This window comes from Xenopus tropicalis, chromosome 8 (genome assembly GCF_000004195.4).
Source record: "Xenopus tropicalis strain Nigerian chromosome 8, UCB_Xtro_10.0, whole genome shotgun sequence".
Lineage (NCBI taxonomy): Eukaryota > Metazoa > Chordata > Amphibia > Anura > Pipidae > Xenopus > Xenopus tropicalis.
In genome coordinates, this window is record NC_030684.2 from 52,145,143 (window position 1) to 52,289,321 (window position 144,179).

Genomic DNA, 144,179 nt, shown 5'->3' on the forward strand with positions numbered 1-144,179 from the left:
ATCTGCAGGCTGGAGGTCACCGTCTTCATTTATATGCCTACTACAGTATTCATTTCCAATATGTAGTACAAGTATCGGACCCCTTCTCTGGAAACCCATTATCCAGAAAGTTCCGAATTACGAAAAGGCCATCTCCCATAGACTCCATTTTAATCAAATAATTCACATTTATTAAAATGATTTCCTTTTTCTCTGTAATAATAAAACAGTACCTTGTACTTGATCCTAACTAATATATGATTAATCCTTACTGGAGGCTAAACAATCCTATTGGGTTTAATTACTGTTTAAATAATGTTTTTAGCAGACTTTAGGTAGGAGATCCGAATTACGGAAAGATCCCTTATCCGGAAAACCCCAGGTCCCGAGCATTCTGGATAATGGGTCCCATACCTGCATATGCATTTCCTGGTTGTTCCTAACAGGAAGTTTTCCCTTATAGAGGCTGCAAACTACAATTCACAGGCATATTAGGGTTCAAACAGTTTGTGTTATATGCGTTCAGGTTTGTATGTTCCTAGAAATTGTCCAGAGCTGTCTACTTTTAAGAATTGGGGATCGGGGCAAACAAATGCTCCACTGAAGCTGAAAAATGAGTACTGCACATGTGCACCTGGAGTTCGACAAGAACATCGTGGGGAATGCAATTAAATCTGGAGAACGCTATTGGCCAACTGGAAACTGTGGGAGAGAAGCCAAATTCGGGTAACTTCCGAAAAATAGGGGGGGGGGCACACATATAAAGCTGAAGAATGTTATAGGGACCAAGCGCTGGCATCTATCTGTTTTTCTCCCAGACAGCCTGGTTTTCGGAAGGGCTTTTGAGGTGAAAACTGCCTGTCCAGATTTCCAAATTAGGAATCCGGACAGGATTTTGAGGTAAATGGCTCGGTGATCAGCCAATCACCAATCACCCTGTAATAACCCCACCCCCTGATGTCACCATCCGGCCCCCAGTCTGGACCTTGTATTAAAGAGGTGGCAACCCTGCAGGGACCTAAGACTGCAAGTTCCACAGGGGACAGATATGAATGTTTAATCTTTGTAATGTGCTTCAGAATATTCTGGCACTATATAAGTAAAGAATAATAACAATTATAATTCTGCCATTTCTGAAATCCCTTCCCTGGAATTACTAAGGGTAGGTGGCAGTAGTGGGTTGCCTAGGCCAGTGTTTTTCAACCTTTTTTGGGCAAAGGCACACTTGTTTCATGAAAAAAATCACGAGGCACACCACCATTAGAAAATGTTAAAAAATGTAACTCTGTGCCCAGCAGCAGTGCCCCCCTAGTACACTGGTGCCCAGCAGCAGTGCCCCCCTAGTACATTGGTGCCAAGAGCAGTGCCCCCCTAGTACATTGGTGCCCAGCAGCAGTGCCCCCCAGTACATTGGTGCCAAGAGCAGTGCCCCCCTAGTACATTGGTGCCCAGCAGCAGTGCCCCCCAGTACATTGGTGCCAAGAGCCAGCCCCCCTAGTACATTGGTGCCCAGCAGCAGTGCCCCCATAAGTCAGTGTGCCCCGTGGCCCCCCCTAATACATTGGTGCCCAGCAGCATTTTACTTCTGCTCTTCGGCGGCTTCAGCAGCATCTTCCCCTCACGCGCGCCGCCTCTGCACTTCTGCCTACACGCGACCGCACACAGGCCCTTTTATAACGTTGCGCCCCGTGCGTACTGACGTCACCCGTACACACGGGGCGCAACCAATGACAGGGCCCGGATTTTATTAAAGGGGAAAGTAAAAATTGCGGCCCTGCCTATGGCACACCAGGCAACATCTTGCGGCACACTAGTGTGCCGCGGAACAGCGGTTGAAAAACGCTGGCCTAGGCCATGTCATCCCCAACCCTGAACAAGCACACACTCACATAGATTACTGGGGTGGAAGGTACATGAAGAGCAGCGGGTGGGGAGGAAGGAGAATGGACTAGGGGTAGGTGACAGAAAGGTATATGGCTATTTGTGCCCTTGGCACGCGCTTCTTCTGCCTACCCCTTGTTCCAGCCCTGGGGCCTATATTAATCACCCCTCTCTTACTTAAGGTGGCCATACACGAGCAGATCCGCTCGCTTGGCGATGTCGCCAAGCGAGCGGATCTTCCCCCGATATCCCCACCTACGGGTGGGCAATATCGGGGACCATTTAGGTAAAAAAAATAATAATCCGATCGTTTGGCCCTGGGGCCAAACGATCGGATTATGTGGGCGGCAATGGGGCAGTCGGATCGGGGACCGCATCAACGAGCCGATGTGGTCCCCGATCCGACCAGATTTTCTAACCTGGCCGATCGAGATCTGGCCAATTTCAGGCCAGATATCGGTCGGCCAGGCCGCTCTGCTCTCCCCATACACAGGCCGATTAGCTGCCGAATCGGCAGCTATAGTCGGCCCGTGTATGGCCACCTTTAGTCTTAACTCAGACTCAGACATAATTACATACAGGTTGGTCCTTCTTCCAATTCTCCTACTAATATCTGATAAATTTGCAGCTGGGAAGTAACAAATGGCAACCAGTTAAGTTTTTTGCTCGCATTGTGTAGTTGCTTCTGGCTGAACAAGGCTTACTGACTGGTTGCTATGGGTGAATGCCCAGTGACAGTACCCTGTATGAAATGTAAGTGAGCCCCACTCTAACAGAGAGGTTGGACAACAAGATATGCTTGCTCATCAGCTACGTTAATGTTGGCACATACTATACGATTGATAAATACAAGTGACATTTACTTGGAGCTGTGTGTCTAATCATTTCTGCTTTATCCCAAGCAAAGTCGGTTTGCAGCTTGAGAAACATCACTGAGTGGCAGAAAATGTAAGCAACCCGCATTGTTCTTAGAAAAATAGAATAGAAAACCCAGGGACTGCGATTCTGAAATTCATGCTGAAAGCAGAATAGCCCGGGGCCTCTGAGAGGAAGTGAATTCATTGTAAACAGTTGGACGTCTCTCTTTTTTCCTTTTAAACAAATCATAATGAATTCCTCTCTCAGCTGAGGATAAAAGCGAGAAATTCTGTCCTCACCCCCGCATTACTATGGAAACTGAGTGGTTCGTAGATAGAACGGTGCTCAGCATTGTACTGCTGAAGTTTTGCTTTCAGATTCTGATCAACGAGGCTCAGTTGCCCAGCTCTGTTCTGCCATTTGAGAATCACGCCATTCATTCATATGGCCCGAAATAGATTAGCGGCTCCGGTCATTCAGCCTTTGAAGGCAGCTAAAGCCCTTAGAAAACCAATGTCTGCCCTTACAAATACAAATGTATAAAGGCTCTAACCTGCAATTCTAAGTATAGCCAGAAATGCACCTCTTTGTCAGTTCAACAAAATGAACCTCTGTGGCCCTTAATCGTTGGGACTACAGTTCCCTGATCAATTTTTCTGTAAAGGGATGAAGATATAGAAATATATGTATGTATAATATGTTGTAAAATATAGGAATTTAGGGTTTCCATGACCATGTCAAGATCATAGGTGACAGAATAGTAACATCGTTAAGCGACACTTTCTTCTAACAATAACCTTTTAACACAATTTATAAAGATACAAGTGGTGGGGAAAAAATATATACATATATAAAAACATACCCCAAAAAAGAACAATTGCCCTCAAGTTGCTGGCAGGCACTTGCTGTCCTACACATGGGAGGAAAGGTGGAGGCCTAATGGATAGGGAACTGCTGGCTATAAATACATAAAGATTACCCCAGTTTTGTCAATACCTACAGCCCCCCAGTTAGTCTATTAAAATTGGGGTCCTAGGTTTGATTCCAGTTAGAGCACCTCAAGGTGCATATTCTTCCTGTACTTGTTTGGGGTCCCTGCCTAACATTTATGTCAGTGCTCCCCTTCTCCAGAGGGGTCAGAGTCACAGGCTCGGTAGGAAGAAACAAACTTTAGTTAATATATTAAGAGCAAGAATTTTTATTCAGGTTATAATGGCTAAAGTCTTTCTTTTGCAAAGTCCCTCACTTTGATAGGACTATGCAAACCAGTGGACAAGCCTACACATAGCAACCCAAAACCGATGCTAGCGGTTATTGTGTGGGAAACATTTCACATTTTTCTCTATGTTTTCCTAAGAATTTAAGGTGGTTTATGAATTTACTGTAGAAAAATGAGTTAATTTAAGAACTGTTTACTAGACTACTGATCTATTTAAAGAAAATCTGGAGGTGTTTAGATGAGATCACATGGGCCCCTTACTATTTTCTCTCTATACCTCCTCACTTGGCAAATTAATCAGTTCTTTTGGCTTTCAGTACCACCTCTATGCTGATGATACTCAGATCTATCTTTCCTCTCCTGATCTCAACCCAGAGCTTCTAACTCGTGTCTCTTCCTGCCTGTCCGCTATCTCCACTTGGATGTCCCAACGTTACCTTAAATTAAACCTCTCTAAAACTGAACTGGTTCTCTTTCCCCCATTCAACGCCCACATTGTTCCCGAGGTATCTATAACGGTTAACAATTCTACCATCACCCCATCTTCCCAGGCCCGGTGCCTTGGGGTTAACCTTGATTCTGCCCTGTCCTTCACCCCTCATATCCAATCACTTATCAAATCATGTCACTTTCACCTAAGAAATATCTCCCAAATCCGATCATTTATCACCCAAGATGCTGCCAAAATTCTTATTCACTGTCTTATAATATCTCGCCTGGACTACTGTAACTCCCTATTAATTGGCCTTCCCCTCCAAAGACTGTCCCCTCTCCAGTCCATAATGAATACTGCTGCCAGGCTCATACACCTCTCCAACCGCTCCTCCTCTGCCGTGCCACTCTGCCAATTCCTGCACTGGCTTCCCCTACCATCCAGGATAACATTCAAACTAATGACCCTCACATTTAAAGCTGTTCATAACTCTGCCCCACCCTACATCTCTGAACTCATCTCTAGATACCATCCAACCCGCTTGTTACGCTCCTCTACTGACCTGCTCCTCAACTCCTCTCTCATTCCCTCCTCACACACTCGCATTCAAGACTTTGCAAGGGCTGCCCCCCTTCTCTGGAATTCGCTCCCACAAACTGTCAGACTTTCTCCCAATCTCTCTGCCTTCAAGAGATCTCTAAAAACTCACTTATTCAGAGAAGCTTACCCTAATCTAGTTTAGCAATACCCTGTGCAACACCTCTCACAACTCTGGTCATGCCCATTCCCACACCTTGTGTCTCAAACCTTTCTCCTTGTAGATTGTAAGCTCTTTTGGGCAGGGCCCTCTTCACCTCTTGTATCGGTTTTGATTGCTTTATGTGTTACTCTGTATGTCTAATGTATGAAACCCACTTATTGTACAGCGCTGCGGAATATGTTGGCGCTTTATAAATAAATGTTAATGTAATGTAATGGTTTGGGATTGAACTAAACTGCCACATTCTTTCTTATAACAACAGCCTGAGTCACTTTTACCATGTCTCTTAAAGGGAAAGCTTATTGTTCTGTCCACAAGGAAGGGCAAACAAATTGAATATTAACAATACTTGGACAGACAACATATGTTCCCTTAAATCCAGAAAATACTATAAAACACTGTGCCACAGAGCTCCTGGCAGTATAATGCCTTGTGCTTCCTTCTATAGTTTTCTATACCCACTGACACTTACATATTTACCACTGATGTAACTTTCAGAGACATACCCTTATATGTAATAAAAGGTATTAAGTTTACCCATGATCAGTAACCAACAGCAGTCAATAAGATTTTGTTTTGAACAGGTGACCAATAAATGCTATATGCTGATGGGTTGAATAGATTATTGGACCAGTAGCAAATGTTGCACCTTTTATTTCATTCCTGTTTTTCTGCCCAGTGGATGAAGACTGAATTGTCTCTAATGTTTTAGGATTTTTGTCTTGATATCGGCCACTGAAGTAGTGGTGTGAGGGTCAAGAAAAACTCAACCCAGACCCAACATATTCTGTGACACCGAAACCAGCACCCAACCCAAACCCACATCTTCTCATGTCATACGCTACTTCTGCGTGTGACTCTGGTTCCAAAATAATGAATCTTTGGGAGCAAAGAAGGGGTCTAATTCTGAACCCAAACCCAGAAAAGGTTGCCATTGTAGGACCTGCGCCCAACCCATACAAACATCTCACACCATATGCTACTTTTGCGTGTGCCTCTGGTTGCAAAACAGGGAATCTTTGGGAGCAGAGGACCCAACCCAAACCCGCAACGGTCTCCCAAATATCAATCTGAACTCACCCGACCCATTGGTAAACCCACGTCACTAGTACTCAACCTCTTTATTCCTACTAGTCTGTTTACATGCTGTTTACACTCAGTCTTTCCCTCCATTTCTTCATTTTGTTCTCAATCAGAAAAGGCCCATATAATAGACATGAGCGACCAAATGGCTGAGAACAGAAGGGTTGACTAATAACCGGGCCCACTGGGAATTTTCCAGGTATCACAGTGGACCTTGCTACACCAAAGCATTCCAGTGGCATTGTGTACTCTAGGACTAAGGCAGGAGCAGTTATTTCCCTGACCCAACTTATTCATCCTAAAGTGAGGCTAAAGCTGGCCATACACGCACCGATAATATCGTACGAAACCTCGTTTGGTACGATATTCGGTGTGTGTATGGCAAGTCGGCGAGTCGATCGATATCGCAGGAAGCTGCTGATATCGGTCGACTCGCCGATCAGGCCAGTTAAAAGATTTTGATTGGGCGCCATAGAAGGTGCCTGACCAAAATCTGCGTTCAGCGCTGAATCGGAAGAAGGAGGTAGAAATCCTATTGTTTCTACCTCCTTATCTGCCGTTTCAGCCCTGAACGGTTTGTGAAATCCCCACGTGTGTGGCCACCTTAATACTTACAAGCCAAATGAGAAAAAACTGACACACTGTCTTTGGTGCGAAAAAGCACACTTTTCTGTTTTTACACTGGAATCCGCACCATGCATGCACTGACAGGCAGATGCTATACTATTGCCTACTGCAGATGGAGTGGAAAGAAGCGGAGCGGTTTTCTCAGATGGCATATTGAAGGAAGCAGAATATGCCATGTGTAATATTAGCCTAAATGCACAACCAACTTATTACCCTGTAATAGTTTACACTGCATATTGCATTTAATAAGTCAAACTATTAAAAAAAACACATAAAAAAAGCATTTTACATACATGAGGTGTTTTTTAATTATTATTTTCCAGTTACAGAGCAGAGCAACAGAAAAACAATAGTGCAAAAATATTTCTTCTGTTACAAAACATTGTAAAAATTTACTATACAAAAAAAAACAAAAGTCCTTTGCCCAGCAAATGCATCATCCAACAACTCTCGCCGTGTCCAGCAACTGCCAATGAACAGGCGAATCCTTCTTTTTAAAAATGGTAAACTACATTGTATATATATTTACAGATTAATTTCATTTTCAGGATTGATTGGTCACACACAAGGGTAAGTTACAAAGAGAGCAGAGAGGGATGGGACCATTTGCGGCACAAGTTTTTATGAAAGTTTGTTACATTCATATTGTATGGAAACAGAGAAAAAGAAAGAACGTATTTATAAATCCTGCCTAGCGACAAGTCCTACACAGGTTCACAAACTGGTGCCACTCTCTGCTTTTGACACAACAAATGAAAGACAAAATAAGGCCAATATATCAGCTGCCTCTGTAATAAATCAGTAACATTCACATGTACAGAATGTATATGCATGCTAGCGAAGCACAGAATCCAGGATTTGGCTCAAGATTCAGCACAATCCAACCACATTTGTAGGTTTCCTAAGATTTATCAAAATGTGAGATTAGAGCTCACCGCAGAAAGAGTCACCCACTATCTATTCATTTCTGTGGGATTTTGAGAAGCGTATTTATTAAATGGTGAGATCTAAGTTTCGCTGATTGATAAATACGCTTCTCAAAATCCCACAAGAATGGATAGAAAGTGGGCAAATCTTTCTGTGGTGAGTTTAAATCTCACATTTTGATAAATCTGCCCCTTAGTAATCAGGCGAACTGAATCCAGGCAAGTGAAAGCAACAATTTCATGAGACAGCTGTGTGACCAAGTACAGATCTGAACGGACAAAACAGGTTCAGATTTGATTTGGTTATTTAGCTAAATCTTTTTCAGGAGGACTCAGGATTGATCAAATACAGGAGTGATGGATTCAGTCCTTGCCTATCATCACAGGTACCAATCCTGAACATAAGATGAAAATGCTGCGGTGTTTCCTGGTTGGAAAAAGGCACTTGACAGAGTTGTTGTTATGTAGCAACAATGGTTCAGAATCCCATATCAACCTATTGTCAGTTACCTGAAGGTTTCTATGGGTTAAGTAGTCCATACATGGGCAGAAATTGACTTGGACATTCCTGACCACATAGGCAATCTACTGGCCCAGGGCACAGAACCACCCTCTTCCCAATACATATCTGCTTGGGGATCATTTAGATATTGACTGGCAGATGGGCAGCCATAGGGCTGCAGTGGTCCACAGCCCACAACTCTACACAGGGTTGTCAATAGCTGTCTCCAACACCAAATATGACCTTTTAAGGCTAGTGGCCAAATAAGTGGGTCTTTTCTGTGTATGACCAACTTCCCTGAACTGTAGCAATATGTTTCTAAGTTGTCACATAACACCCCAATAATTTCAGTGCTTTTTGCTGTTGATGTTTCCTGATAAGTGCTCTGGTTTAAAACAAACTCTTCTTGCTGTGAATCTCAATATGAAATTCTATTATGGGTTAATATTCCTCCTTTACCAATGTGTCAGTGAGCACTGCAATATACGGGTCTGATTAAGCACATAATTTATTTGCAGCACTGTTGTAACAATTCTATAAGAAGTAACATATGATGAAAAGAATTTGGTTCATTTCTCTACGCTACCATGCCAGAGTTGATCTCATTTACACACACATACACGCACATGATAATACATTGAAAAAAGCCTTCTGTTCCCAGCCAATAACACAGGCGTGGTACAATTGGATTGGTAATAAAATAGACTTTGTAAGATAGAAAAATAATCCCTAGAGAAAAGGAACAAAGCTTTGTTTAGGAATGTAGATACCCAGAATCCTTAGCAACAAGTGCAAAATCTACAAGACATAAAAATACCATCTTTGTTGTTTGCTCAGGAAACCCACATTAACGATAACCCCCAAAATTCCTCCCCTGTTCCTTTTGTAATGCAAGAAACTGTCAGCATGGAATGGACACATTGGCCGGCCAGCAGTAAGAACAAATGGAATGGATATGGATTGGCAGGAATCAGACATTCCCTAGCCCTGGCCAAGCTTGGCACTAGAAATAACTATAACTCTTTCTTATTAGGCAGAGTCGCACAGTAACAGCGGAAAAACAACACAATGAAATGATGAATAGCCAGGAAAGATGTTCTGGGTATTTCTAATGTGCAGAGGAATGAAAGCACTTGAAGCTGAAGCAAAGGCTGGAAAGAAACAACAAATTGTACTTAGCAAACAGGCAGTCCAGTATTTGAAAGTATATGTGGCCCCTAAGGCCAAGAATAATCCGTGTTTGGCACAGCTTGTCATCTTATCGTTAAGCACTAACACAAAAAATGGATCTACTTACAGAACCAACTGGACTCATGAGTTAGCCGCTTGCTTTACTTGATGGCATTGCTAAGCTGTCTTTAAAATAATAATAATACTATAAACAACATAAAAACTCACTGAGTTCTACTCAGTGCTAAGGAAAACAATTGTGCTTTTTGTTTATATAAGCAATTAAATTAACCCCTTAACAGCAACATATTGCTCTGCAATACACTGTGGATGAATCGAACCCACAAAAACAAACAGGAATACAAACTGTACTTAAAAAAAAAAAAACCCAGGGAAGGAATTTAAATGTGCATGAATAGATGCTAAACAAGGTCTCGGCAGTGCAAGGGCAACAACTTCAGTAACACCTACTTAAAAACCTTTGTGCTTCTGAGCAACACTACAAGGCGGTCAATGGCAATATTTACACAATGCTTGGTCTATATACATGGCTCTGCATCCACAAGGGCACTGGCCCAACTACTTTGTTGTATGCTTTAGGCATAGTGCCCTGTTTAATCCTGTTAGCTTAAATATATCTTGGGTGGCTGTGGGCTGCGCAGTATCAGTGTTGCGCAGAACTTTAATTGTGGGATCAGACTATGGAGGTTTGGTAGAATGGCTTCTAGAGCCATGGAGTTACTAACACAAATCTAGACTGCCTGATGGGGAAAGCACGTTCATTAAAAAGAACACAGGGATACTAAAATGCATTCATAGTTCAAAAATATTGAAAGTATGATCCAGATACCACTCCTTTGCTGGTACGCAAATCCCTAACTCATTTGCATTTCACTAAAGCAGTAAAGCCTAAGGACAAACCTCATTTGTTTCATGAGTGGAAGCTTTTATGTTTCCTATTGCTGAGCCAAGCCTATAAAAAGGGTTGTTAGACTGTAAAGGAAAATTGTGTGATGATAGCTAGAGATTCCTTTAACATTGGCTGTGTGTATAGAGAACCCAATGTGGCTGCTCCCAAAAATATGGATACATCAAAATATGCAACAAAAGAAGATTCTGCCCTCTTCATCTACTGATGATAAAACCAATATATATATTCTCCCTTAAATAAGGCATATTATGTACATTTGGAGGAACCTTATAAACACTGCTATCTGTAAATGTTTTTTTAAATGCAAGGGCTAGGCCACATGAAAGATTTTGCAGCAGTTATTACATGTAAACCTTTAAAGTATATAAATTAAGCTACACAAGCCAAGCTAACTAATCACATTGCTCTGAGTAGTGACCATTACATTTATAATAGGGAAACAGAACATTTAGCAATACTCTGACATAAAAACATTGCTGCAAGACTTCTATTGGATACAAATGTATGAGAAATGCTAAATTTTATAAAAACCCTACTACACTGAGTTCTGAGATATCTATATATAAAGTTTGGGAATAAATAAAATAAATGAAAATACATTGAGATTATGCAGTCTGACATTTCCAATTTTATCAAGTAGAGGTGAAAGCTGTAAGGGCTGCTGTGCTGATGATATTAAAGGCAAACAGATCTAAACATACAGCAAAAAAAAAAAAAAAGTGTCTCCATGATTGGCAAATCTGTTACCATGTTCTTCGGATGCCCTGGAAACCGTGTAATGTTCTCTCTTTGTGATAGACAAAGCAGAGAGTATTGATTGCCAATAAACTGGGGGCTGTTGCTGATGCAAAGTTTAGCAGCACAAAGTCAGAGGCAGGCAGGTCAGTGAGAATTCATGCACTACTGTAAATACCCCAGCTATTTTTGCATAGCATTAATCATACTAGTAACCAATACAATTAATACTAAGCAAATGAGCCAAGAAGAGCCTGGGCGTGTACAGTAGCACTTCAACCTATACTGCCTTGACTTTATACTGCCAAATTCAGCTCTGAATGGATAATTGGCTAAGAATGTACTTTTGCTTGCAAATACCAGAGTAATCTTTACATTTATATACATTGGAAAAATGTTTTTTTTGGCCAGTGGTGTTTGTTTAAAATCAGAACTTCTCATGATTAGTTGTCAGAGCATCTCAGTATGGCAGCTCAGTCACTTAAACTGAGATACAGACCAAACTGAGTGCCACTAGTGAAGGACACTACAGTAATCCTTTCCAAACCTGATAACCAAGGTGAATTACTTGGCTTGTACATAAGGTCACACAACATCTACTGCCATAGTTTAAAAGCTGTTACATATACATATGCAATACTTTAAAATGCAGATGGCTGTTGGATCCACAAGGTTCAGCTTTTCTAAATGCATCCTGTTACTAGTACAGAGGTTCCCAGAAAGACTCACTGTGAAAGAGTATCATATCTACAAAAATTCTAATAAATGCATTTTGCAGAGTAAGGAACTTATTTTAAAGATGGCGGGAACAATAGAAACAAAAGAAAAAAAAATATTGTGGGGCCCACACACCAGCCACCCACATTTTTCTTCATATAATATATAAGTCATTATGAAAGAAGTGCATTCTTGTTTGGCGCAGTTCTGTTGGCAAATAATGCTACACACAGAGGCCTGTGAGTTAACCCTTCAGTGCCAGAAATGGCATAAATTCATTTATCTGCCTACAACAGTGTAGCCACGTGTAAATCCGGAAAAACGTCGTTCTGCAGAGATTCAGTCCCCTTTTTTGGTACAAAATACATGTGTTTTTTTAAATATGAAAGGAAAGATTACTGTAATAGAAAACAAACTTATTTAATTTGCTTAGTGTCCATATAAATAATTTGGGGCCACTCTTCCTATAAATAACTGTTATGAAAAAAATAAACCCTGTGCTTATATGAGATATTCCACCAACTCCCCATCTGTGAGATCCTGCCCCAGAGGTGGGAGAGGGTTCTTTCGATCCAAGGTGCTTGACTGGAAAACTGTGTCTGCTGGAAGATTAAACAGGAAAAAAAATCAAATTCAGCCACTTTATAAGATTAAAAAAATACAGTAGTTCTAAACCGTTGTGGTTCTAAATAAGACTAACATATGTGCTAGTATCACAAACAGTCTTTTCATGCCTTTTACAAATCTGTATTATGATTTAGTATGGGTTTTGACCTGGGGGCAGTGCACTCAGTTGACCTGCAAGCAGACAGAACAGCTAAGGGACAGACTGGCCTAATGATTTGTTTGTATAAGAAAAGTGGAGGAGATAGGAAAAGAAAATGATATCATTATAGCATCTTCTTATCTCCTTAGCCTGTCAGACAATTATTAGTGATTTATAAGACAATGATCTAGACCTACTACTAGACCTACTACTATGACAAGGAGGAGGTGGAATAAAAATATATTCCCTTATACAAAATAAAAACTGTAGTTTAATTTTCTCAACATGCACTTTATAGTGACATTAAGTTAACTTAAAAATCATATCTGGTTTTGAAACAATTTGCAACATTTAAATTTCAAAAACTGAAATGGTTTGTTTACATTTCAAAATAATTTGCTGTATAGCTAGTCCTTCGGAAAAATACGGTATTGTGGAATAGTACCTGTTCTCTCTGAGGTGTACATAGGGCTAGGAGTAGTCAGCCTCCCGGGGCCAGGAGAAGCACTCACTGATGGAGTTTTGTTTTGCTCAGCCCCTCTGTCTGTCTGTGTGCAGCAATCCTTGCTACCCGTCTTGGAGTGTCCAGAGAGAAGGGGTGTGGAGGGAAGAATAGGGGAGGGAGTGGAGGATGCAGATTCCGATCGATATTCAGTTCCAAGTAGTACTCCTAAAATAAAATATTTAGGCAATCCATCAATTATTTTACAAGGCAACATGAGAAAGTCATGTTTAAATATCACCTTGTGTGCCCTTAGAGCAGTGCTGTCCAACTGGCGGCCCGCGACCCCCCTCTGTGTGGCCCCCCACCTGTCTGGCTGCTTTGATGGCTTACTCTTGTGTAAGCTTTAAATGGTATCAGTACTGTGATTAACTGCCCCCCCCCCCCCCCCTGCATGGTTCTCACCTCAGATTCAGGCTGTAATCAGGCTGTATTGTTTAAATATGTAATCCCCTGTGTTGTTCACACCTTTTAATCTCTGCATTGTTCACACCTCAGGCTCAGGCTGTAATCACCCCCATTGTTCCCCTGTTCACACCTCAGGAGCAGTAGAAACCCACAAATAATCCCTGCACACTACAAAAAGAACATATACTGAGGTGGTACTACAATTAAAAAGTTTTTTAATATATAGTTATTGTGCAGACTGTAGGAGCAGTGCCAGCATTGTGTCACTGTAGGCTGCCTGTGTGTGCCATACACACAGGCAGCATAGGGCAAGCAGAGTATGGCACACACAGGCAGGGTAGGGAAGGCAGAGTATGGCACACACAGGCAGAGTAGGGCAGGCAGAGTATGGCACACACAGGCCAAGTTTGGCACAAACCAGCCAAGAATGGCACACACAGTGAAAGTATGGCACACACAGGCAGGGTAGGAAAGGCAGAGCATGGCACACACAGGCAGGGTAGGAAAGGCAGAGTATGGCACACACAGGCAGGGTAGGGCAGGCAGAGTATGGCACACACAGGCCAAGTATGGCACAAACCAGCCAAGAATGGCACACACAGTGAAAGTATGGCACGCAGGCAGGGTAGGGCAGGCACAGTATGGCACACACAGGCAGGGTAGGGAAGGCAGAGTATAGCACACACAAAGGCAGGGTAGGGCAGGCAGAGTATGGCACACAGGCAGGGTAGGGCAGGCAGAGTATGGCAGGTTTTTGCTGTACTACAACCATTAATATGGGTATGGTCATGTGATAACATGGGTGTGGTTTCAAGTGGGTGCGGTTTCAAAAAGGGGAGTTGTCAAAACTGGCTTCCATTATCGGCCCTCCACCACGTAGGTCGGAAAAATTCCGGCCCTCGGTACAACAGAAGTTGGACAGCACTACCTTAGAGTAATATAGTGTATGCAACTACTCAACCTTGAGAATTATATGAAGTTGGTTTGCTGTAATGTAATGCTATAATTACCCAAGCTGCCCTTCCAACTCTTGTCCTCCCGCTTCTCTTCCAAAATGGGAGTGCTACTCAGTGCAGAGGAGTGGGAAAGCAGCCCAGATCCTGCATTGGAAATGGACATAAGTGACTTGGAAGGCCGCATGGTAGAGGATTGGTCTGTTTTGCTCGGGTCCTTGCGGGACCGCTGCTGGAGAACTTTAATCATTGCATCTTTTTCAATAATCTGGGCGTGTAGTGTCTTTATCCTGCAAGACAAACCAAAAGAGAAACAAACGTTAACTTATATTGAATATTCTTAATGAGTTTACTAAATACTAAAATAAAAGAAACTTATGAAAACAAATAATTTCCCAGCAGGTAAGGACTCTTTACACCAACTACCCATTTTGTAATATGACTTGCAGATTTGCTCTGCCAGCCCAAAGCAATTGTTTATAATGACCAAAGTCTAATTTGAATGGAGTAAATATTACATGAATCATCACTGGCCAATAAGATAGACACTGCCAACTGCAGGGTCCATGTTATTCTAGGCTACCTGCTTGCTTGGAATCTCAAACTGCTCACCTGCCCTCCATATCTACACAGCGTCTGTTGGCCAAAAGAATCTCTTCTTCTTCCTTTTGGATCCGCGCCTCAAGAGAAGTATCAAAACTCCCACTCGGAGAATGGCTGATTGATGTAGTGTCTCTAAAACAAAAAAATGTCTTTGTTAGGGGCTTTGCCAATTCCTTATCTTAGGGGCAATGGAACTTGATACTCCCCATATCATGCACTGAAAAAGACAGATGACATCATATAGCAACTACATTGCATACTGATATTGTCCTGAGTCATTGCAATTAAAGTGCATTGGGATTTGCAATTTGCCACTAAGATTTCTCTACTGTGCAATTTGTGCAACACTGCTTTCAATTCAAGTTAATGAGAAGAGGTTGTATATAGGGAAAAATTGCTTTGAGAGGATCATGGCAATCAAAATAACTTGTGCTATTTGCCTAAGGTCATAAAAATACAATTTACATGACAAGACAAGAAGGTGCGTGAATCGTGGGAGACAAGGCGATCAATATCGGTAAAAGCCTCATTGGTCGGGCAGGACTGAAAATTTAGATTGAACGCCTTTGCTTTGTTTTTACTTGCATACCAGCTTAATGTTCTTAATGTTAGGACGAACCACCTTTCCTATAACCATCGGTTGTGGGAAAAATCGTAATTGTGTATGGCCACCTTTAGGGCTCTGGCACACGGGGAGATTAGTCGCCCGCGACCTTTAGGGCTCTGGCACACGGGGAGATTAGTCGCCCGCGACTTACATTGTCGCAGGTGGGATGGCAGGTGATGGCAACTCGGGGAGATTAGTCGCCCGCGAACAGGGAGTTTTGTCGCTGGCGACTAATCTCCCCGTGTGCTAGAGCCCTTATTCTGCAGCTGCCTGACACTAAAAACATTGCTTAATGATGGTAACGCGTGCCAAGAAATTACATCATCCTATAGTTTTAAAGCTGTTACTGATAAGAACATCAACGGCATGCAAGCAGTTAAATAACTTCATATAGTATACAGGCTCAGACACTATCTGTGCAGTTTTACAACTTTCTGCTCTTCAAACAGTGCTGTCCCTGGAATATCTAGCAAATTCCAATGCCCAGCATGAGAAAAGCTCACAGGGCAGAGATAAGATAAGTATGGTATGCACACACACAGCACACCCACCTTATTAGAGTCCTTGCCACTGCCACATACATTATCCCACTGCCTTGTCTAGACAGCTAACTTAGCACCTGCAGACATTATTATGATCCTGCACCTGATACTTTAATGATATTTTTATGAAGAAAAGGGAGATTTATAGAACTGGCAACCAGAAAATGTTGAGAAAATGTACCAATTCTTGATACATCTGGCCCTAAATAGCTATACAAACTCCACAGTCTGAAATTTTGCCAGTTAGAACAATAAGAGAAACACAAAACAGAGCCCGAGTCTATTTAACCATCTTTATATATATTAATTGCAGAAGTTACATTAAAAGGGAGGAATGCTAGCTATATGTATGGTAGCCACACATTGATTAGTCTTTGTGTCAAATGCATACGTGCTCCTCGACAGGCAACAACCCTGTGCTGGTTGCAAGACTTCCAAGTATTTTGAAAAAATAACCCGGAGAGCAGACAAAGTAGCTTATGACTTTCCCATAGTGATTTTTATTGCAGCATTCTCAGCACTGTGCCTTATATAGACCAATATCTCTATTGTTCTATATGTATGGTAGGCCTTTTGCTGCAACTAAGCACCCAGGAGTCAGAGTCACACTAGGTCAGGAAAGGGTTACTTGCAAATCTTTCAGATGTTTTTCAGGGGAAACTGGTAGTTGTAGTGTAACATCATCTCGTGACTTATGTTTTTGCAGGGAATGTTAACATCAGGTTAAGTTCAAACAAAGTACACAACTAAAGTCTGTTAAACCCCTTATTTTGTGAAGTTGTCAAAATATGAATATTCATTGGCAAATGCTTGTAGTCAGCTACCAAGCAACTCAGATTGTGTGTATTATATAAATACTGTTAAATATATTCAAAATCTACCTCTGAGCAGCCACAGTGGCTGCAGCATCCAGTGCAAACTGTCTCATAACACTCTCCTCCAGGTACTTCTGCTCCCACTTGGTCATATCTGCTTCAAGTGCCAGCACGCGCTCCTCCTTCTCTCTCAGCAGCTCCATGAGAGTGGCAGCACTGTATTCAGAGACATTGCTGGACTGAGAGTTCCCCTGTCGCTGTAAGAGAATACAGAAAGAGAGAATTCTACAATGCTCGTATTCTATTATCACTTGACCAACAGAAAACTAAAGAATAAATCAAAAGACTTAAATGGCAGCTATACCATCATTTGTATTGTATTCCCTTTGGATTTATCTAATGGAAGTATTACATTTCTATGTAATAGATTTCGAGAAATTGCGCCGCCGCGTGTGCCATCCCGCTGGCGACTTACATGTTTGCCGGTGGGATGGCGGGTCATGACAACTCGGGGAGATTAGTCGCCCGCGAACAGGGAGTTTTGTCGCGGGCGACTAATCTCCCCGTGTGTCAGAGCCCTTAAGAGTTTTCAAAGGACCCCAGGCCACCCTGGTGGCCAGTGAAACAGACTGATGTGTCCTTGACTGAGACACCTCAGCCCAATCAGTATCCAAATGAGGCACAGCCAGATACTAAATGGGATAGTGAAAATTCTGGTTACATAGAAACGCCAGCGGACTATCGATTGATCAGCCAAATCTATACCCAATATCTGCCAATGTGTAGTCATCTTAAAACTCTTCAAATCCAGCCCGCACTCATCAGACACGAAAGCACTAAAATCCCAATGAACAATTATCAGGGTTTTTCTGGTTACATATACTTTTAAAACCTTACAAGTCCAAATAATCCCTCTCTGCTCTTCTCACAAATGTAAGGGTCCCCATACACTATAAGATCCGCTCGCTTGGTGATGTCGCCAAGCGAGCAGATCTTCACCCGATATCCCCACCTACGGGTGGGCGATATCGGGTAGCAAGTGGCTTTAAAAAAAAATAATCTGATCGTTTGGCCCTGGGGCCAAACGATCGGATTACATTTGCGGCCATGGGGCAGTCGGTTCGGGGACCGCATCAACAAGCCGATGCGGTCCCCGATCCGACTGGATTTTCTAACCTGGCCGATCGATATCTGGCCAGATATCGGTCGGCCAGGCCGCTCGTTTCTGCCCATACACGGGCCGATTAGCTGCCGAATCAGTCCAAGGGACCGATATCGGCAGCTTCTATCAGCCCGTGTATGGGGGCCTTAAGTTTGCACCACATTTATACACAGTGCTATCCAAGCCACACGCAACCCGCCAGCCCCCAATCCTATCCGACAGGTGCATGTCCTGATCCAGTTGGAAAGAGGTATGCCCACCTGCCAAATTTCAAAGCAAGTATTTGGTGGCAGGCTGAGGGCTCGGCCCTGATCTATATAGTGAGGGCTAGCAGACGCAAACATATTTTTTATTTTTAAAAAAATTATTTCGTCACATACAGAACTATATTTAGTGTTTTTTTTTTTTTCAAAGCTTGCTGTTAATAGAGCCAATTATTTTTCTGGGGCCTGAACATTTCTTAAAAAAGAAATATCAAGTAACAGTTTCTGGGAATTTGTTCTACAGAATGCCCATTGTATACAGTTTTTTTCAGCTAAATTGAGGCATTGATAGACAGAAGAAGCTTAGGATACAATACACAGTAATATATGGTAAGAGGGGAACTGCCTGAAGATGCAACACGAGGGGAATTTAGTTGATTGGACTTCTTTTCCTTGGGGATAGAAGACAAGCTAGGCAATTGTTCCGCTGGCTCTCTGCAGGAGCTGCTGACCACACTTTACCTCCTCTCCAGTTTTTTTTTTTCAGGACTCTTGGATGGCTGGGGCTTTGGAACAATCTGACTGTGCAAATACTGACAAAGTAATGTGCACACACAGCACTTTGGTTATCTTGGACGGAAGAGGGGCCCACAAAGAGCTAGTTTTAGTTTTGCTATTTCTGGGTCAGCTGCCGGGCTGCTTGTGGAGGCTGTTGTGTATATAATGGATGTGTGTGTGCCTGAGATTATGTGCATAAACATTACAATAAATGTTGTTTCTATTTGCCAACAGGGACTGCGTGGATGGGTAACAAGAGGCTTGTTGGCTCCTGAAACAAGTAAAATGTATTCATGTTCAACCCCTGGCTTCCACTAATGGGCAAGACACGTGCCCTCACTCACATTTTATTAACCCTTTAAATGGACACAAATCCTGTTCCCCTGTAGTCACTGCTTTAATGGAAATGGGAGTGAAAAATAAAGTCAGAGAAACCTGCTTACATTTCTAACATCAAAATCTATGTTTGTATTGTGTGTAACAGATTTAAAGCTAGAACTCCTGGACCCCGCTTACATTTTGTACCAGCATTGTATCAATAGGTTAAATCTACATCCATTTTGTAGGCTACTTTGTTGGGAGTGTAAGAAATTCTCCTTCAAACACCCTTCTTCTGAATAATTTTGACTGCATACACAACAGCCTTACAAAAGGATTTCCTGGAGTGTGTGCAAACATAATGTTAAGCACACATAGGAAAAAAACCATAACTACCCTTGTGGAAAACTGGCTATATCAGATATATACATGCAATGGTCAATTGGGGTTATGTAATATAAGGTGCAACGTTTGCTACAATTCTTATAACCTCTATCAACCAATCAGTAGGTAGCATCTGGTCACCTGTTTAAAAGAAAACATCTTATTGGGTGCTATGGATTAAACTTTGTGCCTTTTCTTACATATGGAGGTTTGTTACCTGATGGGACTTATATCATACGTACACCTGTATGTTCAATAACAACTAGACACTGATTACTAGTGAGGTATTTGAGTTTATAGCACCACCCTCAACTCCTACCAGGTAAATGTGCATTGCATTATTTCAATGCAACTGAATATTATCTTCTTTATTGTGAATAAATAGAGTTCTTTATACCTCTACTATTTTGGAATTCGCCCGAACCATAAATCCCTGAACAGAGGGGTTAAAGAGTGCAGTGAAAAATTTTCAGCGTCCATGTTTATGTGACAAAAAGTCACGTGATATTAAGGACTAAGTTCTGCAAGGCACAAGGATTCGGTCGGAACCATATCCTGCTGAAAAAGACCGAATCTTGGCCAAATCCCAAACCAAATCCTGGATTCAGTGCATCCATGATCTGCAGTAATGCAGAACCCCCACTGTGCCAGCAGTTGGCACTGGAGAAAGCTGTAGATTACCTGCTGCATTCGAAGAGATTCCAGCTCTCTCTCCAGCCGGGTTCTTAGACGGTGCTCCAGCTGTTCTCGCTTTTCACAAGCTGCCTGAAGCTGAACCAGGGCTTGCTGCATTTTCTCCACCTTATCCACATAAACTTGCTTCTTTTTAAGCTAAAAACAGAGAAATTAAGAATTCATAGTTGCGAATGATGACCAATTTGACTAATAAGCCACTAGAGAACATCATGGCTGATCTGTGACAATAACATCTTACTATGCTGTTGTCTGGTAAGAATTCTAGAAGGCAAGCAATATGACAGTTTTAATAGTATGCACAAGTGCAACATTGGAGAGAAGAAGGCAGAAAGTTAACTGAAAAGGTAGCCTACAGACTGTTACTTACGGTGGAATTTTTCACATATTTTACACCAAAACAGTTAGCTATTCTGCAACTTTTCATTACCCCAAGGCCAGAAAGGTGCAATATCCCTCACTATAAGGAACGTGAAAAAAAAAAAGATGACCTGTTTAATAAACAAGATACATACTCCCCTTTTTCATTTATAAGGGTGAAGGCACATGAAACTACTAGTAGCAACTACTTGTCGTGGCTACTAAAAAAAGACCATGCTGATCATTTACTGATAATTGTATCTACCTGTGTTTTAGCAGAGGCAAATCTCAGTATTGGCAGGTTATTTTGTGGAGTTTGGTAGCCTTGAAATGTAGCTGCTACAAGAAGCCCAGTGTGTCTTCACCCTTAAAGGATTAGTTGCCTGTACTTTACCCTGACTAGTTGTATGCAGCCCATGATGACATTTGGAGTTTTAAAGAATATCTTTATTTAAGTGGGTGCTGATCATCACTGCACCCTGACAAGTGAAATGGCTTAAGAGAAAGCAAGCAGTTAGATTTCTAGAGCCTTTTATGGTGCATTGCTAGTATGCAAAGAATCCTGTGTATCCCAAGCCCTTGCCCAGCAGAATCTCTTTTAGAATGCACTTGACAGAACTATGAGAGGAATCCCCTCTGTTTATATTGAACGCTCAAAATACCTCTTATGGTAGAAGGCTGGCCAGAAATAGCACTACTGCCCCATCCAAACGGGGGTTTACATCCACAGGTGAGCAGTCAAAACTGACTAGCATTTGGGGAATGCACCCCCAGAATTCAATTAGGATACAAGGATGCTATGTGACCTTACACTAACTCAACATATTTGGAGTGCAGTGACAGACATTTCCATCATCCATGTAGAAATTAGATCTATTTATTTAGGCAAACTGCACCCAAGGAGTTAAGACCACCACCACAATTTAGCAAATCAAAGCAGTTATATTTCCTTAGTGGCCTGTCATCTATTGCTTTAGAGACGCATGGGTAATACTCTGCTTATTTTAGACACTGGTAGCAAGAGGCAGGCATTGCTCAGAAACACTTAATTCTCCATTTTACCACTGTTTTCCCAGACAGCACATCAGGAATCAAAACATTCTAGCCAAAGCCCTTAACTGCCCATATAATGAACTCTGCATGCAACAGTTATTACTTTCGGCTGAATTGGCCACTTGGAGCTTGGCCAGATATCATACTGGGCCACTGTCTGGGCCCTTAATGTGGTCCCAAGGCCAAATGGATGGTTCAGCCTTATTTGACCCACAACCTCGTGACTATATCAGCCTAATAACTGCTCATTTGATGATCTTAAAAGTGGGTGGACACAGGTAATAACTGGGGGTGGGAAGAGGGTTCTGTAACACTGTGAGCTCTTTTTATCTATCTCTAGCCATATTTTTATATGTATTTTGCCCCTTCAAAAATGCATTCCATTACTGCAGAGATTATGTGGATAGCGTAATAAAACTTTATTCTAGATTACTTCCCATTTTGGTTTTATAAAAATGACTGCAAGGTTAGTGAATCACTTAGGAGCAGGTTTATCAAAATGTGAGTTTAAAGCTTAATACATTAAAACTCCACCCACATTTTATTCATTCTTATTGGATTTTTAGAAGCTTATTTATCAAATGGTGAGTTCTAACTTTCCCATAGGAAGAAATAGAATGTGGGCGAGTTTTTATCAGGCTCTAAACCCACATTTTTGATAAAGCTGCTTCTAAGTGTATAAAATAACAGGAAATAAAATAAGTAAATGTGCTGGGGAAAGATATAAAGTTTTAAAAAATATGGAGTCCCTACCTCTTCCTCTAGTTTAACCACTTTGGCTTGTGCATTGTTTAGAGCCTGATCCCGGATTTCAATATGCCTTCTTTGGTCCTCGTTGGTTGAGCGTAGAGAAGAAATCTCTATTTCCAGTTTTTCCTTCTCCCTCTGTAACTCTTTGTCTGGAAACAGATAGAAAATATGAGTTAGGTAACATTCAGTGTTCTTTATAGGAGCAACAGATTATTTAGCATTTATAGATATAATAGTTGCACCCATTAGTTTGAAGGGGTTGTTCGCATTAAAATTAACTTTTAGTATGATGTAAAGAGTGATATTCTGAAACAATTTGCAATTGTTCTCCATTTTTTTTTTTTTATTATGTGTGGTTTTTTAGTTATTTTGCTTTCTGTTCAGCAGCTCTCAACTTTGCAATTTTAGCAGCTATATGGTTGCTAGGGTCCAAATTACCTTTGCAACCAAGCAGTGGTATTGCTAAGGTAATTGCAATAGGTGAAGACACACAGAGCTACTAGTAGCAGCTACTACATGTGGCTACTAAAATAGACAATGCTGATCATTTACTGATTATTGTCTCTACGTGTGTTTAAATAGAGGCAATTTTAAGTATTGTCTATGGCATGGGATTTTCTGGTGTTTAGTAGTCAAATGCACTCTGCACACTTCTGTATTGTTGTGCTCAGCGCCGACCAGTCCTCCTCTCCTTCCATTGCTATTTGAGCACTGCTGCGGCTACTGATGGTACGAACCCTGAAGCACCATCAACCTCCTGAAATTGCTCACTGCCTCTGTGTAAGTAGCCCTTAAGGCTGTACACATAAAGATAACTTTTTTCCTCTCGACTACATAGTAGAACACGTTGGTACAATTTATCCTGACAGTCTCTTTAATTTCCTAATGTTGTTGTTTTTGTGAGTGGGAGTTGCCAAACAGGTCATAATCAGAGCACCAAGTTAAATATTACCCCATACCCAAGTGAAACAGTGGCTTCTGGTGGATTTATGCCAAACGTTACTTTTTTCCATCGCATCTTCCCAGACACTTGATTGCCCATTTTAAATTAAGGGAGATTTTGTTATGGGCTCCTACATTCATGAATGATCAGTATAATGTTTATTTATTGAAATCAACAGCACATTTGTATGTCACCAAAAGATATAGGTGTGACAGAATGAATTGTGTGTGTCCAGGATTGCCCCCTTACCCATGTACTGTGTGTAGGACACGCCGTGCAACCGAGGGTTCAACAGCTTCATAAATAGTTGTCACTGTTCACCCAATCCCACCCCCGGGAGACCGTGCCAATCCTCTGAATCATCCAATTATACAGTAATTAAAAGCAGATCCACACACCATCCCTTTCTTTCTAGCTATGCAATAGACATGGGTGTGCATCTGTCAACTGGGTGGTAAAACTTGGATAAAATTCTATCATAGGGAGTTCTCACTTAAGACAAGTCAAATCAAATACCAACAGGTTTCACCCATGTGGTGCTACTGCCATACTAGAACACATTCTCCAGACTTATGCTGTAAATACCTATGGTCACAGTACATATTTCTTATTTAATGCAACAAGGATTAAAAAAAAACCAGCATGTAATAATAATTATGCAAATACAGGATATGATACAAAAATATGTATTATAAGCATCTACAATGTCACTAATGACTAGAGATCCAATCGAATAAATTGCCAACTGAAGCACCTAGAACCCTCAAATTCAACATGTTTTCCTATTAAAGGGAAATATATATATAGTGTCTGCCACACAATCAAAAGGTTACGCATGCATTTATGCAACCACTGTGCAGCTTCACACCCACCTTCCCAGGTGTATTTCTCACATACACAGGGACCATGTCACATAATGCTGGGTGCATCACTTATGATGATCATCTGCTGGTATCACATACAGTCTGGCTACTTTATATGGTTTGTGCAGCTGTCACATAAACATTTCCCCAGTAACTAGTTGGCAGAATGTTAATTAAATTCAAGCTGTTAATATTAATCAGAATTTTGTAGGAGTGGCTATATATCATTTCCACTTAATTCCCTCAACAGCCCCAATAATATAATGACAGTATCCCTTCATAACAAAAAAAAGAGCAGATAGCAGCTCATTAGCAGTTATTGCTGATATATAACAAATACATTAGCCAACACTCATGCCCCCAATATGTAATAAAAGATGCTAAGTTTACCCAGGAGCAGCAACCAATAAGATGTGTTCTTTAAACAGGTGACCAGAAAGTTCTACCTGCTGATTGGTTGCTATGGGTTATACATACATATACTGAACCATGCCTTGGTAATTAAATAATTTATACGAATAAATGGAACACAATGTATACTTAATGTCTTTCCTGATGAAGAATCAAGCAATCTAATTTTAAAAAATATATTAATTGCAAATATTAGTTTTAAATTTAACAAACATTAGGGGAAAAAAAGATTATGTGTGTGTCGTTTTGCCATGGACAATTGATAGGATTACTATACCATCATCATGTGTATGGGCTAAGTGATCAATCAAGTTTTGTGTTTTGGATTTTTTATGTTACTCACGATAGAGTGTTGACTAAAATAAATGAAAGGGGATCTATAATAAGGCCAATCGTAAATAGGGCAAATGTTAACAGGATCTGGCCCCCAGGTCCAAAGGGCATATTAAATATTCAAATAAAAAAAAAAAGTCTTTATATAAAAATCAATGCACATACTAACCCTAAGGTGTATCCACCATACGTGTTTCATACCCCCATGGTACATAATCATAGGTATAGTGTAAGGTGGTGGTGTAAAGTTGAATGCTTAACATAACATCACCAGAATGTAATGTTTTCAATTTGGTCCAATACAATTTCCCTCAAAAGATTTGGTATAATAGTGAAAGGAATCCAAAAATTAATTTCTAAGTTAAAAGTAATTAAAAATTTGCACCATTGTGGGGGGAAAAAGTTGTTGTCTTCAACTACCCAGCATCTAGAACAGCCTGTTATTCAGCTTCCTTATTTTCAGTCCCTAGCTTTTCCCAGTTTTCAATAGCAAATTTAACCCATGTTGATTGCCGTTAGGCAATGATTAACCCTTACAGAGAAAGACACCCAAATCTTTAGAAAGGCTAAGAGAAGGAACAGCTACTGTTGTGCCATTAATACCTTGGCTGTATCCTGTTTCACTTGAGATTTTACTTGAGACATTAATAGCATTGTGAAAAGGAAAGGCTGCAGGACTCTTAATGGGGTTAGAAGCAAACAGTAACAAATAACCAACAGAAGATCACATAGCAAAGAGTCCCTGAACCCTTTAGCACCCAGCAACCGTCAGACCTGTAGAACCACATTCCAACTGTCAGGTACAGCAATGACTGAGTCAGGACAAGAATTACAAAACAAGATTGAACAGAAGGCTGCCACTTGAGTTGGTCTGTGTGAGACTTACGCCTCTGAGTATCAGCCTGCCATCATTGGGAAAAGTACCACAGTGTAAGCAGGGACCTCTCTAGGTCAGGGCTGTCCAACTGGAGTGCACAGGCTGGATGTGCCACGCAAATGGACTTTTATGACACACAGTCCAACTCAAGGGCTTCCTAGATTTCATAAGACATCACCATTTTTATATAATTTAGCCCACTAAATAAAATATATAAAAAGTTAAACAGCACTGTCCTAGATTATAAAGATGATATATGCATAAGTATTGACCTAGACAAGTCCAGTAAAATGCAGTCTAAATGTCCATCAATATTACTTATATTTGATCAATTTCCTATTGAAATATATGAGGCTAAGGCTAATGCCACACGTAGAGTAGAGTATTCTTGGTAAGCCGAAAAACGTTTGCTGAGAATACGCTCCATATGCTTAAAAATGCCCCTACCTGTGCCTGCACCTGAATGAATGGAATACGCTCGTCTGCAGGCACATGTAGCCCATATCCGCCAAAAATGTGAAGTATCGTGTTTTTTGGCAGATATCGGCTACATGTGCCTTCATCCAAGCGTATTCCATTCATTTGGGGGCAGACACATGGTAGGCTGAATTTACAGTAGCGGGGCGTATTCTCGGCAAGCGTTTTTTGGCTTGCCGAGAATACGCCCCATGTGGCGTGAGCCTCAAGCTATGGATCCCCCACTGAGCAGTTCAGACAGAAATTCTCAGTTAATCAGCCAAATTAACAGCAAGACCAGTGCCATGAAACAGCAAGGGTTTTCTCTACTGCTGGCTGATACTTGGGATTAGTGCAATTACAGCCATATACAGTGGTTCTATAAAGTTGGTGAACACAAACTTTCTATATTTTTATATAAATGTGACCAAAAACAATCTTATTTTCAAACAAATCCTAAAAGTAGATGAAGAAAACCCAGTTAAACAAATAAAAAAAGAATTATATATGGGCATGTATTTAATGAGAAATGATCCAATAGCAAATCCGTGTGTGGCAAAAGTAAGTGAATCCTTAGAATTATCATATCATTTGAAGGTGAAATCAGAGTCTGGTGTTTTCAGACTCTGTTTTATTTAAAGAATGGGGATTCAGCAAAGCCTGATCACACATACAACATATTTGTGGAGGTGTACATGGTTTGAACAAAGGGGGTGTCTGAGGACCTCAGAAAAAGAGTTGTTGTTGACCATAAACCTGGAAAAGGTAACAAGACGATCCCTAAAAAAGTTGGACTCCACCAATCAACAGTCAGACAAATTGTGTACAAATGGAGAAAATTCAAGACCTTCAGATCTCCAACTGCAAGGTGTCTAATAGTCTGAGAGGTTACAGAGGAACCCAGGGTAACTTCTAAGCAACTGAAGGCCTGTCTGACATTGGAGAATGTTGATGTTCATGAGTCCACCATCAGGAGAACACTGAACAGCAATGGCGTGTATGGCAGGGTAGCAAGGAGAAAGCAACTGTTCTCCCACAAAAATATTGCTGACTGTCTACAGTTTGCTAAAGATCATGTGGACAAAGCAGAAGGATACTAGAAGAATATTATGTGAATGAAGCCAAAATAGAACGTTTTGGCTTAAATGAGGAGTGGCGTTATATTTGAAAAAAGAAAAACACTGCATTCCAGCATATAAACCATATCCCATCTGTGAAACATGATGGTGGGAGTGTTCTGGTTTGGGCATGCTTTTCTGCATCTTGGCCTGGATGGCCAAGAGAAAAAACTGCAACTCTAAATCAGTCTATACAAAATCTGTAAATCAAATGCTTGGAGTTTCTCCATTTTGATATAACAAAATACTTTGGTTTTATTATAAAGGGAAAGTAAAAGGTACATTTGGGTTAATGACTGTAATTGAGGTTTATATAAATAATGGCAAGGTACAGCCTGGTTTAGTAAGAGTGACCCAACCTGCTGTTCTGCACGTCTGGACATAAACTGAAATGCATGAACAAGAAGGGTGCAGGGCCAAACTATCACAGGAAGTCAGTATGTTAAGATATAGGGCAGAAAAATGGGAGTCTGCAAATTATTTAAAAAGTTAATGAAAGTATTCCAAACTGAGTATCTGCAGTGACTTCAACCAAAAGACATGGAACCACAGGAGGCAAATTCAGCAACATGGATATACACTGTCAACAGGCTGCCAAATGGTTGGTGCAATAAAGGCCAGTACAGTACATCATCACTTTTGTCTTTAGTGGCTTTATCTGTTGTTTAGGTCATCCTAGCACAGTATATGGAAAATTATTATACCTAAAATGACTATGGTATTGGATCATCCACCCTTAACAAGAGTTATTATTCAACTAGTCGATAATATTAAGCCAGAAACATGAACAGTAATATTTTCCAAATATAATAATTTTAACATTATCTATAAAACACAGCATATACATATATATATATATATATATATATATATATATATATATATATATATATATATATATATATATATATACACACATATATATATATATATATATATATATATATATATATATATATATATATATAAATATATTTTACTCAATCTTTCAATAAATAAATAAAATAATTTGATGGAACATTGAACAAAATCAAAACAGAATCCAAAACCTGATTTGGAAATTAAAATGTAATCACTGTCAAAACAGCATCATCTCGTATTCTTTATCTGAATCTTTAGTGATCTATTGTAATGTGAAGCATGTACACCCAGAAACTGAACTGTAGTAAATAGAGCAACTGAAGAACAAAAAGCAACATGAAGCCATAATACTCACTTTGCGCAAGCAGCTGAGATATGGTTTTGCGGTTGTCTTCAGAGCCTTCAAACTCTTTTGCTGCAAGCTGTTTGTTTGCTGTATCCATACGTTCTGCAGAATAAAATTAAGTTAACTTTTATTTCCCATAGAGTGGCCCTTCTGCCTTACTTTTAACACTTGCAAATACAGAAGCAATAAATGTAAATGTTGTCTACAAAAGCAATGACTTAACTAGGGCAAGCATGTCTAATCTACCACAACCAATGTAATTTCGGTAGCTAACTGAACAAGATGGCAATTCATTCGGCAAGGAAATGTGTCCAGTTTGAATATTTTTTTTTTTTTAAAGGTTCCAAGGCTGTACCTCTCAGGTCCCTATTAAAGTCATGTATCCTTCTGATCTCCTCTTCTAATTTTGTTCTCATGGCTTTCTCCAAGGTTTCTCTCTTAGATGAGGACTTCACGAGATTTTCATAAGCTTCAGAGATCCTCTGAATTTCCATTTCCATCTGCAACAAACACAAGAATGTATTTAGAAATATGTACTTTGTGCAGAGAAACTGTGTCCCTGCCCTAGCCAAATTCTAAGTATTATGTTGTAAATGACAAGAACATAAATGCCTACTACTAATAATTTGAAATGTTTTTAGTGTCATCATAGAATTATTGTGCCACACATGTACAAGGTACAACCTATGCAATATTTATTGCCCTGACTTGTCAAGGGAAAACAGGATCTACACATCATACATTATTATTATGATTACCCTTACAGAGCCTATTCATCATTCATACCCTTCCCCTGCCCCAGATGAGCTTACAATCTAATTACATTCACAAAGTATGGTCAATTTTATCAGGCACCGATCAGCATGCCTGTATGTTTTTATAGTGTGGGAGAAAACAAAGCATGGGGGAGAACATACAAATTCCTTGCAGACATTGCTCTGGCTGGAATCACACCCAGCACTGCAAGGCAGCAAAGCTAAATACTGCATGATTAAGAGAGCATCTAAGAAAAAAAGTTTACCTTCTGAAACCTAGCTACTTTTTCATAGCAATCTTCCAGCTCTTTTCTTAAAGATCGGTTCTCTTCTGATAGAAGGCTGACCATATTTTGGGCCCGGGAAACAATGGTAAAGGGATCATTTTGCATCTGGGAATATGGTGAAGGCAACGAAGGAGGCCTCATCAATAAAGGGTCCATCTGTTGTTGTTGCTGTCCTAATTGAGACTGAGGCAAGCGATAAGCATCCCCTTGCTGGAAAGTATTGGACACAGGAATGTGATGGGACCGAGAAGGCACAGTATAGAAGTCCCCATGGCTGGGAGATGGAGGCTGTTGCTGAGAAGGTGACATGAATGTTGGAAGTGGTGACTGCAGAAGGCTCATAGATCCCAAGGAGGTGAGAGAGGAGGTGGGACTGTGATAATTCGAAAGTCTGTGCTGGAACTGCTGCTGGACATCATGATTCTGTCTATAAAAACAAAACAATTCAAGGAATTAAAGGTCATCCATATAGCTAGCATAAATGCAGTTACTTTCAGTAACTAAAGGGCCTGGAAGTTAACAATGATGAGAACTGCAGTACAACAGGTATCAGCTCTTTACTAAGAAAAAGGGGAGGCGTTGTACAGCAACACCTACAGATGTCTTTTAATCTAAGCCAATGTCAGTATGCCATACTCACATAGCCCATTCTGCATCATTACAGGTTAAGGTATAAATCTGACGTAAGAATGCTAAATAAATGGTGTTATTAAGCTGTGAATCACACAGTCACTCCTCCCTTATGCTAAAAAGTAATGCAGTCTCCCTTCAGGGATTTCCGGAGCACAAAGTGACAGGAGACACCCAGATGGCAAGGTTATGGCAATCACTATCAATCAAACACACAACCTGAGAATGTTCACACACAAAGATTTTTGAGCTAAGTTCTACAAACACAAGAACCACATACATTCACATATCAATAAAAAGCACCCTTCTTTACTTGTACTAGAATATGAATTTGGAACTTTGCACATATATGAAAAGTGGGCACCCTGCCCATATAAATACCACAGACCCAACACTTACATGTCAAAGCTTTTCCTCACTATAAATGAGGTCTCTCCTGGCTTGTAGCCTTTAGAAGATGTTTCTTATTTTGGCACAAATACAAATGCAAACATATTTTATCCCCCGATTACTACAGCAATAACCGGCAATGATCCAAGCTTTGTATAAAGCAAGAGAAGGTAACTGTAATATTACCAATGCCCCACCCGCAGACTCTGGCCAGTCTACTCCTGTACGATTTTCAAGTGCAAGAAGTTTATTCAGGAATTCCTAACACCGGTTCCTCCTTCAGTTCAGCTGAAACTGCACAGACCCATTGCAGTTCCAGTTCATATGCCCAAGTATGGAGAAGGTGGATCAGTGTAAAGGAAATCTAGGTCAGATCACTCTCACTCTTACTCTCCCTTTAGAGCCAGACGAACAAGGCATTATGACTGTACAGGACTGGTTTCTCCACCTCATTTCATTGCCTCCATCTAATCTTACACACAAACCTATTTAGTAGGATATTATCTTCAAAATCAGAGAAACAAAAAGTCTGCTATTATAGCAGCCAACCAAGCCATATATCAGAGATCTGCATCTGGGTTCTACCAAACACAAATGAGAGTAGAGGTCTGCATGGATCTAGTCCCCTGGTGCGTTTCCCTAAATACCTCCCACACCCTTGGATTGTCAGGATTAAAGGGGTTGTTCACCTTTGAGTTAACTTTTAGTATAATGTAGATAGTATAATATTCAGAGACAATTTGCAGCTGGTATTCATATTTTGTTGTTTTTTAATTATTCCACTTTTTGTTCAGCAACTCTCCAGTTTGGAGTTTCAACAGCTATCTGGTTGCTAGGGTCCAAATTACCTTAATAACAAGGATGTGGTTTGGTTTATGAATAGGAGACGACCTGAATAGAAAAATAAGCTATACAAAGTAACAATAAAATTGTAGCCTCACAGGCCAATAGTTTTTTAGCTGCTGGGATAAGTGTCCCCCATTTAAAACAGGGAAGAATCAGATGAAGAAGGCAAACCATTTAAATATGATAAAAAAAATTAGTAATAAAGACCAATTGAAAAGTTGCTTAGAATTGGCCATTGTATAACATACAGACAGTGGTGTGATTGAGAGACTGGAATATGAATAGAAGAGGGACTAAATACAAAGATACGAAATAAAAAGTAACAATAAAAATAAGTGTAGCCTCTCCCTACATCATACTTAAAGTTAATTTAAAGGTGAATAACCCCTTTAAATGGGTGGAATCCCATTTTCATTTGTGCCTAAAACCAAAAGCCAGAGAATAGTGTTGAAGTCAATTCGCCATAAAGCATCCCTAATGTGTGAAACATCCTTTTCTACCTTAGACTGCAGGCCTTGTAGGCCGGGACCTCCAATTATTTTACTCTGAAACCCTTGTTTGTGATAGCTCACCTTTAGTAGCAACTTTCTGAACAATTAATCTGTATTTTCTACTATTTATAGTTTTTTAAATATTTGCCTCCTTCTCCTGACTCAAGTTTAAATTGGGGTCACTGACCCTAGTAGCCAAAAAATATTGCTTCATAAATATACAGTCATGCTGTTATTGTTGCTTTTCATTACTTATCTTTCTATCCATCCATCCAGGCTTCTCCTATTCATTTCCTATTTAGGCTACTGCCTGGTTGTTAGTGTTATTTGGACCCTAGCAACCAGATAGCTGTTAAAACTGCAAAATATCACACTCTACATCAGGGATCCCCAACCTTTCTTACCTGTGAGCCACAGTCAAATATAAAAAGACTGGGAAAGCAACACAAGCACCATAAAAGTTCATGGAGGAGCCAAATAAGGGCTGTGATTGGCTATAAGGGGCCTCTATGCGCACTATCAGCTTACAGGGGGCTTGCTTTGGTAGGAAATCTTGTTTTTATCCAACCAAAACTTGCCCCCAAGTCAGGAATTCAAAAATAACTCCCTGGTTTGGGGGCACTGGGAGCAACATCCAAGGGGTTGGTGAGCAACATGTTGCCCCTGAGCCACTGGTTGGGGATCACTGCTCTACATCATACTATAACTTTATTTTATGGTGAACAACCCCTGTGAAAGACCCCTGTTTGCTGGATCTGTATAAATGAATGATGGCTTCAGCAATTATTTATTTATATAGACCTTAACTGTGTTCCTTGTCTTGTGTGTACATTGAATAACATATGTAAAATATAAAGATATTAGAAGTGACCATGGCGTTTCAGGAGTGCTTTCATAAATGTTAATACAGGCTTTTATACATGTTACTCCAAGGTGATTTCTAATATCCTCATAATTTACAACAGGGAATTCAATTTTTTCTATAATGCACAAGTTTCACTATTATAAAAAAAAAAAATCACTCCCTGTCATGACACATGCAGATATCAGAAATCAGAAAGCGCAAAAATATCAGAAAGTGCAAGCTTTTTTCTGTTAAAGTGCGCCATAGATATTGCTTTCCAAACCAATTTAACAATAATTAATAAAGATTAAAACAGCAATATACATCTACTATATGTGCATTATTAACACTTATTTTTAAAGCCACCTCTCCAGTGTTCTGATTCTCTCCAGGTTTCAGAATTCTGAAACCCAGACAAAACACTTATATCTCTTCCTGTATCTGGCCCAATCCATGCTCCCATAACAAACAGATTCCACTATGGGAAAAAAAAATGAGGAAAGTTCTATTAACAATGGTACCTCAATGCTCAGTGCTAGGCAAGAAGCTTTTTACCATTAGATAGTCAGGGTCATCAGTGCAATACAGTATGTACAGGTATGGGATCCCTTATCCCGAAACCCGTTATCCAGAAAATTCCGAATTACAGAAAGGCCATCTCCCATAGAATCCATTATAAGCAAATAATTCTAATTTTTAAAAATGATCTCTGTTTTCTCTATAATAATAAAACAGTGCCTTGTACTTGATCCTAACTAAGATATAATTAATCCTTATTGTGAGCAAAACAAGCCTATTGGGTTTATTCAATATTTAATTGATTTTTAGCAGACTTAAGTTATGGAAATCCAAATTACGGAAAGTTCCCTTATCCGGAAAACCCTGGGTCCCGAGCAGGTCCCGAACAGGTCCCATACCTGTACCTGAATAAAGTGATTTGGTAGCAGTATGTAACTACATCAGTGACTTAATTCTACAGGAATGAATACCAGCTAGTACACAATCCAGAGCAAAGATTGAAAAAAATGAGGATTCTAAAACAGGAACAACAGGTTCTGCTCCTAGGAATCTGAGATGTGTAATTAAAGGCAGGATCAGTAATGTGACTACTTGTATGCACAGTTCAAAACCAGGTATACAGACTGGTAAGGGCTTAAACAATCACATGGCTGTCAGAAGGTATCACCCCAAGGATAAATATTAGCTGATTTAAGAAATGCTAACAATGACAGAATACCCCACAAGGAACTCAGGTATTATTTTCTCAGAATAGCAGTAGAAAAGTCTTTCAACACTTAAGAGCGGAGGTAAAATTAATGATTTTCCAGAATTCAGCAATACAGTGTGGCCAGTTGCTAAATGGGACAGAATACTGCATCTGGGACGGAGGATTTCCTGGACACTACCTGGTTTCTTTTGTTAAGAAAAAGGCCCACAGAACTTCAGACATTTTCTATAACTGATTAGACCAATGCCCCTTAAAGGGATGGCTCACCTTTAAGTTAACTTTTAGTATGTTATAGAATGTCCTATTCCTAGCAACATTGCAATTGGTCTTCATTATTTATTTATTTTTATAGTTTTTGAATTACTTTTCTGCCTACTTTTTCAAAACACAGACAAAACCTATTGCTCTTTAAGGCTACAATTTTTCTTACTTACCTTTCTATTTAGGCCCTCTCCTATTTATATTAAATTTTTCATTTATATCACTGCATGGTTGTTTGGGTTTATAAGACCCAAACTGGAGAGCAAAACAAAACGCTGAATAACTGAAAAACCACAAAAATGTATGTCAATTATAGAAGTTAATACTAGATGTTAATATAAATGTGAACCACCTTTTAAATGGGACAAACAAAGCTATTGTATTTCTTGACAATAAACATTTAAATACCCATTTAAACACTCATTTTTCTGTTTCCTCCTGAAGTGGTAAAAATAAAAAAGCTTGCCGAGGGGTTAATTCACTATGCAGAAGCCCTATCCATTCAGAAACCATCTGCATAGGGTGCCCTCAGTTTCACTCCCTGTCATGGTAATGTAATGGGTTCAGAATATCATTGTCTACGTTATGTAAAAGTAAACGTAAAAGTGAATTAGTGCTCTCTCCAATCATTGTCTCTCCATGGCAGTGGGTAATTAGTAGATATGGCTGGTAAGACCAGTATGAATTCAATGTGCAAAATATGGTGCTTGCTAATAAAGACTGAACAAATCAGAACATGATGCCAGAATGCCATGCATTTTATGTACAGTTTATCTTATTGCTAATTTTTCATTTAAGCAAACACAAAATAAATTCTAGGTTTCTGAGAGCATAAGAACTATGTAACTTACCTGGAGGCACCATATTCTGGAGGAGGCTGGTATCGGAGCATAGGCCCATCAGAACGGTTCTGTAGGCTGCCTCTGTGTTCTCCATAGTGGTGTCCTATTTCTTTAGATTTTCCTTGCAATGGAAGTGTTGAAATGTTTTTGAAGGGGTAATCAGGGGGTGGGCCTCTGTGCTCAATTATTTTCTGTCCACCACTTTGAGAGGGATTCTTGTACATATCATTGGAGCCAGAGTTTTTGTAGAAGTCCCCAGGCTGTGGGGAGAGAGGGGCGCTAGTAACAGGGGCATGGGCCTTAACCCCACTGGTAGCTAAGGAAAGCTGCATAAGCCTCTCGCTTAATGACCGCACATGGCCCTGCTTGAGGTCCTTCAGCCCATCATCCTGATGGACTTTTCCTGGACTAACCCTCTGAACTGTTGGACGACCTTCAGTCCTCATTTTCTGATTTGTCACACCAGTTACATAGAAAGCAGCTCCAACGCTGGTGTGAGGCTGTCCTCTAAAATACTGAGACTGGACTTTGGCCTCCTCATAAGTAGGAAGATCTTCACTGTTCTGAGCTCTCAGTGGTATCTGTTTCTCCATCAGATTCTCCACCTGGATCTCCTGCCCTTGTGGCTCCTGGCGAGCTGCATGTGGAACTAACTGGGGGTCTTGTGAGGTCAGGCCCTCATTTTGGGAACCTTGACCACCACCATATAAAGGCACGTTCCCTGTGGCTTGTTGGTGCAATGCCAATAAGTTGCGGTTCTCATTAGGATTCCCGTAACGCAGCTGCTCCTGCAGCAATCGCTGCAAAACTGTGGTGGCTGCTTGCTCTTCTGAAGTCCTCATCTCCAATGTTGGCACCTCAGGCTGAAAACCAAATGACCTAAAACAAATTAATAGTAGTTTATTGCATGAAAGCTACTGCATGGTCTACTGCCTGCTTTAAACTTCCATTATAAAGAAGGTACTGTTTAATTTACCCCATTGAATGTAAATTTTACAAGAAAATTTAGTAGCCAGTTAAATAGGGGTGATATAAAGTAAAGTAGTATTAAGAGGAAGATTGCATTAGTTGCCGCGGGTGACTAATCTCCCCGCAATGCCATCCCACCAGGTAGAATGTAAATCACCGGTGGGATGGCATACACGGGGCCGCAATTTGCCCTAAGCTTCCTCTCAAGGCAACTTCGGCAAATCACGGCGCCGCATATGCCATACCACCGGCGATTTACATTCTAGCCAGTGGGATGGCATTGCAGGGAGATTAGTCGCCCGTGACAACAGAGATTTGTAGCTGCGCGACTAATCTCCCCGTGTACCCCTGCCCTAAGATTAGACCAAATTTCCATCTCTGCTGTATTTACACATTGATTATTTTTTTTTACCTATTTCTGCTCTTTTTCTGCTGTCGCAGACCACCGGCTTGATGTGTTTCTGTTCATGAGGGTATCTGGGGACCAAAAGAAAGACTTCTCAGTCTGTAATATTCTTCGAGCTGTAAAACAAATGTTTGCCTTTTAACAAGAGCAATATAACTACAAAACATACAGGTATTAGAAATACAGAACCATGTGCCAATATAGTGAAATTCTAATCCCACTGTATTTCAGAATTTAATATATTAATGTGATTTTGAATATCATTTATTAAGTCAATATTTATAACAAGAGATGCATTGTATCACACATTATCTACAGATTTGTTCCTGCTGCAGAAGCTCTAGAACAGAGATTCCAAACCTTTTATACCCGTGAGCTACATTCAAGCGTTGGTGAGCAACACAAGCATGAAAATAGTTCCTGGGGGTGCCGATAGGAGCTATAATTGGCTATTTAACAGCCCCTAAGTGAACTGGCAGCCTACAGAAGGCTGTGTTTGGCATTATACTGGGTTTTAATGCAATCAAAATTTGCCTCCATGCCAGGAATTCAAAAATGACGACCTGGCTTTAAGACCATGGGGAGCAACATCCAAGGGGGTAGTGAACAACATGTTGCTCATGAGTCACTGGTTGGGGATCACTGATCTAGAACATAAAATCGAATTATTTTTTGAGTGTGCCACTATTATGCATTCTAGATCAGATATAGACAGGCAGTAGTACATTTATACAGCGAGATTAGTTGTACACTTCTTAACAAATTAACTACCTCACAAGGACCAACCATGGAGTAGCTTTTTTCTTTTAGCTCAATGAATAACAGAAATCATACATTTAAATATAAAAAATGTACTTACTGACTAATTTTGCCACTTGAATTTTTTTTTTCTACCAAGTTTTAAAAATTCACATCAAGGAGCAAAAACACCAGTTCCCTAAATTCAAGTGGATTTCAGACAGACCTACCCCATATCCTATCCTTTCACATATTTTACAACAATCATTACTATGCTCTGAATTAAAGGACATAAAACAAGCTGGAACACTAAAGCTGTCCATACACGTGACATTTGCCTTATTTTTCAGGCATCTGATTGAGTGTACCTTTCTTCTTTGCAAAGGCCAGATATTGGGACAGAGATGATGACATTAGATGACATCAAGGGGAAGTATGATGCAGCTGCCACTAATTGGCTGAATACTGCATCAGTCACAGAGCTAGGTTTTAGACCTCTAAAACCCAGAAAGGTAGTTTAGAAACCGGACAGGTGGCAACCATAGATGGTTGGGATCTCGTGGAATCTACAGTGAGGACATGGAATCAGATGTGACCTATCTCTGCTCAGATAAGGGGAAGACTTGTGAGAAAAAACACAGAGAGGACAATTACTTAAAGGAGCTAAATATTTCAGTAGCGGAGATGTGAAGTGAGGCGCACTATGTTAACTTTATGGGAGTGTGGCATAAAGAAGCCATTACTCTATTTAAGAACAAAGTGAAAGTACATCTGGAGTTTGGCAAAAAGCACAATCGTCCAGATGCAATGTGAGAAAATATGTTTTTGGTCAGATGAGCACAAGATGAGAAATATGTCAGAACAAAACTTCAGTGTAGGATTTATTATTCAGTAAAATGAGAACATTGTTCAACGGTTTACACAGATTTGCAAGGCACCATGTATACATCATATTGTTGTGTTGTGCCCCAGAACTGATCCCTTTTATTCTACTCCAGGCCACCCCTAAGTGAATCACATAACTCTGTGTTTTTCTTCAAGTAAAAAGATAAAAATTCCTTTGATGCTCAGCAAACATGAATTCATTGAGCGCACCTCTGCTTTGAAGTTTATCCTCAGGATAGCAAATGATCCGAGCATCTTATGGCTGCTCGTTAAACAGAAAGCTCCGTGTCCTACTACTAAATTACATTCAGAAGACTAAAGGTGGATTATTTCAAAGCAACACTTTTCCATCCTTGCTATTCACATTACACTAAAGTAACAAAATACCCTATCATGGTTAACCTCTCACCTCTCCACCTCGTAGGACACTGGTTTTGTTGAAACCCCCTGCAACCTTTGCACGTGTTGTCAGGGAACCATGATAAATGAAACACTTCCTGTGACAGCGAGTCTTATTCACAGTCAATAGCTCATACTTAAGTTTACACTACTGAATTATAAATATTGAAGGTTTAGGAACCAGTAAACTATAAGGGACACAAAATAATTTTATTAAAGGGGCAGCATACACCTATATTTGCCTCTTTTAACCACGTGCAAAAATAAACAGATTAAGATGAGAATACATTCTGCCTATACTTTTTATGCATTTTTTGTTGAATTAGTTTAATTAGAGCTTCATAAGGAGTTCTGCTTAAGTAAACCCTCACACTTCTGTTTATCTGTAAACCAAAACAGTAACAACAAAGGGGTAACCTTTGGTGTGACTTTCTAGATCACAGATAAACAGAAGTCCATTATTCAGGTCAGTGCTGTCCAACTTCTACAGTGCCGAGGGCCGGAATTTCTCTAGCATACATGGTAGAGGGCCGCTAATGGAAGCCAGTTTTGACCACCCCCCTTTTTGAAACCACACCCACTTCAAACCACACCTATTTTATCACAATGGTGGTAGCACAGCAAAATCCCAAATGCTTGGTCCTTACTGTGGGGATATCAACCATCATTCATATGTGAAAGAATTATGTCATATTAAGATATACCCTTAAATTCCATATGCCTCCTCCTCCCCTGTGGATAGCAGAGCAACCCCCAGTACATAATTACACACCTTAGGGACCATTTAATGGCTATTTCCAACTGCTAACAAACTCCCACAACAAACCCCTGCCAGGTTCACCTCCCACAAGCAGCATAGGGCAAGCAGAGTATGGCACACACAGGCAGCACTCTGCCTGTCCTATGCTGTCTGTGTGTGCTATACTCTGCCTGTCCTACCCTGCCTGTGTGTGCCATACTCTGCCTGTCCTACCCTGCCTGTGTGTGCCATACTCTGCCTTCCCTATGCTGCCTCTGTGTGTCATACTCTGCCTTCCCTACCCTGCCTGTGTGTGCCATACTCTGCCTTCCCTATGCTGCCTCTGTGTGCCATACTCTGCCTGCCCTACCCTGCCTGTATGTGCCATACTCTGCCTACCCTACCCTGACTGTGTGTGCCATACCCTCCCTGACCTATGCTGGCTGTATGTGCCATACTCTGCCTACAGTACCTATGTCTGAGGTGTGAAGAAGTGAACAATGGGAGTGATTACAGGCTGAGCCTGAGGTGTGAACACTGCAGGGGGTGAACAATGCAGGTATTAAAAGGTGTGAACAACACAGGGGATTACATTTTTAAAACAATACAGAGGGATTACAGCTTGAATCTGAGGTGAGAACCATGCAGGGGGCCAGTTAATCTCAGTACTGATACCATTTAATGCTTACTCAAAGGTAAGGCATCAAAGCAGCCAGACAGGTGGGGGGCCACACAGAGGGGGGTCGCGGGCCGCATGCGGCCCGCGGGCCGCCAGTTGGACAGCACTGATTCAGGTGGTTTATCTGTGCACTGGTAATCTGATTAACTACCTCACAAGAACCAGGATGTTAGAAACAGAGCGGCTTTAATTTTCCTGTTTGCCCTGTTTAGATCAAGAGAGAACAAAAACAATACATTTTTCTTAATTAAAATAGGCAAAAACACAAGCCCAATTCATTAAAACAATGCTCAACAAGGGTACATAGTAGGGCAATGTCACAAGGATATTAGTCAGCCCACGCTTAATCTCCTCTAGCAGTGGCTACTAATATCCTCTGAATGCTTTCCTAGTGGTGATTTACATTATAACATATGTGTTGTTTTGGCTCACTGAAATCGGCAAAGGCTTCCTCATGACGCAGCTTTGGGCGACTTCGGAAAGTCATGTGACATTGCCCTTAGGGTAATGGCACTTAAGGAGATTTACCACCATGCCAAGTTATGCATTGATCTGTGGACAGTAAATCGCTCTGGAGTTGGAATCTAGAATCTTTGTCACTGAAAAGACAAATGACTTTTTAAAAATCCCGCCAAGCCCTGACAATGGAGCTAGCCTTCAGTGACTTGTAACCATGATAGGGCCATATTGCAGCCAGTCCATTGTCACAGAAACTCTATACCAAATATGATACTGCCCCTCTATATTTAATTTTATTTGTATTGCCAATAAAAGTAGAACTATATATGTTGCAATTACCGCTTAGCAATAAAATTAAAAGTTGAACCCAGTATAATGTGCTGCACAGAGCAAACTAGAGATTATGTATGTGCATACTTCTGGCAGGCTAGGGTGGGGCAGGAGCAGGTGTACGGATCTTGGCCAAGTCTCTATGTACATACCAAAGAATCTGACTCATGAAGCAATGACTGCTGTAAATCACTATTCAAAAATATACCCGGCATTCCCCTGAAGAATACCTTGGATACACAAATGTAAATGTAATGAAAGTACCCTTTGAAAAAAATAATACATATTGTAAGCCCTCTTATTAATAGGTACTAGCAGTGAGTAGCCAGTGAGATACAGCTCCCTGCCAGTCTCAACTATAGTACGTGCCACATGATAGCGGTCATTCTGAACAATAGGGAGCACTAAAATATATAATTGTGTATCAAACAAGATGCAGAAAATTGTTCTGGAAACTACTTAAGTGCTGTTCCAAGCCCCTAGCTGCATTAAAAGTGATGTCTGTAGAACAAGATATTATTACTAATGGATGCCCCAGTAGGCTACAGCCAATGGCACATGTAACCAAACTCCATACCCTTCTGTGTCACCTGTCATTTAGATGGATGGAAACTGTCTATTGCAGGCAGCGAAAGATGTTTTGCATTTATCTAAATGACAGGTGTCACCGAGCAGTATCTGGCATTTCTCTGCTAATAAGGAAATAATAAATATGCCTTTAGCTTAACAGTGATTTGCTGCTATACTATAGATAAGAACAGATAATTACCAGGATATACAGTGAGCCCAACCCTTATTTAGGGACAAACGTTAAACTTTTTTAAAACAATTATAATGTTGTTTTTTTCATAGCTAGAAGAAAGGAATGCATGCAGAATTGTTAAGACTGTCCCCAAATGACATGTCGTTCCTTTTTACATGTGTATGATATCCTTTAACTATGTTTTCTAAACCAGTAAGGAATCCTGTGGGCCCACACCCATAATGTGCTGCAATACAGGCTTAGAGATTTCTAATATGTTACAGAAAGCCCTATTTCTAGCAACTTTGCAACTGGTCTTCATTATTTTTTTTTTAATAGTCTTAAAATGTAAAATGATTTTCCTTCCTCTTCTATGTCTTTTCAGCTTTCAAATCAGGGTCACTGACCCCAGCAACTAAAACACTATTGCTCTTTGAACTTAAAATTTTATTATTGAAATTCCAAACTGGAGAGCTAAAAAAAAATCAAAAAAAAAATCTAAATAACTAAAAAATCCCAAACAAAAAAATGAAAACCAACTGCAACTGCAGAGGCTCACAAAACCCCCACAGGCCCACTAAACAGTAACTGTCTATGGCATCTTAGACACCACAGACTGCCAGTCCATGCCTGCAAATCTCTTGAGCAAAGAACCTCTTGGACATATTAACGGAAAACTAGCATTGCGGTTCAGTGGCTGAAATCTACTGGTAGATTCCAGGGAAATAAAGAAATAAAGGCAAGGAATGCAGAACAAAGTAAGCACAAAGCAGTAATGTGAGTCATTTCAATGCTTTGCATACAATTAACAAGGAGACACTGATCAAAGGACAACTGATACTTCCCCGGCAAATCTCCTGGAGGTGAAGCAATTCAATGGAAATACAAAAAGGCTCAGTCACCTTTGTACTCTCCATAGCTGACAGTTAACCCACCTGCTGCCAGCCAGGGACAGACTGTGGAAAGTGTGACCAATAAGGAGCAAAGCGGGAAAGTAGTGAGCAACATGGCAAGTCAGTTTTATAGAAATAGCTCACATCATGGAGTGAGTACAGCTCACACAGCTATAACCACAGTTTGTATTCCTTGTCCCCTTTATTGTTACTAGAAAAACCACATTCAGGTAATAACAGATACATTCCTCAAATGCTTTCCTCTACCCATGATTATGATTTTGGATACAAGCCCATAGGTTTTAAGCAAGATTTGAATATACAGTAGTTGAATCTGGTTTTCCTGTGGTTTACAGAATGTCAAGACAGTATTTTAGTTGAAGGAGTCCAGACATACATAGACACTGAACATGTTCACTACTTAAGGGCAATTTCCATCAATTTTAATATGTTAACTAGAAACCAGAATGTCTCTGGGACCATAAAGAGCACTGATCTCCAGACAAACTATGGATAGACTAATATAACACACATCGTTTTCTTAGCATTTGTGGCATTTACCAAAGCGAAAATTATTTTACGCAAGTGTTAATATATACTTAATTTCCCATTGTTATCTAGTTTTGGTTTTCTGACAAGCATAGTGTGAAATGGGAGCCATTTTATCACTTTAGTCAAGGACTATCTAACAATTGTCCCCGTTATAAGTAAATATGTACAAAATGTATACAAACATGTATCAAACTGCCATTCCCTAAAATGCTCTTTTGTATTTGGCTGATAAATAAAATTATAGATGTATGTATATTTTCTGGGTCACAGATGCTTAAGTTCTGACATATGTGACATCCTACATGTATACACATGTATATATGTACGAGATATAGAACATGATGCTTTAGTCAAACCCTACTACAGGCAAGGGATCTTGAATGCTCAAGTCCTGGGATTTTCCAGATAAAAGGGTCTTTCTGAGATTTATAGCATATAGCATAATTCCTAAAAAAAAAAATGCAACAGGATTATTGTCCAACTAACTTGGTTTCATTACAGCTTAGTTATGAAAAATGCAAAATCATTATACATTTTTTTTTATATAGGACACTATTAGGTATGGCAGTGCCATCTACATAATAGTCTTCTGGGCAATATATTCCCTACCTGTAAGCGGGACCAATGTTTGAAAAAGTTTGAAAGTATAAGTATTCTTACAACTGGTGTAGTACATCCTACCTGTCCATTTGAGTTTTTATGCATGTTATAGCACCAATATATGAATTAAACTTTTTTTATTTGTATACTTGTATTAGAATTTTTACACATAATTGACATACCATACTGTTTGCTTAAATTAGGACAACCCCAAAGGCTTCAATGACTAACTACATGGTGCTGTAGTTTTTGCTCATTTTGGTAAAAGTATCCCTACAGTATCCCTACTGTTTGTTTGCTACATAAGGCAAACCTCTAGTGCCGTACAGGCCTTTGGGGCAATTCCAGGAAAACCTTAAAGGCGAGTTTAAAATAAAAAGTAAAAAGCTAAATACTTTGTAAAACCCTGCAATTACTTTTCCATACCATATGCACCAAAGTTATTTTTAGCACATCAAAATCCTCTCATAACCAAATTCGGGACTCCTGCCCTTTCCCTCTGTAACGTAATCAAGATGCAATTTTAATATTCAATGTGTAGCTTCCTGAGAGCTCAGCATATTCAGGGCTGCAGGATTCTTTCCCTGCCAAAGAATGGGCCAAGTTCTGCCTGACCTCCATCAATAGCAGCATTATTATACCTTGGTCATGTGTAACTAGCTGGGGTGCAGAGCTGCTGCACAGATTTCTCTCAAACAGATGGTACCCTCTGGCATCTCTTTTAGCCACAGATATGCATCTTCCCAGCAGGACGAAAGGCACTCTTGTGTGTTCTGCTGATGTAACCAAGCCTGGAGCTTGGGCTGCTCTCTAATGGGAATCATGTGAGGCTTCAGTTAGAGTGGGGAGGGGTTACTATGCAGAGTGCTCCACTCGCTAAAGCTGTTGCAGTGACTGGAGACAATATGGACCATGTCTGTTGTGCTGCAGATTAGAATAGTTGATCACAGAGTTATCTTCACAATATCTAAATGTACTGTTTCAGCTACACGAATAGGGATCACTGCTTCCTAATAATTTGGTTTGATCCTGTTGGGCTGTCTAAGGATGCTGGGAGCTGTAGTTTACAACAGTGGGCGTTAAACAACTTGGGATTACAAAAACTTTGCTGAAACAGAGGATAAATCGGTACACATATGTGAACTCAGTCTTTTTATCTGCTGCCTCTTTTTTCTTTGTGACCAGCGGAAGCAATTATATTAGCGCCACTCACCTGCTGTAGTAAAGGGCAATTATGAAATGCAAGGAAAATATTCCCCTTGGTAAAACACACTTAGAGCTACTGATGTGTTGAATATTTGTTGGGCTCATTGGAAACTAAACTTGTATGGAGAAGGGGTCTCCTATTTAAAAGAATGTTGTAAGACTATGTATATCTAATGCTATCAAAAAGTGACAATTCTGAAGATACATGAATATGTATCTGCCATTTCTGGCAAGTTCCCTGTACTATATGGTTATTTCTTTCTGTTGAAATCAGAAAAGTGCTTCGGTAAAACAGATTATATATATATATACACACAATATTAATGAATACTAAGTGGAATCAAAAGGGTTTGTTAGCTGTAACTGTTGCAATGTCCACATGTCCACAAAAAGAAAATCCGTATTTAGTGCACATTTTCCCATATGTGAATTGTGATCAAACTAACACGTGACCCGAGGCCTAATCACCAACCAAGGGGTTAAGGATTCTCATACTAGGAAGCCTCTCGGCCCTAGAGTGCTCCAGCCCAAAACGGAAACTGTGCATTCAGTGGCCAGGGACAGACAGGGAAAGATCAGCAGAAAAAATTCCACTTAGCAGGAAATCCGTCAGCATGCAGGAATCTGTGAGTTCTTACACTCTAACTGGGGATAAAGCAGCAGGCTAATCATTTATACGCTGATCCTCTCCTCAGCTAGAGATACAGATTTCTGGCCAATGCTAATGCAGAACCAGGATCGCAGGACAAGCATGGGCTGGCAATGTAGTGCTTTGTTAAATGATATAAGAGAAACCACACCAAGCCTGTTTGCTATTTTCTCTCAGATCTTCCACCCAGAAATGGACACTTCTGAAATTGATTATGTGTTTCTATGTAAACAAAAGGGAAAAAGCTTTCATGTGTGTAAAGCTGGCCATACAGAGAGAGAGAGAGAGATCCGCTTGTGTGGCCAGGTTGCCAAATGAGCACATCTCAAGGGAGGTCTGCAGAGTCATGTGCTGTGGGCCACATTCAATGCCACTGTTGTCCTCCATAAGCTCAACATATATATAATGGCCAAATGGGCTTTATGATGATTAGCTACAGACTGCAAAGAGTTTTCATTGTAAAGCTGGCTATATGTGCTATGGTCAGCCTTGGTAAAAGAGTTTATGTAATCCCAATTATGCCACCCAGATTAGTCAGGATGCTCTAGTATGGTCCTATACACGGATCAGTAAGCTGCCACCTTGGCCAGAAGAGGCACAAAGTCAACCAGCACTATTGTCCCTTGTTTGTTCAACTTAACTTTGCTCAACTTTTAATAATTTAACCTAAATGAGTTAAGGCTTTCATTATGACTGATACATTCTTCCTATTCACTAAAGGTGTTGGGTATTTGTATGCAGTTTTAATTGTTAAGCATCATAAGAGAAGACAGAATAAATCATCATCCTTTAATTCAATGGGAAATAGGCGGCTTATTGCACACCATTTGCTACAAAGTGTACAGAGCAGATGAAAGCTAACTTTTGTAATACTCACTCAACAGCACTATAGTGTGCCCCATGTAGGGCATTAACCCTGAGGGGCAAAAAAGTGACATACCACTGCACTTAATTGGGTGGTTCACCATTAAGTTAACTTTTAGTAGGTTATAGAATGGCCAATGAATGAATGAATTATTTGCCATCTTCTTCAAACTCCTTGCAGCTTTCAAATGGGGGTAACTGACCCCAGCAGGCAGAAAACAATTGTTGTGTGAGACTAGAGTTTAATTATTTTTGTTACTTCCCACAACTTATTTTTCTATTCAGGTCCTCATTTATATATCTCTCTCTCTCATTTTAACCACACCCTGGTCGCTAAGATAATTTGGACCCTAGCAACCAGACAGCTGCTGAAACTCCAAACTGAAAAGCTGCTAATCAAAAACTGAAATACCTAAAAACTACAAATAGTTAAAAATGAAGACCAAATGCAAAGTGTCTCAGAATAGCACTCTCTACATCATACTAAAAGTTAACTCGAAGATAAACAACTCCTTTAAGCTGGCCATTTACATAGCAAATTTCTCTGGCATATTTAAGGTTTCCAATCATATCCATCCAACCCACTCTAAGGGAAAAGTAAGTGGGTGTCAATTAACCTGCCTGTATTTTTTAAGTGGGTGGAATCTGGAGCATCCAAAGAAAGCAACGCACACTTGGTATGAACATACAAACTTCTGTAGATAATGCCCACGGATCAGATACAGAACCTGTGCAGGCAGCACCAATAAACACTGAGACACTGTACCTAGCACACACTAATCAGAATAAGAATCACAACAGAACTCTTCATCAGGGAATACAAATATATTCTCATATATGTATGCAGAAGAGAAATGTGAATATTCATTGTGTGTGCATCTATAATACACAAAAGCCATTATTAGCCTGTAAATTATATCCTTAAAATACACAAGCACCATGAATATTCTGTAAATTATATTTTATAAACTGTGCCTAGGGATGTCACATAACTCGTCAAAACTTGTGCATTAGAAAGTACCATTACCTGTATAAAAGACTCAGTGTTAGGCCTTGCATCTTTATACAGTCAGGGAACTCCTTGGTGACTTATAATATCTTTTTATTTTACAGTTGGGGGTACATTATTTACTATGGCAACAGTGATACCGGATGTCTTAAGTCATAATTGTTGCCTAGTGATATAATTTGTATCACATGACTCACAGAGACTTGCATATTTTACACAGTATAATCTACATATAAACATTGCATGCTGCACTAGCATGTAGACTAGTAAAACAAATGTATTGTAAGTAAAGAATATACTTCTCAGCATTTAAAAGGCAGGTGAAAATAACGGAAAATCTACAGGTGAGGCGGCATTGTTATGGAAATAAATAAATGAATGTGCCACAGACATGTCCTGACGAGTACACTGTCAAATCATATTCAAGTTAGCACAATATCAGAAGCTAAATCTTGCAGCCTGCAGGGAAAAAGCTGAATGTTTTTATATATGGGGCAAACAAATTATGGAAACAGTTTGCATTTTGGCATCTTATATATTCATAATTAAACTTTGTGTAGGACTGGTCAGGCCAGGCACCTATTATCCAGAATGCTCGGGACCTGGGGTAATTTGAATCTCCATACCTTAAGTCAGCTAAAAATCTTTACATGTACATTAAAACCAATGGAATTGTTTTGCCTCCTATAAGGATTAATTCTTAGCAGGAATCAAGTACAAAGTACTGTTTTATTATTACAGAGAAAGAGGAAATACTTTTTTAAAATGCAATTTGTTTAAATAAATAAAGGTGTTTTGTTAAAGGGGAAGGTATTTTTGATCCAAAATGCCTTAATGCAGATGATAATTTTTTTCTATACTATACAAACTAATTGGCATATTAACAGCATTCAAAACAGGACTTTATTAGTAAGTATTTAAACTGTGCAATAGAAAGTGAATATTGTCTACAGTAAAAAATGGTGATTAATGAAAAATCTGGCTGGAATGTTGTGTACCCAGACTAAGAATACAGATACATAGCCATGCAGAAATATAAGCTTCTCCTGTGTATAAAAACTTATGATATTATGTTGCACCGAGTATTAAAAAAAAAGCTAGTCTACTTAGAAGAAGAAAACGAATAAGCACTCAAATATTTCAATATTCATTTAATTATATGCATTTGCTGTAGTATTTCAATTGTACCAACACTGAACAAACATTCATATTATAAGGGAAAATTCTCCCATCAGGTTCATTCTCATTCCATTCCATGCTACTCCATACTGTTAAAGACTTATATATTCCTGTTTCTAGCCTTGTCACCACATTCCCACTACTAAAAACTAGTCACCAACACAATATACACAATACCTAAACATTATTTTTGGACACAGCGGACCTTTGGCTCTTGGCATGTCATATAAGTACAATACCCAGCGTGGTGAAATGAGCAAATGCAAATTGTGCAGCATATGTTGCACTACACAACACAAAGTAGCAATCCCTACTAAATGCACTCACAAGCATGACTGTAGCCCAGGACATCAGTTGCTGCCTGTTTTGTCACCTACACTACTGAATATACTTGGAAATACTAAGAGTTAGGGGCAGCAGTGTCAATACATAAGGTACAGGCTATGAATGGGTTAACTGACAGCATGCTGCTCTGTTCTAGTTGTTCACATAATGGACTATCTTTAGAGCAGAAATCCAATGAATTTATACTTGTTCCCATAGGAACCTCATCGCAGCAATCTGCCTTGAAAGTAATATCATATATATACTTCCAGACACCTCCTCCGCATCCCCTGGGCCACAGGGAGAGGGTGAGAAACATACCACAGAGGTCCTGGCCAGTAAGGGTCACATATTCTCTTTAATCCGAGAGAGGCAAAGATTCTTTCACATGTCCTGGGCTTTAATCCTCTGACCCAGTAACCTCACATTCCTTGGTAACCCTGACACCACAAATGGCCCATTCAAAGAAGGAAACTGAAGCTCTGTCACATACTTTCTATTGCCGCCTAACAGAACAGAATTCAACAAATTGGAGGCTCTTCCCAAAACTTTCCAAAAATAATCACCGGCAGCTCTAACAGCTGTATATGTATACACATTTTCTTACAAGGATGTAATGAATAAGGTTATTTCTTAAAACGTTTCTAAAGAATCAGTCAACAGATTCACAATGGAGTCTGTTTAGCATTGACATTTCTGCAGCATTCAAGGAAAAATGTCTCATTTACCTCAGAATTCCTCAACTCCCTAGAGAATGATTAGAAAAAGAGCCGATATTGGTGGCCAGCCTTGAATACTGCCACACCACTGCTAGTATAATTGTACACATAAGTGAAAGTATTTATTCAACATGGAAACCTGAAATATTAATATAATATGCCCGATAATGTCATATGCAGGCAGGAGGTTTTTAGGGTTACTATCTTTCCTGGAAGAATAATACCAGCCTTTATATATCTGCTACCTTTCTTTCCTATTAATAACCTTGACATCAAATATGATTTTGGCCAGGTTGTAGACTAAAGATAAATGTGAGAAGTGAAAAAGAGCAAGTGTAATAATCTAGTACCAATTGAGTGACTCTTTATAACCAATTCCCTTCAGTAGTGACTGGGTAACAGTGGCAGGACAAATATTAGCTAGAATCATAAAATCTGTAGGTATTCTGTTGCATCAGAGTAAACTGTCCCTTTAGATCCTGACAATGACTGTGACCAATACACCTGCTTGCAGTGCGCTTAGCCACTCACAGTGTATTAGAACTGGATAAATGGGGCAAATTTATTGTAAGGAGAAACAGAAATAAGGCCGGAACTAGGAGCAGGCAGAAGAGATATGTTCCTTGGGGCACTCATAATTTATCTCTTCTGCCTGTCTACCCCGAGTTCCTGCCTCTCTGTAGCTCACCTGCTAGCCCAGCTCGTCACCACTCCATCCCACTCCTCTCTCCTTTGACCGTTCTATAGCTAGAAATCTGGTTCTGTCCAGTTACACAATACCTTGCTTACCCAAACATCAAGGCAATTCAATGAAATGACACACATACCCAACATCACCATTACTACTAAACAATAAAAGTGACAGTTTACCCTCTCATAAAATACCTTGAAATCCAATACAAGTGAACAGAGAACTTTCTCTGGTGTCACCTTTTCATAAATTTGCTCCAAAATCTGTGCTCTTGATACATTCCAACCAAAGCCTGTTTTCAATCATAGCTATAGCGCCTGCTTTGACAAAACTTTCCCAATACAACTTTCAAGCAAACACACTGGATATCAACTTTGAGTCAAGCACCCATGGGTAAGTATCCTTATAGTCAACCATTTTCAGTTCTACACAATGGCTAGAAACCCAGTTACACAATGCCTTACTTGCTCTAAATAAACAAATACAACAGTGAGAATGCTCCTGCTTCTCTAGAAAAAAAATGTAAATATTTGATGGGATAGAGGTTAGTAATAAAATCTGCTAAAAACTGATCCTGAGTGATTTCTACACTCCAGTTCATACAGTCATGTGTTGTTGACCTAATAAAATGATGCACATATTTTTATGAAGTTCCTGATGTTCCAAGTCACTCTTTGAAATATGAGAAATGTGACATTTGTTTTAGAACAATGCAGCTTCCTTTCATTTCATTAAGTATGATGAACCATTGTTTGTTTTACATGGAGAATGGGCACCTGCCATTTCTGTAATTGTTTGCACAACGAAGAAAAGTTGTGCATTCACACACATAACTGTCATATTACTTTAATATAAAATCTACCTGTCTATTTTCTTTAAGGGGATATAAAGTGAAAAACATGGCAATGATGCTTAAGGCAGGCACCATATATCTAAGTATCTCTATAATTTATTAGAATCTAAAACATGTAATGTTGCAAGAAACTGCAATTCTGCTGTTAAATGCACGATGCCTGTTCCTTACCATTATCTGCCCCAGTGGTTTTGACCTTTGAGACAATCCAGCAAAAGACAGAACTGCGAAGAAGCATGGTTGGTGAACTTCTGCTACATTGTTTCAACAGAGAAAACCAGCAGTGCAGAAAGGTCTGTCAACTGAAATTATAAATAAGTTTACACCCATTGAAAAGTAAATTAAAAAGTTTCTTAGAATTACATTTTCTTATAAAGCAAACTTTTTGGTCTTTTAACTCCTGCACAAACTCTACATGTATCTTCTTACACTTTATTAGTATAAAAAACTTGCGTGCACACACAAAAAGCTGCATACAAAACTGAGTTTAACAGTCACGCTTGTATGGAATTATCCTGACTTTACCAGCAACATGTTGCTGAGAGACAATGAATAATAGAACGGAGTGCTACTCCCGGCATGCCTTTGCTGGTACTGCGGTTTCCTGGAGACAGGAATGTCAAGTTCCCACCCAGGTCTCCAGCCACGTAGGAACCCTCCCTGCCAAAGCCGACTCCTCCCTTCCTCTTGTTTGGGAACGGTGGCTGGGGGTGAGTGACGGGGAGAGGGAGGAGAGAGCATTCTGAGCAGGTGGCTGAATTTCATTTTGAGACAGGTGCATAGCAAGGCGAGCCAATGAAATGACTCACATACCTAACATCACTATGGCATAGACTCAATATATCTCTATTCAAATGAGCTGCTGGGTTCTCAGTGCAGATTTAATACAGGTATGCCACTTTATTTGCCAGCAACTCCCAAACTAGATACAAATTCAAAAGCTATGACTAATAATGGCAGCAAGAAATATGCAAAACATACAGTGACAACATCCACATCAGGGACTTACCAATGCATATTAAACAATTCATTAATTTAGTATGACCTTAAAACTGGTAAAATCCATTAAAAATGTTCAATGCAGTTTAGTTAACTGTAGACCATCCTTAACATTAATATTAATCAGATTTTTTGGGTTTTTTTTAAAGTGTGTTAAACAAAGTATTTTAAATATGAAGGATTAAACCAACTGGCCAATACAAAAGTCTATAAGATCCCCAAACTTGTTCTCCCCCTGTGTATAAAGCACAGCTAGTAAGGACAGCGTTCCATCCTAAGGTGCCTAACTGAGTAGTCCCGACAGACACCTGGCCTGCTGCCTCACAGCCCACGACTGTGGTTTACTGGAGCACATAAGGACATACCACATGATGCAGGAACCGCAGTTGATTTTAATAAAGAGGATGGATCTGAACCCTGTTGCTGTCTACAATAAGCCCTGCACCCCCAGAGAGCTCCCAAATCCTGATAGAAGATACAGTTCTGCATACATGTGATTTTATGCTTTTAAGAGCTTTGGTTACCCTTTATTTAACATGACTGCTGCCACCCTGTTCTCATTTTATTTTCCAGTCCCCTTCAACTGGCACTGAGATACAGGCATTAGTACTGTTCAATATATCTATGGGAAAACCTGTTACATTAATCCTAATGTACTAAGGCACTTTAATAATACATCCTGAATGGGGTGCAGGTAGGTGCCCACACAATGGGACACACTGTATTAGAGCATGGAATGGAGTCGGTTCCAGTAGATGTCCATACACTGGGACACATCAGTATTACAGCATGGGATGGGGTGACACTAGGTGCCCACACACTGGAACACATCAGTGATATAGGATGGAATGTGGTGCCTGTAGTTGCCCACACACTGGGAGAAATTAGTATTACAGGATGGAATGGGGGCCAGCAGGTACTCACACACTGGGAGAAATTAGTATTACAGGATGGAATGGGGGCCAGCAGGTACTCACACACTGGGAGAAATTAGTATTACAGGATGGAATGGATTGCCAGTAGGTGCCCACACACTGTGAGAATTTAGTATTACAGGATGGAATGGATTGCCAGTAGGTGCCCACACACTGTGAGAATTTAGTATTACAGGATGGAATGGATTGCCAGTAGGTGCCCACACAATTGGACAAATCTGTAATACAGGATAGAATGGGGACCAGTAGGTACTCACACACTTGGACAAATCAGTATTACAGGATGAAATGGGGGCCAGTAGGCGCTCACACACTGTGAGAATTTGGTATTACAGGATAGGATGGGGGCCAGTAGGTGCTCATACACTGTGAGAATTTAGTATTACAGGATGGAATGGATTGTCAGTAGGTGCCCACACACTTGGACAAATCAGTACTACAGGATAGAATGGGGACCAGTAGGTACTCACACAATTGGACAAATCAGTATTACAGGATGGAATGGGGGCCAGTAGGTGCTCACACACTAAGAATTTAGTATTACAGGATGGAATGGATTGCCAGTAGATGCCCACACACTTGGACAAATCAGCACTACAGGATAGAATGGGGACCAGTAGGTGCTCTCACAATTGGACAAATCAGTATTACAGGATGGAATAGAGGCCAGTAGGTGCCCACACACTGGGAGAATTTAGTATTACATGCGGGAACTGGGGCCAGTAGGTGCCTACACACTGGGGCACATCAGTATTACAGGATGGAATGGGGGCCAGTAGGTGCCTACACACTGGGGCACATCAGTATTACAGGATGGAATGGGAGCCAGTAGGTGCCCACACACTGTGAGAATGTAATATTACAGGATGGAATGGGGGCCAGTAGGTGCCTACACACTGGGACACATCAGTATTACAGGATGGAATGGGGGCCAGTAGGTGCCTACACACTGGAGCACATCAGTATTACAGGATGGAACTGTGTGCTAGTAGGTGCCTACACACTGGGGCACATCAGTATTACAGGATGGAATGGGGGCCAGTAGGTGCCTACACACTGGAGCACATCAGTATTACAGGATGGAACTGTGTGCCAGTAGGTGCCTACACACTGGAGCACATCAGTATTACAGGATGGAACTGTGTGCTAGTATGGTGCCTACACACTGGAGCACATCAGTATTTTCAGGATGGAACTGTGTGCTAGTAGGTGCCTACACACTGGGGCACATCAGTATTACAGGATGGAACTGTGTGACAGTAGGTGCCTACACACTGGAGCACATCAGTATTACAGGATGGAACTGTGTGCTAGTAAGTGCCTACACACTGGGGCACATCAGTATTACAGGATGGAATGGGGGCCAGCAGGTGCCTACACACTGGAGCACATCAGTATTACAGGATGGAACTGTGTGCCAGTAGGTGCCTACACACTGGAGCACATCAGTATTACAGGATGGAACTGTGTGCCAGTATGGTGCCTACACACTGGAGCACATCAGTATTATCAGGATGGAACTGTGTGCTAGTAGGTGCCTACACACTGGGGCACATCAGTATTACAGGATGGAACTGTGTGCTAGTAGGTGCCTACACACTGGAGCACATCAGTATTACAGGATGGAACTGTGTGCCAGTAGGTGCCTACACACTGGAGCACATCAGTATTACAGGATGGAACTGTATGCCAGTATGGTGCCTACACACTGGAGCACATCAGTATTATCAGGATGGAACTGTGTGCTAGTAGGTGCCTACACACTGGGGCACATCAGTATTACAGGATGGAACTGTGTGCTAGTAGGTGCCTACACACTGGAGCACATCAGTATTACAGGATGGAACTGTGTGCCAGTAGGTGCCTACACACTGGAGCACATCAGTATTACAGGATGGAACTGTATGCCAGTATGGTGCCTACACACTGGAGCACATCAGTATTATCAGGATGGAACTGTGTGCTAGTAGGTGCCTACACACTGGGGCACATCAGTATTACAGGATGGAACTGTGTGCTAGTAGGTGCCTACACACTGGGGCACATCAGTATTACAGGATGGAACTGTGTGCTAGTAGGTGCCTACACACTGGAGCACATCAGTATTACAGGATGGAACTGTGTGACAGTAGGTGCCTATACACTGGAGCACATCAGTATTACAGGATGGAACTGTGTGCTAGTATGGTGCCTACACACTGGGGCACATCAGTATTACAGGATGGAACTGTGTGCCAGTAGGTGCCTACACAAGGACACACCAGTACTAGAGCAAGGAATAGGTGCCAGTAGGTGCCCATACCCTGGAATACAGCATGGTTACAGGATGAAAGATCCCACATAGACAGGCTGAGCCAAGACACAGGATGTAACAAGATGTATGTATAACAGAAAGGAATTAGAGACTCCTGCGCAGGGTACAGCAGTAATGCTGCATGTTACTAGTGTGCCAACTGGTACCCTTGCCTGGCACACACCAACATTACAGTATGAGGTGGGAACTGGTGCCCACAGTGCAGGGCACGGTTACATTACAGCAGGTTATGGTATGCCATTAGGTTCTCGTAAACTTGGACATATAAATATTATAGCATAGGGGTGCCAGTAAGTGCCCATGACTAAGGGCACACAGTAAACTGTACAGAGGTACGAACATGAAAATATGAACTGGATGTGGGCATTACAAATGGTACAGAACAGCTGCAGTTTAACCTGTAGGTATAAAATGCTTGCACCCTTGAGCACTTTTCTATACAGTATACTGTATAGCACTGGGTATGGTAGGCTAATAGCGATATATCGGTAAAGTTCTACATAAATACATACATACAATTGTGTATTGCCAGGGACGGCGGAACAACAAGAGCGCGTAAACCAATAATTAGAGCAAAAGGCAGCGGCGTGGCAGCTACAATCCACTGCTAACTCCATAAGTGCGCACTTACTGTGAGAGCGCCTAGCTTCTCCTTTCTCCGGTCCCGCCGATAGATATCCTTCCGACACATACAGCACAGCCCTCCAGTCCCTCACGGCAGCCCAACACACTCTGCCAGCCTCAGTCACCGCGCTGTCACCGCCCGCTCCTGCCGATTGGCTAGCACGCCTCCTCTTGTCCGTGTCCCATTGGCCATTTGGGCTGCCACTCCGGAACACACAGGAGCCTTTTGTGCTTCCAAGGTTTATTCAGGGCAAGGTTTAGTAACCCTTCCAGCGCTGGGAAGTAACTCAGCAACACAATTCTTACAACAAAGCTCTCTTGAGTTATACGCTGTCGGAGAATGTGAGGAGAATTAGATCACACTGGCTGGCTACCCACTGTTTGGGGCTATCTGCCTTATTTTATTGTGCATTATAAATTAGTACTTGGAAGCTTGGCAAAGTTCATAGGGCATAAGGACATAGGGTATCTTGCTGACGGATCATTTACCTGCATGTTTGCGTTACAAGACCTGTAGCAAGTATCTTGGCACTCAAGGCAAGGGTCTATCTCCCCAAATGCTTTTAATACACCATTACCCCTATGTAGTAGAGTTAGAGATGGGCAAAGACCAGGTAAGGTAACAGGGTGGGGAGGAGAGACAAGGATCTGGAATTAAGGTGGCAATACACCGAAAGATTCTCACTAAATGCCAGGATACAGGCTGTTGAGATGAGGCCAGCAACAATGCACCAACATGCTCATCCTCCTGGCTGGATTTTTAACTTGCATCAGGCAGATATCGGTTGGGTAGGCTCCTCTGAGGGCCCCATACACAGGCGATATACTGCTGACTGACAGAGAACAGCTTTTATAGGCCCCTGGATGGCCCCCATGAAAATGAGCCTTTGAACTAGTGTGCTGCTGTGTGTGAAATAGTTGCCCCTCTTGGTACCTGCCTGTACTGCCTACCTCTAGTTCTGGCCCTGTTGCACCCTGGATGGGTGTCATAGTCAATTGGGCTTGACCCCAGGCCAAAACTTGCAAGGCGAAGGAGACTCCAACGACCTGGTGGGTCTCACCCTAGCTTCGGTGACGTTGGACCTACCCATGCCTTCGGGTAGGACTCACACGCGATGATTCAGCATCATTGGGTTAGGACTGGGATTCAAAATAAGCCCAGGCATTTCAAACACACAGAGGCCCAAACAGCCCTCCATTAGCCCTATAAATAGTGACTGTTTATTTGGCATCTTGCAGCAGCCCCTCTGGCATTTGCCGGAATCCATATATTGCCAGTCCGTGCCTGTATTACATGGTCTTGCTTTTATACTAGTTAGGTTTCACAGTGGTAACAGTCATATAACATTGTACAGGGCTCTCAGATTTTTATATTTAAAATAGGTGAAAGAAGGAAGGGGAAAAATATAATTAGAGAGTGTCATAGAAACAATTTAAGCAAACCACACCCATTATAAAGGCCACACTCAGTTAACATAAACAAGATGAAGGCATAAATAAGGGGTTCATTTTAAGCCATTTACAGGTTTCTGGCTGAAAACCAGTACACTTGCAGCAAAAAAACAGGAAGTACAGAAGCCTTTAGGCTGTTATACTTGGTTAATAAAGAAATACTTTCTGAACAAAGCATTTCTTGGTTATGGGAGTAATCTTTTTTTAGACAGCATGCTGAAAACAATCTTTTGTCAATATTTTGTCCCTTTAAATATAAATGTTCCTTTAATAATCAAAAAAGTTCTTTCACCATCAATATTAACAGATAAGCATTTCCTTAGCTTCCTAAACAGGATATGGGATTGACTTGCAGAGTGGGGCCTCTGACCTGCAGCTTGTGCAGATCTGCAAAGCGGTGGGATATGTTAGCCTGCCCATATTCTGTATACTATTTGCATGAAATATCTTTTATGGAGCTCCCATATGTCCCTTTTTTTTTAAACTGTTTCCCAGAGAGTTTGGTGTTGGGGCACTATATGTCTCAGTTTTGTCTCTTTGTGTCCTGGTTTCACTCAAGTCTAAAAGTCTAAAAATTCCAGCTTCTTGCATTTTTTTTGTAAATGCTTAAAAATGTAGGTGTGGCATGGTAAAAATATTGGCAAAATCATGCACCACATATTTTTTTCTAGCATCCCTTTGTATTTGGTAAAACTTAGAAGCCCTATTTATTTATCTTTCATAGACCCGGGAAAGCTGTCAATAGGTGCTTTGGAAAAGCAGCAGATGGTTCTTACTAGACTTGAAGCAAGTTTTTTTTTATTATTATTTATTTATTTTCATTATGATCAGTTTAAGAAAGACATTTTCCAAGGCTATAGTTAAAGCCACAAATGATATATCAATTTATTATATAAATATATATTTTATATTTAATTTATATAGGTAATGATGTAACAGCTCTAAGGTTACAAGTTATAGAGTTATAGAGGCCATGCTGAGTGCTGGTAGCTTCTTTAACATAAGGGATAGGTTGTTTGTTATAATAAACAAGAACAGTGTAACACAAGTGACATCATTAAGCACTGATTAACATAGATGGCATACTTTAACGCAATTTATAACTATTTGAACAACTTTGTAATGACTTTTGACAAATAAAATGATATTAACTACATAGTTTTGTTGCTCACCCACAGGCCCCTCCTGATCATGATTTCTGGTACAATAAGTTAGAGTAAGCCAGGATGGACTCCTGTTAACCATAATGAAGGATATTGTTCAATCATAAAACAGAAAAAAAACAGAAAAAAAGTTACCTATAGGTCATGTTTCTTATTTTTTACTGATAGGGCTGCTTTTGTAAGTAATTGCTACTTGAAGATCCTAAACCTGACTGTTTTGCCAGCCTGACTGTCCCGTCTCAACCTGTCAGTTATAGCTTCTAATGCTAAGGGACTCCTGCTGCACAAATATAGCAGCCCCCTCATAGAGGAACATGGGGATTAGCTAGGTAATGTAAAAGTATTGGGCAAATACATTTATGGCAAAATTATAAAGAGCATGCAAAGACAATGTTATAACAGTTGTAAAAAGGGTTTCATTTCTGGCGTCAGTATCTCTTTAAGCATGTACCTATTCTGCCTGTCCCTAGTTCCAAGCCCTAAAGTCTCTACCCTTATTATTTACAATAAACATTGTTATTCGGTATAACATATTGTTATATTATAATGTATAAAGCCAAATGTTAACATTATTATAAATAAGAGTGGAGGTAGTTTATAAACACTGGCCAAATTTGCACTAGGGCAGAAACCCATGGTAGAAATCCAAATCTGTCCTGCTGTGTGACCCAATGGAAAGGAAACATTACAATAGTTGCATTAGACCAGAGGTTCTTTGAGATCCCTGAAGACTTGGTGCTGGTCCATGACACAATTGTTGGAAAAAAAGATCCTCTTTTGACAGCATTGGGGGATGATTATAGAGCTGAGTTGTTGTATCTCACCAGCAGTGCAAGGTACTGACAGCCAACACCTTCCCAGCTGCCACTTTCTAGTGCCAGATGCTGTAGAGGTCATGGGTCATATTTTACCCTTGGTGCATGGCGCTGCTTTCTCTGCACTCTTCAACGCTGGCCCGCATTCCCACGCATATATATAATATAGAGCTCTTATTCAGAATCCTCTATATTTTTATGTATATTGAGTACAAAAGAGTCAAAATTATCCTGTAAATTATAATAGTTGCTTAGTGATGCTATTTTTGTCACATGACTCACTAATATTGCCTTCCCCCTCATCCTTATATTTTGCAACGGGGGTATATATATATATATATACATATATATATATATATATATATATATGCCATAAAACAATACTGCTCTGCTTCCACCAGCTAGCAGCTTTATTTTGTAACCTTATAATTATCTGTGATCCCTGGGCTACAATTTACTGCAGGAACTCTATTTTTGCAAAAAGCCTTTGGATGTGCCACCTGTTGCTGTTAAGTCAGAAAGCTTATTATGGTTTTTTGTGGCCTCACTCACAGTACATAACTGCCAGTATTTGAAAATAAATAAAAAAAAAATCCACTCTAGGGCATATTTATCAAGGCGTATAAAAAATAGTATCAACATACTTTTTACCATGGTATACCATGTAAAATCAAGAAATTAATTGACCCCTGCATTTTCCCTCAATGGTTTATACTAGAGTGGAGTAAAATAATGGCCTGATTTCATAGGTAAGCATAAAGTTTGCTACTGTTCTAGTAACCCATAGCAAATAGGCAGGTGTTTGCTTTCAAAGAGGTGACCAGTAATAAATGCTACCTGCTGACTGGTAGCTTGGGTTACGAGACCATTGGCAAATGCATCTTCTACATTACTTTCTTTGTTCCTCTACTTTGTCCGCAGTGTGATCTCTTATAAAAGGCACATACACCCTTCCCAAAGTGCTCATACTGTTGTAATAATTGCATTGCCCTTGTAATGATGCTTTGTTTTTCTCCCCTAGATTTAGTGCTCTTATCAAACAGTCGCTTGTATCCTGCTCCCTGTGTGCCCCTGGAGCTCCCCTGTGCTGCAGCCTGTAGTGGGTGTAGTTAGTGATAGATGGACTTAAAACAATGAATGTCTGGAATGTAAAGGGCAGTGATCTGTGTCTCCTGATGAATATGATTTATTTCACTGAGTGATTCTAAGCAGGCCCTTTAAAATGTCCATTTCCTTGGGGACTTCCTGCAGAGTGTGCTCTGCCCTTTGCCATCCTGTCCAGCTCCACTTGCATAGGAGGAGCAGGGGACTTGGTTTTGCATTGTGCTGGCGCAAAGAGGTTAATCAAGTACAAGTACAATAGCTGGAAAGGGGAGAGATAGGGGGAGAAGCTGCAGAACTGTGACAGCCTGAGAAATTCCATGGCTAAGCACAATGTTTCTCAGAACATCAATAACCATGGCTTTCTCTGTCAAGCAGGCTTAACTTCACATATATATGCTGAGCAAGTTTAGCTCATGCCTGCTACGCTGTAAACTGGGGTGTGTGCATCCCTACAAATAAAGCAGCACGGTGTACAATAGGGTGTGAGAAAGGTACTAAGTGGAGGGCACCATCAGCAATTACTATTAGTCTGTATCAAAAGAAAATGTCTCTCTGTGGTTACCAGTGGGGAACTCTGCAGCTGTTAATTCACATTTTAATTGTTAAGGGCATGTTTATTAAGGGTTGAAAACAGATCACACACTTGACAGATCTAAAAACACCTAAAAGACACCTCTAAAAATAATATTCAAGAGACAGGAAATGCCTAAAGAATGCTCAACCCCCAAACAGAATTTTAATAATTATGCCAATTTGCCATGAGTATATGGTGCAAAGTACAAGGTCAGTAGTGTAAGTTGCAAGTTGAAGTTATTTATGATGATATTTAAAGTGGTGGTTCAACTTTTAGTAAGATATTGATATCCTGAGACAATTGGCAATTGGTTTCCATTTTTTTGTTTGTGGTTTTCCAGTTATTTAGCTTTTTATTCTGCAGCTCTCCAGTCTGGTATTTCAGCAGCTATCTGGTTGTTAAAGGCTTATTTACCCTAGCAACCAGGCTGTGATTTGAATGAAAGACTGATATATGAATAGGCAAAGGACTAATTGGGAAGATAAGAAATAAAAAGTAAAAATTACAATAAAATTGTAGACCCACAGAACAATAGGTTTATTTGTCAGTTGGGGTCAGTGACCCTCATCTCAAAACTAGAAAGAGGCAGAAAAGAAAGGCAAATAATTAAACTGTAAAACAAACAAATGAAAACCAATTGAAAAGTTGCTTGCAATATGACATTCTATAACGTATTTAAAGTTAACTTAAAGGTGAACCACCCCTTTAAATGTTTGCTGTTGGCAAAGGGTCTCCCTGGAAGTTTACAATTTTCGTTATAGGGCTTTGCCTTTATTGGATTGATACAGCAGAATTTTCCTATTTGGTAGACAGCTTCTAGACTTGGTCTTGACAATGTAAAGTCAAATTAACTTCAGTTTTGGTGAAAACACCAGTATAACTCCATTAGTCACATAATCCACCAATGTACCAAGAGCTACTAAGTGCAACATTCCAGGCTCATCAGGGTGAGAACAAGGTTGTGAGAGGACTAAGGATGATCTCTGATCTCCATTTTATATAACAAACACATAAGCCATTGTTAAGATAAGCTAAGCAGTTTCAGGACTGTTCACTAAAGATAACTTTTTTTTTTACTATAGATCATCTCAAGATGGCAGATTGCTGAGCATATAGAAGGAAATACAAGTAAGTGATGGCATTTTCTTCTTTACTCCATTCATCATACCCATTTCAGCTGTCTCTCCCCTTCCTTTGTGTTTGAGCACGGCATGAAGAGCAGGACTTAGCACAGTGCAAGTATTATTTTCGGAATTCCCCTGAATTTCAAGCAGAGGAGGAAGCTGGCAGCATTTCAGACTTTCCTACTTTGTGGATTTTCTGGCTCTTACTACAGAACCTCTTCCTTCCCCTCACTACAGAATTTAGACTCTAAACTTTCCTTCGCATTTCCGATAAGATACTTACCATATATGGAATGGTTATAATTAACATATCCGTTGTTTTCCATTTTAAGGAGTTTTTTTTTATAACCTAGACTGTTTTGCCTGTAAAATATAAAAGGAGGCATGCCTGGAACTCAATTTCCTGGGATCTTGAAGTGCTCTGTTTTATCATGTTGTGTCCCAAACTTTTGCTTTATTTGGTATTTGCCTTAAAAAAAAAACTAGCAGTTTTAACCACAGGGTGATACCGCAAGCTGCCTGTGATAATGAATGCTCCTCACTCCAAAAATGGATGTTTTTGGTTAAAAAAATGAAAAAACATCATGATCATCCTTTTAACGCAACTTGTGCCCAGAAACTATAAACTACAACTCTCAGACTCCCACCATCAGCCAAAAGTTCTGATTTGTACACTAATAGCTGGCCATACACATATGGATCTATCATTGCCTGGTTTGACTACCCATGTGGTCAGATACGTCATCATTCTAATCTAATTATTTGGATCCCCTATGCAAGCCTGTCAGAGTAGGCCCATCCAGCCCTTACCCAACAGCATATTTAAACCTGCCCAAAAGCTATTTGAAGTCATGCAGGGCATTGGTTTGTCCCAATACATTAGCCAGTATAGAGCAGTGATCCCTAACCAGTGACTCGGGTTGCTCACCAACCACTTGGATGTTGCTCCCAGGGGCCTCAAAGCAGGTGCTCATTTTTGAATTTCTGACTTGGAGGAAGGTTTAGGAGGCATAAAAACCATGTGCAACAAACAGAGCTTCCTGTAGGCTGCCAGTCCATATTGGGGCTACCAAATAGCCAATCACAGCCCTTATTTGGCACCTTTAAGAAGGGGCTGGATGGATTCTTAGCAAGTGAGGGAATACAGGGTTATGGGAGATAGCTCTTAGTACAAGTGAGGAAATACAGGGTTATGGGAGATAGCTCTTAGTACAAGTGAGGGAATACAGGGGTAGGGGGGATAGCTCTCAGTACAAGTGAGGGAATACAGGGGTAGGGGAGATATCTCTCAGTACAAGTGAGGGAATACAGGGGTAGGGGAGATAGCTCTTAGTACAAGTTGATCCAGGGACTGGTCCGATTGCCATCTTGGAGTCAGGAAGGAATTTTTACCCCTCAGTGGCAAATTAGAGAGGCTTCAGATGGGGTTTTTTTTGCCTTCCTCTGGATCAACTAGTAGTTAGGCAGGGTATATATAGGCATTATGGTTGAACGTGATGGACATTTGTCTTTTTTTCAACCCAATTTATTATGTACTATATGTACTATGTACCTCCAGGAACTTTTTTATGCTTGTGTTGCTTCCCAACACTTTTTACCTTTCAATGTGGCTTACAGGTAATAAAGGTTGGAGACCCCTGGTATATAGGAACAGATAATATCTATCTGTACATGTTCAGCTTAAGGTGCTTATGGGAGTTACCACTCACAACTATTGCAAATAATCAGCAGCTATTCCTGCATCAGAGCCAATAGACAATGGTGTCCATTTAATTTTATATACACACTATATCCTTTGCAATATCAGATGATAAAAACAACATGTAAAAACTCCCTTGGATTCAAAGGTATTTCTATGTGTGGAGGGCCATAGAATGTATAAGTCAAGCGATACCCACCTACTAGTTACAAAGAGAGCATTTGCTTATTCAAACACATAGCGAGTTGTAGGATCCTCCCCAAAGAGAACGCCTTACAAGCCATTAGTCTAAAAAATACCTTGTAATGTTCATTGCAACAAAAACAAATTAGATTCAAAAGCATTTTTCTACTATGGATTTTCTTTTACTAGCAACACAGGTGAGTGTAATAAATATTTGTGCAGTTAAAGCACCCTCTACTGTTAAATGTGGGACTAAAAAAAGATCAGTTTTTAGGGTTGGTCAGATTTATGGCAAAGGCACACTGGATTTGGATTGCCAATGCTTCTTGCCTACTGCTCACCTGGATCATTTCCATTGGAATGCAGGGTGACATGTCAATGGGAAATGACTGGTGGGTGGCAGAAAATATGATTTACACCATTAGGTTAGGGAAATAATAACTGCTATAGCAACTCTATGGGGGGAATTCACAAAAGTGGAAATAGCCCGTTTTCGGAGTAAATGTGGTGGTAAAACCAGGGAAAACCACTTTCTCCATATTCAAAAACAGGGTTTGATGGCAGACCAACAGATTTATTAAGATTTAAAGACATATTTATAAAAAAATTGTTAAAATGTAATCTAAAAGACAAAATCTGAAAATTCAGTTTAAAAGACAAATTCACAAAAAGTAATGAGGTTTGTGAATAAGGCAGAAAATCCAACACATCTGTCTCTACTTTTATTTTAACCAATATCAATATTTTCACCAATATTGCCAATTTTGTGAATTCCCCCCTATACCTTATTGTCTTTTCTCTTCCTTGTCCAGCCTTTTAGGGACATATATTCTGTTTTAAACCCTGCCTTTTGCCCCTACTCAACAATTAACCTAATTCCTAACTGGTCACCTGTAATTCTGTGTAGCACACTGACTTTGCACTAGGCTTTTGCTAGACCTTAAGGGGCTAAATGTGCATGTAGCCTAGTTTTAAGGGGTAGTTTAGGCAGATGCCTTCTATATGAGCTATAAACTAGTTACCCTGCCTCTGGACCAGCATCTGATCAAGTAATATGAGGGCCAATTGTTGCTTCACATAACCTGATAACAAAATATAATTCATACGATTATGGGCTAAATGAATGAATCTCAAGCAAGTTAAGTAAACTTAAAGGTCACTTGAAAATTCAGGGAAATGTCTAGAAAATCCAGCTAGATGGGCTGCACTGATTGCAATTAAATGTAAATTCAATAAGTGCAGCCCCGCAACATGAATTTATCAGACATGCCCTGAATTTTCAGGTGATCTGTTCACTCTAGTTAGAGGTGGTGCAACGGTCACCAAATGGCATTATCAATATCACCATGTTAGAAGCACCATGCCTGCATAAAGCTGGGTAGACACAGTCAGTTTTCAAATAAACATGTTATCTGCTAGTGTTTCTGTCCAAAAAACCTGATGTTCAATCTGAATCTTGTGGAACTGTGAAAAGCCTGACAGGACATGGTGGTAAAATCTATTATAGATTGCAGCACATGTATATTGCTCCAGCTCTCAATCCAGATCTGTGGCTCAATGCCAAATGCAGTTCTTTCCATCTGTGCTGCTGAACTGTTACACACAGGAAACCTCAGTATTAGAATATCCACTAAATGTTGTTTAGAGATGCACGAAAGGACCCTGCCAAATCTTTAAAGGAATGCCAGTAATAACAGATCCACTCGACAAATCCTTTCAGCAGAACTGGATACAGACTCACATCTGTAGGCCTTTCATTACCTGTCCAAGTGTTTCACTATACATCAGCATAATTAATAAAGGGCCACTGGTTCTTGACACTTGTTGCATATTACCCGTATAAAGACTATGCACAAAATAATCTATACATATATGCACACTGGGGAAAAACAGCACCATACTTTTAGCTTGCTGCGAGACTGCCGAAACCCAGCACGTACAACCCCACATGTACTGTATTAAATCATAACAGCTCAATTTAAACATTATTCCTTTATTAAAAATCAGTGGCAGATTTGTTCTTGTGAGAGTGAAAACAACAATACTGAAGTGCTGGCTAACAAAACCAACAGCTGTATAATGCCACCATAATGCTTTTGAATGGATCTAAAGGCAAAAGTGCTACTAGAGAAAATCTGTTGTATAAATTCAGATTTCAAAATAAATAAATGATAACACTATCTAGCAATGCCCTCATGCGGCTTTAAAAAAGGGCATTTACACTTACCTATAAGTATAAATATGGAAGGAAACTGTGAATGAACCATGCTTGTTGTTTACATGGTTTAACTGTTCTGATAACCTACGGCATATCTTAGGGTTACACTGAGTAAGTCCAGAAGTATAAGATATGCTTCTATTTTCCTTATGCCCATACCACTGTGTGCAAGTAAGCTACTTGGCAAAAGTGAAATAAACCATCACAACAATAACAACGGTTTCTGAAAATGACTTAAAACGGCAACAGTTAAATGAACCAATACAGGCTGTGCGCAGACATCTGTAATACAGCTTTACACAGCCTTCTGTAAGACTGAAGGTCCTCTGGAAGTTATAGTAAAAATAATAGTTAGTACGAGACGTTAGTGCATGGATTCCCATTACTCCCATGACTGCTGTTGTTGCACTACTACTCAAACCATATTCAGCCATTGATGGCACTTACTGTAGCACACCACCAGTTAAAAGGCTGCATAATGACTAGCCCTTTGGTAGACACTGAAAACTCCCCTGCAGGGATGGTATTAGCTCACACATAAAGAATACATATACAGTATAAATATATCCAGCATTTAACATGTTAAAAACAATGATTTATAAAAAAGGTATGCTTTTGGAGGCTTGCAGCTAGTAAAGTACTGCATAAACCTTTACTTGTACTACATCGCAAGTGTCTCACTGCTATCTCCATTCACCGCCCATGGGATGCACGGAGGGAAAATGTAAACACTGTGTATTGCATGTATACCCTCTAAATTGAGATAGGTTCACACAAGGAACTGGAAGGGGGCCTTCCATCCTTTCGACTCATGGAGTTTTCTACTCATTCCACAGAATCCTGGCAAGGGGTTTGGTACTGTGCTCTGCTCTCCATGAGGTCTGAGGCACTTTCTGGTTAGAAAAGCTTGCTTGCGTAAGGTGACAGAATCCGACCGAGATTGCATTAAACACTCAGAATCTCAAACTCTTCTTCTACGTCAAACAGTTTATCAGTAGACTCAATGAGTTCTGAAAAATAGAACAGCACCAGCAATTATGATATTTCACTATGAAAAATCACTGGGGGGAGGGGGGGGGGGCTAGATGTGCACATGTGCAGTAGAGTGAATAGCCCAACTTTAAGCAAAAATCAGACTTTTTACTCTTCTACACATGCACCAGAAGAAGCTTAAGAAGACAACAGCTGTGGTGCTCGCTCAAAAGTACCCCAGGTTGGTGCAGGTTTATGCTAACAGGAGCACCAGCCCCAATACCCAAGCAGTTCATCACAGGTTTCGAAAACCCTCCACAAACTTAAACTGTCATACACCTAATGAGCTTACTTATCCAGGGATAAGCTTTTTTGAATTATTAATTTCTATAGGCTAACTGCACTATAAAAATTATTATAAGCCTATTTCTGCCCATCTACAAGTCACAGCTACTAATTTCCCAGTGTGACATAAACCTATGGTTTTAATATGTCCGTTTCACTTTAAGGAAAAGTTTTTCTGACTTTATAAACTTAATACAGAACTAATTATTTATTTTCAGAGGTCAGAATATATAGTGCGAAGGAAACCCAATATAATGGGGATAACATACCCCCTTTCTAAAATTTAAAAGGCTAGTAGAAATCACTGAAGCACCAGCATGCTCATTGGAAACTGACCTAATCTTGGCTTCCAGTGAGCTAAAATTACCTGAATAAAGCTATATATTCCTTACAGCTTTTGTTACTGGCTAGGGGGTATGACATACCAGAGTAGAGTGGATGTGGTCAATTTTTACCAAATGCCCCTGGCATTGGGTTTTTTAGTGGGCCTCAAGTGTCTGCCTATTAAGAGATCCCATACTTGTATAAACATGATCTGTCAATTTACATATGGTTTGAGACTCTCTATATATAATACCTGCTCCGGTAGTGGTCACTTCTGGTTTTGTCGGAGGTATAAAAGGTGGCCAGTGAGGGGGATGCTTTGGTGTTAATTCAAACATCCGTAAACTCTGATGTTTTAGAATTTCCTAAAAGACAAATTTAAATTATTAAAGGGGAAATCCATCCAAACACAATGTTACCTTTTTTGAAAAACAAACATAATTTCAAGCAACTTTTCAATATACATCATTTAAAGAGTTTCCAACTGTTCATGATTGTAATGTAATAATATGGTTTGGAACAGTTACCTAAGCCCGGCCCTCTGTTCTCCTGCTGACCTGCCTGACTACTTTGAGACTCAAATAAAATGTAACAGTTGTCAACTGTCCTTAACCTGAATCCTCCAAATCCCTGCACACATGATGTCAATAAGGAAAGGAACATCACAGTGCAATGTATTGTGGGTTATGTAGTTCCTATATGCTGTCTGTAAGCTGCAGAAAAGTTGTAAAAATTTGTAACATCAGCTTTGTATTCCCTCCTCCCTTGCCAGGATCTCAAATGATACAGAAAGAGAACTGTTTGGTAGCTGGATTTCTGCAAATAAATATGTTGTTTATTCATACTTTTTGAAGGAACAGATTACAATGTGTAGGTATAATAGGGACTTTTTGTGTTGTGTGGGGCTCTTTAACAAGCTTTCATTTGGAATTTGGAGTTCCCCTTTAATAATTATACGTGAAACTTTATCCAACTGACTGGCGCATTCCTGCCTCAAAGGGGAAAATAATGGTAAGCTTTTTAAACAACAAGTAAAATACAGAGCATCTGAAATGACAACATAATAGTAAATGTAACCTATTACTGATGGACTGTCAGCATGCACATTGCTGCTATGAGGGTCCGCACATACAGCAACCAGGTTCAAATTACGGCCCCCCAGGTTCAAATTAGGTTCAAATTACGGCCCCCTTAATTATCTGTCACTGTCCTTTCCAGATCCCAATTTTTAGATTTAGTTTTCGGAAGTGCAAGCTGAAGCAAGCTATAAAGTGGAGAGAAGGGAAAACCAGAAAACCTATGCCCAAAAGTAAGTGCATCAGGGAAAACAGAGGGCTGTAAGTCACCTACATAGGACTGCTGCTGAATCTTTCCTTCAACTCTACAAAATACTAGTTCTAGTGAACCTAGAAAATGTGGTTGGTGGTAGAGTCTTATCACCTTGATGTACCTGGCATGTGATAAGACAAAGCCCTATGATGCCAAGTAAAACACAATCTCATCAATAGAAGAAATGGTGCATGTTAGGCAAGCTTTACTATTAATATTTGTATTACTATGCATCTATTCATTAACAGTGTACATGGCCCAAACTGATTAAAATACATGTACAGCGCAGAGCAATAAATGCTTTATTACCTTTTCTATCACTTCACACCAGTTATCGAAATCATTTTCATCTTTACAAAAGAAGCCCTGGGGATAAAAGATAAACAGAAAAATAAAAGCACTGACTATAGGAAAGTGGAATTTAATACAGTTTATATGCATTATCAGAAAATCATGAGAAATGAGGTCAGAAACAAAAGGCAATGCTGTCTATGCCACACACAGGCAGTGTCAGATGGACCCTGCTCAGATTTGTTCATTTCGGCAGTGGGGTTGCCATGTGCAACTGCCATAGGCAGAGCTTTTCCAAAGCTTTGCTAAGAGAAGCAGAAATAGGTGATTTTGGGTGTGTTGCCTATTGCACTTTTTTCACTAGAGCACTGCAATGATCAAAACATATAATGTACCATAAGAAATCTTATGAGGCAATATGCTTTATGGTGGGTGATAATCTTTTCGATACCTTGAAACTATCTGTAAGTGACTGTGCCAGGGCTTACTTAGTTATAGATGCTTGGAAGCACAGTAGTACGCTGACAAGTCCTGCTCATAGCACCCTGTGTGCCATTACACTAAAACAGCATTCTGCCTATAGCAGTCAGAGAAATGTATCCGAAATGTATTGTATATTTCACTCTAGGACAGGGCCAAAAATAGGGGTAGGCAAAAGAGGCATAACCGCAGGGGGTGCTGGGCACATACCTCTTCTGCCTGCTTTCCCCTAGTTGGGGCCCTGGAGGACCTGAAATGCCAACACTTTTGGCAATCCCCTGCCCCCTCCTCCTGCTCTTTAGTGCGTGCCTGCACGCTCGCACACAGATTAGGGGACATGCACGGGTTGCTTAGGGCATCTGTTTAACTTGGCCTGGCCCTGCTCTAGGATTTTTTTTCATCAGGTTAGTGAGAAGAGTGGCTTTAAGAAGATATCTAGACTAAAGAAAAAATCCACAGAAGAATTACAATGTAAAATTGATGAGAGTGCTATTCTTAGCACTTTTGTAATTTGCATTCATTCATTCATTTTTTTTCAAGATATAATGATATTAAGGGGAAGGTGTGCTGTTAACATTTTGTTACAATACCACCACCTGCTGGTCAGTTTCAGACTATGAAGTTGTCAAGGAAATAGTAAATTTCTGATTGGGAAAGATGTGAGAAATCTATATTGAGGTTTTTATTTATCCTTCTTTGTCCAGTTCTATCATTCCTATCAAACAGTGTGATAGAACTGAGCAGCGAAACATCAACAAATGCTTCCTGCATCAGTAACTTCAGTCCCCCTCTGCCCAGGAAGAACCACAGTATAATTTTTACACCTCAGTCTAGCACAGAGGTCGGCAACCCGCGGCTCGTATTGGCCTTAGGTGCGGCTCCGGTGGCTGGTGACTATCATCCTCCGCGTGACTATCATCCTCCGCGGCGAGCAGCGCCTGAAAAGCTAGTGACTAATCTTTCAGTGGCTTTTCAGGTGCTGCTCTCCGCGGAGGATGGTGTGTGTGCTGCTGCTGGCCGGCAGCCTATCAGAGAGGCCGCCGGACCGCGATGACGTCATCGCGCCGCCAGACTGCCGGTGCGCTGAAGAGGAGGACTGGGCTGAAGGAAGGCGCGTGATTCGCTCTCAGGAGGTAAGTCACACTTTTAGGGGGGCCTGGACTCTGGCACATTATAGGGGGGCTATTGGACTCTGGCACATTATAGGGGGGCTATTGGACTCTGGCACATTATAGGGGGGCCTGGACTCTGGCACATTATAGGGGGGCTATTGGACTCTGGCACATTATAGGGGGGCCTGGACTCTGGCACATTATACGGGGGCCTGGACTCTGGCACATTATACGGGGGCCTGGACTCTGGCACATTATAGGGGGGCCTGGACTCTGGCACATTATAGGGGGGCCTGGACTCTGGCACATTATAGGGGGGCCTGGACTCTGGCACATTATAGGGGGGCCTGGACTCTGGCACATTATAGGGGGGCCTGGACTCTGGCACATTATAGGGGGGCTGTGTTAGATTTGTTTTATAATGGTTTTGCAGCTCCAAGTTTTTTTTTCTTTTCGAAAACGGGTCCAAGTGGCTCTTCATGTCTTAAAGGTTGCAGACCCCTGGTCTAGCATTTATCCTAATAAACAAAACCGTGCATTTGTAAACAAACTTGCCAATGCTACTGAAGGGTCCAGATTCAAAACCTTCATACTGTTAGGGCCTTTTTGGCAGTGGTACGTCTGGTCCTGGTCCTCGGTGTCTACAAACGTCTGCGTGGTATGAGGATCCAAGTAGATTATTTCATCTCCTACAGAAAATAATAGAACAGTAGGTAACCACCTAAATATTTTTCAGAATGAAATTAATTTACGATCAGACCTTTTTTAGTGAAATATTGTTTATTTATTTGCATTACTGTGTTGTTTTATACAGACTGTTTATATTGAATTCTGGGTAAAATGGCTTGCAGTTTTGCCTCTGATTGTTTTGTTCACTTTTACCTTAACATTTATCATTAAATGTCCAATTCCTAGAAACTTTTCAATTGGTCTCATTATTTTTTTTTATATATATATATAGTTGTTTTAGTTATTTCCTACTGAAACATCTCCTACTCCCAGGCTCTCATTTAAACCACTGCCTGGTTGCCAGGGTAAATAGGACCCAAGTAACCAGATACCTTCTGGAATTCCAAACTGGAGACCTGCTAAACAAAATGTTAAATAACTTACACAAACCACAAAAAATTAAGATCAAATGCAAACTGTCTCAGAATATCAAAGTTTACATCATACTTAAAGGTTATAAAGGTGAACTACCCATTTAATGGTTTAAATAAAGGGTGCAGCTCCATGTTGAGGTTTATTTATGGTAAAGTTTACCTATATTTGGTGTACTGTGCCACTTGGGCCATCCAGACTTGCTGCCACACCTTCCCACAGAATGCCCCATGTGGTCACCCTTTCAGCAATCGAGTTAATATTTCTCCATAGCTGCACTTTCAGAATTTACAATCCTTTCTTTAACAGTTGATAAAGTAAATGTGTGCATAGTAAGAACAATACTAAACTAATAAAGTAGGGAGAGGTTTTCAATAAGAAACATTACCTGAAAACCCTATAAAATAATAGGCATGATTTGGTTTTCCTCCTAAAGCTCCTAATGACTGGGGCATTTTAAAGCATGCCTAGAGAGAAAAGAAACACAAAATAAACAAAATTATCATCACAGTTACTTTTTTGTTGCATGAAACTAGTTTAGCACTCTTGAGGATAGGTCATCTTCACACTAACTTTCATTGGGTGCTTCTTGTTTCTTTTTTAATCCCATTCTCCTATGGGAAGGTATCATATCCTTAAAACTTTGAATCTGTCCCTAGGTGCTTGCCTAATAATATGAACAACAAAATAAATAGCTATTATCTAAGTACTTTTTTTAAAAATTATTTTAGCACTCCTGAGGATAAGGGCATATTAACTATTAATGTTTTTATGTCAGTGTCACTAGATACCCAACTGGTAATATACCAGCTTTAATAAAGTGATATATGAATGACAGAAATGCCTAGTGTACCACAGCGATTAATCTAAATGATACTTTATCATATATATATATATATATATATGAGTGAGGATCGAACGTCGATGGAAATAAAATGAGTATCTTTTTTTGATAAAATTTTCCTGGTGTGCATCAGCATTTTTTACATATTTATATTGTCTCTCTTATTTGCCCCCAGGTTGTAACTCCTATAAGTGTGTGCCTCAGACTTTTTCTACATATATGTACAGTATATATGTCCAGAATGACAGAATGATCAGGACCTGGTGTTCCTGGATAAAGGGTCTTTCCGTAAACTGGATCTTCGAACCTTACTTCTACTAAAAATCATTCAAATAGTTTTGCCTCCAATAAGGATTAATTATATCTAAGTTGGGATCAAGTACAACAGTGATCCCCAACCAGCGGCTCGCGAGCAACATGTTGCTCACCAACCCCTTAGATGTTGCTCCCAGGGGTAGCTTTTGGGCGAGTTTTGGTTGCATAAAAACCAGGTGTACTGACAAACAGAGCCTCCTATAGGTTGCCAGTCCACAAAGGGGCTACCAAATAGTCAATCATAGCCTTTATTTGGCACCTCTGGAACTTTTATTCATGCTTGTGTTGCTCACCAACACTTTTTCACTTGAATGTTGCTCACAGGTATAAAAGTTTGGGGACCTCTGAAGTACAAGGTACTGTTTTAGTATTACAGAGAAAAAGGAATTCCTATACCTATAATCGGATCCTATACCTGTACTGTCAACATTTCGTTCCAGGGTGTTGGTTTTTAATTCACAGTTCTGTCATTACAATTACTTTCATATGAATAAAGTTGTGGCAATGATTACAATAACTCACCTTAAAAGCATCAACATATACAGGATTGATGTGGTTTATCCCTAGACGGAGAGGCACGATAAGCAGCAGTGGCCTCCATCCTGAGCTTTGTCCTGATGCGTCTCTACATCTGCTCCAGGTGCTTTGATAGGAGGCAGCCTGCGCCATGCTGCAGCTGTGTGGCTGGTACTTACACATGGTCTCTTGATGGTAAAACATTACCAATCAGATTTATACACCTGTATTGTGTCTGCTCAACATTCTTTGCACAAGTAGATTAAAATTTATAAATCACACAATTGCATAGGCACATTACTTTTGGGGGATTACTTTCCCACCTTTATTGTTGATGCATAAATGTAGATATTTTAGTGGAATGCATGGCAGTAAATGGAAAAAAAATAAACCGTGTAAAACTGAATGAAAGGCAGCACGTGAGTTCTAATAAGCAAATCTTAAAATAGTGTAAAAATCTACAGTACAGTAGATTGATGTCAAGTGGTTAGGCTCACTGAGAGTAAAGTGTTCAGTCACATATGAGTAATCATGTTGGAGCAGTGGTTACCATTAATACCATTTTTAAATGGTGTCTAAAAAGTTGCTGAGAATTAAACTTTCATTAGGCAAGATTTTGGGTAGAGATCCCCTTTAATGTTTCCTTTAGCCCCATTATAAGTAGCTCAAACTCTTTAGTCTCCTATACCATCCATGTACCTCTCCTGGCAAAATAAAAGTTTTTTGCCAACCATAACAGTAAGGTGGCAGTAAGGTGGAATACTATGCTACTTACCAAAAGGTTTTTAGGATAGACAGTCCCTTGGTGCACATCTAGTGAATCTGCCCCTTCCTGTGCTGGATTAACAGATGACTCTATACATATTCTGGGAGCTTATACAGACTGATTGGAAGTATAGAAATAGGCAGACTCTATGGTTAGATTGTATTGTGCATGACTGCCATTAACAGTTTAAGTAGAAAATCCTTTCCCTTTCCCTGATATTATTTGTATAATACAGTGATCCCCAATCGGTGGTTCATGAGCGACATGTTGATCTCCAACCCCTTGGATGTTGCTCCCAGGGGCCTCAAAGTACTGTAGATGCCCATTTTTGAATTTCTGGCTTGGAGGCAAGTTTTGGTTGCATAAAACCCAGTGTAAAGCCAAACAGAGCCTTCTATTGGCTTCCAGTACACACAGGGGCTACCAAATAGCCAATTATAGCTCTAAATTTGCACCCCCAGGAACTTTTTTCTTGCTTGTGTTGCTCCCCAACACATTTTCCATTTGAATGTGGCTCCCAGGTATAAAAGGTTGGGGATCCCTAGTATAATACATTAACAGACATATAACAAAAAATGTTTACTTACTGATGTCTTCAATGACAACAGTGTTATCCATGGAAACGTAGACAGCGAGTGAATTCCACTCATCAAATAAAGCAAGTTTCCTGCAAATATATACAAAAATATTTGTACATTAATAGGGGCATTTAGTGACTGTTCTATTTGTGTATTTTAGCTACACCTGCTTCAGACACTACACTAATTCAGACCTCGCATAATCGATTGAGGACAAGTTGGAATTTACTGTTAGCACAACATTAAACCAGATATAGGCTCATATTTACAAAGCACCATGTCTATCAATAACATTGGATTATTTATGTACAGGTATGGGACCTGTTATCAAGAATGCTCGGGACCTGGGGTTTTCCGGATAAGGGATCTTTCTGTAATTTAGATCTCCATAACTTAAGTCCAATAGGCTTGTTTTGCCTCCAAAGAATTCATTAGATCTTAGTTGGGATTAAGTAAAATGTACTGTTTTATAATTACAGAGAAAAAGGAAATTATTTTTAAAAATTAGAATTATTTTCTTATAATGGAGTCTATGGAAGATGGCCTTTCCATAATTTGGAACTTTCTGGATAACGGGTTTCCGGGTAAGAGATCCCGTTAAAGTACTTACTTTAAGACCTGAGCCACTGTGTTTGGTCCAAACCATTCGCCTATAGACTTTCCTTCTCCCACGCCCATCTGTGCTGGTTTTCCACACAAAACGAAAACAAATGAATGCATATTAGCAATAAGCTGGCACAAGCAATAAAAAAAGTCTCAGTACTGTGCACATATTAAGGAATTATGACATTTTTTGCCATTTTACTTTTCTTCCTTTGGATTTGCAGACTTTAAAACAGCTTCCCTGGACCAGGCATACATACAGATACATCACATGCTGCATTCTCCTCTGGCACAGAGATGAAGTTTTATTGGGCCAGCAATTTGCTTAGAATGCATTTCATTGCCTTTTCGCACTCAACGTACCCAAAGGGGCTAGGAACAAAACTTGCCACTGGCACACTTATGCAAAGAAACCTCGAGTTCAAGTACTATAAGGCAATCATCTGATGACAGCATTCCCTAAATTACTTTCTTACCCATTTGATGAATAGAATAACAACAGTCCTTTCTATCCAAAAAACACTGCAGGATTTGGCGATACTCTTCTGGGTGCTCTTTGTGTTTCTCCCACCGCCAATCTAAAAGATAGATATAATGCTGATACAATGCTGGTGCTAGTGCAGTAATAATAATACTTATTGCTCTGTCCCAGTAGGCTTAAGGCAGCCCTTCATTTGTCTGACATCAGTGGTAGGAAAGCTTTTGGTAGGAGTAATAAGGATTAGGATACTTGAATACATTACAAAATAACAATACTATAAGTTTGTGCCACCATGGTTTTATGCGTAACAGATTTTGCCAGACTACTTTAATTGCCTTTTATGAGGAGGTGAGGAACTCTCATACAGCACTACACAGAAAGTTAATGATACTGAGTAATATCGGCCTGAAACATACTTATATATTTGTACTTGGATAGAGAACTGGCTGAAGTATAGATTACAGAATGTAGTAGTAAACTAGTAATAAAGTTGGTCCTTTGCTTTTTAACTCGTTTATTAATGACCTGGTGGTGGCCATTGAAAGCACAGGTTCCGTTTTTGCAGACGATACTAAATTGTGCAAAACTCTACTTTGCAGAGTGATTTGACAAAATTGTAAAACTGGGCAGCAAAATGCAAAATTAGGTTCAATGTTAAAAAGAGCAAAGTTATTCTCTTTGATAGAAATAATATAAATGCAAGTTATACACTAAATGGTAGTGTGTTGGGGGGATCCTTAATTGAGAAGGATCTGGGGATTTTTGTAGATAACAAGTTGTCTAATTCCAGGCAATGTCATTTAATGACTAGTAAGCAAATAAAGTGCTGTCTTGTATAAAAAGGGCAAGGGATGAAAACATAATTTTGCCTCTTTATAGGTCCCTGGTAAGGCCTCACCTTGAGTATGTAGTGCAGTTTTGTGTTCCAGTCCTTAAGAAGGATATTAATGAGCTGAAAAGATGTGCACTCTCTCTACACTGGTAAAGGGGATGGAAGGTTTAAACTTTAAGTTATATTAAAAAGAAAACCCTCTTACAATATTATACCAAACTGGATTTCACTTACTGGTGGCTCAAACCAGCATAATAAAAGTTAGGTACCACTATCCAAATAAAGACATCAATAATAAAGACACATATAATTCATTAGCGACTGGCCAGTCTTCTTTGGAATCAAAAAATTATACAAACAATAAAAAACACAAGATATGCAATAAAAAAGACCCCTCACTATAGTGAAAAATTAATCCATTGCACTTTATAATCTGCTTTTGGTGAAAATGAGAATAAAAGAGAACAGTACACTCTGATATAAGGCAACTTGATATAATAGTAGGGTGTCTGAATTCCACACAGAGTTGTTTGTTGAAACTATAAGATCAGCGCACTAGAGGCCACTCCTTTAGATTACAGGAACGGAACTATCATTTGAAGCAGTGTAGGTGGTTTTTCATGGTGAGGGCAGTGAGGTTGGGGAATGCCCTTCCTAGTGATGTTGTGATGGTAGATTCTGTTAATGCCTTAAAGAGGGTTTGGATGAGTTCTTGAAGAAATAAGGCTATTGCAAAACTAAAATTTACAATTAACATTGATGTTGGTCTATATAGTTCAGTGTATAGACAGGTCGGTTTGGGTCTATGTGAGTCACTGGGGTTCGGTTAGAAGGGTTGAATTTGATGGACTTTAGTCTTTTTTCAACCCAACTTAACTATGTAACTATGTACATGGGTCGACAGAAGCCATAGACTCAGCCCCTCCAGACTTGGCAGCATATAGGTCATTGACTGGGGCCCTCCTGGCAGTTTTACCTACCTCTTCCTAGGTGCTGGCATATAAGAGCCTGAGCCAGCATCATCTGTCCACACCTGAGCATGCATCCCCATCCTGCATCAGAAGAGGGGCCTGTTCCTCCTAACAATAAAGGACAACTCATTTAAATATTTTCCTTATACAAACAGTAAAGTATAAGGGCACAGCAAATTTTAAGAAAGAAAAATGAAACAACATGCCTATAATTATTCTTATAGTTATTGTATAGTATTAAAATTGTATAGTAACTGTGATTATAGAGAAGCTATGAATGAAAAGCGTGAACAAAGGTCGAAGTGTCAAAGACAGACCACAGATTAGAGAAATACAGCTATGGGATCTGTTATCCAGAATCCTTGGGACCTGGAATATTCCAGTCTCTACATAATTTAGAGCACCATGCCTTAAGACCTGTGAAGTTCTGTAAGGTCAGTATTTACAGAAAGTCAACTACTGTAGCAGTCAGTTATGTCATACTGGTAAAAAAGCATAACTTGAAATATTGTGCTCCCATGTTCTATAATTGTGTATAATCTGCATTTACAGAAAAAGCACTAAAGCCCATAATGCACTGTAGGGTTATAAACACTTTTTTTTTTATTAAAGCATTAAGAATTCTTTGTGAAGTGTAAAGAAGGAAGAATTTAACACTCACCAATAGGAGAGAATTTTTTCCTATATGTAAACCACAAACGGGAAACGATATCTGACTGGAGATTACATTTCTCTGAAATAAAAACAGAGCCCTTTTAAAGTGCTGCACTCTACCCAGTTATTAAGTCTTTGGAGTAGGTTTAGAAACAGTTATGGCTCAGTAGATAATACTGATACTGGGATCCTGACATGGTCTTGTAAATAACAGAGTTGAGTTGCAGAGGTGATGTATAAAAAGAAGCAAACAATGCTTGTCAGTAATACTAAAAACTTTGGTCATTTGTAGAAACACATCAGTATCACTTTATTAAAGGCTGATGGAAAATATATTGATTTTGTAAAAACAAAAATCTATTTCATTCAGCCCAAGATTTACTTTTCCTTTAATATGAAGACACACAGAGCTACTAGTAGCAGCACCTTGTCATGGCTACAAAAATAGACAATGCCGATCATTTACTGATAATTGTCTCTATGTTTGTTTAAGCAGAGGCAATTCTCAGTATTGTCTATTGCATGGGATTTTCTGGTGTTTAGTAGCCATGATAAGTAGCTGCTACTAAGTCGCTCTGTGTGTCTTCAGGGTGAAGACACACTGAGCTACTAGTAGCAGCTACTTTTTCATGGCTACTAAACTCCAAAAAATACCCTGCCATAGACAATACTGAGAATTGCCTCTGTTTAAACACATGTAGAGACAATTATAAGTAAATGTTCAGCATTGTCTATTTTTTGAAAGTCAGAGTACCCAGAGTAAATCCATGCAGATACAGAGAGAACATACAAACTCATCAGATAGTGCTCAAAGCGGAATCAAACTCAGGAACCCAGCAAGGCAAAGCAGAAGTGTTGCCACTGAGCCACCACCCTTCCTTCCAGGGCTAATGCTCATCATCTTAAAATAATGCACTTGCACAGGGTACTTTTCCTGTGACTGCTGCACCGCCAAATCATTCTGTTGTCCCAGACATTGCCTGCTCTACCCTGGGTAAAAGTATGCTTACTACAGAACTTCTTGGGAGATTGAACTCAGCTTCAACAGGCACAGGGGAAGCCTGGGACACCAAACAAAATGGCAATATGTATGTATGTATTCATTTATTTATATAGCATCACACATGTGCTTTCCATAAATACGAACATGGGTACAGTTATTATAAATTATACAGTAAAAATAATTAGATCCATGCTTAAATGCTTAGGTGTTTCAACACAATTGGGATGAGGTCCCATACTTTTTTTGTTTAACCAAAGACAGATGCGATTTGTTTTATCACATTCAATTGTGAAAGCATCAGATGCTAATTCCAGTAATTAGGCTGTGAAAGTAGGGAACACCTCTCTCTTACTAAAACCTTTATTAAATGGTATAATAAGCCACATTCTTTTTTACACTATAATAAGATTAAACACTAAGATCAATCACATTTCTGGGGATTTTAAAACATCTGTATAACCTGTTTTCATGTCATATTGCTTTCCCAAAATATAAACTGGCTCATCGGAATCAGGAAGTTCTTCTAGATCCAAGTATTCAAGAATGGGTTCATTTTCATGCTTTAAATAATCTGAAACAGGGTCTGGAAAAGAAAAAAAATAGTTATATAGTTAATTTAATACCTATACAGACCTATCTATATACACACATATATAACTATATTTAGTTAAAAAAAAAAAAAAAAATATATATATATTATATATATATATATTCACATACACCATACCATACACCAAGTTCACAACAGAGTTTGATAAGGGTGATGGTACACAAGAGATTTGTCTCCTGCAGAAAATCTTCTCTAAGCATGAGCAACACATCTGAAAATACTTTAGCACTGGTGTAGTGTAAATTCCTGAAGACAAAACATATGAGGTACAAAACCACAGAAAAATGCAGGGTAAGTCAGTATCCAGAGGTGATATGTTTTACTGCCAATGATACACACTAAGCCAATGCTAAGGTATTTCAGGACGCTACAGTATTTAGCAGCGTTACCAGTGCTCTTGCCCTACGCTGTTGCTACTCCTGCATTTTCTATGCTGTCCATGCCCCCCTGGACAGCATAGAAAATGCAAAAGTGTAAGTAAGTAAATTCCAGCCCCGCACTGGCAATCTGTGGATTCTGGCAAAAGCCAGAGGGGATGCTGTGCCATAGATGCCACAGACAGTTACTTTTTAGTGGGCTGCTGGGGGGCTGTTTGGGCCCCGTGTACTTAAAATTTCAGGGCCTATTTTGAAGCCCATTCCAGGGCTGGTAAATTCCCACCAGAAATGATAAAGATCACAGTACTTGCACCCAAACATCAGCACAGAAATTGCTTTCAGTCATACATCAGCATTCAGGCAGATAGAAAAAGAAGCAATGACATATTATTATCATTCCAGAGATTGATGGGAAATCTATATCAACAGACTAAACAACACAACCTGTTCCACTCCAGTGAGTGATTACCCATAGGATAGAAAGACTACACATATAACCCCCAGAGGGGCCAGTCTTTGCCATTTAGTAGTTTACAGTTCAATAAATAGACTCATAAACAGATGTCATAAAATATACAAGTGAAATCATTACTGCTGAAAGACATTTTATGCTGCCCGATAGAAATTTCCCACAGGAAGCCAACAGATACAGTTCTCTAATAAGTTATAGATCTATCAGTGCGGCAAATGTATTAGTAACATGGACATTGCATTAATAAAGGAAAACTCATCTAGTCCCCCACCACTATGATAAATATTCCAACGAAAGAAATAAAATAAATATATAAAATACAAAATATAATTTTATCTGCATTTTTAAACGTATTGTTAGGGAAAAAGTGATGTACAGTCATGCCAAGACACTGGATTATTCCTGTTCTCAATCTGAATCTTCAAAAAGGTTTCATAGTTACTGAAACCTTGCATTTAATCCATACTGTCTGATGTATTAGCAGTCAGATTCACTACACTCTCCCCCACTGCACACTCAGGGCTTAACATTACTTGCTGCCATAGACTTGAATGGCCAGAAAATTGCATATTTTGATGATCATTTTTTTAAATGAATACAACTGTTTTATATGTTTGAAGATGTTCCACAATTCTTCTATTAGGAAGATAAGGAACAGTTCAGTGTACAAATGAAACTGAGTAAAATAGATAGACTGCACAGAATAAAAAATGTTTTCAATAAAGTTAGTTGGGAAGGGTTGAACTGCACTCTAAGGAACATAAATGTATATTGTTGGTTTTTGATGTTAGATCTAAGCAAGCAAAATAATTGAAAAATGGAGAAAAGCAAGGGGAGATAAGATGAAGCTGTTACCTTGTATGACATTAGCCTTAAAGAACCAGTTAAGTTTAAAAATGAAACTGGGTAAAATAGATAGACTGCGCAAAATAAAAAATATTTCTAATATATTTATTTAGGCAAACATAATGTACAGCTCTCTAAGCTCTTAGCAACCAGTAGCCAATCATTGACTTGAGGGAGGGCGATATGGGACATAACTGTTCAATTAGTTTGCTTTTAAATCTGACCTGTGTGCCCACAAACTGACTGAACAGTTATGTCCCATGTGGCTCCCCTAAAGTCACTGACTAACTTAGAGGTTAGAGAGTTGAAAGCAGAAAGTAGTATTAGACATCTCCTACTCCAGCCTTTATAGATTTTAATTTTTTTAGTTATTTAGCTTTTTGTTCAGCAGCTCTCCATTTTGGTATTTCAACAGCTATCTGGTTGCTAGAGTCTTATTTACCCTAGCAACTGGGCACTGATTTGACTGAGAGACTGGAATATGAATAGGTGAAGGATGGAATAGGAAGAAAAGTAGTAAGAAATAACAATAACAAATAAAATATAGCCGCACAGAGCAATAGTTTTTGGTCTGCTATGGTCAGTGACTCATCTGAAAGACGGAAAGAAGATAAAATGGAAGGGAAATTATTTAAAAAACTATAAAATAAATAATGAAGACCATTTGCAAGGTTGCTATAAATAGGGCATTCAGTAACATATTAAAGTCAACTTAAAGGTGAACCACCCATTCTACTCACACAAGAGGTCACTCATAGCCTATATTGGCTCACTTATTCAGTGGAAAGGAGATGAGGAAATCAAGAAGGAAGGTGAAGGTACATGGAAGCTCAGTTAAGTAGCAGGAGCATACACTGCGATATAGATGCCATAATTCCTCTTCTTCCGAAAAAGTTTTGCACCAATACAAATTCAGACTGGATTTTAGCACTCTTAGGACTATGGCATACAGGGCTTTTGTACAATGGTTCCAGAAATTAGCAAACCACCGTCATTACTACTAATACTAGCGACTGAAAAGCATCCTACTGAATGCATATTGAGCAGGGACAGGCAGACCTTGGAGCCACAACACTTAAGTGAATTTTCAGAGTTAAAAGCTGAAACAAAACAGTTGCACTGAAACTGCTTTAATTTAAATTTCTATTTCATATCATGGCCCCATATGTAATAAAAGGCACAACATTTGCCCAGGTGCAGTAACCCATAGCTACCAATAAGATGTGACCGGGAAATGCTACCTGCTGACTTGGGTGCTATACGGTAGCAAACATTGCACCTCATATTACATAACCCCAAGAGAATAGTAATGACAACACAATTCCTTGTTGGATCCAACCAAATGACTTGAGTTTGAATTTGGAGAGTTTTGTAGTGAATGGTCTGTTAACACTGTCACCCTGACTGCCATACTAACTAGTCCTTTGGCTATGGCACGCAGTCTGCTCAATTTGGCTGGTCAAGCTGCAGACGCCTGATCATAGCTGAATAGTTGCTATAGTGTACTACACAAGTGCAAATTTGAACATATGCCAGTAAATCTGGTCCTTTGCTTTAATAATGTGATATGGAAACATTACAGGGCACAAAAAGAAAATCTGGTCCTTTCCTTTAATAATGTGATATGGAAAAATTATGGGGCACAAAAAGAAAATCATGTTTATACAAATATATTTTCAGAATTATGAACATGTTTCCTTTGGGGTACAATATTCTCTGTAAAGTGCAACAGAATATGTGGCCTCTATGTAATGGAACCTGAGCAAAAAAAGCAAGCTGGCAATTGTCATTGCTTGAAAAGTGAATGTCAACCAGAATTAAAATGTAGCATTATTAAAGAATAAGTAATTGGAAGCTACTTTCCGATGTACATTTGCTTAACATGATTTTAAAGCTATTTGTAAATTTAATTGCAATGGAAAGAACTGGTTTTCTGACCCTTCTGCACTGCTGTTTCTGAAACAATATAGCAGAAATCTTGCATGCTTCTTAGCAGCTCTGTCAGTTGGCTTCTGCTACATTGTTTCAAAAGTCAGAACCAGCGAACACTAGAAATGGACAGACATAATGTAGTTATAATGAAACACACCGACCTTGTATGAATGATGTAAATTGAAGTTTTTTATAATTATTTTATCAGGAAATATTTTATATGTTGTTTTCATTCTCTTTAAACAAAGAGACAGATATGACTGACAGCTATAGGGATGAGTACATAAGCCCACATACTTTCCTAAAACTTTCCTTGGAAGCTTGTGAATGAGCACTGCCATCTTTTGAAAGAGGATATATAAAACTTTATGGGAAAAGAAACTGAAAGCGCATGGTTGTTATCATTATACTACTCGTTCCTTTAACTCTGTCATTGGACCTGCCCCAGAAAGCTACTTACCTGCCTGCCCTGCAGGGACATGGGCAGCTACAAGATCGCTTATAGAGCACACAGCTGGGCCTAGGCTCCCATGCACTTGCACAAAGGAGGAAAAGAAAAGTTGCAACGTTTAACCCAAGGCACAGTATATACACACACAGCACACAGCAGTTGATTTAAAAGGTGCACCAACTAAGAAAGAAGACCCAGGGCCTAAGAGATAGCACTCGATATAAAGCCTTATTTTAGGGGGCTTACTGTTCTCGTCACGTAGCCGTGGTTTAAAAACGCACCCATGCACTGACTAACCAGGCCACTTACCGGAGTCCATCCTGCCCTGTCACCCAGGGACCGGCAAAGGCTCGGCCAAAACAACAGCAGCGGCAGACGCCGCAAGGTAAAATGGGAGTCGTAGTCCGGCATTGTCCTGACGTCCCTTTTCCACGGCATCGTTTGGTCAAGTTCCAAACTACATATCCCGACATCCCTTTGCGCGCTTTGACGTTCTAGCCGAAGAGTGTCAGTGATTGGGCGTTTAGCAGAGCGGTTCGTCAGTCCCCTCATTGGCAGCATGGAGGAGGTGAGGGTGTCTGATGTGGAGGTGTGTAACCTGGCTTACAGGGGCGACCTGGAGGAGCTGAAAAGTCGCATCCTTGCCGACAAGTCGCTAGCCACAAAGACAGATCAGGTAAGAATCTAATGTAGCAAAAACCGTGTGCCGTAGTCTGATATACATATAAATACAGTGCAGGCTAAAAATAAGATGTCCCTTAGATTCAACGTTTTATTTTCTAATTCCTGCTGGAAGCAGGGGCTGGTTGGAAACAAGCAAAATGTCCCCATGGCTTTATCCAGAGCAGCAAAGGCCCCAGACCCTTGGGTTGTGAGACCCCATGACCTGAAACAATAGGGACCCCCTGTTCCACCAAACCATGAGGAAGGAGATATTGTCTGAAGTGACACATCATACAGGAGGCAGCCTCTATACTGAAATATCAGCCAGATCCTACATTTAATTACAAGGGGTAACCCCTGCAGGAGGTGGCTCTGCTGGGGCTCTTACTTGCCCCTGGGCAATGCTAGGCTGCCACATTACTCAAGTTCCCTACATAGGACGATTAAGTAATGTGGGGAGAGGTCTGGCCAGTGTTGGCGTTGATGCCCACAAACTTAACAGGCCTTTGGGTGGTGACAGACATATCTCTTTGCCTATTTTCAGCTGGCAGAGAAGTGCTCAAACAGTTCTAAGCAGACCCTCACTAGGGGTGATATGGATTTTGGCCATGAAGTTTATTGATATAAAGTAAGTCCAGCAGTGGCACATTAGCGGAAAAAGCCACCCAGAATATAGGAGCTTATTAACTTTACCTGTTATAACAACCAATAAAGAGACCTGCGTGACAGATTTACATGTAGATATGGACCATCATTTAGAATACCTTTACTAGCCAGAAAATTGGTGTTAATGATGCAGGATGTGTGTTAAACTGAAGGCATAGACTAATATACTGGATCAACTCGAACATGTGGCATATGCAGTACAACAGTCTGAATGCAGTACAGTGCTAATTTAGTTGTCGTTTTCTCTTATAGGATGACAGGACTGCTCTGCACTGGGCTTGTTCAGCAGGGCGCACAGAGGTTGCAGAATACTTGCTGAGATTAGGGGTGCCTGTTGATGCCAAAGATGATGTAAGTGTTTTTTTTTTAATGCCAATAATAAAACACACATAGTAGGGCTCATTTATAAACACTGGGCAAAATTGGACCTGAGCAGTAATCGATGGCAACCAATCAAATGTGTTTATAAATGACCCATTCAGTCTCAAAAATGCTAAGGATGCACACCATCATGAACATTTTCATTTGTGCTGAATTTTACAGGAATAATATACCCTCATTTTAGACATGAGCTCATTAAGTTTGGCTTGTGTGAAAATGTTGCATAATTAATATATGAAGAATGTAATATATATATAGCTTTAATTAATCATCAAAATATAAGAAAATCCTAAAGTGTTTCAGAGTCAAGGTTAATAGTTTAATTCAGTATTTCCAGACTTTTTAGTTTTTTTTTCTTTTGTCACCAAGGCAGGATGGACTCCTTTGCACATCGCAGCATCTGCTGGCCGCGATGATATCGTGAGAGCGCTAATTGGGAAAGGGGCCCAGGTTAATGCAGCAAATCAGATTGGCTGTACTCCATTACACTATGCAGCATCCAAAAACAAACATGAGGTGGGTATGGCATTGACCAAATAGATCCCAGTGTGATCAATATTACTTTACTAAGACAGCAATAATAAAAAAATAAATGGCTGGGGCTGAATGAAAGTTAAACTACAAGTGCAGCTCAAAGTATTGGTCAGTATGTCAAGATATGCTTACCAGTAGCGTTCCTCCGACTGATTTTTCCTGTCACATTATACCAAAATAGAATTCCTAATTACTGCCAAGTAGATTTAAAGTATAACGTACCCTTCTGTTAATAAAAATCTACATCTAAGGGCTCACACATGCACACAAGGATTCCCTGAGCCCTGTGTATAAGCAGTGAAGTCATTTCTTTCCCTGTTCAGCAATGATATTTGGGTCACTTGATACTTCCGAACGTCATTGCTGAACTTTACCAGTCATCCTGCATGCTCTATATCAGGGCCACATTCAAACGGAAAAAGTGTTGGGGAGCAACACAAGTATAACAAAGTTCTGGAAGTGCCAATAAGAGCTATGATTGGTTATTTGGTAGCCCCTTTGTGGACTGGCAGCCTACAGAAGGCTTTCTTTGGCAATAAACTGGGTTTTTATGCAACTTAAACTTGCCTCCAAGCCACAAATGCAAAAATAAGCACGGGTCAGTGAGCAACATGTTGCTAATGAACCACTGGTTGGGCATCACTGCTCTGTACTATAAGTCTATTCAGACTCGTTGGTTTAAAAGTTATAAGCAAAAGCAATACCGACTAGAGACCTAAGTCAGACAGAGTGCAGATCTGCAGCCTTTTTTTGCTAAACTTAGTTCTACTGACTCCCCTGTGTTTGCAAAATTGTTGGTTTAAACATGTGAATAAATGCATTACTGCAGTAGCTTGGAACAAAATCACTTGTCTATGGGAATAAGAACCAGTGTCATTTCAAGCACCCTGCTTGACATGGAAGGAAATGGGAGGAAATGCTGTGTATGCGATTTTCCTGACTGATGTCTGTAATCGATAATGCTTGTCAGTAAGGAAACTTACGTTTAGCAACTGTCTGAATAAGTTCTGTAATTGGCATTGCGTTTGTTTACCAACACTTCTGCAACACATTGGGGTCAGTGGGGGTACTAAATTTAGTAAAGTAATCTCCCTCAATGGTGCTGGCTCTGTTTACATGTAGTACAGCTCACATGTATAGATGATGCGGTTGGTGGTGAAATTGGTGCCCACTAACTTGGTGAAATCTAGACCTGTTTGCAATGTGAGTGGAGCTTCTGAAAGGCACAGGGAGGGAGAAAATCTAAGATAGCATTTCAGGAGAGAGGGTAATTACCAACATATTGGGAGGTGTTTTGTAATCCTGGCTTAAAGGAATAACAAATCTGTTTCTGAAACCCATGTGCCTCTAGATTGCTTTAATGCTGCTGGAAAATGGAGCCTCTCCTGATGCAAAGGATAATTTGGAGTCAACTCCACTGCACAGAGCGGCTTCTAAAGGAAACCTTAGAATCGTTCAGATCCTTCTCAAGCACCAAGCTTCAACTAATATTCAGGATACGGAAGGAAACACACCACTGTGAGTACTTAAAAGATTGGGGCATCTTATTAAAGAACAGTAAAGTGTTTTAAAGTAACTAAAATATATATAATGTACTGCTGGCATGCACTGGTAAAGTTTTGTTTGCTTCAGAAAGACTACTGAAGTTTATATAAATAAGCTGCTGTGTAGCTATGGGGGGAGCCATTCAAGCTGGAAAAAGAAGAAAAGGCACAGGTTATATAGCAGATATGTGCTGTAAAATACAATAGTGTTTTACAGTGCTTATCATTTATCTGATACACTTTCATTTTTTGGCGTTACTGTTCCTTTAAATTTAGACTTTTGCATTTCTAGCCTTGTGGTGTGATGAAGTAACCCTCTTTAGTTGTGCTTTCATGCCATGATTTGAAGCTTTCTGTAATCAGCTTTGTTGTAGTTCACTCTTAAGTGCACATCATGTATTTGTCAAACTTGTGTTTATTAAAAAGGGTCATACCCTCCCAGTTAAAAGCACACAGGTCTATATAACTTGTTTTTAAGTTTCTGAAATGTTAATTGTTCTTGTTGAGACATAAAAAACATTATTTTCTTCTTATCACTTTAACCAATACTTTTTCTTCCAGCCACCTTGCCTGTGATGAGGAGAGAGTAGAAGAAGCCAAGTGTTTGGTTGAACATGGAGCAAGTATTTATATTGAGAACAAGGAAGAGAAAACACCATTACAAGTTGCAAGGGGGGGCTTAGGATCTTTGTTGAGGAGAATCGTAGAAGGGTAGTTTTTCAGTACTTTGTTGTTATTGTGCATCTGTGGCCTAGCTTTGTCCCAGTATATGTAGCACCTCTTATGCCTTGTAGAAGTGGCGACCTTTGGTTTAAAGAGGTTCACCAAGAGCAAAGTTTACAAAAGTCAGAACAAGGATGCAAAGTTTCATTCTAGAGGTTAAAGTTGCTCAAATAAAGTTTGTTGCCAGAACACTCATGTCATTTCCAAAGCATGGTTTCTCCGAGTATGAAGTAGCAGTTTATGGGACCCAAGCAAATAATCCAAAATGATCCAATAAATGCATTACACTACGCTGTTACAAAAGGGCTGAATGCTGTTTATTTCAATAAATGTCTATGGACTATATTTGCCCACAAGTTTTTTTTTTTTTGCTGTATTGCCTAATTTAACTGAAGATAATGTAATAGAGTTGTAAAGAAGATGTTAGTAGTAGACATTATATTTGGTAGCCAAAATTGACTTTCAATTTATGCACAGTTAGAGAAATGCTACTGTGATGGCTGCTGAGAGTTATGAGAGTTATGATGATTGTTATGTTGATACAGTATTGATAGATTTGTAGATAAATCCATAAATTATGGTTAATCGGCATCCTTAGTTAATCTTAATAAGCCGATCAGCCTACTGATCACTGACCACCCTTTTATACATATAAACTAAAGTCGGCTAGCTTGCCCCTACTGGTAAAACTTTTCACTGGGTCTGAAATATAAACACTCAAAATTATGCATTTGAAAATGTTGACATTTTCATTCACTGTCTTCCACAATAAGTTAAACATTTTCATACTTATAACACTTAAAGAGTCTCTAAATAAGTTAAACATTTTCATACTTATGACACTTAAAGAGTCTCTAAATTAGTGGTTTTCATCCTTTTTGAGGGTATGTCAATCAAAAACTAACAAGAGTCCATCAATCCATGTTTAGAGTGCAGCCAAGTGTTCATGCTGGGATATCTTGGAAAGACAAAAAGGTTCATTCCAAATGTGACTCTTCTTTTGGGACAGTACTCTCTCTTCCAAATGTCCCCTTCATGCTACTCCCCACCTAGCCACAAGGGGGACTGAGCACCAGTTTGTGCCATTCATGTTGTAAGAAGGTTGCCCTAAGCAGAACCTCATCCCTTATTGTGGTTTTTTTACAATTTGTTTCCTCAATGTGTTGTACAGTGTTGGGAACAGTGGCATTTTCTTAAGTATAGTAGTAAGCCATCTTCTGATACAAAGACTTGGCAGGGGGACAACATATCTATAGCTGATTCTATGGTACGTACATTTAAAAAACACTTAAATCAGCATTATTGTGCTGAATTCAGTGTCATGCAGATATTGTAAAATATTCTTCCGTCTCTTTATTCTTCAAAAACCACACTACGTAAACAAACTTGGTGCAACCTTGACTGACTTAAAATGTCATCTTTATTCATCACTATGACATTTTCATATTACAATATGGCTTGACAATAGATGCATAAAGATTGGCTAAATAAACAATGGGTAGACAAAGTACTGGTACTGGGGTAATTTATCACTGGACAAATATGCAAATAGTAACCCATGGCAACTTGTCAGATTGTTGCATTGATTGTTCTACCTTCAGCTGCCTGAAAAATGCCAATCGCTGATTTGGTGTTATGGGTTACTGCCCACAGGCAAATTTTACCCTACAAAGCCTGCTAGAACCGGGTGTCATAAACAAGCAATATGCTAGGACAACTTTATCAATGAATTGCATATCTTTTAGTGGCTGCTTGACTCAAAACTTTGCTGGTGTCATATACTAATTACATATAGACTGTAAAAGCACTAACAATACACTTTACACCCATAGAGGCCTAAACACAAGATTACTCTATAGAAATGAGCATAGAATTAATATTTTTGGGTGTCAGATTTGACCCTCATGTGATACCCAACAAGAAAGGTAAGGTTAAAATTCACACTCAAAATTAAATATACAGGTATGGGATCCCTTATTCGGAAACCCGTTATCCAGAAAGTTCAGAATTACAGAAAGGCCATCTCCCACAGACTCCATTATAAGCAAATAATTCTAATTTTTTAAATTGGTTTTCTTCGAATCTTTCTGCGGAATATGTTGGCGCTTTATAAATAAATGTTAATAATAATAATACCTTGTACTTGATCCCAACTAAGATACAATTAATCCTTATTGGAGGCAAACAATCCTATTGGATTTATTCAATATTTAAATGATTTTTTAGCAGACTTAAATTATGGAGATCCATAATCTGGAAAACTCCAGGTCCCGAGCATCCTGGATAGCTTCCAATGAATCAAAGGTCTATCTGGGTGTACAAAGCTGAGTTTATTACAGAGCATAATTCTACTTCTTCCACCTTAAATTATAAAGTGAAAGGTCAGTGTGCCAAAAGTGAGTGGCATGCCCTGGCAGCTAAATGCCTTTTGTGAAAGTTAAAGGCTCAGGTATAGCAGGGACTAATGTGAAATATTTGCATTGGCTATGCTGTAAATATGCACTGTGAGCAAGCACAGGAAATACCCACAGATAATTACATTCTTTCCTGAAAGTATTCTATAGTATTTGGAATCCAATGATTGTAATTTATAAGATGGGACTGTAAAGGTGAAACCAGGCTCGAACTGGGCAGTGCTGATCCAGACCCAATCCCCACCTGCCCCCCTGTCGCCCTCCCTTACACGATATGCAGTATAAAATTATTTCCTGTAGCAAGTGGCATTAGTAGAATTTACTGGGTCTCATAGCAGCCTTTTTGGGGCCCTATAACCCAGGGAAACAAGCAGATATGAAATTGTAATTTTTAGGGTCCCTACTGGGCCCACATTAGTCACAGGGTCCTATCTGATTTTTCATCTTAACTTTCTCAGATGAGAAAGTGCTGTACTTGGCCTGGCCACTAGAAGCCACTCTATAACTGGAAATTGATTTTAAAGGTCCAGTAACACTATAAAAAATGAAAATGGTCCAAAAAATATTTACAAATTGGTTGTAATTTATTAATGTCAGAGGCAATAGCTACACACACATTCTTATACCAACAACATGCAGAGCACAACACTTTCTGTGAAAGGTAACTCTTATACTCAGCCAGGCAGTAGGTGTGGGGCTTTTAGACTTTTTGTACCTTGCATCCTTTTGTAAATGAGCCATATGGTGACAGCACACACGGCAATTTGGTGCCCGCTGGAGAATGGTCAACTGTGGGAACAGCAATTTCCCATGAGTTACAGATTGCTGTATGTGCCATTGCACTTATAATGTCTGCAGCTATGAAAACTTGGCAGGTATGTGACTGATAGAGACTAACAGATACTGTGATTTGGCCATCTACAGGGATGCGAAGGAGGGCAACTTCTTTCGCTTGCTCATGTACCATTGTACTGTGCACACACTGAGAAGGTGTATTGTCTGATGGACTGACTGTGATCTGATTGTGGGTTAGTCTATCAGAACTGAAACCATTGCTGACATGTACACCCAGACAGTCAGACATTATGGTCACAATTGGACAAACTGCCCAGCTGCTTCTATTAAAATAAAATAGACTGGGTAAGGATTTATTTAGACAATAAAAAAGATGGTTGTATTTAGCAGAGTTTTTAACTAACATGCTACTGTAAAAACCAGTATTTCTAATTAAGTTATCCATTCATGCCCAGATTTCTGTAGGTCGGATGCTGTTGGCCCAAATAGATTGAACAATAGAATGTGGCTATACATGTGCATGGTCAGTCATATGGTATCTGTCCATTTGGCCGTGGGTGTGATTAGCCAGATATCATGGAGGCTCAGCTAGTGCGTGGTCTCCTTAAAATAAAAAAAAATATTTGTTTATTGAGGCATGCACAGCCACATACTATATGAAAGACTTATCATTAGTCCAGCTCCTTTTATCACCTCACCCTTCCTGTGTCCAACAATAACTTTTTGCTCCAGATAGAGGTAAAGGTTTGGTGGGACCCTAGTGGGGTTGCATGTAGAAATCCCCCTTTTCTTGGGTTCTCAGGTGTCTCGACCCAGCTCTGCTATTTTGTCATTTAGTTTTAGTTTCCCCTTCTCTGCCATCCCCCTTTTGTCCTTAAAATGTAATTTATGAAACTACTGTGTCAGGCAGTGAATAAGAGACCCAGATATTACACATAGGGAATAGCATGATATATAGCATTAACAAATGACGAAGGCTATTATTTTGTATACAGTGACAGCAAATAATTGCAACAAAACATAAGTATAAAAAGAATTTCTCTTGCTTCTCAATGTAAATATTTATCATTTTTTTAGTAAAAAAAATGGATTTCTGCTCTTTCAGTTTGTGTGAGCAGGAACCCATCTTAATCTGATGTTAAAGGGAATGTAAAGGCTATACAACATTCTTTTGTAATCTGTTGCAAGTGCTATTGTGAGAATTTAATATAGTCTGGCTCTTTGGCTTAAAATTCCTTGCTTTCCAGGCACAGAATGATTTACTGCCATGTCTTCTCTCCTGTTCTACCTATTGCCAGATTTGTACTTAACTCTGCAAACATTTGTGTGAGTCAGAATACTGTATGTACACATATAAGGTGACTATATTGTTTAACGCAGATTTGAAAAAAAATGTGTAGCCTTAACAGTGCCTTTATATAAGCAAATTATTCGAGCCTTTTGCTTTATGCAGCGTGTTCTTCTGTCTCTCCATTGGCTGCATTCTCAGCACGGTCATGGAACTGGATGGTTTCGGTAGGCTCAGAAGACCCCAGAGTTTCCTTGTTGGGCTCGTTAGCTTCTCCAGATACTGCCGTGTACTCATGGGTTTCTCCTGAAGGACTTGTTCTGCAGGAATAGAAATGAACATATTGATTACTTTATTCCCTTTGTTGCTTTGCATCCAAACAAATTACACATGTTCTCACTGTCATGGTGTTCCAATAACAGGGCACCATGGAATTCTAATGCTACCCTTTTCTGCTATGCAAACAGATCATATTTTTAGGGTCACTAACACATAAGCAGGGAATGGACAGTTTATCATCATGGGCCCATTTGTTAAGGGTCTACCTCCTTGTTGGGTCTACCTCTTTATTTGGTTCAGGACACTCCACTGTGTTTGTAAGGAAGGCTGGGTGGGATTAGGGATGCAATTATTAACCCCAGCAAATGCAATTTGCAATGTAATACTGGGGTCTCCAAATTATTATTTTAATATTTGTATCAGGTGGGGTCAGGGGCATGACACATCTACAATCAAAAGGTTGTTTTTTGACATGTTTCATAGAATACTTCAGGATGGTAGAGAATAGTTGGCATGAGGTTCTCTAACTAGTATGAAGACCCCAGATGCAAGTGCTAAGGCACCTAGGGGCCCAAATCACTCCCCTAAGCACTCATTCAAAAAGTGCAAGCTTTGCTTTGCTCACCACCCCACGTCAGATTAAAAATCTAGCGTGAGGTACAAAGCACATCACAGGCTGTGCAAGACAGTCCTGCCCTTATCGTTTGCAATAGGTCAGGTGTTAAGTATGGTGCTTCTTCATACCCTTGGGCCTAGGGTCAAATGATCAGATTAGTCAGGTATCACCCACCTTGTGTGGTTATATCAAGGAAAAAAAACTGCTTGTTTGGCGATCTTGGCAAGTGAGCAGATTTTATAGTGTATGGCCTCTTTCTGCAGTTTTGGGCGATTACCAGTGATTGCCACATGTAAGGTACATGCAGCAATTGCTAAGGGGCATGTATTGTTGGCACTTAATGGCCCATGGCAGAGAAGATTTCCCACAGGGCAATAACGTCCCCCATTAGTCAGGGCCCTAAAGGTTTTCAGACTTACAATCTTAGAAAGTGCTGCTTTAATTGCATTAAAACACTTGAAACATAAAAGTTATATGAAAAACAATATCTTACTTCATTTCCTTTGTTGGTGGAATTTGCTTTTTTTGCTTTCTTTTTACTATAAGAAACCAGACGATGGCGATAATGATAGCTGCTGCCAACAGTCCTCCGATGACTGCTGCTGCAATTACACCTGCTTCTCCTGTTGCAAAATTTAATTAAAGAAGAGGTTACTGGGTTTCTGCTGGAAAATTACAACAGTTTACATATCTTTAGGCACAGTTTATTATGGTCTACATGGTCAAATGCTCTAGGGTATTCAATAAAGCATAAATAATGTTTTTGTGGAACTTCGGTGCTTGTTGATACAGGTATGGGTTTTGTTATATGGAAACCCGTTATCCAGAAAGTTCCGAATTACTGAAAAGCCATCTCCCATAGATTCCATTATAAGCAAATACATTTTTACAATGTTTACATACAACAATACACTGTACTTGATCCTAATTAAGTTATTATTATTAAGATAATATTTAAATACGTTTGCAAATAGACATAAGATACAGAGATCCAAACTAAAGAAAGATCCCTTATTTGGAAAAACCTGTAATTCCAACAGGGACACAGGCTGGAAATCCATGATATATGAATCCCCTTCCTGCACCACTAGGTGGCCCCTCTTGTCTTTTTCCAGCAGTACATATTGTTAGATATTTTCTGTATGTAATTGATTTTCTGGGATTAAAGTAAAAAAAGGCATTCTATATTCTATAGAAAATGTTACATGTTGCAAAGTATGAATGGCATGAAGGTCAAGTATTCCTGATATAACTTTTCCCCATCACATATTGGTTATGATTGCCAGAGGCCACAATTTATTTTAACTCTGTAGTCGACTGAGCACTATATATTGAGGGATATGTGGCACTTAATTAGGACTGGCATCTATAGGTGCTATTTAATGCCACAGACAGTCACTCTTTATTGGGCCTGTGGGGGTCTGTCTGGGCCACACAAGAGACTATTTGGAATCTGTCTGGACCTGATTCTAAGGGACTATCATGTAGTCTATCCTACTTTCTTTCAAAGAAATCTGGAATTGGACACTAGCAAGTCAAAGATAAATAGATTGTGTACCCCCTGTGTGTAAATTGAGTTCACATGTAGCATTTCCAAGTGCGTTGCTGGCTGTACATCTGTAGTATCCTTCTTCAAAATCTGTCAGGTTGCCTATTATGAGGCTTCCTTTCTGCTGATCTGTCAAAGTGAGGAGAGAACTCATTTATTCTTGCGGCATGAAGCATGGAAGTTGGCACACAAGTTGCCCTTGTACAGTTTTTAGTATGTTGCATGAAAGGTGGCTACACTCACTCATCTGAGGAGGTGTTGACTTCAATACCCCATTCTCCACTCTATTCCAAGTATACAGCGGGCGCGGCATCCCCTCCTCAGAATAACACATCAGAGAAATGAAATGTCCAGTCTCTACCGCTCCCCGGATAGTACAATGTGGATTAGATGGTGGAACTGCAGGAATAATAGAAAAGAATTAGCTGTCTGCCATCAGATATCATATAGCTTCTGTCCTGAGCTTCTGTCCAACTAGAAGCTCAGGGCTCTGGTGTGGCTAGAGCAAACCTGTAACCATACAGAGCATTAGAACATTTTCAGTTTAATAGAATCAACTGCAAGAGAAACAGCAACACTTTATAGGTCATACCTCCCAACTGTCCCGCTTTATGCGGGACAGTCCCGATTGTCTTCAAATGTCCTGCTTCCTCCGGCTGCGTCCCCCGTCTCTTCTTCTCCCCATGATGTCACACTCACGTCTCTCGGGAGCACCGCTTCTTCTGCTTCTTCTGCTTCTTCTACTCAGTTCCATTCATTTAGGTGAATTCAGTGCAGAAACTGCAGTGTTCCTGAGGGACGTGAGTGTGACGTCACGAGGGAAGAAGAGCCGGGGGACACAACCGGGGGAAGCAGGCGGATACAGCAGGCAGGTTGTGGGGGGAGCAGGGAGAGCCGCAGGAAGTAGGGGGGGGGGGCGATGGGGAGGACGTTGCGGGGGAGCTGAAGGATGTTGGGAAGGACGCTGGCGGGAGCTGGAGGATACTAGGGGGAGCTGGAGGAAGTTAAGGGGGAGCTGGGGGATGCTGGGGAGGATGCTGGGAAGGAGCTGGAGGATGCTAGGGAGGAGCTGGAGGATACTGAGGGGAGCTGGAGGATACTAGGGGGAGCTGGAGGATACTAGGGGGGAACTGGAGGATACTGGGTAGAGCTGGAGGATACTGGGGGGAGCTGGAGGATGCTAGGGGGGAGCTGGAGGATGCTGGGGTGGATGATGGGAGGGAGCTGGAGCATGTTGGGGAGGATGCTGAGGGGAGCTAGAGGATACTAGGTGGGAGCTGGAGGAAGTTAAGGGGGAGCTGGGGGATGCTGGGGAGGATGCTGGGAGGGAGCTGGAAGAAGCTAGGGGGGAGCTGGGGGATACTGGGGGGAGCTGGAGGATGCAAAGGGGGAGCTGGAGGATACTGGGGAGGACACTGGGAGGGATTTGGAGGATGTTGGGGAGGATGCTGGGGGAAGCTAGATGATACTAGGTGGGAGCTGGAGGAAGTTAAGGGGGAGCTGGGGGATGCTGGGGAGGATGCTGGGAGGGAGCTGGAGGATGCTAGGGGGGAGCTGGAGGATACTGGGGGGAGCTGGAGGATACTGCGGGGAGCTGGAGGATGCTAAGGGGGAGCTGGAGGATACTGGGGAGAATGCTGGCAGGGAACTGCAGGATGTTGGGGAGGATGCTGGGAGGGAGCTGGAGGATGCTAGGGGGGAGCTGGAGGATACCGGGGGGAGCTGGAGGATACTGCGGGGAGTTGGAGGATGCTGCAGTGGGGAGCGGCTCATAGTATGGGGACACTGGGGGGGGACTAGCAATGTTTTAGGGGGCCCTGGGCTGGCTAGCAATGTTTTAGGAGGTCCTGCTCTGGCACCAATGCAAAATGTAACACCTAGCTACCAAAGTTTTAGGGGGGCCCTGGCTACCAATGTCTGTGTGTCCTTTCTACTGATGGGTCTTCATACAGCTCTGGTGATTTTCTGAGTTTTGAATTGTTTAGAAATGGAATTAGAGATGCTGAGGGTCAATATGTAGCATGGGATGCTTGTGCTACACTGAATCCTTAGGGCCAAAATATGTCATAAAATGATTGGGGCCACCGTGTCTTCTGGTGCACTTTGTGAATGTTATGCTTTTCAGGTGTGGTTTTGTAAAATGGGCCTGTTTTGGGGGCGTGACCATAAAGGGGGTGTGGCCTGAAATTTTTTTGCCGTGCTACACGCGGCAGATATTCTTGTCCCTCCTTCTACTTTTCAAATGTTGGGAGGTATGATAGGTGAAATGTGTCTTTTTATAGAATTATGTTCTACTATTTATGAAATGAAGCATGCGATTATCATTTTGCCACGAAGAAAAAAGAAACACTGCCCTTAGATGACAACCAGTATTATAGTGTTTACTGTGTTAGGAACAATAATTGACTTTTTATGGTTTCTGGTTGGCACACATGCTAGGGGCATGTCAGGGGACACTTCTAGACCCTTCTGTTTTTTTCCATACAGTGGCAAGTGAAACTCGTTCTGACCCACGAGTGCAAACAGTTGTGCATATAGGTGTCAGATGGAAATTCCATGGAGGATTCTTTGCACCTGTTTTTTGCACTTTGGACAGGGCCTATTGAGTAGAATTTTATGTAAGAACTAAATTATTTTTTTAACTCAACCTAATCACAGTCAGTGTATTAGATGTAATCAGGGCTGCCTTCAGTGATTGGGGCACTGGTACAAGTATGAAATCCATTATCCAGAAAGCTCTGAATTACAGAAAGGCTCCCATAGACTCCATTATAAGCAAATAATTCTAATTTTTTAAAATTTTTGTACTTGATTGTAACTAAGATATAATTAATCCTTATCGAAGATAAACCAATCCTATTGGGTTTAATTAAAGTATAAATTATTTTTTAGTAGACTTAAGGTATGGAGATCCAAATTACAGAAAGATCCCTTATCTGAAAAACCCCTGGTCCCTAACATTCTGGATAACAGGTTACACAACTGTACTACAAATATAAGACTTGAGTCCCTTAACACAACATCTACCAGCATGTGAACCCTTATTTATTTGCAAATTTCTGATAAACGCTGCAGTTTCTGTAGGATAAAAGCAGGTCCCTAGGATAATTCTGTTGAATATTAAGACACATTCGTTTTAAGAAGCTGTTTGTACGCTGCCATGCAAGCTTATTGGAAATGCATAAAAAGGGCTCTAAAGTTTAAAAAAATACAAAAGAGAGGGAAAGAGCGCGCAAGAAATCTGTCAGGGTGTTTCCTTTATTTCAGTCTGGATTTTTTCTTTCAATGGTTTTTATCTATTCACATCTCTTTCTACCCAGAAATGCAAACAAATGACACAGGTTTTACCAGTCAGTTTCTGTTATGGAGGCAAGATAGGAACAGGCAGAATTCCATGTTAAACACAGATAGCTTTCAGGAGTGCCCGGTACACACACTACTAACACATTATTCACTCTGGGCTCAAACTCCTTGCTATGTGATTTAGATTTATGGATGTTACTGGCAATAGGAATTGTAAAGATGAAATGATCAATGTCGTATGTATATTATATATAAGTAGAGTGAAATGATCCATATAAACAGGGGACTTTTTGCATGCAGTTGTGTAACTCCCTCGTGCTTTTTATTTTATCTGTTGCAGGAAAAGGCCAGCAATGTAGAATTCATAGCAAGCCACAACAAATAAAATGAAGGGGCAACTAAGTCATTGTTTTTATTTGCCCTATTAATTGAATGGAGGAAATAAACTTGTCTAGGCATCAACAGGGGAGACACACAAGCTTTCCTATCTCCCATAGGCCTCCTAATATGTTCCAATCTCATTTTAACCAGGCAGAGAGTTAAATGGCCTAGTAGTCCAGTGCCATGTCATAACGGCAATAAGCCAGTGGCCAGCTGGATGAGACCATAAATGACACTCTATATAGTAGGGATAACTCCCTAGCTTTTCTCATATCCTGTATGATTAAACGCTATAAAGCTTTGGAATGTCAACCATTTTTATATATAATAGATAATAATCCATACCTGTAATTTTAAAGATTGTATTCTACTTTACACTATATTTTAAAAGAGAAATAAGTCTTTAAAATGCCAGGTATTGATCATTAACTACTTTTTTTATTTGTGCATATATACCATTTTTTGTACCATGTTTACTCCAACTTCAGTTTCAGGTTTACCCCCCCCACACACATATTCAGTCTTTTAGCAATTAACCTTCATTAAATTACATCAAATATAAATCAGTTCAAGTTCACTAAATTCATATTTCTGTGATTATTAAATCACACACTTGGTTATAACTTCCGGTTAGTTTTTGAAGTGTCAGTCTGGTTATTCAGCTACAGTATACTATCATTTTCAAGGCCTTAAGAGCTATATATATAGATATACTGTAGATATATAAAGATCTTTAGATTTTTTTGGTTTCAGGCCCCATTTTAGGTCCAACATTTGATCAAGATCCCTTGAATTTTAAGAAGGTCACATTTACAGCATAGGAAAACAATGGTAACTTTCCTATAGAAAAACTGCATTCACTAATTTAATCCTCCCTAAGGGGGCTAGCACCACAGCTTTGGAACCACTTCCATTGATGGTCTGACTGGCCTGCTAGAGCAGTAGAAAATCTCTTGGGGAACCAGGACCTAGTGGGTAGTGGTATAAAAACATTTCTAGCAGCTATTTTTACTTCCACCCAAGGCCTATACAAGTTATAGCATTATGGAGCATATTTTACCCAGAACAGTCACGATAATTTTTCCTTCGCCACTGGACTCAGGTAAATTCAGTATTTCACAGGTGTAGACACCGGTATCCTCTGGCTGCATGTTGGAAATAGTTATGGTTGCATTCCCTGGAGTTAGGGCAGCAGTGACTCTGTTCTTATAACCGGGCCCAGAGAAAGGCTGGCCATTCTGATAAAAGAACACCTAGAGAACAGAATACAAAAACTTGCATTAACTTAGTTTTACACAGAGCTCCAGTACTTTTCTGCTACTCACAATGTACTTTAAATTTCATATGTGAAATGTAAATATTCTAATATTTGGCTGGGCTTGTTCTGCTCGCATCAAAGTAGGTTACACATGAGTGCCTCAGTATTGGCTCTTCTGATGTTACATCAAATCGAAAATTTAAACCAGTATAGTTAAAGATAACTTGTCTAATTTGGGTTGCAAATTTATTCAAATGAAGCCCAATTAATTAGGAATTCCAATACCTTTTCTCCCATCTGTCCTCAATTAAGGAGGGCAAATTACCTCTATTCCACCACTGAGCGGGGCAGCCTGCAATTTGCAAGAATTACACAGAACCCTGACTGGATCATTCACTCATGAAATGCAATAAAACTGTCCAGACACATTCTGATAAAAGCTGCCAACTCAGCCCCTCCAGTGTATGGGGGCCCCCCCAGGACCTGCTGACTGATATCTGGAAATGTGCCCAATTTAGTCCAGCATATATGAGGCCAAATCATACCACTTTGTATCTTTTTGGGTATGGCCAGCTTAAGTTATACAGAGGTGCAACTATCCACAAAGCAGGCAGTGCAGTAGTAGTTTTTACAGGACACACTTGGCTTAATACTGAAAATGTTCCATTTCCTATTGTTTTATGGAAAGAGACGATGAAATTTACTGCTTAGCTATGTTGTTTTTATCTTTTGTATGTTTAGGACATTAGTTAATTTTGGCATCGGGGTATAGCATTAAGGGGTGCAAAATCATGCCCCTTAGTGCTCATTTAAGAAGATTGGGCACACGTCACTATGATGTTGAACACCAGAGACTTTCCGCACTGCAGCATCAGATTTGCTTTGATGCATAAACCACAATTGCTTTAGACTCAGTTTCCCTGGTAAATGCAACACTCAGGGGCTCATTTATCAAAGTACGACTGCCTCCAAAAAAAAATCATATTTTCCTAAGTTTTCGTACCTTGCGTATTTTCTCCGATTTTTTTGCTAATTTGTGTGACTTTTTCGTACTGTGCTCCAAAAATGATGCAACAAAATCTTATTGTCGCGTTGAGTACGAAAGTTTCGGATTCATTCAAGCTTTGATATCGTGACTTTCCTTGGGCCAGGTTGAAGCTGCAGAGTGCCATTTAGTCCTATGGGAGGCTTCCAAAAACATGCACAGAAGGAGCAAAGTCAGAAAGGTTTTCCCGGCGCTTACGATCGTTCAGATACAAATATTTTGTGACTTTTTGATCGCCAATATGATATTATCGTGACTAATACGATTTTTTTCGCAAGCAATTTTGTGACATTTGCGATAATCAGAAATTATCGTATCTAATCCGAGTTTTACCCATTTCGTGATTCAAACTCATACTTTGATGAATCAGCACCTTAGGGGCACATTCATTAAAGTACGACAGGTCCGAATACAAAAAATTTGTATTTTTTCTAAAGGTTACAACTTTTGCGTATTTTCTGCGATATTTTAGTTAATTTGAGCGACTTTTTTGTACTTTGCGACAATTTGCGCGACAAAATCGTATTTGTCGCAACGAGTACAAAAGTTTCGGATTCATTCAAGCGTCGTTGTGACTTTCCTTGGGCCAGGTTGGAGCTGCAGAGTGCCATTGAGCCCTATGGGAGACTTACCTTGGGCCAGGTTGGAGCTGCAGAGTGCCATTGAGCCCTATGGGAGACTTTCCTTGGGCCAGGTTGGAGCTGCAGAGTGCCATTGAGCCCTATGGGAGACTTTCCTTGGGCCAGGTTGGAGCTGCAGAGTGCCATTGAGCCCTATGGGAGACTTTCCTTGGGCCGGGTTGGAGCTGCAGAGTGCCATTGAGCCCTATGGGAGACTTTCCTTGGGCCAGGTTGGAGCTGCAGAGTGCCATTGAGTCCTATGAGAGGCTTCCAAAATCATACACTGAAGTGTCAAAGTCAGAAACGGTTGCGCCGTTAACGTTCGTTCGGAAACAAAAATTGCGTAACTTTTGGATCGTACCACAATATTTTCGTCAAAGCATGCCACGACTTTTCGCAAAATTAACGCACATCAGAAATTATCGTGGTTAGTCTGAATTTTTTCCAATCGTGCTTTTAATAGTCTGCCAGCTATGAACACTAAAACAGAAAACTAGTCAAGATGTGGCAAGGCTTATACCACTGGAGCATAAAGAATACAGGGGCAGTCATACAAATTGTGTAACATCTGACGCTTGGTGAAATCACAGGCAAGGAAACAGGAAATAAGTGGTTTCTAAACAGAAGTACAGATGACACCTGACTCCTCTCAGTCATAAATATGTCATGTTTTAGGGCTATTTAGGCTTTTGCCTAAATAGCAATAAGCCCTGTATTATTTACACTACTAGTTCTTGCCCTATTATTTATTGGGAAAAAGTAATTGAATTAGTGGTAAAACATGTTGCTTCCTGTATAATATATGCCATTGTACTGGAACCCTGCAGCGCCAGCACTAAGCTTGCCAAGTTTTATTTGCTCTTATATAATTATAATGGCTTATGTACGTCAGCATGTGCAGTTGTGGTCACCACACTTCCCTGCAGTCAGTTGCACGTAACACCACTTTCGTTAAAGGTACTTGTGCCAAAATGCACTTGCTTGCACATATAATTTGCTCAACGTCACTCAGTTCTACCTGCCTTCCGTTTTTATTTAAACACAGCTGCACCTATGGACGCAGGGGAACTCTGGAACTACCGCCACATCCTAACTGGGTTGTAGCTGCAGGGTTTACTTTTGTGCCCAATAAATAAATTACACTGGGTAGACTTCCACACAATTGCATCCAGTTTGTGATGAAATGCACAGTTTATGGGATATTTAGAACATAAGCGCCTTTATGCAAAACAGTAATTCCAAATTACCAGTTATTCTTATCATGTATGATATTTCTTTCAATAACAATTCTTGCTTGTATTGTAGTGTGGTTTCTATCAGGTCTGCCATGCCCTTTATCTAGTGTCTAAACACAGCCCCACCTGACCTATTGTGTTCAAAGGCACCATATAAAATACATACAGCCCTAGAAGAAATGGTGCAATATTTTCAGACAAAGTGAAGATTATTGGTATGGTGGCCATTTCCTTTTCCTGGAGGCAAAGAGATAGACCTTAAAATAGCGCCCTCCCCCCTCACAGCATGGTCCCAGGACCCCCAACCCTGTTATGAACAAGCAATAAAGTGGGGGTGAACCCCTTATCCACAGGGTGTAACTGCATAGCCCTGCATTTCTTAAAACCCCCTCTTCTCTAACTTTGGGTCGCCCTGAATAATTATATAATATCAGTTAGTAATGGATTGATAATATGTATTATGTGCAATTTTATAGGCACATAATAATAGTAATGGGCCTTTACAACTGCCTGGCCTCACAAAATGACATATGCAATGTACCTAAAGCAGCGTGCGAGAATCCAATGTACATCTGCTGGACATTATATTTATTTATTATTGCACAGAGATGATTAAACATGGAACATATGAATGTGTGAGATCATCAGAAGGAAATATATACACTGTCAATTATATATTAAGTAAATTCACAACATGGTACAGTTTGTTAATCAGCAAGTAAGATTCTGAGAACAGATTCAGAACAGATTGGTAACATTGCTTACGTACAGAGGTGTACAATATAGTATAGTGTTCTTTTAAGTCTTTTTAATCCCAGTTGAGCCCCTAATGTACTACAGTTCAATGTCAAACTTTCAGTGTAGAGCAAGTAAAAACAAATATGCCAAAATATCTGAAAGATTAGCCAATCCTGTCTGTAATGTCTGTTAATATCTTTTTTTATCCATGTAAAAACCTTCATACTCCCTGAATAACATTTGATCTCTCATTTTTTAGACATGCCTTTTGCCTTGTTAAAATGTGATGTACATGGGGCTAGATTGCACCATTGAAGTTCTTGGCAATTGGATTTGTGCCCTGTTAGGAAACAAGCCCTTGTATAGTATATATCCTTTCTATAGGGATTATTATGTAAAGAGAGTGTAGTGTTACCTATATAAACTAATCAGCAGGTAGGATGTAATGGTTACCTGCTTAAAAGCAAACATCATTACTGAACATGAGCAAACTTTGGCCATATATTACATTACCCTTATGCTGTATGTCTTACCCATAAAGGGACTATAAAATGTTGATCCTTTCATAAGCCAAAGTGGTTGGTGTGTCTTTGTTTTTAAGTTGGCACACATGAACATTATACTTGCACATCATAAATTATGTTATGTAATGATATGTAATTTTAAGTAATTGTACTAATACATAATGGAAGTAACCATACACGCCTGACCACTGAAAATTAACGTGAATGAATCATGCTTATGAGTTTTGCAGTTTTGGCTAAAGCCAAGATATATTTCAAATAAGTCCAGAATCTGGGTGTTAGTAGAAATGTTTCTCATACTGCTATTACATAAGGCTATTTCTTTACTTACTGTTTTGACTTTTCCCTGTCACAGGTAGAAATTATCGGAAGTAGTTTAGTTAGTCTATATTATGTTTTCATTCTATTATGTTTGATTAAGGCAAAACGTTACATCTTTGTTCATGGCTTGTGCTAGTGAAGCTGTGATTTCTATATTATATATACTGTATGAGTGTGTGCAGAGAGAATGGGGCAGAGTTGTTCTTAAATGTGCAGGCTTATTGTTTACTTTAGTTCAGCTATGTGACATAAGAATTTCATTTATATATTGTTACATTCATATATAATTCTCTTTCATGTAGCAATGCACATATTATTGGAAACATCTGTAAAAATACTGACACGTTTTCCACATGTCAATAAATATAGAAGTCTGCGTTCTCTACCAGTTTTTCTAGCCACTATGACATATAACATCTTGTGGCAAGATAAGAGTCCTGGGCAAGTCTGCAGGTACTACCATGTTGCTGGTATACTATCCTTACCTGGTTCTTCCAGTTACACCTTCCCCGTGCATCTCTGCCATACGCCGTCTTTAGACACTGATTCAATGACCCTTCATCTGGACTGAAGCACGGGGAAAGCTGTTTTAAAGCAGAAATGGTCCAAGCGCTTAAGCCAAATTCATTATCTACGTATTGCACTTAGCACAGAAACCCACCTTATTCAAATTTATGCTAAAGCCATTTTGTTATGGTGCTAGGTGCTTTTTTATTTGTATTCTAATTCTAAAGGAGAAAATGCTGCAGCCTCTGCTGGGGAAAAAATGCAAGGGGTAGTAGCAGTTTGAGCTAGATACATATGCCTGGCAAAATATTGCATCCCAGCGTCATGGTATTACACCAGACAGAGGACATTTTGGCTAAAAACAAAAACATAGATATAACAATAGTGACGGGATACCTGGCAACTGGTTTCAGCCCAATAGTATAGAAGGCCTGGTGGAGTCCTAACAGATGCACAGTTTCAGTATAGGTGTGAATAATATTTCCTCTTGGTTTAGTGGGTGGTTAAGTAAACTAGGCCTACTGGGTTATATTGGCCATACTACAGCTTCCATCATCCTTATATGAAAGAACATTCAGGGGAATTCTGGGAGTTTTAGTTCTGCAGAATGCCAATGTTATATACATTATTTTCATTCAATATTTGTTGCAAGCCTTTCTTTAGCGCAGGAGAATTAAAATATTGCTGTAAGCCAACAATGAGACAACAGATATTTAGGCAGGAACTAAGGATTACTGACTACTAAGAGGCCCATGGGGATAAATCAAGTTTCTAAAAAGTATAGTAATAATATAAAGTATTTATTTATTAGCAGAGGTGAGAAGCTGCAAAGACCCCCCAGGACACAAGAAGATAGTGATTGGTGTTCACTAGAATAGTACACAGGGTAAACAAGCTTCACATCACCAGTAACCATTCATAAAATACTTTTATTGATTTTCATAAGAATACATAGCATATATTAATTTACAATCTCATTTTTAATATTGTATTCTCCTACAAAACCTGAAGCTTACCATACAGTATTTACATATCACAATGTAAACATTATATGTAATTTTCAGAATGTCTGTAATATCACTGTGCCACACCCCTCTATTCGCCATTTGCCTCAGAATTTGTTATTGGGCACATTCCATCATCCAGAAACTTTCCTTAGACAGCAGAGGACAGTTACCAGGGGTAGCAAAAAGCTACTCCTGGTATCTTTGAGAGCCAAATTTCTGCTTTTTAAACCGGGAATTCGGCTTTGCTAGTGTAGAGAGCACAATTGCATTCTCTGCACTAATGATGCAGCCCCTCCGTGGGGGGGAGCTGGGTGACAAGGGGATAAGCACTGGGTGGTGAGGGGGGATGGCATCACAGGAGCCGCCTCAAGGTGGCCATGAGGTGAGGATCGCCCCCGATATTAAAATTTTAAGATTTTTTCATAAATATTATACGTTTTACATGTTCAACATGTATTAGTTCTGGGCGGCCAGCTTTTTAAACATAGGTAAACTTCTATTTATTATAAGGGGCAATGAAATAATTTTTTTTATATTAATTCATTTTTGGATATTTGGGCTTTACTTTTTATGAATCAATACATCCAGTTTGTTTCACTTGAGCTCCTTAATAAAGGGTAAGTGAACAAATTCTTAGTGCTCAGTGACACATTAGTGCACATTATTGCTGGAGGATTAATGATTTAAATACACTATAAATCCACTTTCTCCATATCACCAAGGAGATCTCAGGGTTCCCAACCTTATACTATATAGGATTAGTCGACTAACTCAATGGCCTAATCAACCTGGTAGAACCCCCTGGCTAGACACTGAAAACTCCTCAATCTTCCCAATTAAAACCTCCTCATTACTTTGGCTAACCAAGCAAGATCTAAATATGTGCCACATACAAAATCCTGGCATAATATCATAACTTTATTCCCAATTAATAGAAATGCCTACATAGGTTTCCCAACTTATACATCATCATGGGAAACAGACTTATACCCTCCAATTCCAACCAATAAATGGGCTAAGATCTGGTTAGCAGTTTTAACTATATCCCCTTGCATTAGTTTTAAATCAGCCTACAAACTTATCTTAATGTGATAGTAGTAATCTCATTTATGTCAGGGAAATCAATGTGCAAAATTCAAAATATGTGTGCAGTCAGACATTTTATTTTGGACTTTGCACACCTTCCTTGTTATTTGAGTTGGCACAAGTCTCTGTGCTCTGTTTTAAAGTGCAATCCCCATGAATACAGAGCTGCCTGCATTTAACAGTGCTGTATTTATGAAGGCAGGAGAGGGGAGGCGCATAAGCAAGCACTCTTGTACCTTAGTGCCTTGTACCTTGTACCTCTTGCACTTTTTCTTAGTAAATTTCTTAGTAAATTAGGACTTATGTATAATAAAAAGCCTTGCCATGGCACATCTGGTACAAACACCTAATTTTCTGTAATATCTATATATATGTTTTACAATTGAAACAGAATACCCCACTCACAGGACTTAGTGAAAAAATAGTGGAGTTTTTTGTGAAAAACGTCAATCTAACGTTTCGGCCGTGTCCACAGCCTTTCTCAAAGTCATCTATATATATATATATATCCTGACAACGATCCTGAGGGGATCGAAATGCATTGATATGGGTACTGAATAAAGGATTACTTTTGTTGACTTGATGCCATGAGTGCCTTCCGTGTACTGGATATATATATGTATATTTTAACCAAGGTATTTTATTTAGAATCTGAATAGGGAAGTAACCAGTAGAGTGAATTCATGGAGATGTTTGTCACAGTGCTCTAGTGACCTAGTGATCACTTTGATAAGTCTCTCAAAAGTTTAGCTGTTATGCTTGTGTCAATAAGGGGTAAGGCAAATTGTAAGCAGCCGGTGTTTTGTGCAAAAACCTTTGTGAATAGCACTTGAATAGAAGCAATTTTTCTTGGATTGCACTTCTTAAACCGGCCATCTTATGTATTAAACACACCACCCTAATTCTGTTGGAACTATAATTCCATGGCAGATCTCATGTTTGGGAAAATTCTGATGGGTGTGTGTGACAATATCTAGAAGCATCAAACACTGATGCCTTTCTCTTAGAGATTACGAAATAATAATCATTAAAGAAATAGCTGATCTACACTCAAGGGAATGATAAGACAAATATCTGTTAGAAATCACCAGGATATGTAACCAAATCAGCCCATGGGTAGAAAAAAACACAGTAAACACAAATAAAAGACAATATCAGCTGCTGAAACTGCAAGAGATGTATTAATGTTTTACTCTGGTCAAAGCTAATACTGCAGAATAAATACTAGGCTTTGGCTATCAGCCATTCATGCTGCAAGGCATGTTGTATGTTCCTTCAGCTTTCTGTCTAGGGTGTGGCCATAGAAAAAAAGGCTGTTGCAGCAGGGAAGCCATTACAGAATGTGTGTGCAATACATCTGGATAACCTGATCATCATCTCTGTGGTTTGAGGCTACCCCACAGAATGTCAAAAGTGGCACATGCACCTTCTGAAAGTGAAGCTTTGAAAATGATGAACAGTTATTCTGTGTTAAAATTCTATCCTTTTAGTCAGCAAAGTTACAACGCAGCTCCTATTTCTTTATCCTGATATTTTCAGGGGCTGGGCACTGAATACATTGCTTTCTGATCATGAGGCAGTCGTATTTATAGACCAGTACAGCAATAAGTGTTGCCCATTACTCAAAAAGCTCTGAATTATGGAAAGGTCTCTCATAGATTCAATTATAATTAAAGAATTACAATTTTTAAAAATGATTTCCTTTTACTCTGTAATACTAAAACAGTACCTTGTATTTGATCCCTACTAAGATATTATTGATTCTTATTAAAGAAAAACAATCTTATCGGGTTTGTTTAATGTTTCCATGATTTTTAGTAGACTCAAGGCATGGAGAAATTACAGAAATTACAGAAAAACTCCTTTTCCAGAAAACCCCATGTCCCGAGCATTTGGGATAACAGGTACATATTCTTAAGCTATCCACAAATTGAATGATGATATTAAGATTGATAAGTCAGCCACTGTTAACTGAGTTAACAACCTACTGCCCAAACTATATGCTTTCCCAATCAATATTTGACCAGGGCTTGACCAGATACCAGTTAAGAAAGCAAGAAGAACCCATTGGACAAGGACCACGTAAGGTTATAGATGTCATCCTTCCCCAGAGGGCCTGTACTGTCCACCTATTGAGCCAAATTGCATCATCTATGATGTGAGTGACCAAGTCAGGCAAAGAGTCACTTGTTTAGCAACCTTTAAAAATGAGCAGATTTGCATGTATCTAACCACCTTTAATGTTGCTACTAGCACCCTTGGTAAAAATCAGACAGAAATAGTTATATTGGTTATTTTTTCCAAGAAAAAAACATTACCTATAACACTGTAAAATTCCGGTTTTTAGGTGGACAAGTTGAATTTCAGTTTTCACCCTACTTTAGTGATATTAAAGATGAAGCCCTTCAGCTGTATTAAACTACAACTCCCAGCATGTGCAGCAGCTGCAGTTAGAGGATACACAGAGTAGCTTACAGAAGCTGTAGGGCATAAAGCTTATCCTCCTTTCCCTGTGCCCAAGAAACAACTACAGAACATAAACAATACATGCAAAATAAATCTGCGCTATATAAACTGCACGAAGGGTCAAACGTAATTGTTTTAAATGATTTTCCATACTCACTGTTTCCTGATTCTGTGATTTTGCCTGAAAAACGTTCCACTGAATTACAAGATTTTTGGTGCTTTGTGGATTGTTGAGAGCGTAGGTGCAGTATAAGGTCGCATTCTGTCCTGAGGTCACGTTGACATATGGGCTCCGTACAGTCACCTGGACGCAGTGGCTCAAGGCTAAAGTCAAGAGTGAGAGACAGGTTGGCACTGGATGAATACAAGATCCATCTTAAAAAGTATAAACTGTCAAATATTTCCAAGTTCCCTTTCATAAACTTCCAGTATATTTTGTCTTTGAATAACAAACAGCAACATCACACTCAGGCACACAAGGATCCCTCACTATTCTGTATAAATTAGCAATAATAGATTTCATGCTGCAAAATATCATACAAACCCACAGTAATGAAGTACTAGGGCAAAACCATGTCTTAGAACTGTGTGTCTTTTCCCCGCACCAATTACCATCACAAAAAATATTACTTTAATGCTGACCAGAAGGAGACAGAACTACCTTTAGGGGAGCTGGGACTTGGGGAAAACCGACCTTGCAGGGCCCAGAGCAGTCTCCCTTGTATGCACCCCTCTAATAATAAGTCTGGAAGGAGACGACATACAGAATGGAAACTTCCATCAAGCTATCTCCTCTGTTCCTCTAAACAATCTATTCCTGTTTTTAAACAATTAAATTTTTTACCTGTAAGACTCAGTCCTAAAGCTACAAACAGGAGGAAACTCATGGTGCCTAGAGATCCAGAGAGAACAGGGAGCAGATGTTTTCTTGAGGTGGTTTGAATCACTTGTGCCTTCCACACAGTAGTCCTTCTTATCGCTGCGCATCAGTAAATCAACAAGAGCTTATTCACACTTTTATCGAAAACACTCCCCTGAATGCTCCCAATATGGCAGTGTGGCTTTTGTGTGTTTTCAGTTGCACTATTTTTCAGGGTGTGTACACCTGATACACTTGTGAGACATGTTAACCCATATCTGCACCAAGCAGCATTATTTGAATACTCTTGAATGTATGTTTCATTCTGACCTGAAGTCAGGGGGGTTTTCATCATTCAAAATGTTACATCATGTTCGAAGCCCTGTTAGCACTTACCATGAGATTTAGAGAACATTTTTAGGACTCATTTTTAAGTGCACCTTGTTTTACCATTAAGCATAGCTAAATGTTGTGCCGTGCCAGTTGCACCAGCCATGTAAGTTGCCTATGTTTAGCTATACACCGTACATACACACTTACAAACACCCTATTTTCTAAGGTTCTAGAGCATTTATGGGTGCAACAGCAGGCACAAAGTACAGGTGTGGGACCTGTTATCCAGAATGCTCGGGAACTGTGGTTTAGGATAAGGGATATTTCCATAATATGGATCTCCATACCTTAGCTCTGCTAAAAAAATTTTTAAGTGTTTATTAAACCCAATAGTGTTGGCTTTTCCACCAAAGATGAATTATATACAGTATTAGTTGGACTCAAGGTACTGTTTTATTATTACAGTAAAAAAGGAAATCATTTTTAAAAATGTAAATTATTTGCTTAAGATGTAGTCTACAGGAGAGGGCCTTCCCATAATTTGGAGCTTTCTGGAAAATGGGTTTCCATTTAATAGATATTATACCTGTAATTAACCTCTGTACTCTTGTGCCCCAACCTGGTGACTATAGATGCAGTACAGTTTGCATTCAATAGGGATCCTTCAATAATAATAATCCTTTAATAATAATAATAATAATAATAACACCTACACATAAAGCATATATGCCATATATAAGGCACCGTTTAGGATAAATTCATATTCTTTCTTAAGCCAGCAAAATGAACCTCAGTTATAAAATTCAATAAAAAAGGGATATTACACAGGACAGAAAAGATGGACTATCAGTAAAAGATATCTGTATAAATCCTTATGAAGGCCATTAGGCTGACAACAACATTTTCATTTTAGAAACCAAAAAACATCAAAATCTTCCTTCTAGGTTTAGGTGGATTTCTTTATTAGAAATCTTGATTTCTTCCATATAGTGTTTAAGTATGAGTAAAGGCATGGGTTTAAATTTAATTGAAAATTGAAAACTATCACTTTTTTGTGGTTTCTCCAGTTTATTTTAATCAGAATCAGTAAGTGTGATTAAACGTACAAAACTTAGAACCTTTAGATGTGTACATACCACAAATCTCACAAATGTTTACTGTACTGGGTTATTATAATTATATATTACATAGTATTAACTATTTTTAAAAATGGAACCTTTCTATACCTAATTACATTGTATTAGACCAAGAAAGCTATCGATTTTAGCCTTAGGTAAAGTAACAGCTGCTCTCACATATGACATCAAAGTTTGGAAGTCCGGGTTGTGAGGATATTCCATTTTCAAAAGTAGCAGTGAATGAATGAAATGTTGATTTCAGTAACTAATGCCACACAATTAGTGGTTCAAACTTCTAGAATCTTTATTCTGTCCCATGACTTTCTCCCTCTCGGTGTATTATTTGTAATTCAGCTTGGGCCATATATTTAAAGAGAGTAGAGATTTTGTGGAGTTATTTAAAGGAGAGGCAGCAGGATAAAAGTTGTTCTATATGCTAACTCTGAAGGATACACTGGACGCTTAATTATTTAAAGCAATTGGTGCCTTGGTAATGTCTTTTAATTTGTTAAAAGTTACACATTTTCTTTTGTCTATAATAATATCTGTATTATAATATATAATATAATAATGTTTGTTTTTTTGCAGAACATTCCTCTAGTAGCAGCAGGGACTGTAGCAAGTTGAGCCTATACCAGGAATCCACTAGAAATGGATTGGCAATACGTAAATACCTCCTGTACAGCTTGAAACACAAGTAAAGCAGAGGGTTACATCATAAATAAAATATGAAATAAGATCTGATAAACACAAATGCTGCCGAACAGGGATTCCATAAAAAATGCCACTTTTTAGGCTAATGTGCCATGCAAGGCAAGCCCCTTTCACCACCTCTTGTGAATAATACACATCTGCACTTTCTGGTGTCTCCATGTAACTAGGAGCGATGGAAAGCTATGGTCCATGAGATATTGGCCCTAACCCTTCTCCCCTAATATTTTTTGTTACTAGTAAACAAGTGGCATTGTATTGGTCAAAGACAAAGACAGATATGTAAAATTAACAGTGCTGGCAATAAGGCCCCTGACAGCCATGGCAGGCAAGCAGTTAAGCAGAAAATTGATTAAGGAAGCTTTATTATTTTTAAACCTGAGAAGGACAAAATGCAGACTTTGTTAATTCCCAGGCTCCCAGCTCTACAAATGAATCCCTACTATTTAACAAAACTAAATCCAAGCTATTCTAGTCATTTGGTTATGGTGTTATGTGTGTATGAACTCTCACTTAACTGATCAGCAACCCTAGGCTGCACTGAATAGCTCCAGTAAGGTTATTCATGCTCTGTAGGTCCAGTCAGCCCATGTAAATGTGTCAAAATCACAACAATATTCATACCAATCTAAAGTGTTGGGCCATGGGTTCAACTTAGGTGCTGGTTCTGAACAGGGGAGGACTATCTCTAGGCAAGCCTTGCTGCTGAAGTCCTAGGAGATCTATGTGGGATAGGCTGGATTGCCAAATATTCCAGTCCTGCCTTTAGCCCATTAAGTTAATATCCTGTGATGGCAATTGGTCAACACCCCTTGCCATTGTCGGATATGTCAGTAGGTGCTTCCTATAGGGCTCATTAACTAACAAGCTTTTGGTGACATTTGTTGCTGTAAGATGAAATTAATCCTTTTGGTGAAGAACTTGCATTTTTAATTGCCTCAGAAACTCTCCAGCCCAAAACCCAGCTATAGTGTTAAAGTAAAACTGAAACTTTAGTTAATATGAATTTTCTTTGAGAATGTACTTATTTTTTTGTAAGGGATTGGCAAACTTCTGAAGCATCTTATTTCCAGATTAGAATGTGGCCAATCGTTGGCCATGGATTGTACAGCATCACACTGGCTATCAACATGGGAATAGAACTTTTCATGTTGTTGGGAAGTTCAAGACTGAATCAGCCTGCAGATATCAGTTAGGCCCAGCAGCCTCATAATAGTCAGTACCAGGGACTGGGTGACTCAGCAAGCAGTGTCAAAGCGACTGCTCATATCTCCTGTCTCCCATGCTACTGTGTAAGCAAAGGTGTGAAAGAGATAACAGGCTGAAACTACTCTGACTACATGCAGAGATTTCTCATGGAGAAACGTTATTTATTTACCCAATACAAGTAGTAAATTAGCCCGATATTGCCTGCCTTAGGTGGGCATATTGGGAGAAAAATCGCTCATTTGGTAAACGAGTGGATCTTAACATGTATGGCCACCTTAAAGAAGAACTAAAGCCTAACTAAACAAGTAGCGTTGTACATAAGTTTTGTGCTTTTGTAGCAGGCCAAGGCAACAATAGCCCTTTAGCAGGGAAAATCTCCCAGTAGTTCCCCATCTTCATTTCTGCTTCGTTTCTACTTAGTTTTCTACTTTCTGAATGTGCTCTGTGCTGCTGTCACTTACCTGAGCTTAGGGGCCAAATCACAATATCATAACTCCCAACTGTCCCGATTTTTGCAGGACAGTCCCAATTTTGACAGCTCAGCCCGCAGTCCTGGATTCTTTCTTAAAAAGTCCCTCCTGCACTGAATTCTAATAAAGATACTGTGTTTCCCAAACTTAATTAAAAAAGTAGCTTTAAGCAGAAAGCCCAGAAAATGAAACAAACTATACCTGCACTTAGATACAATTGTAACTAATAAGCTAAACAGGGCCCTTGTGCAAACTGAGACTTGAAGCAGAAGTACTCTGTGAACTGTGGGTGGTAAGCAAACAATATTATGAGAAGCAATTGGTGGTGTTTGTATTCAAGTGTTTAATAGTCACAAAATACTCTTCCTCCTCAAGCAGTTCCTCCACCAACTTTCTCTAAATGGTTTTCATACAAGCAAAGCAAAGTGTACATTGGTGTTTAGAAAAGCATTTCAAACAAAATACCAGCACCTAAGATTTGTCTAAAATTTCTGTAGAAGGTGTGTATGATGTAAAGTGACTGAGCAGGCAAGACCCACATTAAATGGCCTTCTGTCCACACATAATGACACATTTTACCTCCTGTCTTCACCCCCCCTAAATGTCCTGGACATTTCAATAAAAACAGCTTTATTCCTGCCCATTAGGAGAAATTTATTAGCATGCTACAGCTCCAAGGCAGATAATGATGCTACCTTTCAGCACTAGTCATAGTCCATTTTTAGAATTTGCAGAATAGCACAAGTTGTCCACATTGTACTGCATATATAAGTGTGCCACTGATGCACAGGCAAGATGGCCACATGGGTAAATATGTGAACAGCTGCCTTTGCCTAGGATAGTCCACAATCTCCTTTAGTCACATAACAATAGTAATTAATTCTAAACCAATGCTTTGGTCATGTAGCCAACTCTGTGACTTTATCTGGATTCCGTGAGAAGAAAGTTTAGAAACTGTAAATAATAAAATAGAAATAAAAACAAGAATGATCAATTTTTTAAAAAATCACAGAAAAAAATTGAAATGACTATTTTTAGGAGCTTAAGTGGTTTTACCACAGTTCCTAGGAGAAATGCTCTTTCCCTGGTCACTATGGCAGCCTTCACACTAAGAGTTTTCCCCTCCCCCTTTGTTGGTAGGACAGGTAGATCAACCCCCCAATCAGAAACACTTACCTACATATACACCCCTCCTACCCTTCTGCCCTTGTCTTTTTTCCTGTCCTCGCAGGTGGTAGGATAGGAGTTAGTTTTTAAGGGCTTTTAGGCTCTAAAAATTTTTTATTTTATGGCTCACAAAGTCCCACAATGGGACTTATCACTTAGGGAGTTGGCCTCTCTCCCTAAAAGGGTTGATAAAGGAGTCTCCTCGTAGAGGAGTCATATCAGCCGGTGACCTCGTTTTTAGGCAGCCCGAGGTCAAGGTCCAGCGCGCATTAGGACTAATCCTATGATAGACGCTGTATCATTACCTGTGTGTTACACCAGGTCAGGGCGGCACCAACTTCCTCTCTCTTTCTCTCTCTCATTCCCTTCTGGTTGGGTTGGCGTGCAGGGCATTGCGCTATGTGCGCCACCATTTTTTTGGTGGGCGCATGTTGTACAGCGTTGACGCGGTCGCGTGCGCGATGACGTGACCGCGTGCGCGATGACGCGGACGCATGCGCGATGATGCGGACGCATGTGCGATGACGCGGACGCATGCGTGATGACGCGGACGCATGCGCGATTTCGCGCGCGGTATGGCGTTTTCAGGTGCGCTTATAATGAGGCGCACAGCTAGCATGGCGTGCAGCATTTTTTCCAGACGATTTGGCGTTTCGGTATTCTGACCGGTAAGAGAGGTCTTCTATGGGGGAGGAGGGAAAGGGGGGGGGGTACACTAAAAGCTTGTGGGTGTGTAGTTTGAAACTCAGTTTTTTTTTGAGTTTCAAAACAAATTCTTTTTCTATTCTTAATAGATTCCTTCAATGGAGTCTCATGTGCCAAGTAGCCCAGAGAATGCTGCCCATGATAATAGGAGGTGAGCCATGGTTAGAGGGTAAGTTGTTTCTGATAGGAAAAGAGTGCAATATCCTAAGGTCATTCTGTTTTTGCAGTGTGTCTTCGCCAAGGAAGAGGAGCAGTAAGGAGAAAAACAGAACGTGTATTGCATGTGAGAATCCTGCTCAGAAGCATTCAAAGTTATGTGAGAGATGCTCAAGGAGGTTAGCAGGAGATGCAGCTGCAGACACAGCAGACATTATGAAATGGATTAAGGAAGCAGTCACAGAAGGAGTAAAAGCGGCCACAAAAAGAGCCAGAACAGAAACAGTTTCAGATCCATGTGGCAGTAATTGGGATACAGCAAGTCCGTCCATTACAGCGGAAGGATCAGAGGATGAAGAAGTAAGAGAAGATGACAGGAACACCTATTTTGACTTATCATTAGTCGAACCATTGGTGAAGGCAGTCAGGATGCAATTAAAATTGCCAGAGAAAGCGGAGGCTCAAACTTCACTATTTAACCCCTTCAAGTCTCTGAAAAGAAGTAAAGTGACATTTCCTGTTCATGAGGTAATAAAAGAGATAATTGCAAAGGAATGGGAGAAGACAGATGGAAAGTACCCAATACCTTCCAGGGTGCTTAGGATGTATCCTTTTCCTGCGGAGGAGGAACAAGTGTTAGACAGACCCCCTAAGGTAGATGCAGCGGTGGCACGTTTGTCACGGAAGACAGCATTACCAGTGGAGGATGTGGTCTCATTCATCAATCCTATGGATAGGAAGATGGAGGCTTCCCTTAAAAAGTCTTATTCTGCATTGGGGGCTACAGTTAAACCAGCACTGGCATTAACATCGGTGTCTAGAGCTCTGCAGTGCTGGGTCCAGAATGTGGAAACAGCCTTAAAGGAGGGGGTAGACAGAGAAAGCATTGTGGATGCATTGTCAGAAGTCAAGTTGGCATCAGACTTCATAGCAGAGACCTCAGTTGATCTGGTCAAGTCATCATCCAGAGCCATGGCTCTTTCAGTATCAGCACGCAGGGCCTTATGGTTACGTTCATGGAATGCGGACAAAGCCTCTAAAATGAGCCTCTGCAACTTACCATTTGAGGGGTCTATGTTGTTTGGCCCAAAATTGGATGATATTATAAAAAGAGTGACAGGTAGTAAAAGTGTATTTTTGCCACAAGAGCGTTCTTCTACCAGGACTGTGGAAGGTAGAGCAGGAAAGTCATCTTTTCAGAACAAAAGATTTCCTAAGGAGAGACGGCAGTTTCCAGATGCCAGACAAGGTGGAAGAGGTAATCAGTGGAAAGCGGGTCAGAGTTCACTGTTTAAATCACAGAAGTTCGGAGGAAATTCTAGACTGGCCAAGAAACCTTTCTGAAATCAAGGCAGTCCAGTCCTCAGATATACCCAGAAGATTAGAAAGATTTGTGCAGGTCTGGACAGAGTCAGTAAAAGACCAATGGGTATTACAAACATTAGAAAGAGGATATTACCTGGAATTCGAGGAAGTTCCATAACACAGTCTTTTTCAATTATCGAAGGTTCCGCATCACAGGCAGAAAAGAAAGATCATGGTGGATTATATTCAACAGTTGATCCAAGATGGAGCGGTGATACCAGTTCCAGAACAATTCAAGTGGAAAGGTGTGTACTCAAAACTTTTTTTGCTGAAGAAAAAGACAGGGGATTTGCGGCCAGTGTTAGATCTGAGGCTAATAAACTCATTTTTAAAGGTGGAAAGTTTCAAGATGGAATCGATTCAGTCTATCATAGCACAGATAGAACAAGAAGATTGGATGTTGTCACTGGATCTAAAAGACGCATATCTTCATATACCAGTGGCGGAGACTCATCAAACATTTCTAAGATTTGCGGTTGGAAGAGAGGCACATTTCCAATTCACATGCCTTCCATTCGGTTTGGCGACTTCGCCAAGAGTATTTACAAAGGTCCTGCAAGTTCTAATAGCAGAAATAAGAAAGTTTGGGATCCAGATTTATCACTATCTAGACGACATACTTTTAAAAGCAAAGAGTCCAGATATGCTAGTAAGTCACAGAGACTTTGTCATACAGTTTCTTCAATCCCATGGTTGGAAAATAAATATGCAGAAAAGTCAACTTCTGCCAACACAGGATTTAGTGTATTTGGGGGCCAGATTCTCAACAAAGGAAGCAATAGTTACATTGCCGGAGCTAAAGAAGGAAAAAATAAGAAAGGTATTGCGGAAACTACTAAGGAAATCCAAGACTACAGCAAGAGAGGTGAGCAGTGCATTAGGGCTTTTGAACTCCACAATCCCTATGCTGAAATGGGCCAGATGGCATGTGAGCTCACCTGGATCAGACATATCTGCAGGGCACTTGGAATGCAGAAGAGTCTCTTCTACCAGCCAATGTTCTAGAGCTCAGAGCAGTGACAAGAGCACTTCAGAGCTTGGATCACAGTATCAGAGGTGCCGCTCTTCAAGTCAGATCAGACAATGTAGCAACGGTCATGTATATAAAAAAGCAAGGAGGTACTCGCAGTGTAGGCTTGTTGAGAGAACTACAGCCCCTCATGGAGTGGGCAGAGCTACATCTTCAGGATCTGACAGCGATACATATCCCAGGAAAAATCAATCGGCTGGCAGATTTCTTGAGTCGCAACCTAATCAGCAAGCACGAGTGGGAACTGAATCAGGAAGTGTTTCTGCACATAACCAGGAAATGGGGTCAGCCAAAGAAGGATCTAATGGCAGTATGGGGGAATCAAAAAGTAGACAATTTCTACTCCCGTTTCCAGTGTCCGCAAGCAGAAGCGACGGATGCCTTGAGTCAGAGTTGGAGTCGACATCTGTTATACATCTTCCCTCCATTTCCACTCATTCAGAGAGTTCTGAGGAAGATCAAAACAGAGAAGGCCAATGTAATAGCAATAATTCCAGATTGGCCCAGACAGATATGGTACCCGTTGTTGAAGTCATTGGTGGTGGACAAACCACTAACATTGCCCAGGAGGTCAGACCTATTGACCCAGGGAATTCTCAGACATCCTTGCCCTCAGAAATTACATCTAAAGGCCTGGAGATTGAAAGGAACAGGCTGAGGCAAGAGGGGTTTTCTTCGGCAGTATTTGACACTATGTTAGCATCCAGAAAACCTACTACTAATAAGACTTATGAGAGAGTCTGGAAAACCTTTGTATCTTGGTTACTCAGAAAGGGAGTCACTCCAGAACGAGTAGCTATATGTCAAGTCCTGGATTTTCTTCAAGATGGCTTAGACAGCAACTTGAGCATTCGTACATTGAAACTACAGACCTCAGCCATCTCAGCCATAACAGGGGTCCAGTGGGCTAAGAACCCCAGAGTGGCAAAATTTTTGGCAGGGGCGTTGCATATAAGGCCTCCAACCAGGTCTCTGTCAGCAACGTGGAGTTTACCTCTAGTATTAGAGAGTTTAACTCGGAGCCCTTTTGAACCATTGGAATCGATTCCAGATATGCTATTGACTTTAAAGACAGTCTTTCTGGTAGCAGTCACATCTTCTCGCAGAGTGAGTGACTTGCAGGCTCTATCATCCAGACAGCCATACACAATTCTGCAGGCTGACAAAGTTCGGTTGCGCACAGTGCCCGGGTTTTTACCTAAGGTGGTGACGGAGCAACACATGAACACAGAGATTGTCTTACCGTCATTTTTTCCTAATCCAGAGTCGGAACAGGAGAGACAATGGCACAAATTAGACATGGTCAGATGTCTATCAATATATTTAAATAGAACAAAAGCTTGGAGAAAATCAGAGAAGCTGTTTATAATTCCTGCCGGTAACAGGAGAGGGCTGGAAGCTACTACTTCCACAATAAGTAGGTGGATCGTTGATTGTATCAAGCGAGCTTACCAAGAGAATGGAACATGTTTTCCAAAAGGCATAAAGGCACACTCCACAAGGGCAATTAGTGCTTCATGGGCATTTCAGGCGAAAGTCCCGTTGGAAGAAGTATGTAAAGCAGCCTTCTGGAGTTCTGCAAATACCTTCCTAAGGCACTACCATTTGGATGTACAGTCCACAAAAGTATCAGATGTGGGCTTAAAAGTTTTGGGATCTGTTTGTAGTCCAAAATAAATTATTTTCTGAAGCATCAAAAGTGTTCAGATTACTCTAGTATATCACTCTTAGTGTGAAGGCTGCCATAGTGACCAGGGAAAAGAGAAAATTTAACTTCATACTTACCGAAATTTTCTTTTCCTGGTTACTATGGGCAGCGTTCACACTAACCCAGCCCAGTAAATGCTCGGACAAAAGACAAGGGCAGAAGGGTAGGAGGGGTGTATATGTAGGTAAGTGTTTCTGATTGGGGGGTTGATCTACCTGTCCTACCAACAAAGGGGGAGGGGAAAACTCTTAGGGGCTGATTTACTAACACACGAATCCGACCCGAATTGGAAAAGTTCCGACTTGAAAACGAATATTTTGCGACTTTTTCGTATGTTTTGCGATTTTTTCGGATTCTTTACGAATTTTTCGGATCCAATACGATTTTTGCGTAAAAACGCGAGTTTTTCGTATCCATTACGAAAGTTGCGTAAAAAGTTGCGCATTTTGCGTAGCGTTAAAACTTACGCGAAAAGTTGCGCATTTTTCGTAGCGTTAAAACTTAACGCTACGAAAAATGCGCAACTTTTCGCGTAAGTTTTAACGCTACGCAAAATGCGCAACTTTTTACGCAACTTTCGTAATGGATAGGAAAACTTGCGTTTTTACGCAAAAATCGTATTGGATCCGAAAAATTCGTAAAGAATCCGAAAAAATCGCAAAACATACGAAAAAATCGCAAAGTACCGATCATTACGAAAAAAACGCAATCGGACTCCATTCGACCCGTTCGTGGGTAAGTAAATCAGCCCCTTAGTGTGAACGCTGCCCATAGTAACCAGGAAAAGAAAATTTCGGTAAGTATGAAGTTAAATTTTCTCTTATTCTTATCATGAAAAGACAGCTTCATGCAAAGCACTAAGTGAGTTTAATAAGAAAACTGCCTTTGCACCTGGGTACTGCCGCACCACTTACATTATCAGGGAAAACGCTGAGCTAACAAAGCAATTGGCAGGTGTGTCCGTCTGTTCAAAACCAGCTTCTCCCTCTCTGGGCCTCATTCACTTCCTGTGTGCTTAAGTAGATCAATCACAGTTTCCCTCGCTGAACACAAGCAAAGACAGGCAAAAATCCCTGGGCGGGAAATCAAATTATTTATCTCGCAGTGGCACTGATATAGGTCCACACCCAAATAAACCAACAGAATATGCTACAAAGGGCTCTTTAGTTACAAGGTTCTGTACAATATATTTGACAAGGTGCTGTAATAAAGGGATTTCCATTTGTATATTAAATCCCACATAAGAACTTTGCACTCCCAGTGAAAAATACTCTTGTTCAGGTTCCTTCTCAGTTCCTGTAACAGTCTATTGGTTTTATTTTTTACCAGTTTACTGACTCAGCCTTTCTGCCTGTGCTTGTTTGTCTTTGAGGTTCCTGCTGTCAGTCTTTCCCTAGCCTGATCCAGATCCCTCTGACCTTGAGCTTGCTTCTTCATGTTTCCATGTCTCACTAATCTCTCTCGACTACATTGGCACCCAGTCTCTAGTCTCAGCTGAGTCCAGTGGCAGTGTCTGTCTGCCTTTGTGTCATTTCTGATATGCCTGCAAATGGAAGTGTTTTTCCAAGGGAAATCTAGTTCAATGCTGCATACAGCAGTTCCTCCTATTCCCCAAATATGTCAGTACAAAGCTCCCTAATGGTGCATTTACTTTATAATTTTCCAGACCTTGCTAGGGTGCCCCAAGCAGTGCACAATAGCAATTCCCATGAGAATTCCTTAACATTATTCATGACCTTCAGGTCTAGTCAAAACAAAACAAATCTCTATTTCAGTTTCATATTCCTATTCCCTATCCTTTAGTGTGGGATCAACATTTCTCTTGCCATGAATCTTATCTGACTGAGTTGGTATGGTACTCTTGTACAACCAGGGAAATTATCACTTGTTTATTTTTAATCTCAGGAGAAACTACGGCTTCTACAATGTAATTTGAGTGATGGAACTATACCGGACCCGTTAAATATATTATGTACACTCTGCTTAATTCTAGATTATCAATAGTTAATTGCCTGTCTGATCTTTATATTTTGTAATGTGTGAATTAATAGCCAAGTAGTTTCTCTGAATTCCATGAACAAAAACTTTGTGCCACTGCTCTTTACATTATCACTTAGGATGCCATATGTATGTCTAACACTAGATGGAGACATTGTGCCATTTCTGATTCTATTTGAAACTGAGAAAAGGCATGGGGGCAATCCCAATCCCATCCGCAAAGATAAGATAAATGGTCATTGATCCAGGGCCGCTGCTGGCCAAATGGGTGCCCTAAGCAGAAATTTACTTTTGTGCCCCCTCCCCCAAATTTTACGGAAGTAAAAATAAAATAATAAAAAAACACCTACTATAGGGGCCCCACACACAGAGCCCCCAATATCCCCCATAGACAATGCCCCCATAGTAAGTGCCCCCAATAGCCCCCATAGACAATGCCCCCATAGTAAGTGCCCCCAATTGCCCCCATAGATTGATTGAACTATTTGGGACAGCGGGATGCGCTATAAAAACCGGCGGGACAGTGTTGGGGGGTATGTTATAATATATAAAAAAAATTTTTTTTGAGCAGCTGGGATGGTGCCCCCCTGGGTTGGTGCCCCCCCTGTTGGTGCCCTATGCAGACTGCATACTCCGCTTATAGGGAGCAGCGGCCCTGCATTGATCACAGTATTAAATTCCTGTATTGTCCTTAAAGGTGGCGACACACGTGGCGATTTGCGATCTTTCATGCGACCACCGGTCGCATGAAAGATCGTAAAATCTGCCACTAACCGTTCAGGACTGAAACGGCAGATAAGGAGGTAGAAACAATAGGATTTCTACCTCCTTCTGCCGATTCAGCGCTGAAGGCAGATTTTGGTCAGGTGCCTTCTATGGCGCCCGATCAAAATCTTTTAACTGGCCTGATCGGCGAGTCGACCGATATCAGCAGCATCCATACTGGTTGACTCGCCGACTTGCCATACACGCACCGAATATCGTACAAAACGAGGTTTTGTACGATATTATCGGTGCGTGTATGGCCAGCTTTAGGGTGAAGGCACACGGAGCTACTAGTAGTTACTACTTTTTCACTGCTACTAAAATTTAGAAAATACCCCGCTACTAGTAGCTCTGTGTGTCTTAAGTGTTCCAAATAGTCCATGCCTTGTTTTAAAAACATGTTTATTAGTTTTCATAAACAAGTCAAAATCTTTGACAATGCTTCAGATAACATAAATAATAGAATGAGACAAGTAAACATTACTAATACATCAATAATCTAATTTATTAGTGGAGAAAATTGAGTTTCCTCATAGCAATAGATAATAAATAATTTTATCTCTAATGAACTTTTGGATGCATGTTCACAAGAAAACTATACTATTCAAAATTATGCTAACAGATAGTCCAAATACTTGGAAATTGTATTCCATAACCCAGTGCTGACCAACTTTTTACATGTATTAGACCAAAGATTTCTGGCCACCTAGGCCATATTGTATTAAAATAATGATGTCAAACAAAGAGGTTCTTAGAGTCTCTGAGCAGACTTGGGGCCATAAAAATCCACTGGGCCAGGGCCATACCTGACCTACAGGCCCCCACTGGAACTCTGCCTTAGCCAATCAATGCAGTACAGCATGTGATGCTGAAGAAACTTTTGGGCCACTGTATGCTGCAACTTGCCAAGGGACTTGTGTTCCTGAATAGCATATAGTGACTATACAATGCACATACACTGGCAACCACAATATTGTGTTCTTATGACAAAGAAAATACTGCTGTGTGGGAGCCTGCGGTTTCATCTCAAGGGGCTAAATAACACTGTATTTTATCAACAATTGTCATAATAATATCAATCAGGGTTTCTGAAAACCTATTAAGGAAAATCACACCGCTGTTGAATTTTACAGATATTTTCTCCCTTTTCCAGCAGAGGGCAGCAAGTCACTATATAACAGGACATTTGTGGTAAGGAGCATTTTTATTGCATAATCAGTTTGTGGAATATGTATTGGGTGGTAATGTAAAATGTATTGGGTAATATTTAAATTTATTTTTATGTTACACACACCTATTATGGTTATTCTATTTTACGCCCAAGAATCGTATAGAGAGTCTGTAATTTGCTAACACAAATTCTACAATAACAGGCACTATATTGCAGTTCTGTGGCCCAACAACAATATATTTTATGCTCTAGTAGCATAAAATTCGGTGGTGGGGCCTGTGATAAGATAACCCCTTTGGGTCCTATTAATTGCTATTCAGATTGCTGCTCTTTGTAACGACTCCCAGATCTCCCTCCAAAAAGAAAAATGGCTGTGTGCTATAACACAACCTGAAGGCTGCATGTTGGATTTCCATAATTAGCCACAACATGTCACCAGGGCCACCATCAGAAACTTTGGGACCCTGCACAAGTTATTTATATGGGGCCCCCCATGAACACAAGCATGCAGTACCAAAACATTGGCCACGCCCCTTGTGTGTGCAATATAAACAGCTGATGTTACTCTTTAATGAGCAGTTCATATAAAGACTTTCATTGATTAATGTGCTAATAATTCAGTCAATTTATTGGGGGCCAGTGGGGTTTACCCTAAGCTTAACCCCTTCCCACCTACCTGCCCCTGTTCTGTGCTGTCATTGCTTGATATGGAAGTTACGTAAGTTTTTGCATAAGTTACGTAAACTGCGAAAGTTTAGGGGCCCAGTGATCTTGCTGTGGGGCCAAATAACTAGTCAGTAGTAGTTAATAAAAATAGTAAAAATAAGTAATACGCTAATAAGTCAATATTTTAATTGGAGGGCTCAGTGGAGTTTATACGTAAGGAATGTAAGTTTATTTGAAAGTAATGTAAGTTTTTGCATAAATTATGAATTGAAATGAATTGCGTAAGTGTAAGGGCCCAGTGATGTTGCTGTGGGGCCCGATAACCAGTCATTCCCCTGCTGGGAAGTTCATGTAGGAGACACTGAAGGTGTGAGGGGCGGTTGCAGCAGCAGGTGCGCTTATGGGTTTAGTGGGCCCCTGGGGTTTGCAGCTCACCGACAGCAGTGAGGCCTGGATAATCCATGTAAGTGCAGCACGGCCTTTCTCCCAGTTACCTTCCCCATATATGCTTCTGTTTCTGCCCATATGCCAGTGTCTGTCTCCTTCCCTCATGTAATGCCAGTCATTACAGGCTTTTCACCCATGTGCCATTCCCCATGTGTCACTCACTGCCCAATGCCATCCTTGTGTTCACTGGGGGGGGCCTTATATAAATAATTGTATGGGCCCCAAAGTTTCTGATGGCAACCTTAATTAAAGTCTCTTATGTTCTGGCACTTCCCACACAGTCGAGGTAGTAAGTTCAAATTTTTTTTACACCAAACTTAGGCCTAAAATTTCTACACTTTAGTCCTGACATAACCCATGGAAGTCTATAGAACAAATTCAGGCATGGAATGTAGTATAAAATGCTGTGTAAACAGCAACAGTACTCAGCACTGGTTATTACACAGCTTTGTTCATGGTATCCCTTGGCTAGCTATAAGCATAAACTCGTTATACCTAATGGGCCATAGGACTGGCCTTGCAGAAAATCTCTCAAAAGTAGAAAGAATTTCTATCATCCCTTTGTTATTTTTTGCCATAGGCATTTTTGTGAGTGGGTCACACTCTATAACTTAGGCATATTAGTGGGGCAGACAATTACTTTCCCCTTTTATTTGGCCCTTTCCAAGATGTCATTGCAGTCCTCAATTTCCCCCTCCCTCCTCACCATCTAATTGTGTAGCCTGTGCATGGACATGGGTATCAGGTCCCCTAGTCTGGCACATAAACAACATTTTAGGACGATACAAAACTTGCCTTAATATCAGTGCCCACAAAATAGCACCTGCCTGCCTGCTGTGATTGTTTAATTCAAGGAAATAAGATTTAATATAAGTGAAGTTTTATTTTACTTGACAAACACAATAGAATTATTTGTTATTGGAATTATTTCTCAGGGTGACAGGTCTCTTAATCTTCAGGTGTGGGGCCTTGCATTTGTTGGAAGTAGGGTGTTGCAGAAATAAACCTCTGAGCTAGAACTCAATAAATGGGTGACAGTGGTTCTTAAACTTAAACAGTAACTTCTTTATTGGCAGATACATGTTCAGCTCACTTAAAGGTAACACAGATGTGGCAGCACAACTTAGCATACAGTATATACTTACAAGTACTCTTCAGGAATAAATGCCCATGAGAGGCCAATAACCAGAATTTGGATAGTCAACATGTAAGTGTCACCCCAAGCTTTCAGACCTCACAAGTGGACCTTGATGGGACAGCATCTACCCCTTAGCTCCTAGCCCCCTGAAGTGGGCAACTTGATGCAATCCCCTTTGATCCCCCTGTGCTTCATTTTTCTGCATTGGAGGGAGGCAAAGGGGGCCACATTGCTAGTGTAGAGAGTGCAATAGCACTTTCTACACTAGAAGAGCCAACATTCTGATTTAAAAAATTAAATTTCGGCTCTTTTAGTTATCAGGAATGGTGTTGACTGTATTTGGCTGTGACTCCTCCAGTTACTTTGAGCAGGAGAAACAATAGCTTATCTGAAAGCAGTTCTGTTGTGTAGTGCTGGCTCTTTCTGAAAGCTTAGATTCAGGCACAATACACTGATATGGCACCTACACATCAATATTACAACTAAAAAAATACATTAAATAAATAATTTGCAATGTACACAGTGTAATTTAGTGCACAACAGAAATCTTTTTTTGCAAACTGAAGCAGGTTCTCTTGCAGTCTGCCCCTTTGTTTTGAGCCATCAGCATGATGCTACCACCAATAGATTTCTCTGTAGGTATGGGGTTTTCTAAAATGTGGGCACTGTTAGATACTGTTTTATTTGTATAAGACAGGGGTGCCCAAGAGGTAGATTGTGGTCTACCAGTAGGTCACTTTTTTTTGGTAGACTGCAAAGCGGAATGCAGCAGGATGCCATCCCGCCACTTGTAGTTTGATTCCAGCATAGAAGATTGTTCTGACTGGGCCGCTGTATACATTTTTCTGTGTGCAAACTACAAAGTGGGCTGTGAAGAATGTTTGGAGCTGCATTCATATATTGCTATGTGTATTGGGGTATTAAACATCAAGAGTAATATTTTTTTCTTGCGACTTGCACCAAATGATAGATGCACTATTTTAATTCAGGTAGATGTCATGACAGAGACGAGTTAGCAAGAGGGTGACAAAGTCTGGGCACTCCTGGTATATGATGCATAGCTTTAATCTAGTCTGGTCTAACCATGAAACATTTCCAGCATCACAGCTGGTCATGTGGTTCTTTTTGAGTAATGGTTATTCTGTGCCACCCTGCCATACAAGCCAGTGTTTTGCAGAGCTTTACTGAACTCTGTAGATACTTTGTGTTGCATTTTCTATGGCTTTTCTCACAGGTGTCCTTCTTGCGCTTCTTTGAGTCTGGAGGGTCAGCATTTTCTGTGTATCATTTTATTAAATCAAAACAGAATGTTTATTTTTTACATTTTTCTTTAGATATTTTTTTAACAAAAACAAAGCTACATTAATATGTAAGTTTCAGTGCTTTGAAATAAAAATAATAGGGAAAAACAACATTTCTCTGTGAAATAAGGAAACCGGCCAAGGGTTGGAATAATTTTGCAAGACACTGTATAAATACAGCACATGTGCCAAATGTTACAGTGTGTATTTACTTATGCTTGCATGTTATAAATGACATTATAATAGTACTGACTATAGGTCAAGTCAAATGATATGTATGACGATCTCCAGAATTACTTCTCAGTGCTTTTAAGTTGAATGATTTTATGGACTTTTCATAATTTCAATAAACACTTTTCATATGACATTATAACTGAGGAAAGGATAGTCAGACTGCACTGCTTTGTCAGATGGCCAAGGGAAGTTAAGAGGAGCTGCAGCTCCTTTTCACTTCCTGCTGTTTCGAGTCTGACCATTTACACATTAAAAAGTTGGCCATAATGTGTATTATCCCTCATATGTTCTTTGTTCACCTTGTATGGTTGGAAAGTGTACCCATGCCTGCAATTAATTCAATGGTAAGTTCCTGCAGTTTCAAGGGCCTGGCAAAGGTTGTGGTTTTGCAGTTCAGGACTTCTGGTTGTTAAGATCACTTAGTGCAAGCACTGTTATTAAAGTATTAGGTGTGACCTTTCTGCACTAAAATTCTTTGGTGTCACTTAATTGTAGGCGATACTTAATACAGTATATGAAGTAAATACCACATATCTGGATCAAACATCCATGTCAGCCTATCCCATGGAGGAGATCTTTTCCAAAGATAGGTGGACCAGGTTCTTATTGTTACAAAACACATTTAAGTAGGGTATATGACTACTTTGTATGTACTGAGGATATCCACTCACCAATAGATCTTCTCAGACGACATAAAGTCCTCCCTTGAGGTTTGAAGAAAGCAGGTTTTATCTTAATTTGTAAAAAGTTGAATTATATGAACAAAAGGATGACCTTAATGAACATCTGTCTTTACCCTAGCCTCCGCAAACAGGTTGCTATGCTATGTAATACTTATGGCCCTGAAACACTTATGGCAGGACAGCCATCCAAGGGAATACTGTGGGTGCAACAATTAAGGGCAGATTTATTTTGCCTGTACGAGTTTGGGCAAATGACTCCTGAAAAAACAAGAACATGCTAGATTTTTCTGCAATTAATTGCTCTAGATTGCTCCCATATATGAGTTATAAATGAGGAAATCGGAAGCAAAGTGTGTCTTGTACACCAGAAGGGCAACCTGTGCCTGTCCTGGGTTTGTTGATCCATACATCACCTAGAAATCAGTACACCTAGAAAGTGGGAGGTTTAAGTGAAGCATTTTTCCTCTCTTGCATCTTCTGTGACCCTGCAACAACTTTATATGCTGCCATTTTTGTTTGAATGCCAAAGCCAACTTTACTTAATGCAAGTTCATTTTATATTTAAAACTGATAACAGCAAACATATATTTTAGTTTGCAGAAAGGCATAGAAAGGACAATAAATGTTCCTGAATGTAATACTTGTTTACAAATGGGCAAAACCTGCTATGGTTAAAACAATGACACTGGAGCAGCTGGATCAGAAGTAAAATGAAAAAGTGATGTGATTTCTGGCTACAAATAGATTGGTGCCTAGAGGGGCATTAAAGGTAAATCCTGCTACGTAACGCACTTCTAAATTATCCTTAGCTTGATTCATCACATACACATGTGTGCGTGAGTCATAAATCTGCCTTAAATCATTTCTTGATAAATGGTAAGGCAAATTTACAAAATGAATGAGTTTTATGGTCTATTTATTTAACTGCTGCGAAAAAAGGTTTCATTTGTTATGCTTGACACAGTGCAAAAGGCTTCACTTTCCTAACCTCTCTAATAACTGTTAGAAGCCAAACTACTGAACAACGGCTGTTTAAAGAAAGGCCTGCTGCCTTGGCTTTTTTAACACATTTTATGACATAAAGCTGAGGAACAGATATCTAGGCATTAAAGGCAGGCCACAGCTCTGTCTATTATCCGAGGAGCAGTCCCAGCTGCCATTCTCCATTGGGGCCAACTGGAACGCTAGAGGGGCAGATCAGTAAACAGATGGTGGCCTTAATGCATAGCTGGAATATTTCACAAAGTGTTTTCTTGTTAAATGCTTAGAAATGAGAATATGATTGAAATGTTTGGAAAGCAATTTCTGTCAAACACGTTACGTGATTTGGTTGGCTTTAAATTTCAGTTGCCCCTGCAACTACCGGATGCTGTTTTTCTTGCTTCAAATACCCATGATAAATACAGTTACTTACACCCCAAAGTAAAATCATGTTTGTGCTGCAATAAACATGCTGCAATATTTTTGACAAATACTGTATATATGGACCTTTTATACTCCTTGGCCTCCAGCAGTCACGTCTCCTTCCTCTACTGTTATACCACTAACAAACACACAAAAAATCACAAAAGGTATTTCTTTAAGGCCTAGTTTACATGGCTGAGAAACCACAGACGATTAATCATTCCCTTTATTTACTATTATTTCCTACTTCAGAGGAAGTTTAGCATAGTTTACACAGGTGATTTCATTTGTGACTTTATTGCAGATCCTTCTGGGGCAATTTCATTGCAATTCAGTTAAAAGGGAAACACACCTTAAAGTGAAATTTTACTATCCTCTAGACCTCTGTTTCTCAGAATAATAAGTCAATTACTCCTATATATACACTGGGAAGAGTGATATAGTTACATAGATAAATAGATAGATGATATAATGTATTTGTACATTTTTTGTGCTGTAGTGCACATAATCACAGGCTTGATCTAAGGTTACAAGTGGGGTAAAATTTAAACAGACAAAGTTTTAAAGTTTACGACATTAAGACATTCCGGGGTCGATTCACTAAAGGTCGATAAAATGAGCGCTATTTATAGCATTCGTTAAAAATTTTATAACTTCTTATTTTTTGCGACTTAACGCTCGATTCACTACAAGGACACGTCATAATTTAGAAGTGATGTTCTTTGCATTATTTTCCGCCGTGCCTGATATATTTCGCTGCTTTTGATATTTAGCTCACGCTATTATGCACGTAACCATTACTTTCTGAAAACTACTGTTCTGAAAATGACCATTTCCCTGAAAACTAGAGGCTGCATCACTCTAGGGCCAACACATACTTGAAAAAATCCCACTGCAAACTCCATGTTGTGTTGCCAAACGCTCACAAACCGCAATGTTCTTTAAGTATCGCCTGCCCCAAGTAGGTGTTTATATTTGCACAGATTAAACCAATATTTTGTGCGTTTAACACTTCATATGTGTTTGTGAATCATGCGTTAGTACTATTTCTATTCGCTAATTAACGCAATGTGTTCGAAATAAAGCTTTGCGATGATGCGGTTTTTTTTGCGCATGCGATATGCGGATTAATTAATTAATTTATCACATGCTTTTTAACGCAAAAAAGCATGTAATAAGCGTTATCGACCTTTAGTGAATCGGCCCCTTTGTGTCTTAATCTACTAAGAAATACCCTCACCGTTTAAGAAACGAGGCATTGTTTGTCCATATATTGCAATTTATTCAAGCTGCCCAAGTTAAAACTCTCAAATGGTCACCCTTTTATTGGCCACCATTGGGATTACCTGATTATAGCCGGGAATGATGGGAGCTACAACATGGCTATATACATTGCTGTATAAACTATAGCAAGAAAGGGAAGTAACATTTAAAGCCACAGAAAGAATTCAAAATATGGCACTTATTAACTCCTGTTGACCAATTAAAACAAAGGGTTTGGAAAAAGATTAAAAACAAAGTAAAAAGGATATACATAATTCGAAAAATCAAACAAAAATCAATATGGAAGCCATCAGGTTGTCTAGTGCTAAGAGCTTTAACTATGGAGGCCAGTCCTGCATTTCCAGGCTACAAAGAGTTTTCTTCACAATGGCAAGTCCAGCAAAGCTAAATCTGTGGCATGAAAAAGTTAAGATTTGCAATAAATATTTGAACAAAAGTGTGAAGGCAGCAAAGTGTATTCAGTCTTAAGAGGTGCAAAGAAATAGGTCAGGAGAGCTGAAAGAGCACAGAATTAAGGGAAGTGGGTATGAAAGTAGCGTCATGGCTGAGTTGCAGTCAGTCATGGATGGAAATTGATCAAGGTGTGGACAGGTGTTTGAATTCCCCAAACAAATACATCACTTAAACGATATCCCATCACCACCCTGCCACTGCCTTCCTGAATGCAAACCTACTATGACCAAGTATTTGGGGGGACTGGGTGAGTGCAGTTTTTGGAAAGGACCAATGCATTCTTTTATTTAGAAATAAAAAGGTGTGTCTGCCTTTTGCAATAAAGTTGACGTATAAGTGGTTGCAAAAACAGTGGACTTAGTATTACAAATATACAGTATAATACACAAGAGCCATGTATATCCTGCAAAATATCTTCTTATAAACTTAGTGCTTAGTGATGTCATCAGTTATACTGTAACTATTGGATAGTGATGTCACCTGCATCACATGACCCCTTACTGTTGAAAAACAGTACAAACTTTTGTAAAATAGGAGCAGTTATGGAACATTACTTCTAATATCCTAATATTTTACAGTGCGGGTATATTAATTCCTGTATAAATTATATTAAATTTGCTTCCTTCTCTGCAATGAACAGAACTGATATACCTATACATGTTGAGACATTTTGCAATAAATGCAGACTATTTCTGCCCCTTTGAGAAATGTAAAAGGGCCTTTAGAAAATGCATATTTATACTGGTACTACACAAAAGTCAAAAACCCCTCTAGGTTTTCTGTATTTCTATGCTCCTCAGCAGTGACCAGGCATGCTGCTTCTACTCTCATAGCTCAATGTCTGCCACATGATTGGGTGACTGCTGTCAGACTCACTGGGTGTGAACCTAAGGTATCACTCACGAGCCAAATGCAATGTGGCATGCAGCTTATGGATTTAAAAGCCACAATGACAAGCCAGCTTTTTTTTTTCAAGCAGTGATTGACCAGTCACAATGACCTTAGGATAGTGATATGTGTTCTGGGAGTCCACGGCCAGCTCTCTCTGCTGCTAATGTTCCTTTCAGGTGCTATCCTTAGCATGTCATCAGCATAGCCCTAGTTTATTGAGTGAGTAATATATGGCTATTTTGCTTGACTAAGAAGTCTTTTGTGGCACTAAACTGATTTTGAAAAAAGTTAAAAGGTGAAGCTGATATATTTCAGAAATGCCTCATTAACATTTTGTGAGTGTTAGCAGAATGCATCCTGCATGCCACTGTCCAGGTGGTGGCACCCTTTAAACAACTTTAAAATCAGTTTTCTGGCCAGAAATGGCTTTTATAGGTTTTAAAGTTCGCCTTCCCATTGAAGTCTATGGGGTTCGCAAAGTTCGCGAATATTCGCGAGTTTTGGCGAAAGTCCGCGAACGGGTTCGCAAACATTTTTGCGCGGGTTCGCTACATCCCTAGTCCTCAGTCGGGCCATCCTGCCTTGTCCTCTGGCCAGTTTTTTTTTCCTAATTTCTTTTAGTTCTCATTCCTAAAAAAAAATCTATTTTTAAAAACTGTGTGGTGGGTGCTGGGTGGCACAGGGCAAGGACTAATGTATGTGTTTTTCTGCACACTCCACATTTTTGTGTTGCATTTGGATTATATATTGTGTGTGTGTGTTCCTCCTAGCACCAAGCTTGGAGGAACTTATCTTCTAACAGGAACTGGAGTCAAATCAGGTAAATAACATTACATGGAGGTGGGCATAGAGAGTACTGTTTCTATTTTTGCTGATGACACTAAATTGTGCAAAACTATAAGTTCCATGCAGGATGCTGCCGCTTTGCAGAGCGATTTGACAAAATTGGAAAACTGGGCAGCAAACTGGAAAATGAGGTTCAATGTTGACAAGTGCAAAGTTATGCACTTTGGTAGGAATAATATAAACGCAAACTATCTACTGAATGGTAGTGTGTTGGGGGCATCCTTAATGGAGAAGGATCTAGGGGTTTTTGTTGATAACAAGTTGTCTAATTCCAGGCAGTGTCATTCTGTGGCTACTGCAGCAAATAAAGTGCTGTCTTGTATAAAAAAGGGCATTGACTCAAGGGATGAGGACATATTTTTGCCGCTTTATAGGTCCCTGGTAAGGCCTCACCTTGAGTATGCAGTGCAGTTTTGGGCTCCAGTCCTTAAGAAGGATATTAATGAGCTGGAGAGAGTGCAGAGACGTGCAACTAAACTGGTAAAGGGGATGGAAGATTTAAGCTATGAGGTTAGACTGTCGAGGTTGGGGTTGTTTTCTCTGGAAAAGAGGCGCTTGCGAGGGGACATGATTACTCTGTACAAGTACATTAGAGGGGATTATAGGCAGTTGGGGGATGTTCTTTTTTCCCATAAAAACAATCAGCGCACCAGAGGTCACCCCTATAGATTAGAGGAACAGAGCTTCCATTTGAAGCAGCGTAGGTGGTTTTTCACAGTGAGGGCAGTGAGGCTGTGGAATGCCCTTCCTAGTGATGTGGTAATGGCAGACTCTGTTAATGCCTTTAAGAGGGGCCTGGATGAGTTTTTGAACAAGCAGAATATCCAAGGCTATTGTGATACTAATATCTACAGTTAGTATTACTGGTTGTATATATATAGTTTATGTATGTGAGTGTATAGATTGGTTAGTATAGGTTGTGTGCTGGGTTTACTCGGATGGGTTGAACTTGATGGACAATGGTCTTTTTTCAACCCTATGTAACTATGTAACTATGTAACTATGTAACATGTAAAGTTGCTTGAGTCTAGTCTTAGCAAAATAAATGAATGAAAGTGCATTTAGTAGCCAGCTGGCTAGGTTACAATGCAGAAGGTGACAGACTGTTATAAAATGTGCTCACAGTATAAGCCTTTGTTTTGCTTGATGCCAGCTGAGAATCATCCTCTTACTTGTCAAAAAAAGAAGGCAGCCATGGCAGTTAAAATATATACCATGTGCCAGGGATGGAATTTTTATTGGACAATTAAGGTTATTACAAAAAGACACAACGAATGACCATTACAGCAGTAATATGATCTTATATTAGCAAGAAGGAACATTTGACCATGAAAAATCAAAGTTTCCCTGGAGCATCTCACTCACATTAGATTTGCAAATCTTATTCAGGTGGATAAGACAGATCTCTCTCAGAATTACTTTGAGGGCACAATTCACTGTCTTACATCCCTTCCCAAAGATTTTATACTCCTTATGGACCACAGAAAATATTTGATAACTGAGAAAATGATAAAAAGTCTCCTTATTAAAGTGATGCTTCTGGCTGATCTCATAAACAACCCCCAATACAGGGGGTGGCACCTGAATATTGTCATTGGCCTGGGTGCCTAGTGAGATTCTACATGCTAAAGCATTAATGCAATTTTCCATACAGAACTCATTCAAAAGATTAATGGAATAAACTGCTGACATGAGAAGAACATACAACACATTGGACCAACAAATGACCCATAAGGATTTGCCAGAGGGGCAAAAATTTGACTTGAATGACCAAACACAATTTAGCAAATTCATTTTCCAGTTCTCATTATCTTATAACAAAGAATTAATTAATTTTCACTGGAACTGGATATGCTGCTGAAATCTGGAAGAGCGGTCATGCATAGGACAATTTTGGGGGTATCTGATGTAGCAGCCAAAAGATGAATTGCTGGACATTGTCCAAATTGGCAGCCCAAATAGCACTGGTCCACTTGATATGTCAGTAATCTAAACAAGCAGTTTTGTATGAATATAGTAGGGAACTGTTTACCCTTTCTCCTCAGTCCTGCTGATGCCTTATACTGTACATACACTGCAAAAAAACTGAATTATATAGGCACTGAATTATAAAGTCATGCAATAAGGCCGGTACTTGCAAGACTTCCTCACCATAGGAAGATATATTTGTTGGTCTGGCCAATAAACAATCATATCTTTTTCCAATGAGCAAATTGTGGGGACCAAACTATGCAGTGGGGGGCAGTGATTGGATCTCATGAAGGACCAACACAGAGCTAATGACAACAGTCAGTATCCGAACCACAAAATGAGTATTCCACCCTGCTCTATCCATAGCTGAATGAGCCCCAAGTTAAATTAATTTGGCAGCCAATGTGTATGGGCACCTTTAAGCTGGCCATACACGGGCAGATCCGCTCGCTTGGCGATGTCGCCAAGCGAGCGGATCTTCACCCGATATCCCCACCTATGGGTGGCAATATCGGGGGGGCATGTAGGTGAATTCGATCGTTTTGCCCTGGGGCCAAACGATCGAATTCTGCACGCTGCAATGGGGCAGTCAGTTCAGGGACCGCATCAACGAGCCGATGCAGTCCCCGATCTGACTGGATTTTCTAACCTGGCCGATCGATATCTGGCCAAATTCAGGCCAGATATCGGTCGGCCAGGCCCCTCGGTTCTGCCCCTACACGGGCCGATAAGCTGCTATAATCGGCCCGTGTATGGGGACCTTTAGGCTAATATTATCCTATGAGATTTGTCCCATGTTTGTTGCTGCTAACTTACCAAGGAAAAGTATATAAGGAATCTTGCATACCCATCTGATACCAAATTATGGTCACCTTATTTGGTATTGTCCAGTAATTCATTCTTTGTGAATGTTAGGAAGGCTTTTATTCAGGACAAGTAATCACTTCCCAATGTGTTCTTTTCCTGGTCTCACCATTGGGAATCCTTTATACCATAGCCCCCAAACCTCCAGCAAGAATACTGTTTTGTACATTTATTCTGTACACTACAAATCTTATAAATCTTCACTGAATGACTTAGGATCTCACTATACTCGTCAGATACTGAAATATGACTATATCCATACTTCCATTGGTGCCCATAGGAATATGATCAGATTTGGTAGAACTGGAATGAAGTCACCTACTAGAATCTAACATAATCACTTCTACTTAGTTCCTAGACTTACAAGTCTACTCCATGCTGGTCATGTTTCTCTCTCAACAGTCAAATGTGCCCCATTTTTCTGTATGTTCCTCTGTAACAACTCTGTTCTCCCAATGATGCCTACCAACAATATTTTTTTTATAGTTTTGCTGCTACTTCCTTTATTTTCTGTTATACCAAGTTGTTGCTGTTAAACGTAAAAAAAAAAAAAAAATAGCCTCTGGGGTTACTTTAGGTGATAATGCAGATACAAAAAAGAGAATCCCAAGCCTATGACATGTATTTATCCTTATTTACCTTTCCTGCAGGTTTTAATTAGGAGTTAGGGCAAAACATCACTGGAGGAGTTGCATTGCTGTGCACAAACAAGACTGATGCACGCTTTATTTATATACATACCTATTTGTTAATCAGATCAGGTTCCCTGGTCGCCAGTGATAATGCTTTCACTTTCCTCTCTGTGGTTAAAGTTCACCTAAAAAGGTCTGACCTTGCTATTCAAAATAAAATTCAATTAGAGCCCTCCTAGACGCATAGCATTCCTGAAATTACCCATGTGTTACAGCAAAATGCTACACAAACAAATGCAGAGAAAAGATTGGACACTACAGCTTGAATACAGAATACAACCCAGAGGAAGGTTTTTTTTAAAAAAGTAAGTTACATTTCTAATTTATGAAGCATAGTTGCATGGGAATTATATGAGAAGCCAAGATTACCAAACATCATAAATTCAACAAAAAATCATACACTTAAACCCTTTATCTCGGTTTGTTATGTTTCAGTAATGGAATGCCCTTTCTTTAGATTTCCCGCGAGATGTTTGGAATTATTGCCTTTCCTTATAGGATGATTGTACACATGCCAATTTGTTGTGTTATGTCCTTCATGTTGTTTATGCAGCTCAAACATGCTGTGAGAAAGTCAACCTCCATTGCCCCTGTGACGATTTAGAAACGCAATGGATTATAAATTTATATTAATCCAAGTGCCTATAAGATCTTGAATTAGTGCTTTCAGGTGGTTGCCATAAAGGCCACTGAAGAGCCAATTCAGGAGTTTTGGAAACAGATGACTAGGTTACTAAAAACCACATATACAAAACATTTCAAACTGCCCACTCTGATTTTGCCCTTAAAGGAAAAATAACTACAAACTGATTTGTATAAAAACACAAGTATTATTCATAAATACAAGTGTAAAGGACTTTGAATTCTAACATGAAAAAATGTGAAAAAGCTTTGATATCAGATAAGGCCATTTTTTTTTATAACTCAACAGGACTTTTGTATCCATATATATTTTTGAACTATTGTTCATAACTCTGTGAACCAAGAATCCTTGACAGTGCAGTGTCAATTACTTTTTCCCCCACCCCCGGTGACTCAGAGACAATAATGACATCCAGGATGGGATATAACAGGCCACAGAAAATATGTAAATATATAAATACAAAATAATTTATAAAACGATCAACATTTTAACAATAACCATCCATGTTATGCCCATTGGAATGCTTGCCCACTCCAAACCACCAACCATGGCTGTCTGCCATGCCGGTCACCTTCCGCAGCATCAGGTTAGCAAGTGAGAGCAGGCAACCAGAATCTACTACTCTCCTGGGACCCTAGTCTGAGGAGGTTACCCTCCACCTTTTGACACCCATGTGCCAAAACTGGGGATCCTTGCCCTTATCACCTGTGCCAAAGCGCAACATGCAGCTACCATTGCCACAGATGTAAGGGCTCTAGAACATGTGCCTGTGGGAATGGTATATGACCCTTTCATTTCTCTAGGCAATTTTCCCTTGGAAAAGAAACTTGCCCTGCTGATAACACCATCCTGCCTGATAATTATATTTTGCACAATGTAGTTATATTTATTTATCATGCTGAAAACTCCAGAACACAGGAAGGGTTACATGAATATTTTATACAGTGGTTACTCATTATTTCCACCCTCCAATGTGTTGTGAGAATCCACTGTGAGAATCACCCCTAAACATAGTAAAAATTTGGTGGGCTGGAAATCCTGTAACTGATAAATGTGCTGTAGTCTCACTAACATATTATTGCAATGGCATTTACAGTAGCTAAGTACTGCCACTCATACAGTATAAGCCAAGAAAAATGAACAATGCCAATACATTTTGACCTTGACATTATTGAGATAATACGTCATATACTTATCAGACTAGTGCCAGAAAACAACACTAGTGCACTGAAATCTTTTGTAAAGCTCTCAGCTCTGTTTTAAAAAAAAAATGCAACTAATTTCCATTCATATCCAATTTCCCTGGCTTATACATAGCAGGCCACAGGGCAATTTTAATATATGTGCAAAATGGGCACTTGCCCACCAGGCCTGGGGGCCAACAATCAAACCTGCTATATCATTTGACTGAAGTATCCCTTGAAATGGCAGACCCCTTATATAAATTGCTCAGCATAACCATTTACTTTATTTTAGAACAAATATTCCTTAAGGATTTTTTTAAATAAAAGGTTGGTATTTGTGATTATGGTTTATCTGCTTGTAACACTGGTGGCCCACTGGTACCTTTAGGTGGCCCTGGCAGGCTGTGGAAGGAATTTTCCATTTCTGAAGTGTTTCAGTAGAGCACTTACACCTCTAAAGGTCCCCATACACCTTCAGATCTGCTCGCTTGGTGATGTCACCAAGCGAGCGGATCTTCTCCCGATATCCCCCACATACGGGTGGGCGATATCGGGAGAATCCAGGCTAATCAACGAGTCGATTTAGTCCCCGATCCGACTAAATTTTTTAACCTGCCCGATCGATATCTAGCCGATTTCAGGCCAGATATCGGTCGGGCAGGCCCATCGGTAGTGCCCAGACACGGGTCGATTAGCTGCCGAATCGGTCTAAGGGACCGATATCGGCAGCTAGAATCGGCCCGTGTATGGGGACCTTTAGGGCTTGTCCTAAGGGTACATTTTCCCTGTTGTGGAGCACAACAACATGCTGCATTCCTCCTGTTTTTGGCGCTTACATGTACCTGTGTCAGTACTGACACAGTAGAAAGACTGAATTGTGTTTCGTCCTGCACTCCATCACAGGAAAACGCATGGCGAAATGCCCATGAGGATAAGCCCTTAGACGTTCCTGTTCTGCTCCATTAGATTTTTTATGTCTCTGGAAGTCAGATCACCTGCTAGGTGTCAGCCAGAAGGAACAACAGGTAGGGATGTGTTTAAGCCAATTGAGTCTTAATGAGCAGTTATGGAATGAAATAAAAAAAAGCCTTTGGCATTTATGTGTTTAGACTCAAGAGAACACTACAGACTTAATAACACATTAGTACTGCACTGGAATTTGGGAGAAATTCAGCTCTTATTGCCAGAGAATGACAGAATCGGATTTAGCTTGTATATTGCTTTAACAGGTTCAGAGGGGCACTACTACACTGCCAGACAATACCTAATGCATTGAAAGTCTCTGCTTCACCAGGGTAAAATCCAATTATCCTGTACAAAGCACTAGGAGATAGAGAGATAGAGACAGCACTGGGAAGGTAACACAAAATATTCAACTTGCTGCAGTTGAGAGGCTTTACTGTCGATTGCATTAGGACAAGATTAATCCTACTCCATTAATAATGTAATGTGCCAGTGCTCAATGAAATATGAGTTTGCTTACCTGCTGGCATGGAAAAAATGATGATCGACTTATTCTTCAAAAGTGCAGCAGACATGCTGAAATGATTTTCTTGTATTTCTGGTTTTTTCTTATAAGAACTGATGGGGATAAAGTAGAAATATGGCTGCTGATGTTCCTGGTTGCTCAGTTCCATAGCGCAATAGCAGGCATTACCTACTGGTGACCTCAAGCCTCACTAGAATGCAGGTTTTAAGGAGATAAGTTCAACTTTTATACTTGATTCCAAATGTTTTAAGGAAAGAATATATGACCCTATACAGTGATATTTTCAAATTAACTACTCCGCTTCCATTTAACCTGCCTATATGCTTTTTTATTTTTAATTCTGCAGAAACCAAAGAACCTTGGGGTAACCTAACTCAGACATGGGGAAAACAGACCAAAAGGGCAGAAGTATCTTAGTGCTCCATGGTCCCTGAACTCCTCCCTCCTAACACATTTCGCATCTCATTGGATACTTCATCAATGTAGGTGGAGATGCAACAATGCAGCCAATGCTCCAAAATGTATGCACTTCAACACAAAATGGACACAATTTCACTGAACATTTTACAGATGATGTTGATTCTGGGGAATAGTACCTTTTAGTAGTAATTTCTCTTGTATTTCTCGTTTATGGAAATCCAGTTTCTAACTAGTCATATGCTTGCTGATGAGTGAATTTGTGCATACAGTGTGATTTACACCCCTACCTACAAATAACTATTAACGCTGGACTGCAGATGTATTTGACTGATCCTGCAAGCTGTTCAAAGTAGTACCGTCTCAGCATTGAGATGTATGTCTTAAAAAAGTATAATTATGTGAAATTATGTGAAAGATTGGACAGCCATTGTTTCCAGTAGTGTAACTTTACAGAGCCGCCCCCCCCCCCTGCAAAAAAGTCTTCAGAGGAGCCCGGTGCACATTGATTCCTACCTGGAACTCCCCACCCACCCACTCCCTGGAGGGATTTCTATTGGCTTATTACACAGCTATAGAGGAAGCAGACCCGCAGTCCAGGCCCCCTGTCCCCCGAGCCCTCCTGCGACTGCAGGGTCTGCTTTCTCTATAGTTACGCCAGTTATTGTTTCAATTTATGGAGTTTGTGACTTCATTCCTAATATCACTGGGACACAAAACTTGCAATATCCTTCCTTGTCAATAGTCAATAGAAAACCATCTGTAAATTCTGTATCAGCTACAATACGCTACAAATATGTACTTTGTTGATTATTAATCAGTTGCCTAGGTTTATTCTTAGTTTAGGGTAGACTTTAGCCTATACCATGAGTGTGCCCACCTCTTATTTCCAGAAATCACAGATACCTCCTTCTTAGAGTAATTTCAAGCTGTATTATTTGAAATTGTGAATCCCCAAATCTCCTGCTCCCATGGATTATTATACCATGCTATTACAGAGGATGACTGCTTGTCGTATTGATTCACAGGGAGGCAGGAGTATTTCCCCCCTTTAGAAAGCTCTGCTAAGTCCAATCTAGAATATGCAGTGCAATTGTCAAAAAGGGTAGTAAAGAAGTAGAGTAATTCCAAAGTAGAGCCTTTAAAAAGGAATGATATATTTTGCTTATGAGCGAAAGTTGTCTAAACTGGCATTACTAATGCTGGAGATAAGGCACTCAAGGAAGAAATATGATAACTATGTATAAATATACAAGAGGACCATACAATAAACTCTATAAATGCTTTATTCACCAGTTGGCCCTAGGGAATACAGGGACATCCATTCAGATTAGAAGAAAGGGCTCCACCCTAATAAAATGCCAGCTTTCCTTATATAATGTAATTGTACCACCTCCAGATCCTGCCATGACCATATACATGAGAAGCTATGGAAAGACTGCAGGGAAGGAGAGGAGAGGGGTGCAGATACCAGACAGCAGGGTCGGACTGGTTACTGCTGCCCCAGGGGCTCCCACACCCCCAGGTTCCCCTGCTGTGGCCCTGACATCCCTCAGGGGCCCCTGATGCCCGCCCAACCCCCTGAGCTTGCGTACATTATACTTCTTTGGTGCAATTGTGGGAGGGAGATCAGCGGGGATGCCCCAGTAGAGATCAGCTCTGGGTCGGTGGGGCCCACCGGGTTTTTTTCCGGTGCCCCATCAGCCCAGTCCGACCCTGTCAGACAAATCAAATACCTATAAGCTAATGTCACATGTATGGAGAACAAACCAGAAGACATATAATTCAGCATGCTGGAATCTGAGACACATTGGCTTCATTTGCCTCAGTGTTAATTATAGTACTAATGAAACGTTTTGGTTAATGCATTGCGGTTAGGACCATCCATTTCCAGAGTAAATATTAAATAAGGAAGGGATCTAGAGATATAACAGGAAATAGACAAAGGGTCACATATACTCAGCAAATAAACATCACTGGTATTAGAAATTGAACTTGACATATGAATGGTATGCATTTATAATGGCCACTTTTAATGGACTGTTTACCTTTTCATATTTATTTTTAAAGACCTCATCCTTCCTTTTCATATAGTTTGTTTCTACAGCCCAAAAAAAATTGATTCGTTGTTTAAGGAAGATATGTCCAGCCAAAACATCCTTGTTCGTGTATTACATTTTATCATTTCCCCAGAGTTTAGTGTACTCTAACCTTAGCTAACTTAAAACAGCAGAGAGGACAAAAAGAGAGAATTTTAACACCAGAACATTTTTTTACTGGGTGGTAGAGT

The 144,179-nt window shown here is 40.0% G+C and overlaps 4 protein-coding genes across 8 annotated transcripts; 1 reads left to right on the forward strand and 3 right to left on the reverse strand.

The window, feature by feature from the left end:
* Positions 1 to 7,123: 7,123 nt before the first annotated feature.
* Positions 7,124 to 56,214, reverse strand: amot (angiomotin). Of its 3 annotated transcripts, none has more exons than XM_004916841.4 (13): positions 56,045 to 56,214; positions 36,662 to 36,771; positions 35,290 to 36,159; positions 29,728 to 30,175; positions 29,062 to 29,206; positions 28,716 to 28,808; positions 22,502 to 22,647; positions 20,324 to 20,473; positions 17,084 to 17,274; positions 15,063 to 15,185; positions 14,508 to 14,740; positions 13,033 to 13,257; positions 7,124 to 12,420 (listed from the first exon to the last, which is right to left on the reverse strand). In XM_004916841.4, the coding sequence occupies exons 3-13, from the start codon at positions 36,120 to 36,122 to the stop codon at positions 12,323 to 12,325; spliced, it is 2,685 nt and encodes an 894-aa protein (XP_004916898.1). In that variant the 5' UTR covers positions 36,123 to 36,159; positions 36,662 to 36,771; positions 56,045 to 56,214; the 3' UTR covers positions 7,124 to 12,322. The 3 variants fall into 3 exon arrangements, with proteins under 3 accessions (XP_004916898.1, XP_002938833.2, XP_017952261.1); XM_002938787.5 differs by having other exon boundaries at positions 7,124 to 12,423; positions 56,045 to 56,213; XM_018096772.2 differs by lacking the exon at positions 56,045 to 56,214 and adding an exon at positions 44,313 to 44,433 and having other exon boundaries at positions 7,124 to 12,423.
* A 9,910-nt stretch (positions 56,215 to 66,124) lies between these two features.
* Positions 66,125 to 84,921, reverse strand: atg4a (autophagy related 4A cysteine peptidase). Of its 2 annotated transcripts, none has more exons than XM_018096264.2 (13): positions 84,584 to 84,648; positions 80,347 to 80,469; positions 78,891 to 78,962; positions 78,239 to 78,337; positions 76,422 to 76,523; positions 75,953 to 76,025; positions 75,352 to 75,431; positions 74,005 to 74,186; positions 72,712 to 72,790; positions 71,778 to 71,911; positions 69,649 to 69,705; positions 68,264 to 68,375; positions 66,125 to 67,379 (listed from the first exon to the last, which is right to left on the reverse strand). In XM_018096264.2, the coding sequence occupies exons 2-13, from the start codon at positions 80,354 to 80,356 to the stop codon at positions 67,315 to 67,317; spliced, it is 1,065 nt and encodes a 354-aa protein (XP_017951753.1). In that variant the 5' UTR covers positions 80,357 to 80,469; positions 84,584 to 84,648; the 3' UTR covers positions 66,125 to 67,314.
* Positions 84,922 to 85,096: 175 nt separating this feature from the next.
* psmd10 (proteasome 26S subunit, non-ATPase 10) lies at positions 85,097 to 89,430 on the forward strand. Its single transcript, NM_001016356.2, has 5 exons — positions 85,097 to 85,250; positions 86,156 to 86,254; positions 86,654 to 86,800; positions 88,170 to 88,336; positions 88,924 to 89,430. The coding sequence occupies exons 1-5, from the start codon at positions 85,134 to 85,136 to the stop codon at positions 89,075 to 89,077; spliced, it is 684 nt and encodes a 227-aa protein (NP_001016356.1). The 5' UTR covers positions 85,097 to 85,133; the 3' UTR covers positions 89,078 to 89,430.
* Positions 89,431 to 92,062: 2,632 nt separating this feature from the next.
* Positions 92,063 to 111,485, reverse strand: vsig1 (V-set and immunoglobulin domain containing 1). Of its 2 annotated transcripts, XM_031906867.1 has the most exons (8): positions 111,362 to 111,485; positions 110,675 to 110,841; positions 105,937 to 106,035; positions 100,771 to 100,963; positions 96,270 to 96,425; positions 96,036 to 96,155; positions 94,971 to 95,100; positions 92,063 to 93,902 (listed from the first exon to the last, which is right to left on the reverse strand). In XM_031906867.1, exons 1-8 carry the CDS (start codon positions 111,402 to 111,404, stop codon positions 93,740 to 93,742), a joined length of 1,071 nt encoding a protein of 356 aa, XP_031762727.1. In that variant the 5' UTR covers positions 111,405 to 111,485; the 3' UTR covers positions 92,063 to 93,739. The 2 variants fall into 2 exon arrangements, with proteins under 2 accessions (XP_031762727.1, NP_001106380.1); NM_001112909.1 differs by lacking the exon at positions 105,937 to 106,035 and having other exon boundaries at positions 111,362 to 111,465.
* Positions 111,486 to 144,179: the final 32,694 nt, after the last annotated feature.

Coding starts and splice junctions, on each gene's coding strand:
- atg4a (XM_018096264.2), bottom strand. Junction 78,338..78,890: donor GAAAAAATTCTCTCCTATTG/GTGAGTGTTAAA, acceptor CTTTATTGTTAG/GAGGAACAGGCCCCTCTTCT. Junction 72,791..74,004: donor TATATGTTGATGCTTTTAAG/GTGAGTTATTGT, acceptor TTTTCTCTCTAG/GCATGCTTTAAAATGCCCCA.
- amot (XM_002938787.5), bottom strand. CDS start 36,122: ATGAGGACTTCAGAAGAGCAAGCAGCCACCACAGTTTTGCAGCGATTG. Junction 17,275..20,323: donor AATCTCTTCGAATGCAGCAG/GTAATCTACAGC, acceptor ATTCTCTTACAG/CGACAGGGGAACTCTCAGTC. Junction 12,424..13,032: donor GTACACCTCAGAGAGAACAG/GTACTATTCCAC, acceptor TTAATCTTCCAG/CAGACACAGTTTTCCAGTCA.
- psmd10 (NM_001016356.2), top strand. CDS start 85,134: ATGGAGGAGGTGAGGGTGTCTGATGTGGAGGTGTGTAACCTGGCTTAC. Junction 85,251..86,155: donor TAGCCACAAAGACAGATCAG/GTAAGAATCTAA, acceptor TTTCTCTTATAG/GATGACAGGACTGCTCTGCA. Junction 86,255..86,653: donor CTGTTGATGCCAAAGATGAT/GTAAGTGTTTTT, acceptor TTTGTCACCAAG/GCAGGATGGACTCCTTTGCA.
- vsig1 (XM_031906867.1), bottom strand. CDS start 111,404: ATGAGTTTCCTCCTGTTTGTAGCTTTAGGACTGAGTCTTACAG. Junction 96,156..96,269: donor GTCAACACCTCCTCAGATGA/GTGAGTGTAGCC, acceptor TCACTTTGACAG/ATCAGCAGAAAGGAAGCCTC. Junction 93,903..94,970: donor CCACCAACAAAGGAAATGAA/GTAAGATATTGT, acceptor CTATTCCTGCAG/AACAAGTCCTTCAGGAGAAA.